Source organism: Rhipicephalus sanguineus, chromosome 3, assembly GCF_013339695.2.
Source record: "Rhipicephalus sanguineus isolate Rsan-2018 chromosome 3, BIME_Rsan_1.4, whole genome shotgun sequence".
NCBI lineage: Eukaryota > Metazoa > Arthropoda > Arachnida > Ixodida > Ixodidae > Rhipicephalus > Rhipicephalus sanguineus.
In genome coordinates this window covers 64,003,633-64,147,811 of record NC_051178.1, presented here as the reverse complement: position 1 = coordinate 64,147,811, position 144,179 = coordinate 64,003,633, and the positions used below count along the sequence as shown (strand labels likewise).

The 144,179-nt window shown below is 45.9% G+C and overlaps 2 protein-coding genes across 3 annotated transcripts in view; both read left to right on the top strand.

Moving 5' to 3' along the window:
- Positions 1–56,350, top strand: part of LOC125756130 (beta-hexosaminidase subunit alpha-like) — a 174,402-nt gene extending 118,052 nt beyond the window's left edge. Inside the window, exons 3-11 of the mRNA XM_037653974.2 lie at positions 10,951–11,052; positions 12,239–12,347; positions 16,085–16,289; positions 19,005–19,091; positions 26,853–26,925; positions 29,596–29,767; positions 34,808–34,898; positions 50,654–50,758; positions 56,094–56,350. Of these exons, the coding sequence (XP_037509902.2) occupies positions 10,951–11,052; positions 12,239–12,347; positions 16,085–16,289; positions 19,005–19,091; positions 26,853–26,925; positions 29,596–29,767; positions 34,808–34,898; positions 50,654–50,758; positions 56,094–56,157 (1,008 nt within the window). The 3' untranslated portion in view covers positions 56,158–56,350. The remainder of the gene's footprint in view (positions 1–10,950; positions 11,053–12,238; positions 12,348–16,084; positions 16,290–19,004; positions 19,092–26,852; positions 26,926–29,595; positions 29,768–34,807; positions 34,899–50,653; positions 50,759–56,093) is intronic.
- Positions 56,351–82,167: 25,817 nt separating this feature from the next.
- LOC119386685 (beta-hexosaminidase subunit alpha) lies at positions 82,168–142,301 on the top strand. Of its 2 annotated transcripts, XM_037653975.2 has the most exons (14): positions 82,168–82,185; positions 85,287–85,428; positions 88,282–88,591; positions 89,860–89,975; positions 94,022–94,132; positions 97,210–97,311; positions 97,852–97,960; positions 101,086–101,290; positions 107,268–107,354; positions 111,593–111,665; positions 119,148–119,319; positions 121,443–121,533; positions 130,684–130,788; positions 133,098–133,443. In XM_037653975.2, exons 2-14 carry the CDS (start codon positions 85,303–85,305, stop codon positions 133,159–133,161), a joined length of 1,671 nt encoding a protein of 556 aa, XP_037509903.1. In that variant the 5' UTR covers positions 82,168–82,185; positions 85,287–85,302; the 3' UTR covers positions 133,162–133,443. The 2 variants fall into 2 exon arrangements, with proteins under 2 accessions (XP_037509903.1, XP_049269175.1); XM_049413218.1 differs by lacking the exons at positions 130,684–130,788; positions 133,098–133,443 and adding an exon at positions 142,186–142,301.
- The last annotated feature ends 1,878 nt before the right edge of the window (positions 142,302–144,179 follow it).

Sequence of the window (144,179 nt, the reverse complement as noted above, 5' to 3'; positions counted from 1 at the left end):
TTCCCCGACTGCAGCGAAAAGTGCGCATGGCTGCGTGAACTCTAGCGTTCCCAGCCGCGCACAGCAAAACGAACGGGACGCGTCCCGACGCCTACTGAAGTTTGGAAACACAGGAATAAAGCTTGGACTGCGTGATATAGAAAACACGCGCACAATTTATGCTATATGAACTAACAAGCTCTAGCAAAACTAAATTTAGCAGATAATCCTTTTGCTCACGTAGAACATGTGACGTCTTATTTTCTAGGCACCCTTCACAGGCCAGAGTGCGCGACGTAGTTCATTTACCGTCTCAGTATCGCCGGCATCGGCCGCCATAGACACCTAGTAAATGAGTCTTTCGCAGAAAACATAGACACGCTCAAGCGTGCCCCTCCGATGGACCTTTTCAACGAGAGCTCACTGGGTGCAGCCATAATCCCCTGAGTTAGGCATATGTGTGAGCCGCCTATCCCCCCGCCCAATATAGAAATTTTGTTCCACGGTGAAGTTTCAATTCAAAGTGACGACATATAGTGTGCCTCAAGAAAAATATATAATGCTTGAGACCAGTCCAGTCTCTGTACTATTTAGTAAAGTAACAGAAAACTATTCTATGCGAAGCCGCGGGCGCCTTTTTTGAAACCCTTGCGCTTAGTTGCGTGCTCTGGGGCTTCTGTCGCACCTCAAAAATGTCTGGCGGCAAAACGTGAAAAAAAAAAAATCTGTTCGCGAGTTTTCGCTGTGGTCATCCCATATGCTGGCGCTATGAGTGCTCGCATCGGTGAGCGCGTGCGAATTTTCTAAAGCAACCGCTTTATGTGCGTTTACCACACCACTTCATTTACCACACCACTGTGCGGCGGCTCTGCAACGAATGAAAATATCTCCAGTACCATGTGCGCGAACTGATCAGGTTCTGACAGGTGCGCCGTCGCATTCGCGAAAGCCCGGCAAGTGCGCAGGGGGTGTGCGAAATATCTATCCAAATCAAACTCTCAAGGTCCCTTATGCATTTGACTAACAGGATTCGAACGCCAAAGCCGCCTTCTTTTTCTTCTCAGTCGACTCCCCCCCCCCCCCACACACACACACCCACCGACAGCTTTCCGCACCTCACGCGGTTTGTCAGTTCCTCGGGGATCTGCCCACTTTTGACCAAGCAGCGATGTCATGCAATGACGTCACGACGACAAAAATTTTGTTGATCTGTGACGTCATAAGGTGACGTCAACCAATTATTTTTTTTGTAGCACTCGTGTAGACGGCGACGGGCACTTTTCGCGCTGACAGGGTTATTCAGATGGGGCAGAAATGCTCGGGGGAGACGGGGAGATTGCGGATCACGTGACCGCGACGTCACGGATTAGCGAGTGGGCGTGACCTCCCCCGCGCCTCCTCGGAGGAGACGGGGACGTTTTCCCCGAAAGGACAAACGATCCCCCCGGCGGTGGGGGATGTGGCGGAATTTCGGGCTCTTGTTTGGCCACATTGTTGCACTTGCTCCTGCAGAGAGCGGCAGTGGGTGTCCAGTCTGCAGTTGGGGTCATCTGTAGCTGGGGTCATCGTCGTCAGCAGCTGGTGAAACGGGCGGTACAAGCCACAGGAGTAGTCTGGTAACACTGGTCTCCCCCTCCGTTCACCCCGTCCGTGTGAGTGGGGGGCATTTGTGGAGAATTCTCCTCGCGAGTTGACGTCACAAGGCTCCGCCTTTACCCCCCCGAGCATTTCTCCCCCGCCTGAATACCCCTTTATGAGGTGTAGTGTTTGCGATGGAAAGGCACCGAGCACCTGTGGTGCTCCGAAAAGGAACGACACACACACAGTTCCACACCACGCCCAACTTACCCTCGGCTGTAGCGAGGGTGTTTATATATATCAAATGGCGGCGCCCCCTGGCGCCATACAACAGAACAAAGCATATTACAATATACATTTCTCCTCCCCTTAACAAAAGAATTACGCTATGTAGTCTTCCAGGTACTGTGGACGCCGGCGCTCTCGCTGAGGCCGTGCCGATCGGTGTAGTGGTTGATGTCGTGACGTGAGGGACGACGATCGTTGGCGGGACTCTGATGACTCCACGTCTTGCCGAAGCTGCGCATCTTGGGCGTCTCGAGGTACCTGCAGACTTACAGGCGGTGACACAGTGGGTGGCACAGGAGGTGGCAACGAAGGTGGCACACTGTCTGTTTGGGGTATCGGTATCGGATAATCGTACCGTTGTGGTGACTGTGTTGGGGGCTCTTTCAGTGTGCTCTTGGAGAGCTTTGATGCATGCCAGGTAGTGCTGTCATTCAGACGATAAGTGTTACGGGCTACCTTGGAATAAATTACCCTAGGGCGTGAATACTGGGAGGACGCTTTTCCTTGTCCTTTCTGATGCACCCGTACTTGGTCACCAGGTTGAAAGGAATTGTGGTAGGCAGGACGTCTGCGATTAGCATCCTCCTGCATTTTACGCTGATAGCATTCAACACGCTGACGCAGTTCCTGGTACTCGTTATATGGGTTCTCATGAAAACTGTGCGCGGAGAAACCTACAATATGCAAACGCGTTCGCGGTTGGCGACCACGCAGCAAGTAAAACGGAGACAACTTAGTTGCAGTGTGCGGAATGGTTCGATATATTGCGACGTAGTCGAGAACAGTCCTTTTTAGAGGCCGTTGTTCCTGAAGGGCACACTGAATGAATGACTTGAGAACGCGGTTAAACTGCTCAACCTGCCCGTTAGATTGAGGGAAATAAAGTGAAGATCTGATGTGCTGATTCCCTCGGTAGTGAGATACGTTTCGAATTCCACAGAGGTGAACTGGGGGCCATTATCAGTGACGATTTCCTCGGGCAGTCCCTCTCTGGAAAAAACTGAGGTTAAAAAGCCTATTACAGATTGACTGGTTACACATGATGTGAACATCACCTCGGGCCACTTCGAGTAGTAGTCTACCATGACTATATATATGGCGTACCGACAGTCTTGAGGGGCTGAATGAAATGGACCAATTATGTCTACAGCCACCTTCACCCAGGGTCGGGGAGGGTATTCAGTCGGCTCTATGGGCCCCTGTTGGCTTTTGGCCGACTTGTCAGCACTGTTGCAAATTCGACAGTCGCTTACATACTGCTCGACATGTTTGCGAAAAGCTGGCCACCAGTATGTGCAGCGAATCAGGTCTTGCATTCTCACTATGCCGGGGTGTCCTGCATGCGCGAGAGCGAGCGCTTGTTTCTGTAGTTGGCTGGGAAGGACAACTTGGTCCCCTCTCAGTAGGATGCTATCTACCACCGAAAGTTCGCTTCTGACCTCATAGTATGGATGAAGTTCTTTAGGAAGTTGCTTCCTTGCGGGCCAGCTATTTATCGTATATTCCATGACTTGTTTCAGAGCTGTGTTACAGGTCGTGGCCTGTTTAACTTCAAGCTTGGATATCATGGCCTCAACCTGGGCGACTACTTCCTCCTCAAAAGCAAAGGAGGGTTCAGAAGTGTCAAGGGGGTTGCGAGAGAGGGCATCTGCTACCTTATTCTGCTCGCCTTTGCGGTACTGGACGGTGAATGTGTAGTTGAGAAGACGAGCTGTCCACCTACCTATTCTCAGTGGTTTCCTCCCAGAGCCCTTTTCAGACAAAAGAGTAGCCAGTGCCTGGTGGTCCGTCAAAAGTGTGAACTTTCTTCCCCAGAGGTAGACATGCCACTTTTCGCAAGCCCATAAACAAGCCAAAGCTTCCTTTTCGCCAGTGGAGTACCTGCGTTCAGCTGGAGAAAGAGAACGAGAAGCAAACTGAACAGTTCGAGTGTTTTCTCCATCGGTCTGTTGCAAAACAGCACCAAGCCCGTAATCCGAGGCATCTGTGGACACCACAATAGGAAGAGTTGGGTCAAACAGTGATAAAATGGGCGCATCACGGAGGTACTTTTTTACCTGCTGAAAACTATTTTCAGCAGCCACATCCCAGTTGAATGGGACATCTTTACGCAGCAACTGACGAAGTGGCTCCACTACGTGGGCCATGTGTGGCACAAACTTGGAAATATATTCCGTCAACCCAAGAAAAGAGCGCAGTTGGGTCGGATTGGAAGGGCGGCTAAAGGTCTCAACCTGCTGAACGTTCTTCTCAAGGGGGGATATGCCCTGAGCGGAAATCTTGTGTCCGATGAATGACAGTTCTTGGACATCAAAGACGCACTTGTCATTTAGCTTTAACCCTGAGGAAGCAATCCGAGTGAGAACTTTTCCCAGATTGTCATCATGTTCCTTTTGCGTGCTACCGAAAACGATGATGTCAATGTAAAATTTGACACCAGAACAGCCCGACAGAATTTGGTGCATGAGTTGTTGAAACGCAGAAGGAGCGGAAGCGAGCCCAAAACACACTCGCTTAAAACGGAAAAGGCCCTCATGCGTTACAAAGGTCGTCAAGTCGCGACTGTCCTCATGTAGTGTTACCTGGTGATAGGCCGAGGCGAGATCTAACTTTGAAAACCATTTAGCACCCTGAAGAGACTGCAGCAGGTCTTCTGCATGAGGCAACGGGAAGCTATCAACAATGATGGCCTGGTTAGGTGCGCGCAGATCTACACACATTCGAATGGCTCCGTTCTGTTTGCGAACAACAACAATGGGAGACACCCATTCTGACGCCGAGACGCGCTCTATGACGTCTTGTCGTAATAAGTTCTCTATTTCCTGTTTGACTGATTCGCGCAATGTGAGAGGCAGCCGCCTGAGCTTTAAGCGTTGTGGTGAGACTTCAGGACGTATCCTGACCTGATGGGTGACACCATGTACGAGGCCAAGGCCGGGAGTAAACAAGTGTTCAAAATGATTGAATCTGTCTGGTAGGTGGCCCACCGTACCTGATGTGATGTTTTGCGATCTGTTAGATGGCACTCGTGGCAACTCACGGGGAGGCGAGGCCGGTGCGCCCGCAGAAAACTCGGGATTCACTGGAATTGGCTGTGTGCTGGTGCCGCAGCATTGAAGGCTGTCGCCTGCAAGAATCATATTAAGTTTGTGGGTTGCATCAATACCAAGAAGGGATCGTCCATTGCTTACAACGTAGAACAGTATCTCATTAGTGCGATTTCGGAACGTTACCAGAGCTTGAAAACACCCGAGAAGTGGAACGATAGTCCCTGAATAATCTTTCAGTTTTTTAGGTGGAGCTACCAGTCTGCTATCGGAACCTGACGGTTGGACAAAATAACGCGTAAACAATTCTTTAGACAGAATGGAAACTGACGAGCCAGTGTCTACAAATAAAGATAAAGGCTTTCCGTTCACCTCAACATCGGCGTAAAATCCCGGTGTGCGGAGGTCCGGTGGGTGTCTGACAGGGCCATAGACTCGGCGTGATCCGAACGCCTAGGCCTGGAGGGACTGGAGGCTTGCTGATGCCATGCTGGTGGTGACCGCGCGAAGGGTCTGCTGCGACACACAGTGGCAAAATGTCCCCTCTTGGAACACTGGTAGCAAACCTTGCCGCGCGCGGGGCAGTTCTGAGTAGGAGCATGCTGATAGCCACAGTTGGGGCAGCCAGTTGCAGACTGGGGTGGCCGGTTGTAATGCTGACACGTCGAAGAAGGTGCAGCGAGTTGCCAAGGGCGAGGCTCGGTAGAAGGTGTGACAACCCGCGGCAAAGGACGGCGCTGCGCCGAACTTTGATGTGGCGCTGTGTTTAGCTGTACAAGCGCTTCAGGCTCGTATTCTTTGAGGCGACGCTGGACGCGGTCGGCATCGTTGATGATCTTCACGGCCTTCTCAAACGTAAGCGTGGCCTCCTCGACAAGCAACCGTTCCCGTAGTCGCGTAGAAGTCAATCCAATGAGTAATTGTTCGAGCAGCATCTGGTCCTTCAGTTCACCGAAGTCGCACTGGTTAGCTGTATCTTGCAATTCGAAGAGAAAATCCTGGGGTGGAGACTCGCCTTGCGTGAGGTTCCGAAACGAGAGTCTGGCTGTGGCTACTGCCTCTGGAGGGCTGAACTTGGCCGTTAGCGTTTGCACCAATGAGGAGTAGGCGTCTTTGGTTGATCCCGGCGTTTCCGATGCCGCGGCGAGTGCAACCCGTGCCTGCCTCTGACCTTCGGCTCCAAGCAGTGTTTTCAGCAGTGCGGCTTTGCGTTCCGCGGAAAAACTTTCGCCGCCAGCGGCAAGCAAATAAGTTTCAAAATCTTCAAGCCACCGCGTCCACGGTACTGTTGGTGTTCCCGGATGGTTCCAAAACCCGGGCGGCTTTCCTATCAAGCCGGCCATGTCGCAGCTGTGTGGCGATACGTTATCACCTGGCGTTTCGCTGACCTTCCTGGGGGCGGTGGCTCGCTATCTGCGGCGCGATAAGCGGCGATGCGCTAAGAGCGAGGGCTGCCGAAGAGCGAGGGCGCGATGCAAGCGGACCGAAAGGGTATCGCCGCATCTGGTGTTGCCGATAATTTGCTTCATGGCTGCTGGTTGCCGTTGGCGAGCGGCGGAGGGTGCAAGGCTTTCGAAACGCATGTCGGCTGCGCCATTGTAGTGTTTGCGATGGAAAGGCACCGAGCACCTGTGGTGCTCCGAAAAGGAACGACACACACACAGTTCCACACCACGCCCAACTTACCCTCGGCTGTAGCGAGGGTGTTTATATATATCAAATGGCGGCGCCCCCTGGCGCCATACAACAGAACAAAGCATATTACAATATACAACAGAGGACTCTAAACTTTCCCAACCATGTGTACTGTGCTAAGACAGGGAAAAAGGATACGGCGACATCCACCACCTCTAGCAGAAGCAAGAAAGCCAGCAAAAAAAAAAAAGAAAAGTCCTTGTCAGGATCAACCTTCTTGACGCTTCGGTGGAGATTTCGCACTGAATGCGTCCTTCGTTCAACTGCCGTCTCTCTTTGTGTTCTGTTTTATTTATTTCTTACTTTACATTGTTGCTACGTAGACAAGTGATAATAATGCACATTGGGAAATTTTGGCCGGCACTGAAAGTACAAGCAATGCATAGATCGAGTTCTGTACTAAAGCTGCACACTTGGCTGCTTCGCATAAGTTTGCCCAACTTTGCCAATAGCAGCCAACCTGCGGGAAGAAATGACAATTTTAGTACAAAAACAATCGCTTCCGTGAGCCTTATTGGAGAGCCTCTTCGAAAAGCTGAGCTAGTTTTTGGGTGTCGACTTTCGGCCTATACAGATAGGTTGGGTTTCGCCGAGAAAGAGCCCTTACACATTTTATTATTGAATACTCTCAATAGGATGCAATTCGCATATGCGTTACGACTTGTGCTCTTCGCTGCGGTGCTAGAAGGACTCGTTTTGTAGCTGAAAAAATATACCTCTCATACGTTCGGCTAAAGCTGAGCAGTGCGTTCGTTTATGTTTGTGAGTGCGCCCTCCAAGTATGTATGTCGCGTTGCTTGACCTCCTCTTCCGCTCTCTGCCTGCTCGCCACGCTTGCACCACAATATGGTCGATGTCACCCTAATCCCCATTCACATTCTTGAAGATTTCAAATAGCTATGTAACAGAGGAAAAGGAAGCGGTGCCCCATACACCTGTTTAGGGATGCATGAGGCGCATAGTGTTTTAGCTGGCAAAAAGGCAAAGCCCTTCCTTCGTTCATGCATATAATATAACTATTTTTTGCTCATTGCAAGGCACGAAAAGGGGGCTTTGTGTAATGATAGCCAGGAAGTAGTGGAAAGGAGCTTTCTGGGTAGCTTCTGAATGTAGCAACATAAGTATCAAGCGGACCATGTGCGACACCCACACTACATTTACAGTCGAGCCAAAGCTGGTGACAGTGGAGAAATCTACAATTACTATGCACGTGCACAAGGTCGGGGCTGTTCCACGCGACCGAACACTGCCGGTGTTCAGGGCCACTGAAGAACTTCCTCGAGAAGTTACTGCACAAACGAACGGTCGTCTACTCTTTTTTAGCGAGGGAGAGAAAGAGTCGGTTCAGGAACCAAACCATTATTTCCAGCAACCCTTGCGGCAGTGCGGCTCAGCGCCTAATCGTTCTATTGTAAATAGTTATACGTTACCAGGGGAGAGAGAGAGAGGCACCTCTTTTCTGGACAGTTGCACGGGAGTACAAAGGCTCTCGGGTCCGTGCCTTTTTTTGTTACTGTTGTTGATGTTCGGAAGTGGAGGGAGGGAGGGAGGGAGGGAGGGAGGGCGTCACGCACATTTGAAACGTTTCAAAGGAGATTATGGAAGCAGCGGCACCCCCGAAAAGAATGGATTAGTTGCAGCAGGAACAGGCACTTCGCCGCCGCATGCTACGACGGCGGAGAGTGCATTTTCCTCCCTTTTTTTCCAAACGTGACTTAGTGGCGTCTTCTGGTGGCTCAAGCAGAAACTACTCGCAAGATGGCGACGGTGGTACCGTCACCTTAAAGAAAGCCCGCGAAATATGACGACGTGACTGCGTTCGTGCGCTACTGTACTGCAGCGGCCTGAAACGTGCTTCAAGCGAAACAACCGGTGCGTAGACCGCGGCGAAATGAGCAGCTGCGGCTTTACACTCACAGAAAAGGTTTTTGTCCCACAACAATAATCGTCATCTGGCTTGCTTGCGTTTCCTGTTTTGAAAACTCGGCGCTGGCCACTTTCCTACCAAGAATGCTAGGTCACGCTGATAGCGGACATATCGTTCGTGACCAGAAAGTGCCGGGCGCACGGTGATAATGCAAGAAAAGGAAAGCAAAATAAATGACGATTATTGTTGTGGAGCAAAAAGACGCCCTTTTAGGGGCGAAGCTCCTTATAGCGGCACCCGTTCGTCCCTCGTAGCGTAGTATGTAACCAGTCTTACGCTTTGACCTGCAAGGTGGTGCCGGTGGGAGATGTTTCCTGTGCGTTGTTGAACAATAAAAAATTCGCAGCGTTAGCTAAAAGCCGACTCCTTCTGTCTCTCATTCCCATTAGCAGCCATTCTTTGCCTCCAAGGTAGTGCCTGGTGAGATTTCTCCTGTGCGTGATTAAACAATAAAAATTTTGTTCAAAACGCCGTTGATTGATGAAATAAACCAACAAAAGACGCCAGATGTTTTGTAAAAGCAAAACGAAAGAACGCCAGATGTTTCTAAAGCAAAACGAAAAGACGCCAGCTGCTTAACGAAAGACGCCAGATGTTTTCTAAGCAATGGTTTTCTAAACAATGAAAATTCACAGCGTACATGTAAAATTAAAGTGCGCTGCAAGTCGTCATAACTCATCGAACCTTTAGTATAAACGCGCCCGATCTCACGTCGGTGATGATGTACTGGGCAGAATTCACGGAAGATTCACGGTTTACCGATGAACCTCCGCAGCTTTGCCCACTCATCATCATTCACTCCGGGAGCGATCGGCACGGAGAGGGCCGATTCGGCGAATCTCGCCGCCGCCGAACCGGATTCTGCGGCTCTCCGGTCGCCGGAATGCTCAGTGTGAACGAGCCATTATTTTATTGGAATTCGCCTTGACAAAGATGGTGTTATGATCGGACTTCACGGCTTGGCGCCGCTGGATCGTCGGAATGGTATGGCGGCATCAGCCCTGCTTTCTTCGACCTCAACGTTCCCCGAAACGTACCAGATACGGCGACGACACTGCAATTGGGTCCTGAACCCTTCAAGGCTGTCAACACACCTGAGGTCACGGCCAATTTTCAGGAATGTGCGCCGCAGTAAAGCGTTCATTGTGTGTATGGTTCCTTTGTGGCATGGTGACCCGACTAGGAGCTGGCCGTCAGCTGCGCCGACGGCGATATTGAGGCAAGGAACGACTGCACCTGACAGCACACCTGACAACACAGCCTGTTTCCAGCAATGCACCGTCCGTCGTCCAGGCGCGCCGATTCTCTCTTTCCTGGAGTGCGAAGAAGGCGGTGCTTACTTTTCGTTTAGAGGAATGTGCGCCGCAGTAATCCGTTCATTGTGTGTATGGTTCCTCTGTGGCATGGTGACCCGACTAGGAGCTGGCCGTCAGCTGCGTCGACGGCGATATCGAGGCAAGGAACGACTGCACCCGACAGCACACCTGACAACACAGCCTGTTTCCAGCAATGCACCGTCCGTCGTCCAGGCGCGCCGATTCTCTCTTTCCTGGAGTGCGAAGGAGGCGGTGCTTACTTTTCGTTTAGTGGGCGGAGATGAAGACATGTTGATTGGACTGTCTTGGACTTCATTGTTTTCTCCCAACAGGGAATCATGGGAAGGCCCAGGCTTTATAACGCGAGCGTCGAGCAAGCGTCCACGAGCTACCACGAGGCTTCGACAGGCCACGTCGAGGCTACGTCGACGCTACGCAGCGTCGCTAGACGACGCTACGACACGCTACCAACTCATCATGTAAATAAACGTTCCTGTTATCAGCTCCGGCTCCTGAATTCTACTTCTGCTTGAGGCCAGGCTGCTCCCCGGTCCTATGGGCAGACCCCCGACTACATCAATGGTGATGGTGTGTAAACTTGACGTTTGCAAGAAATTCATGCACGAACATTACTCGTAATACAACGAAAAGAAAACTATGTGCGTTTTCAGATAAAATACATTCAGGCCTTTACGTGTCAAAACCGCAACGTCACTGCAAGTTATGGCAAATTTTCGAACAAGCAACGCCGCTGAAGTCAATATCGCGATAAGACGACTTGTCTTCAGACAAGTGATCTTGTCTCAGCACGATTTATCATCACTTCCAGACCCCGCCTTTTCTTCGGCTTCCCACTTACTTGAACTTTATCGCAAGGCACAAGGTTGGGAGAGACTACAGCGTCAGTTGGACATCTTGTATCATGAAGTGCATACACCTAGATTACGTACATACACGAGGGGTTTTTCGTTTCGAAGCCATTGAAATGCGGCTCCCGTTGCCGATGTCGAGCCGGGGATCTTGAACACAGCAGCGCGACGCCGTAATCAGTGCCCTATTGTGGCGCTTGTGCGCTGGTTAAAACGTTATAGAGTAATGAATGCAATTCCTGCTCTTCCAGGACGCAATGTCGTACAACAAGATGAATGTCCTCCACTGGCACATCGTGGACGACGAATCCTTTCCGTACGTCAGCAAGAAATTCCCGAGCATGAGCGAAAAGGTGAGAATGCGTTGATTGGCCGTTGCTTTTCTATTTATTAAGGACGAGCATTGCGAAGGCGGGGAAACTTACACCTACTGCACTAGTTTTGGAAATCGCCGTTATTGCTTTTAACATCATAGCTGTTCTAGAGTATGGGCTTGACGACAGATGAATGTCCGCGTCGCATGTCACGTTCTGGTTCCCAGATACACCCATGGAAGGCGTATCTGCCTTGGTCGCCGGCAAAGCTGCAGCCGCACATAAACGGGAAGGGCGGCTCAAGCTTGAATAGGGCCTAAAGCCAGTGTAGCAGGGGCAAATGTGTCAGGGGCTGCCGCATATCATTCGCGTGCATCTCTACTATACAAATAACGTAATCACAGACACCCACACAATATCACAATAAATCTAAAAAAGTCACAAGGGAAACAGAGGAGAATCGCAGCTCTGCTGTTTCTGCAGATTTCACACTGGGTGGAACTGGGGTAAATTTTTGGCTACTCCTTTCACCTCGTAGGGTGAAACACAACTATACCTATTTTTAATGAACCTTTCCGGTCTTTTGCGTTATCACCCTTTCCAGAGGCTGGCAACCGTTTTTAAGTACCCATGAAGCGGCTCAAAAGAGAAGCACATTTGCTACATAGCCCATTTGCGCTAATCATATATTGCCGGTCTGAGGATATCCGTGAGACTGAAGACCCATCGGAAACACAAGGATGCGTGACGCCCTTGTGGAGAAAGACACGTTATATATATTTGCAGTCGCCATGCGCAAGAGCGATGCCATAAAATGTTGGTCGAGCGATGGCATAAAAATTTTCAGAACGCGTCAGTTTTTTTATGGATTTCCTGTTTCCCATTTAGGTACGCAGCAATGCGAAATGGTCTTCTCTGTCTCGTGCGTCTCAGGTCCCGCCTTTCTAGGCAGAAGGAAAACAAGCAAAGGTTATGCAGATATTTTCACATAAACCGATATGAGAGACTGCAGTTATCCCCTCTGCAGTCGATATTCAGATTGGCGGCCGTATCTGTGCCACAGTTCTGGATCAATACAGCGCTCTTTAGTTATGTGTTTGGCGAGCGAAAAGTAAGCTATCTTTTTTTGGTCAGGCAATACAATTTTTGTGATTGAAGTGTGATGATAAGAAGAAAATGTAAGAAGATATATATACGTCGCCGAACAGAGGAATTCTCTCCGCAGGGCGCCTATGACCCGGAAATCCGCGTCTACCGGCCAGAAGATGTGCAGTACGTCATCAGTGAAGCTGCTGCAAGGGGCATTCGCGTCATGGCCGAATTCGACACACCTGGTAAGAGTCGCTCATACAGAAAGAAAGAAACCGTGCTCATATGACATTAACACGGCCGAATCCCTTACCGACTGCTGTTAATCAGTTTTCGCATGTGATGACAAATGCGCCAGCATGTCCTGCCCTGATTCTTCGTCATCGCCTGTTTCTAGTACGGTAATCACCAACTTGCGTAGGTATCCTTATATTCAAAAGCGATATTATGGATAGTACAGGACTACAGAGTGTACCATACGTTTTACGACGATATTATCAACACAGCTCTCAAAGTCCATCCCTAAATTAACAGCGAAGCTGTTTTTAGGCTGTCGGTAACTTGTGCGCCGTTGTAAAAAAAGTTGATCGCAAGCATGCACTAAGACGCGCAAAGCTCATACACAGCAAAACTGATCGCTGCCTTATTTATTTATTGCCGTAATGAGGTTGAACTTGGCTTTATCTAGGCAGAACTTTGCTGTAACGAGGTTGAACATGGCTTTATCTAGGCAGAACTTGGCCGTAACGAGGTTGAACTTGGCTTTATCTAGGCAGAACTTTGCTGTAACGAGGTTGAACGTGGCTTTATCTAGGCAGAACTTGGATGTAACGAGGTTGAACTTGGCTTTATCTAGGCAGAACTTTCCTGTAACGAGGTTCAACTTGGTTTTATCTAGGCAGGACGTGGCTGTAACGAGGTTCAACATGGCTTTATCTAGGCAGAGCTTGGCTGTAGCGAGGTTGAACTTCGCTGTAACGAGGTTGAACATGGCTTTATCTAGACACGACATGGTTGTAACAAGGTTGAACTTAGCTTTATCTAGGCAGGACATGGCTGTAACGAGGTTCAACATGGCTTTATCTAGGCAGAGCTTGGCTGTAGCGAGGTTGAACTTCGCTGTAACGAGGTTGAACATGGCTTTATCTAGACAGGACATGGCTGTAACAAGGTTGAACTTGGCTTTATCTAGACAGGACATGGCTGTAACGAGGTTGAACATAGCTTTACCTAAGCAGGACTTGGCTGTAACAAGGTTGAACTTGGCGTAATCTAGGCAACACTTTATTGTAACGAGGTTGAACATGGCTTTATCTAGACAGACCTTTATTGTAACGAGGTTGAGCTTGGCTTTATCAAGGCAGGACATGGCTGCAACGAGGTTGATCTTGGCTTTATGTAGGCAGAATTAGGCTGTAAAGAGGTTCAACTTGTCTTTATCTAGGCAGAACTTTGCTGTAACGAGGTTGAAGTTGGCTTTATCTAGGTAGAACATGGCTGTAACGAGGTTGAACATGGCTTGATCTAGGCAGACCTTGGCGGTAACGAGGTTGAACTTGGCTTTGTTTAGGCAGGACATGGCTGTACCGAGGTTGAACATGGCTTTATCTAGGCACAACTTGGCTGTAATGAGGTTGAACTTGGCTTCATCTAGGCAGAACATGGCTCACTGTAATGAGGTTGAACTTGTCTTAATCTAGAGAGAACTTGGCTGTAGCGAGCTTCAACTGGGCTTTATCTAGGCAGAACTTGGCTGTAGCGAGGTTGATCTTGGCTCTATCTAAGCACCTTAAGGCCGAGGCGTGTCCGTCCATCCGTTTGGCGTCCGTGTCCGTGCTTACACAGCACCGTGTGAAATCGAAACATCACGTTTAGCAATGGACTGATATCATTCATAATTAAAACACCTGCAAGCACAAACCCTTTATACTAGTCTGCCACTTCAATGTAGACATTATGGACCTTCGGACCTAGCTTTGTCTTCGAATTTTTATGTCTCTTTATGTCACATTATGTCACTCAATTTACATTATATGGGGCAACGTTTTGGGAAACGTAGGGTTACTCACCCATACGGTAGCCAGGCCTTTGCCCACTCGTCATGATTCACTTTGTGGAGATGCGCGCTTTTTTTTCTTCCTCCTTCACAGCTGCGCCGCAAATATTTCGTTATGCGAAAAGCCCATCACCCAGACCAGGACAATGTCGTCTGCTATTACCTGCTCCGCATGCCCTACAAGGTGGTGTAGACGCTGCCCTTACGCCACACTGCAGCTGCGAAATGAGTCCTCAATCACGGGGATCTTGGAATGCCTTGCGAGCCACGAGACCCGCTAAAACACGTGCCGAGCGTGCGCAGCGTGCGCACAAAGCAACGGGATTTCAAGGCGGCGTGAAGGGGACAGCGGAGAGGTGACCAGTCGCGTTACGAGTTTTCTCTCCACATTAATCGGCAGCGCCCGGAACCGCAGCGTCCTCCTCGGCGCGGGTCTCCCCTATAACCTATTTAAATGGCTGATTGAGCGAGTTGCCTTGTCCTTGTCTTTGATATGCGCTTGTCATTGTCTTCCAAAGTCCATGTAGAAGTTACGTTCTCGTATTTCAAGTATTTCAAGTCCCCTCTAACGTCCCATCTTTGTGAAGCGTGACCACCTGACATTTTCTTTATAACTTGATGGCAGCGTTTAAAAAAGAGAAAAGGATGACGATAACGGTCATCAAACGAAGCGGGTGGTATCCGGTTCCATGGAACAGCCTAGTAGAAGACAGCTGCACAGTACTGCTCATCGCGCGCACACGCGTATTCTCGTTCATTTTGCCGCTACGCTCCGTTATACGGCGCTTATCGTCTCGGCGGTCGACGATCGCGCGTTCAGGTGAAAAAATTGGGCGGCTGTACACAACTCTGAAATATCCTGCTGTGTGAGATGGCAGTGAATGTAAACAAACAAACAAACAAACAAACAAACAAACAAACAAACAAACAAACAAACAAACAAACAAACATACAAACAAACAAACAAACAAGCAAACAAACAAACAAACAAACAAACAAGCAAACAAACAAACAAATAATTAAATAAATAAATAGAAGATAATGCAGTTTGCGTTTCTTCTGTAACATAAACAACTGCATGTGGTTTTGTCACATATGCTGCACAGAAGTTTTGCCCAGTCTTCGCTGTGTAGTAAAGGTAACGTCTGGCGTAGGGCGGACATCTGCAAGCTTTTAGGCTTTTCCCGTCCGGCGCCCGTCCTTTGTACATCTCTTCTTTGTCCATGTTTTTTTACCGCAGCCATGCATTATGTTCTAAGTACACATCAACTAGCCCGAACGAAAGCATTAGGCTGTTGTATGTATAAACGGCTCATTCTGCTGTTGCCAGTGTAGTAGATGATAATACAAAAGCTAGATTAACATAAATATAGAAGGAGATCGATGAATACTTCCACTGTATGCAGAGGGAAATGCCCGTAGAAGCCAACATACTACTCGGTACGCTAAGTTTGGTATTTCGAAAACTGAAATTCTTGCGGCAGAAACTTAATTTAGAGATCATGGTAGTGTTCTTCATGCGCGCAAGCGAGTTTCCAATTTTAACATCACCACATAGGAATCACTCAGTTGTTGAAATTGGTTGTTAGTAACAGGTAATGAATCTCGTCTAACATTTAGGATTTTCTTTTATGTTGTAAATTTCTCTGAAGTAGAATAGCGCTTAACCAAAACGTGATGAGCTGGGCTGGTTGGTACATGTTGACTACTGAAAAACTGGCTGAAACAGAAATGAATAGGCCAACAGTACGAGGATGAATTAGCGTCCAGTCTTTCTCGTGTTAAACGGTGCTGTATACACCAAGAATGAGTCAGTAGGTTGCACTGTATTTTTGAAGCCGAATATTTATAACTCATTTAAGCATCAAGATGTAGATACTTACAGAAAATATGCGCGGAACAATCAAGATTTGCCTCTCAATACAGGACACACCCGGTCATGGGGCGAGGCCTTTCCTAATCTCCTGACTACTTGCTACAAGGGGACGGAGCCCAGCGGCCAACTTGGACCGATAGACCCCAGCACGAATGCGACTTTCGATTTCCTCAAGGCGCTTTTCTCTGAGGTGGCAGACGTGTTTCCCGAACAGTACGTTCACTTGGGAGGAGACGAAGTCGGCTTCGACTGCTGGTACGTGCGGAATGATTGAAGTCGTGGGGAAATCTATTATTTGTGTTGTGCGTGCGACTTGTTTATCAAACGTCTGAGAAGGACAAATTGCTCTGCAAACCATATGGCGCCAAGTAGCGAAGACGTGAATACCCTGCATTTCTTTACGTAATTTCCGCGCTGTTTATTTTCTGAGTCTTCTGAAATAACTACGATGTTTTCCTGCACCCTCATTGCAAGATCAAGCGCAGATAGTTGCTGGCACGGGAAGAAAACCGACACAGGGTAGGGTTGCGTTTATGATGAAGGTTGTGGTACGGCTGGCTCCTGAGGACACTCGTGGTAGCTGGTACTGCTGGTACAAATATATCATACGAAAAACAAAAAAGAATGGATTGGATACTGGCGATCTCATATAAATGATTAATTTACTGAGTTCCTAAATTGTTATAAATCATCCCGTATATCATTCTGATACAGATCTCTCACTGTTGTGTAGGTAATCCTTGCTCAACCGTAATCAGCGCTACTTTGCGAAAATTACTAGAGGGAGCACTGACAGTAGTATCTACGTGAGGAGGAAATATGGGAGTAAAGTCGATGTGGAAGAGCAGAAGCAATATTATCTTGAAATCGGTCGCTTGGGCTTCACACAAATTTTTTAATTAGATAGATAGATAGATAGATAGATAGATAGATAGATAGATAGATAGATAGATAGATAGATAGATAGATAGATAGATAGATAGATAGATAGATAGATAGATAGATAGATAGATAGATAGATAGATAGACAGACAGACAGACAGACAGACAGACAGACAGACAGACAGACAGATATTCGACCACAGAGCTACGCCAATGCTTCAAACTGCTTCGGAAAAAGACCTTGTACGGGCATCGCGTCAGGGCAACGTCAGTCGTGGTTGCCGGAATGCGCCAACGAACGCTGCTTGCACATCGTTTCGATAAGAGCGACCTCTGGGCTGCAACATGAGTGCCGACGTTACGTCGGACCGTAAGCTACACGTTACACACCAGTGTAGTCGGCGTGCCTGGCAAGCCCACGATACACACCCAAATAAGGTCTTGTGGCGTAAAACGTCAACAATTACTATTATATAAACACAAATTATCAGATTACACAAATATGTCCATCCACCTTGCAATGCTTGGCCCAAAGGAAAAAGGAAAAAAGTGTGGCATAGGCTGTTAGTCGCTTACTGCTTCGCATGACGTCGATTCCCACAATGCGCAGGATCTGCCGGAATCTTTTTTTGCGGATGCAAGTGGACGCTTTAGATGCTTATGATGGTGCCACAACATAATGCCAAGTTCTGCTAATTAAGGAAGGTCGACTTGCATTACTACATAAAGAAATTACTTGAATGTTAAACGTCATCAATCTAAAAAAAATGGCCGCGTATCTGCGTGCTCCGCTGCAAATGCCGTGTAAAGACGATAGGGGAGGCGCTGCGTCTACGCTGCGTGAGATATGGGCGCCATCTGGCAATACATCGGGAAACATGAGCTTGTGCAGAGGGTTTCCTTCCTCCGTGGCAGAGGGCGTTCGTCGGTTCGCATAGGCTCGCATAGCATGGAATTTTCAGCGCAGCCGCAGCGGCAGTTTAAAGGGGCCATGAACCACTTTTCCAAGTAATGATCTAATGACCTCAGTATCGGAGTTTACTGCCTCCCGAATCGATTGCCGCAAAAATTTCTCCAATCCGTCAAGAATGAGCGGAGTTACGGGGGTTTAGCGCACGCTCTCTGCGCTTTCTCTCTTTTCTCGTGCCGACGAGCGCACTGGAAGTTACATAGGGAGGGATGGCACGGGGGAAAGAAGTTACGTCAGCGCGCGTCATGAAACGCGATCGATCTCCCGCTGTGATTCACGTGCGCGCGTGCGGCTACCATGTACTGAGGAGTGCGGCGCCGGCAAGTGGCGGCACCCCGTGGCAAGAAGCGCATCTAATCCGAACGCCGCTCTCGACTTACGTCCGCTATTGGCCAATAAGCATGCTATGTCTCTTGCGACGTAAACTGGCCGATCCGCGACGTCAACGTGCAGACGCCCCGCCCACCGACGAGAGTGAGAACCGGCCTCTGTTTTAAAAGAGGGTGCCTGGGGAAACAGCAACTTTGCGCTCCGCTTGTGGCCTTTACGCGGCGCACACGACTGTAATAATTGGCAGAGCCGTGTCAGCTTTCCACAGGGTGTGTTTTTTCAACAAGCCCAAGGGGGTGCTTCATTACCCCTTTAAGAAACTAGGGTCTTTAGAATTATGTATCTATGTATTTTCTATTAAAGGAACACACCACCTAATACTTACCTAGTGATCTTGTGCCCCAGATATGCGTAATATCTACTTTTTGATCGACAACAGCCGTACCAGTTCAAGATGGGTGGGCGGTAAGCAAGTGGTTCAACTTTGGCCGAGTGGCTGAATCGGGTGACAGACAGACAGACAGACAGACAGACAGACAGACAGACAGACAGACAGACAGACAGACAGACAGACAGACAGACAGACAGACAGACAGACAGACCAAAATTTCTGCGTTTAAGTTCCCCAAGAAAGACTATCGTCTTTAAAAATCATTTCGTAGAAATACATACTGAGTTGCCCGTTTTTTATTATTTAGGAGCAATGACAAATAGCGGCCGCTCATTCAGAAGGTACAGAACTTTGTGCGATTTAATTGTCATGTCCCATGAAAAATCTGTTTTTACAGGAAATCTAACCCTAACATCACGGATTTCATGACCAAGATTGGTATTACCGGTGACTACCAGAAGCTCGAGGAGTTTTACATAAAAAGGTGAGCACGTGTTGATTCGTTTTGAATTATGAGTTCCTGTAATGCTGGAAAACTGTGTACAGCCGCCCAAAACTAGCGTGCACGAGCGGAGACTTTTTCTGTGCGTAGTGCCGCATACAGAGCCAAGTTGCAAACAAGGAACGGTGAACACACGCCCACAAAGCGCACTCTATCGGTCCCATAAACCACTACGCAATTACTTCTTCAGGATGTCACCCCATAGTGCGCATTGCAGGCGAACTCGGTTTTCGGCTTATTCGTGGGCGAGGGGTGCGTGGCGTATCTTTAAGCTCTATTTCCGCGATTGCTTGCTGCAACGCTCAGCTTCGGAACATAAAATACGAGCAAAACAATTCGCCTACTCACGCTGCCTGTTCTTCTGAAGTGCACGCTATGGGGTGACCTACTCGAAAAGGAACAGTCTAGCAGTCCATGGGCCCAGCTGAGCTGAACGGTTTTTCAGAAAACTTGGAGGTGGACTTTTGTATTGCTTCAGAGGTTGCATATACGCATTTACTGCGTCACGTCCTTCTACGACGCAATGAACGTTAGCTAATGCTGCAAACAGCCGACATTAACAAGCTCCGGAATTTACAATCTCACCATTAGAGTTGTGTGGTTGTAGAACGAACGTTGGAATCTACGGCATTAATATACAAAATTGGAATGATGGAAAGATGCCTAATGAGCTTCCGAGAATACGGGCTAGGTGACCTAGAATTGTTCGCGTCAAATAAAATGCTTAAAGGCCTGTCCTCTTCTTTTAGAGGTTCCTCCGGCGAATGAAGTGGCTTTTACATAACAGAACAAGGTAACTTAGTTGAATTAGAATAGAAAATTGAGCTAGTTGGTAGGGATTCATATTTATGACTGTGCAGCGCTCACAAAAACGGCAAAGGAGCGAAAAAGTGCACACGACAGCACATGTCGTGCGCACTTCTTCCGTCCTTTGTCGTTGTTTCGTGAGCTCTGCACAATCCTAAGTATGACTCGGTTGTACTGCAATTCATTACATAGCAAGGCAATGTAATTATATAGACATCACTGAATAAACACTATTAGCTTAGTGACGTCCCTAATCATAATTGATTGCGCGTGATCGATTTTATGTAACTGATTACGTCTTTTATGGGGACGACTTATGTAGACTGTAGCCGACACAGCCAACAGCAAGTGTCATTGAAGTCAAACCATGCCGTTTAGAATAATATACCTATGTGAGCTTATTTTACGTTATCATAGTTGCATAGTAATGGCAACATACATATTATTGTTTAACTGATGTTTAACTACTTACTACGATGAGAAAAGTGGCTGGCTCTTAGGATATTCACAGATCATGTGACACACATCACAAAGATAGCGTGTTTCTTGCTCGGGTAAGGGACACGCTGACTCTTGGTGTTCCGAAGAATGGCCTGCCCACTGAACGTAATTGGATATAAAAAAATAATTTCACAAAAAAATCGGCATATCCCACGTATGGTGGCAATCGATGTTATGCGAAGCATGCGACGGGAAGATGACTGTGGAATACACGCACGTTTCATTAACTGGTGTGCATGTGTGGAAGGGATTCTTGGCAGTTCTTGAACAAGGTCGTTGTCACCGTGATCAGTGAGCACGATCAGCTGGACAGGACTTGTTATCGATCCGTTCTTAATCGTGGCGACGAGGGGTCTGTGTGTAGTGAAGTATGAGGCTGTTGGAAATCGTGGATGTCTATTACGAAGAAAAGACCTAAAATGCCTCCAGTCCTGGACGTGGGAACGAGGTCTTGTGATGTTTTGGTCACTTCGGAAACCTATTTCATGTAATATAAGAACCAGGCGTTGTTGGCAGGGTTGCCAATGGTGGCTACTTTTCGCCAAATTGGCGAATTTGAGAGGCCCGTGGCGACCTGAAATTATGAATGGCGACATGGCGAATTTTTGGCGATTTTCAGCTTAGGTCTTCATTGAGTTATGCATCCTAAGCTCAGTGCCTTCTCAACGAATGAGCGGCACTATTCTCTGTATTTTTCTGGGTTTTGAGGTGCACATTGCGCGCCGTTCTGTATGTCCGTCCTGTAACTCGTGTGTATCTCCTCAATTCATCTAGATGCTTCTAACTCAATTCATCTAGATTCATCTAGATGCTTCAGAGCTCTGCTAAAGTTTCGCTTCTGAAGGGGCTAGATGACGGGTTGGTCGTGTGTTCCGGCCATTCGTTCCGCCAAAGCTCCAACTATTCTGAATAGCTTGGCGACCTATTCAGCGCTGCGGTATCCCCTAATCGAGCTCGTACAGCGAAGATGGGCGGATACGCGGGTGTTCGTGCAATAAAAAATTATTTATTCAGCATTTTCTACTGTTCTCGGTGAGCGTGTGCAATGAAAACAATTGCTATATAACATTTTACAATGTCTACCTGTTCAATTATAACGCACTGGATTGACGTGGGTAGATATAAGTGATTATATATGAAAGGGACAGTGGCGTCCGGTATCATTAGTTCACACTGAAAGGTATAAGACTCACTAATGAACGATACCTGTAAGAATTCTGTCTTACTACTTTGAATACACCTGTTAATCCTTGAGGGGATGTAAAGCTTTCTACAAACAACGCCTTCGCGGCTTTCGCCCAAGGTTTACCACACTTTTACCTTTGAAACGAGCGGACAGGGATGGAAGGATATCATGAGCGTTTTATCCTTTCATATTTGCGCCTCCGCGCACATCTTGCGGCTAGTCGGAGAACCAGGTGCACCAAGCACTCCCATGGTGAAGGGGCGATGCGCCTGGTATTGAGAAATATCAAGATACTTTAAGGGCTTTGAATGGCACTGTATTCTACGGGGCTATTCATCAGCGAAAATTCCTATTACTAGGATATGCCGCACACATCTAGAATGGCGACTTTTTTGGCGAAATTTCTAAAAAAATGGCGACTTTTGGCGACTTTCTGCTCGTTTTTTGGCGACATTTACTCGAACGTCAGTGGCAACCCTGGTTGTTGGGTGTTGATGAATCAATATTGAAATCATCGGAAATGATGAGTGGCTTGATCCTCTCTGGTGAGGTATAGGCCGTCGAGGTTGGTAGCCCTGGAAAGTGCGACGTAGACCAACTTAAGCGAATGGCGCTTATCGTATTCGTAGAATATCTGGGCGTATGTGGCCCCTTGTGCGTTATGTATACAATGAAATCTCGGTGATACGAATCTCACGGGACCACCAAAAATATTCGTATCATCCGAAATTCGTATAACCAGAAAGCATGGAAAATTAGCATGCGACATAATAAATCTAGCGTACACTTTCATTTATTGTTTGTCGGGGCTGCGGCAACGAAAGGAAGAATCCTGAATGATTGTCAGTTTAGTTTTTAGATGTCGGAAATCATACCAGCACTCGTAAATATACGGCCCGTACGCGCGCATTTATTTATTAACTAGGTGCGTTGTGATTCGCGACACTCGGAGGCCGTGACGCGTCTCTGAAGGTTTATTCTGACCGTAAGAAAAGTGTTTTTCTTACACAGTGATTCTGGCGATTTGGCGGTGTGGCGCGCATGCCTACGCTTGCTTTTCCGCGTTCGCACGTACGTGCTTGGCGCGTCTTCCACGACAGCGCGGACAGCAGCTCTTCGAACCTGGGTGGTAGCGAACGTTCGTATCGAACGTCGCCGGGTGAAAATCGGTGCGCAACAACCGTACTCCATTACATTGAGGCCAATGGGCCTTGGCCGGGACCAATGAAAAATACGTATCACCCCGAAATTCGTATGAGCTGTGATCGTATCACCGAGGTTTCACTGTAGTAATTGCCTTTGCTTGCGTGAGGGGAAACTGTGTCCCCTTACACGAGGTATTTTGTCTGGCGTATATCGTGGCTGTAGTTCGCAGTCCCATGGGCACCCATTTCAATTGTATTGATGGGTGTACGGCAGTCATGTGTTTCGTCCTTGTTGGGACGACAATGCCTACCATGGACATCGGAAATTCAAGGCACATTCGCATGAGGTTGCCGTGTTCGTCACGCTCAATGTACCGGAAGGTGCCCATGTTTCCATTAACGAGACCATCGCTTACGTCGATGTTGGCCGTGATTACGTAGGTCTTGCCGACGCCCAGACAAGCAGAGGGCGGCAGGCCACTTATGCGGCTTGCGTTAATCTCGGCCAGGGCTGGGCAAAGATACTTTGAAATTGTATCGCGATACGATACAACATACTCAGACAAGAAGTATTGGAAATACAGATACAAGATACTGCAGCAATAATTGTATCCGATACGATACTTGGCAATTGTATCTTAAGATACTTCGATACATTCTCTAATTTGTTATTATAGATCCATATAACGTAGCAGCGAACGCCTATGCGCGTAAATGTCTTCTTGAAAATTTCCTAACTGTGACCTATTTTGTTTTACTTTAATGAAATGTCTGTTAGTATCTCAAAAGTATCGCCCTTCTTGCTCAAAGTAAATTAGTTTCCTTCCAAAACAACTTATTGGGGTTTGTTTTAGCTTCTTCACAGGACAACTCTTTATACACTTCACTGACAGCGGTTCTTGCTTGTCATTTTTGTAATTAATGGGAGTCGCTGCTCAGCTTGCCGACCAGCTAGCGGGTTGCCATATCATCACAATAACTTCTATCAGAAGCCTTCGCATGACGGCGCAAATACCGGCGTGGACTTTTACCTTCTCCGTAAAAGACAGTTTGCACAATACCGTATATCCGGACAGGTGTACAGCAGCAACAACGCTGGTAGCGACTTTATTTTTATTGGAGGGGGGGGGGGGTGACGTATGGTGTATACTAGGGGTTTGAGACCTTTCGTTAGCGGCCCCGCCCGCACGCATGACCATCTTCGTCCCATTTGTTTTTGTTTTCTTGATAAATATGCTCGTGAGCTACACAGACATGACAGGTCTCAGGCATTCCTTTCGTGAGGAACATGTGGTCACCATGTGCTGAAACATAACCGTGGAACAGAAACTCTATATTTCAGAATCCGCGTCCAGAATTCACTCCTTGTGTACATCGGTATCGATGTTTCTCGAATCCTGACTCCAAATCCCCTTCAGAAGTTACCTATATATAGACATGGGAAAGGCTTCCTTTCGAATGGCAACGTCATTTCGTTCAATCTCTCTCCCACCATCTTCACTGTGCCGGCGCTTGGAACTAAATTTTGTGACTGTGGCCCGCTGGCTATAAGCTGAGTTTGAGACCCCTGGTGTATACGTAGATGACTTAAAACAGCAATGAATTTTCATATTCTACTTATCTGCTGGCGTAAAGGATTCTTTGTTGAAATACTCACTAACGTGCAATCTTTTAGCAATTTTTCTTCAACGAGAAAGCATGTGCAACACAGAAACGTCCCTAGAAGTATTGTACAGTTGCACAAAGCGTCGGAGGGCACCGCCGTTATTCGCGCTATTGCCGCTTATAGCTCCCATCAGGTGGCGATTAGTAATACGAAAAATGTTTAAAAAGGCCTAAAACAGGAAAACTAATATAAGTAAAATAGCGAGGTGGCTCTGTATCAAACATTCACATTGAATGAGTACAGAAACACAATACAGACGGTGCCCTTAATAGCTATGAGCATGAAGTATCGTCAACTTACCTATTAAGCAAAACAAACTGCTAGCCGGCCTAGTTGGAACGAATTCATTGTGGTACTTGCGCGAACACAAACGGGGACGAAGAAAGGAGAAACACGGACAAGCGCAATCTAACAAGTGATTTATTTTTGAAAGAAACGTTTGCTTAAAAGCCCAACGTGATCTGTCCGTGTGTCTCCTTTCTTCGTTAAGACCTATTAAGACAATAGAAAATTCAGTGCCTATATGAAAAATTGCCTGAAACGGATCGTTGGGACGCTCATGAGTAAAACGGAGCATTCAGTAAAACAACGTTTCTCGAATCCCCTTCGTAGCATCTTTAAGATGGCTCCTAATGATTTCGATTATTATAAAGGAAACTCAATTTCGCTATTTTCTTAAGCGGTAAGCAGAATGCTTTGTACGGCAAATCAAGGGACGCCTACATAATTATATATTTGTTTTCAAAATCGCCTTGGCAACGTGTAAATGGATAAACAGTAGTAGAAATATAAAGCAGACAGTTGGAAGAATAAAGCACAGATCTTATTTAGGGAATGCGTTACAAAAGACATACTGCAGTGACCAGACCGGGAGAACAGTACAGAGACCTATATAATGTATGGGAGGCAAAATGACAGCAAAAAAGCACTTGTGCTAATAATCAAATTATGATTTCATAAATTATTTGAATAAATGTAGCAGGAAGTGAAAAATATGGTACGCCAAGATAATTTCTGTTGGGTAAATGCTTGCTCTATTAGATCTAGCATCAGCACCAGTGGTGCTAAAGTTGTTAGAATCTTATTTGCATATAAGTTCATTCCTTGCATGCAAGTCAAGCTTTACATCCACGAGATCCTTCAAATCGCTGATGTGTAAAATCCACGCGACGCAAAGCAACCCCATTCTTGTACGCATCACATTTCGTTACGGAGCAAGACGCAAGAGAATCTTCAATAACGACACTGTAGCAACATCAGAATTCGCGCGATAGACGCTGCACGTGGTGGAGTACGCGGCGCAGGACAGTGGCTAAGAGCAAGTGTCGCGGCATTGGTGCAACTAAAAAGAAAAGAAATCGACAAAACAAAAGGTACGTTATTCTAATTTCTAGTTAGGATGAGAAGTCTGGGCTGAAGGTACAAATAATTATTCCACTCGTTCTTTTTTATGTTTGCTTGTCTTTTGCGTTAACTCAGTAGTTATAACTTTAAATCTTCATATCTACAATTCTTGGCCAATCTCCCAGTGTGGGTATGAGCCATGTGTAGAGGCACATCATCATCATCATCATCATCAAAAGGTACGTGGGCTGGGCGTAGACGTCCGCGCGCTTGTGTTCCTCATCTTCTGCCCTCACTGGAGGACTCTGGCGGAAAAATAAAATTGCGTCACTGCAGCCCTTAGACTTGTTCACATGGCTTATTGGCACCAGAACCAGCTTGAAAAGCGGAGCTTGGCCAGTGATTATTGTTTCGCAAGGTTGTGTTGCGATAGAAGTATCTTGTATCTTAAGATACACGATACATTATCGAATGTATCGGAAATACAGATACAGATACTCGTCTTTCGAGACGTATCGCGATACAGATACAAGATACCCATAGAGTATCTAAGATAGTATCTTAGATACATGTATCTTCGATACTGCCCAGCACTGATCTCGGCCACCTTGGCCAGGGCATCCCTGTGCGCCTGCTCGTTCTTGTAGCCAGTTATGTTATCGCTTGCGGGATAACACAAAACGGCGTCCGCAGCGTTGCGGCAATGTGTGTTATAGCGGCCGACGTCCGCATTATGGCGTTAGTCGTCAGGAAACTTAGCGGCGGCTTCTTCGCTTGTCAAAAAGCTGCTCTCTATCAATGTGATGTCATCCTCGGTTATCACGAGGCCAACGCCCGGCCACGTAAGAAATGAAGCGTAGACTGCGTCACTCTGGCGGACCACATGGACGAATAGACGGTAGTCAAACATCTGCCAGGGGTGTCCTGTCTTCAGCTTTCTCACTTGCCTTGAGTTTCAATGTGCATGTTCGCTGTTAATGTGTTCATTGTGATCGTGAAACACGGCCGCAATTATTCGGGTGCCTCTCAACAAGCGGGTGACCGGAAAAGCGGTAATTTATTCATCACGTGCCTGCTCGCGATTGCGCTTTCAGGTTGCTGGAAATTGTGCAAGGGGTACAGAAGAGCTACATGGTGTGGCAGGAGGTATTTGACAACAAAGTTGAGGTAAGTGGCATCATCCCGCTGCATGTTTTATTACGCTGTGCAACATTATATTTGTAGCAATTAATGAGGTAGAAAAAGACTGCTTTCACATTCCTTCATTATACTCTGGCGATTCTTATTAAAATATTGGAGTGCACATTGTGTGTAGGCTCGCAGTAAACATGAGCTGTCTTTCTTATGCGGTCTTACGGCACTGGTCAATTGCTCTACTGCTACTACGCATGACCAACAATAACCTTGATGTATACGATATTTATGATTCAAAGTCCAAATGTGGCGATATATACGCCAAGCCAGAATTCAGTTGTGAAAATGGAGTGATGAATTCCCACATTCCAGATGTTAATGTGACTTAAATGATACAGTCCTAGATGTACGCGATACGGTACCACATGACAGTGCTCCCAAAGAAGGCAAAACGTCCACTTGATGCGCTATGCTGATATATACGCTACGCACAGTCTTAATTATCACATTTCAGAAAACCTTAGCACACTCACGCCATCACATAATAGACGAGTATAAAGGTTAGCGTCAGTTCTGAGTGAACCTTGAAAGATCAATTTAGAAAAAAAAAACAATTAGATAGCGTGGCGGTAAATACACTTTAATTCATAAAATTTTAACGCAACGACTTCTCATGCATTTAACCTCAAAGATTACTGAAAGGTCTATGTGTTTCATCGAGAACTTCGAGAACTCCCTTTTCAAATCTTGTGTCATTGCGAGAATTGGTTCCATGTGACCGTGGCTTGCTAAGTCACTGACTACATGCGTAAATTGCAACATGTACTGTACACCAATTTATAGAAAAGCGAAGTGACCAAACGTTGCTGAATTACTCTCTTGTTCACCTTGGTTACCTGGGCCGATATTGTCTGCTACTGAAAGTGACGGGGTTCAAGAAAAATACCTGTGCTACATGCAACGGGTCATTTTGAAAGTGGTCGTTCACACTCAGCAAACACAATAAGGAGCGAGAGAAAGCCGGGATCGTAAGGAAAGCTGATGAGAACACACGCACGTAAAAGTGCATAATATAGTGGGCTACGAAGAAATTTACGAGAACGGATATCTGGGCGAGTTCGTAAGAATTCATCAGTTCTAACTTACTTCTCTCGAATCCCGCCAATCTTTCATCATTGGTCGCAATCTGCATTTCCCGTGCAAGAACGCCATCTTGGTATGCGAAGGCATGGCTATGTCTGCCGGAAGTTCAAGTTAGCGCTCGTCTCGTGTTTATGCTGCTTTCTTGTGTCCCCGTAATTTTTGCGCTACCTGCTCTATGATGAATTCTTACAAACTCGCCTAGATTTCCGTTCTCGTAAGCTTAATTTCTAGTACACAGGGCTCTTTCTTATGTTCTAACTTACTTCTCACGAATCCCGCCAATCTTTCATCATTGATCGCAATCTACATTTGCCGCGCAAGAACGACATCTTGGTATGCGAAGGCATGGCTATGTCTGCCGGAAGTTCAAGTTAGCGCTCGTCTCGTGTTTATGTTGCTTTCTTGTGTCCCCGTAATTTTTGCGCTACCTGCCCTATGATGAATTCTTACAAACTCGCCTAGATTTCCGTTCTCGTAAGCTTAATTTCTAGTACACAGGGCTCTTTCTTATGTTCTAACTTACTTCTCTCGAATCCCGCCAATCTTTCATCATTGATCGCAATCTACATTTGCCGCGCAAGAACGACATCTTGGTATGCGAAGGCATGGCTATGTCTGCCTGAAGTTCAAGTTAGCGCTCGTCTCGTGTTTATGTTGCTTTCTTGTGTCCCCGTAATTTTTGCGCTACCTGCTCTATGATGAAGAAATTTAACCAACCAGCGCACTACGATAAAGCACTTAGATTTCATCGACGAACCGCACAGCTGCTCTCATAATACGCACATATATGATCTTACAGAAGCTCCCACTTGCCTCGAAGGACACTTTCATGTCATTTTAAACTACACCTTATGCGATGGTTATTCTAAGGTTTCATTAGATTTACCGGGATTGAGAAATGGCACGCGCCCTCCTTTTATATGAAGGTTCTTTTAGTACATTCAGTTCATAGTTTGGGCTAGAAATCTGAATCTTTCTAGATATGTCTACGAGAATGCTCATAAATGGAGGGTGGAATTTAAAAGCATTAGGTTGCAGCTTGTGGAAAGCTTATTACTAAGAAATTGACGTAAGTCGACCCTCTTCTGCGCAAACGGCATTTGCACCGTAAAGTCCCAGCCATGATCACTATTATTATTTTTTGCTACAATTAGCTTTTTTTGACAGCTTTCCCCGTCTGTTGGCGGCGTAGTGCAAGTCACGTGTCCTTGCACTGTGGCGAGAGTGCGACTCGGTAGGAAGGGGAAGGGCTGCGCCGCGCCAAGATGGGCAAGGACGAGGCTCGGCGGAAAGGCAAACCAATGAGAGGCGCGCAAAGATGGCCGAGGTTGAGGCACGGTGGAAAGAATGAACCTAGGTCAGGCGTGCCAAGAGTTGGAGGGTCCAGGCTCGGCTGACTGACGAAGGCAGGCATCAGTTTCACTGTTTGGACAGTGTTCACGAAGTGCAGCCGACCGCATTTTTCGTTGATATACTTGTAATATTCTTGTGAGATGAGTTCATGTCAGCTAGCTTCCTAAGATCTTAGACGGCGTAACAGCGCAGTAATACATCTTGCAGATTGCACCGGACACTGTGGTTCACGTGTGGAAGAACCCTTTCCAGTGGGAATTGAGTGATGTGACAGCAGCCGGGTTCAATGCCCTCTTGTCGAGCTGCTGGTACCTGAACGTCATTAGCTACGGTGCCGACTGGACGAAGTACTACGCCTGCGATCCTCATGACTTCGAAGGCAAGTCAGGGCATCTGAGCACGTCTATGCATATATGTTGAATTAAAATAGCGCACCTAAAATTTAAGTATTTGTGTCAATTGCTGAAAGTTTAAGCGGTCTCTCGTTATTAATAATTAAACAATGTTTACTCGAGCAGACAAAGAGACTGTACGCATACATATTTAGGGTTCCTTTTGAAAGGTCCGCCGCTGTTATATAGCTGTTATGGTGCTCGGCTCCTGACCCGAGAGTCGCGGGTTGGATCCCGGCCACGGCTGTTGCGCTTCGATGGAAGCGAAATAATAGAGGCCCGTGTGCTGTGCGATGTCAGTACACGGTAAGGAACACCATGGTCGATATTACCGGAGCCTTCCATAATCATATCGTGGTTTTGACACGTAAAACCTCAGAATTTATTATTATCATTGTTATTATTATTAATATTACTGTGTTTGATATTGTGTTTAAATGTAGTTTAAATTGGCTAGATATCTGTCGTTTTTTTCCTTTGGTTATTTTACGTGACAAGCTTTTCAACGTACATTGCTGTTGTCATCTCTAGTTTGCCGATGTGCCGTACCCAGTCCTCCAAGCCACCTTTTTGCTTTGGCAAGCATGTTTTCTATGTTGTACTATTCAAGATGGCAATAAGAATTATTATTATTATTATTATTATTATTATTGTTGTTGTTGTTATTATTGTTATTATTATATTAGTAGTAGTAGTAGTAGTAGTAGTAGTAGTAGTAGTAGTAGTAGTAGTAGTAGTAGTAGCAGCAGCAGCAGCAGTAGTGATTTTGAAAGGTATGACGAATAACCTAAATAATATGGAAGCCTACATCTATTAACAAATTCTTCATTGTTCTGAGATAGGAGTTGTATAGCAAATTTAAATCTGAGTGAATCAAGTGATGTAGTCATTTCGGAAGATAGCCGTAATTCTACTAGTAAAAGGTGCTTCCTCTCAGTGCATTTCCTTCGCTTTCGGTATACCCATTTGTCCTGCTGAATACTGCTGGCTTTATTTGGCATTCGCGAATACGTGTTTGCGTAGTGTTATGAAAACAGGCCAACGCCTTTTATTGCGATAGGAATTATATGGGCACTCTCGGCTGTTTTTTTCCGTCGCCGTCACCGTCATTTCCCGTATATGTATGTATGTATGTATGTATGTATGTATGTATGTATGTATGTATGTATGTATGTATGTATGTATGTATGTATGTATGTATGTATGTATGTATGTGTGTGTGTATGTATGTATGTATGTATGTATGTATGTATGTATGTATGTATGTATGTATGTATGTATGTATGTATGTATGTATGTAAAAGCCACAAAGAAAAATTACACCATCGCCCACTAAAGGAGACCATGAGGCGATGCGAAGCCGGAGCACTTGCACGATCGCGTTCCGTTTGCGTTCGTTGGGCATGCTACCGACCTCGCGTCGTGGAACGCGAAGAGGGACGCTACGCGCGTCGTATCTTCCATTTGGCCTGGCCATTAATTCTCACAGGGCGAGCGGGGAACGCGGTCGACAGGCGGGTGAGAGGGGGCAGCGTAGGAGATGAGAGAGAAGGGGAGGGGAAGCGCATGCGCTCGAGCTCATCGCGGCGTTGTGCAGGAGAGAATTTCGGCATGTCTAGCCCGCGTTTCAGAGGAAGAGTGGAAAGGGGGAGGGGAGAGGGAAAGTGGAGAGGGGAAGGGGAGAGGGGGAAGGGAGAGGAAAATTGGAGAGGGAAAGTGGAGAGGGGAGGGGAGAGGGTGAGTGGAAAGGGAAAAGGGGACAGGGGTAGAGGACAGGGGGAATGGTGAGGGAGAGTGGAGAGGAGGTGTGTGGAGAGGGTATGCGCATGCGCAGTAAGGGTGGTCACGCCGCACAACACCACCACCGGATTGAGCTCCGCCTTAAGATACTTCGCATCTAAAAATACTTTATGAAGCGAGGATTCGCACGGGCGACCACTCGCTCCGCGGCGCGCGCCTTTAGACAATTCGGTCATGGAGCGCACGTCCCTCAGCATACCAACGGCGAGCTATTTATATACACCATTTACCGCTGGCGGTACGCAGAGCTCGGGTGTATTTCAGCGTGTTCTCTGCATTACCACCCAGATGGCGCGAAGGGCGCGCTTTAGCAGTCTTCGCCCTCCTCGTTGCGATGCGCGCGCTGCGCTACCATAAGTGGCGATGTCTAATCAGCCACTTAGGGGTTTTTGTTACTTTTGTTATCTTGTGCGTGCGTGATGATTTTTATTGTGATAGCAATTATATGGACAGTCTAGGCTGAATTTTGCCGTCGCCGTCGCCGCCGTCATGCACCGTATATGTATAAGTATGTATCAAAGTCCCAAAGAAAAATAATTTAGAAAAATGCTTCCGAAGCGCGGACTCGAACCAGCGACCTATCGTTCCGCAGCGCGTGGCGCTAACCACTACGCCAGAAAGCGCAGATCCTTCAGGTAGCTAACGACGAGCGTTATATACCCACCCTTTACCGCTGGCAGGACTCAGAGGCGGGAGGCGCTTATAAGCGTTTCTTCATTACTAGCGAGATGGCGCGAGGAGCGCGACGGGCGGATTTAAAAGTAGTCGGCGAGCTCGCTCGCTTCTTCTTATGTTTGCTCAGGGAGAACCTTGCCCTTCTGCTGTCTGCTCGCGTAGTTATCTCGTGGTGAGGGGAAGAGGGTTGTTTCGAGCTTTCACCGTGATATCCGCGCTCATGTTACGGAGCGTCACTCGAGCTCAAGGGACGCCGCTAAACGAACAAGCAGAAGATGAGCGCGAACTATCAAGTGTCACAGCTCGACACTTGAAGCACGCTAGTTTCCTTTGCTGCTTCAGCCGCCTTTGCAACAGGAGCGCTGTTCAAACTGAGAGTATCCATTGGCGAGCCTCACTTCGTATACAGTCGAAACCGCGATAACGAAATCCCGAGGGAACGAAATTCTCATCGCAACGAAATATTTTCGGAGCACCGGCGAACGCCCATAGGACTCAATGCATTTCGTTACTCGCGACTACGAAAGATATTCATACCGCAGTCCCTCATTAACGAAATTTTTGAAACACGAGTGCGCAAATAATCTACTCTCGCAACATCAACTACATTCGAAACTGCTGAAATGCAGTCATGCTAGACTTAAATTGTGCAAAACTATCGCTACAGCGCACTTGATAAGCAGCCGCCATCATTGTTTACAAAAAAACATAAAGCTGGCGACAATGATGATGATGGCTTGCCGAAACACCTGCTCGTTATCGCGGACTACGTAGCCAAATCCACATTCCTCATGGAGTTTCGTTCGTTGGTTTGGCTCTGTGCTTGGCTTTGTCGGCTTTGCGCACACATGGTCGCGTGTGTGGAGCCATTTGTGGAGCGTTTGCTTGGTCGCTTGGTGCAACGTGAACCTGTGTGTTGCGACTGCTTCGTGCGATTTCGCTGCCTGCGAAGATGCCGCCTCCAACGAAAAAGCGGAAGTTCATCACGCTGGAAGATAAGGCTGCAATCATCAGTGAGGTGGAAAAGGGCTGGGAAAAAATTGACATTGCCGAAGAATTCGGCGTTGCTTGCAGCTCGCTGTCCACGATTCCGCGCTGATCCAGGGGAGCCGGAAGAAGGTTCGCCTGTAGGCGCACTTGATGACGGTACTGGTGACAGCGCGGTGCCGCCGTCACTGACCAGTGCATGGGGAGAACTTTGTGCCGTGGCAAACGAGATTCCCGATCGAGAGGCATGAAAATGCTGCATGATAAGGCACGCCAAAGCAAACTTACTGACTTTTGGAAATAAAATGTGTTTTTTTGTAAATTTCATGTCGTTTATGCTGCATTCTCGCGCCAACGAAATTCCCGCAAGAGCGAAATTTTCAGCTTTCCTCGCCGATTTCGTTATTGCGGGTTTCAATTAGTTTCTTGCTATCGCATTCATTGCTTCGCCCTTGCGGCGAGACTGTGACTTTTTTGTTATCATCCTTTTCCAGATGCCATTTATTCTGTTTGCTTCGAAATAAAATTTTAGTTGCGAGTGCAGCACCGTTGTGTGTCGTTTATTTTGCTCGTCCTCGTTCTTTTACGCTGTTTGTTCCTTGAAGAAGTAACAACTGCGACAGCTGTTAGCTTGCGCTCGTCCTGTGTATACCTGTGATTTTGTTTCGTGCGTCCTTCCTTGTGTTTAAACACCGCTCTTGACGTGTCGAGCTGTGAACGTCGTTACACAGTTAGCGCTCGTCATGTGTGTGTTCTTTTCGTGCGTCCTTTGTGCTTGAGCAGCGCGCTGCACGGTTTGAGCTGTGTGCCGTTCTTCGCGTGAAATTCAAATTTGTTGCTATCGCATTCATTGCTTCGCCCTTGCGGCGAAACTGTGACTTTTTTCAAGAAACAAAAAAAGAGGATAATCAGACACTTACCGGAGGCACTGCTTAGAAGTCAGCTGGAAGCGAATGTGCATATGTTATCTAATTCTGCAATTACGTTAAGGTGTAAACCATGGATAGATACGTAAGTGCGTCGTTTCAACCCTATTCTTTTTCTTTTTAACTAATTTACACGCTTTAAAAACAGGACTTAGTGACGTTGACGAGGTGCACGTATTATATTCATTACATCATCATGCAGCAACCGTTGTGCAGCTGTAGCTGGGAATGATTGCCATGTGTGATCTATGACTGGAGCAGCGAAATCATAGCTAGCGTCCAATACTCTGTCTTCAATATGGGCTGCTTTCTTCCAGTCACCTCCGCTGTAATTCATGGATCGTGACCATAACTCGCACGCATAGCTACAAGAACACCGCGTGTCACAATACTTACGCTCCGGCCATCAGTGACTTAAGCTGCAGCCGCTCTCATGACAAGTTATGAGTGTAGAAATACTGCAAATGGCCATAAGTATGACTTTGGTACTACATTAACTCGAGTTGTGTTTTGTCGTGTATTGCTTGCGATGTTGAGCTTGGATTTGTACGCAGTGCCCGAATAGTGCACTGCAGAAACGCAATAAAATTAAAGTACATGTGAAACCATAAAAAAAAAAAAATCTTCTTCTGTTTGTAGGGACGCCCGAGCAGAAGTCTCTCGTCCAGGGTGGAGAGGCCTGCATTTGGGGAGAGTACGTGGATGCAACAAATCTGATTAGCCGCACGTGGTAAGTTATGGCACCGTCGTAACGGCGTCTTGTTATTCTTGTTATATTTACAGTGAAATTCGCTAATTTGTCTAAGATAGTGTAGTCATGAGCGCTACATATCAGCGCTTTTCCATTGTCTGCAACATTTACTACCAGTCTAAATAATATGCGTAATGCTTCTTACAGTGGGTGTTCATAATATGCAACACTGCATCTCGCCTGCATGACAGCTCATTTAAATACAAAAAAAGACGCGTACCATCGAGGACGAATTTTAAGACAGAACAGAAAAGGGCGTCTTCTCGCAACTAACTTTATTCTCAGAACATCAGGGACATATATAGCCGTAGCAACCATGCGCGCTCACATCGCCTCACATGCTCGTCAAAATACACGCAATAATAATGACAAAAACGACTTAATCGAAAAAAGATTCGAAGAAAATAAATTCACCACGACGCAGAACAACAGATGTGTCACTTACGCACATGTCTCTATTCTTTTTAATGTAGTTTTTAATGTAGTTTCAGCAAACATGTACCAACTAGCACAACAACAAGTTTTACTAAATGACAGCTCATGTTTAGCTGAAGAAAAGACAGGACCTACAGTCCTGTTTTTTTCCTGCTAAACATCATACACAATCACGTGTGTGAAAAGACTAAGAAAAACAGTCACCAACCAGCTAGAAAGTGCAGATATTAACTTGGTACTTAATATAAACATCGGACAATTTAATTGCTCTGAATAGAATGTGGAATGCGTATGTGGAATGTGTGCCGGCGCAGGGACTGGGAGAGGGGCAACCAAGCTACATGCTAGTCAGGGGCGTAGCCAGAAATTTTTTTCGTGGGGGGGGGGGGGGGGGGTTCAACTATACTTTGTGTATGTTCGTGCGTGCGTTTGTATGTGTGCGTGTATATAGACGCAAGCAAAATTGAAAATTTTCGGGGAGGTGTTAACCCCCCCCCCCCCCCTTGGCTACGCCCTTGACGCTAGTGTCGCCGGACTCCGCGTAACAACGTTCCTCGCGACTGCAGAACCTTATTTCAGGGGCAACCCTCTACTAAAGCCATCTCTATCTCGCACTTTAAAAAAAAAGTGTACACAGAATCGTGTCCTATTAACCGAACTGTCAGCAGTATGGTGTTGTTACCTTCCTCCGTCTATTTTAGAGCGCAGTTCTTAGGCGCCCGTTCCTGCGTTGAGCGGCGTCGCCGTCGGCGCTGGTGGCGTAGCCGAGCGAACTGGTATGTGCCGCAAGAATTGGGCAAGCCCCACGCGCCGCTGCCTACTCGATTGGCTTGATCGCATCATGTGACCTCTCGCCACCATATCCCTTCCAAGCGCTTTGGGTGCTGGCGCGTCGAACGCAGAGCGTGGCCGACATTCAGCAGTATCATGGTCCATACAAGAACTTCGTCGCGTTTTTAAACGCGTCATGCAGATGCCAGAGACTACCTCACTAGAAACCGAACGTAATCTGGGAATATCGTTTATTTTTTAAATTCGCGTGGGAAAAATTACCGTCAAAGAGCGTCGTTGAGCGTGGCTGTATAGTAGGCCGGAATGAAGTCGCTGCCCTCTAGGAACACTCCTTTCTGCAGTGAACTACAAAAACACTGCTGGAAAAGCTCTCATGCACAGGATACTTCACTTTTACGGTTCGCTATGTTCAACGATATTGAAAACTACATACTACATACCTTTCTATTTGCTCAGCTGTTTATACCTCGATCTGTTGAACAGATTGTGCATGCATTTCGAGTTATAAGCGTATCACGAACGAGAGCAAAGTCGAAGATTTATTACAATAATAACTGTTTACTGGTACACTTTGAGGGCAATTGTGGCATGATAATTTGCCATTGCGCAAAACAGAAGCAAAAGGCAACGTCATTTAGGCGTATTTCTTAATTTTCTTGCAAAAAAAATGTGGCTAATGCTGCATTGCGCCGAGTGTACCCTTGAAATACTGTTTAGTGGGTGAGAAACGGTCACAGCAAAAAAAAAAAAAGACAGATTCGGCAGATCCCACGCATTGAGGGAATCGATTTCGGGCGAGCCCTAGCTCTATATACATACTGTGTTGCAGTAGCATGCGCTTTAAACATTTTCGGGATGTGCTATTTCTAATCAAAAGAACATAAAGCACTGTGCCGAGGAAGTTATAATAAGAGTCCATTAGAAAAAAAAAGCTGCAATTAAAAGCAGTAGAGAAACCGAACCCCAGCTGTTTACGCGCTCGCAACCTCAACAAAAAAAAAACTCTTTGTCGGAACACAGCAAAATATTTGCAAATGCACTGCAACGTTGCGAATATTTAGGAGACAAAAAACAGATAACGAAACAACTAATTAGTGATATCAATCATTTTTGATGGCCTATTTTCTACGTATCTCTTAGGAAATGACAACGTGTTCGCAAAATGAGATGCACCTCACCTACCGCTCGCCGATTCACCCCTGTGTTCGGCTGCTGGCGTTCCAAACCGAGACATAAATACGTCGTGCACAACTTCCAATTACCGTACACATACACCATTTTTTTCGAAAGTCTGCCCTTAGGCATAATAATTATCGATTCAAAAATACACATCCAAATTTGATCCGTGTATGAAGTCTACACGTCATTTATATTACACATCACCCACTTGAACAGCAAACGTGGTCGCAAGCAAGGTATGCGTCAGCGACTCAGTCGAAGGACCCAATGTTCAATGTTCTCGATGTTGTTGGATAATGTTCTCAAGTACGCTGCGAAGTGAACCTGAACACCTACTGCAAAGCTAGCGCTAACAGTAAAGAGTCACCAAGTGTCGAAGTAACTAGGATCTCGCACGAAGTCACTGCGCTAATGCAACTATGTCTACTGCTCCGGACCAAGCGAACACACCCGGCCGTGACAAGAGAAGAGACCGACGATGCCATGAAGAGAGTTCGCGAGCTCAAGGCAACATTCGCCGCACATTTCATTAGTTACACCGCTTATCGCGCAGTCGATTCGTAACTGTCGATGAGTCGAAATCACTTCCAATATCATCTTGAAGAAATACACACACACACAGTGCAGTTCCGCAGAGCGCAACACGGCATCGAGGCGAAAAGATCGGTCACTTCTCCACACACGCTAGCAACGCGCCGGACGGTCAGGAGCGTAATGGCCTCCGCTGCCCAATGTTGCCCGCTAGCCGCCTACCTTTGTGGTGCTGCGAAATTTTCCAGTGACTCTAGGTGGGATGGATGGATGGATGGATGCTATGAGCGTCCCCTTTAAAACGGGGCGGTGACATGTCTGCCACCAGGCTCGAAAAAACAAACAAAAAAAAAGCTTCCTTGTTTCATGTTGGCCTAATACCTTATCTACATTGATTAAATCTATGTTATTATACCAAAAAATATAAATTCACGGTCCATCTCTCTGCCTCTTAAGGCAGAATGACCTTATTTTTCCCCCATTATTTATTTTTGTTCTTTATCTCTATTTTTCTGCCACCAATACTCTAACCGTCTCTTACTTATTTCTATCGCGGACGTGTTCAGCTTTCCATTGTTGTCCCTAAAACCCAAGGCTTCATGTAGACTCGTGCCCACACGTATACCTGGGTGAATATCGCCACATTCAATCAGTACATGTTCCATCGTTTCCTTAGTTCCCCCGCAGCATGTACATTGTTCTTCTTCGTTACTAAATCTCGCTTTATAACTACGCGTTCTAAGGCAGCCCGACCTTGCTTCAAACAGTAAAGCTATTCCCCTTGAATTATCATAAAACCTTTCCCTCCTTATTTCGTTTTTTCCTTTTCGGTAGTTACTCAGAGCCGGCTTCTTTTCCATCGCTGTCATCCAATAAGTCCTCTCCGCCTCTCTGACCTTCCGCTTAATGCTCCTTGTTGCCATATCGCCCGCACTGCCAGCCGTATATTTACTGGTGAGCCTCCTAGTTCTTTTTCTCCACTGCGTGTCAACGCTTTTTCTATACAAATACCGGAAAACCTTCTCTGCCCATCTACTCTTCTTCATTTTCCTCAGCCTCTCTTCGAATCTCATTTTGCTCTGCGCTTCCCTCACTTCAAAGCCTGTCCATCCCATATCACCCTTTACAGCCTCATTTGTCGTCTTCCCGTGAGCGCCCAACGCGAGGCGGCCCACCGTCCTTTGATTTACATCCATTCCTGATTGCACCTCTGACTTCATGCACACCACTGAGTTCCCAAATGTAAGCCCCGGAACCATCACACCCTTCCACAGCCCTCGAAGCACCTCGTACCTATTGTATCCCCATAAAGCTCTGTGCTTCATAATTGCAGCATTCCTCTTTCCCTTTGCTACCGATGCTTTCTCTTGTACCTCCATATATCTATCCCCCTCATTTACCCATACTCCAAGGTACTTGTACTCGCTTACCCTCGGTATTTTTTGGCCCTGTAATAATACCGTATGGTCTCCGTGATCATTGAATACCATCAATCCAAATTTTGTTGCACTAAATCCTAGTCCTAGAGCCTCACACTCCCTTCCGCATATATCTGCCAGTCGCTGTATATCATCTTGACTGTCCGCAAATAAGACAATATCATCAGCATAAAATAGACCTGGAAGCTTCTGCTCAACCATCGCTCCGACCTGTTTGTGTGACAAATTAAATCCAATGTTGCTACCTTCTAGCGCTTTTTCCATCCTCGCCATGTACAGCATGAATAACAGCGGGGACAAAGGGCATCCCTGTCTCAGCCCCTTGCTAATTTCAACGCTGTCCTTGCTACTTATTCCTTCCCATTCTATACAAACTGTATTTCCTCGGTATATTTCCCTCAAAAGCTGTACACAGTCGTCACCTATGCCCACTTCCTTCAATATATCCCACAAAATTTCCTGATTAACGTTGTCATACGCCCCGGTGATATCTAGATAAGCTACGTATAAGGGCCTGTTTTCTATTTTAGATATTTCTATACACTGGGTAAGAACAAACAGATTATCGTCTAACCGCCTGTCGATTCGAAATCCATTCTGAAGTTCTCCCAAAATATCATTTTGTTCTACCCACGCTTCTATTTTTAATTTTACTGCCTGCATCGCCAACCTGTATAGCACCGATGTAATTGTTAGCGGTCTATACGAGCGAATGTTATCCTTTTCTCCCTTGCCTTTATAGATTAAGTTCATTCTACTTTTTCTCCAACTGTCTGGTATTTCCCTCTCCTGTAAGCACTTTTCTACGGCTTTCAGCAGTGCTTCTTTAGTGTTATGTCCGAGTTCGTTAATGAGGCTGACGGGAACCCCATCTAAGCCCGGAGTAGTGCGCTTAGGAATTTTTTCTTCGGCCTTCTTCCAATTGAAATTCTCTAGTACTACATCTTCGTCGGTTGCACTCCTTTGCGTACTTTTACTCACCGGGGGAATCCCCTGGGGGACCTTTTTAAACGAATCGGCTGTTATCTTTCGGATGTAACCTAGCGCTTCATATCCTTCCAATTTATTTCCTCCTTCATCTACCATATGTTGTTGCATTGTGACAGACTTCCTACCCAGCGCTTTTAGGTGGCTCCAAAATATCCTAGGCGCGGCCTTCTTCTTTTCGCGAATCTCTGTCATCCAGCGTTCACTTTCACCTTTAATTTTTGCCTCGACTAATTTCTGCACAATGGATTTTTGCTCTAAATATATTTCCCATATTTGGTTGACTTCGTCCTGTGGCCGCTTCTCCTTTTTTGCCTTTCTGTGCTCCCGTGATGCCTGACGTCGCATCTCGATCGCTTCCCGGATTTCTTTGTTCCACCAACTTTTTGGCTTTTTCTTTCCTTTCCAACAAATAGTTTTCTTCTCTATTTCCATTTCTTTCGTGATTACATGTAGCAGCTCACTATACTTCCAGTCTTTGCCTGGTAGTTCGTCTACTTTTTCCTCGACTCTTGCGGCTATATTTGTTATTTGTTTGTCATTTAGATACGAGCTGCCAAACTTTGATTCTATGTTCTTATTTTCAGTTTTATATCCCATTTGTAATATTATGCGTTTATGATCACTACCTAAGCTGTTAATGCCTTCTTCGTCTATTCTCATCTCTCTAAGTTTGTCATATATTCCTTCTGTCATGAGACAGTAATCAATGCTCGATTGCCTGTTTCTGACTTCCCACGTGATCTGCCCCTCACACTTAGGCCCCACGTTAACTATCTCAAGACTATGTTGCTCGCAGAGATCTAGCAATAACTTGCCATTGGTGTCTGAATATCCGTCAAGGTCATGAATGTGAGCGTTCATGTCCCCTAGAAGGATTATCTCGGCATCATGACCAAATTCTTTAATATCGGTGCTTATGCATTTCACTATCTCCAGATTCTTTTCTCTGCAGTTATTGCCTGTCCACAAGTAAGCTACACCTAGCCACGTTTTCTTTCCACCTACTGTGCCCGAAACCCACATGTGCTCTGAACACGTTTGTTTCACTCTCTCCCATTTTGTTCTGCTATGAATTAGCATTCCAACCCCCCCACCTCTCCTTTCTGATGTGATCCTGTTACATCCTTCCCAAACATAATTTTCAATATGTGGTGGCTCTTCCAAGTCTCTAAGGTGTGTTTCTGTAACCGCATAAACACCTATCTGTTCCTTGTTTAACTGTCCCTCAATCTCTAACCATTTTGCCTTTTTTCTGCCACCCTGCATGTTAATGTAACTAATTGCAACACGCGCCTTCTCCCTTCTTTTACCTTTTCTCTGTTTTTTTCGCTATACTACCTGTCAAAGAGTCCCCCTGGTTGTTTTCCTCATTACAAGCTACCATGGGCACCGAAGGGCCCGCGTGCCCCCCAAAAAAGCTACTGCGCGTCCTGCAAGACGCCAACCCACCTCATGGCCAAGCCTCCTATCGAAGTGTATTCCGTCTCTTCGAAAACCACCCCACCTGTGCACCTCTCTGTTTATTTCTACTACCTCGATGCCTTTCTCTCTACTCATCTGCCATATCTCTTTGTTTGCGTCGACAACCGCTCTTTGCAGGTTGCCGTCACGCACCGGTACCTCCGGTATTGTGCATACCACTATCTGCACCTGAGGGGAAATGGCGCGCATGTCATCGACCCCTTTCGCCAATGTGGTCGCTAGTTCGGCTGATTCGTTACTCAAGACGTCGTTTAGACCTCCCGCGATTATCACGAGGTTACGTCCATTAGACTTAGCTGCGAGTTTTGCGTTAGCTTGTCTCATCACTGATCCCAGCCTATGGCCCGGGAACTTTCCTATTAAAACTCGTTTGTCGCCTCTCACCCTTTCCTTGACTGCTTCTGCGCATGTAGCTAAATTCGAGTCCCCGGCGATTATCACGTGATCCGACTTTTCTGGTGGACTCTCCCGCACCTGGCCACTGCACCTGTTACTAGCGCGTGCTACTGCTGTTGTTTTGTCCCCTCCCGTTCCCAAGACTACTTCGCGGAAGGTGGGTCCTGTGTCCCTTGCACCTGTCTTTTCCAAACCTGTTTCCCCCTTCGCGCCTACCACTGTGGGGGTCGATGCCCCATTTTTCCCGCTGTCGCCTGCTTCCCTGTTCCCCGTGGCTACATTTGCTGGCATGGCTACCTTTGCCAATCCCTCCTCGGCTGACTTAAGCCTTTCCGCCATAGCCATCGTTTTTTCCCGCTCTGTCGCTACCGCTTTCTCCAGCTCGGAGATTCTCACCTTGAGCTCATTCTGGGCGGCCATCATTATTTCCATCTTCGCCTCTAACTCGCATTGCTTACACTTGGCGTCAGCTCTCTCTGTCGTCTCATCCTCACAAACCTCTATTTTCCGCCCCATTCCGCATCCTGAACACTTTACGGTCTTTTTGACCATGGCTATAGAGCATTCACGCGGCAGATTAGATACACTTAAAGCCAAATGATATCACAAAACTCCGCAAGTATGTTACACTTCAAAGCACCTGTGCACCTTTCAGCCACGTGGTGGCCAAAAAAACAAATATTAAAAAAAAAAACACCCGAAGCGACTGTCACACCACTTTGTACCAACAGCACAAAGTTGTAAGCTCTATTAAGCTGCAATCTAGTGGCTTAACTAAAGAAACAAGCTCGAATCATGCAAAAAAAAAAAAAGCACTTATCTGACGCTGTCATTCCGGAGCCCACGAAAAACACGTCCGTCCTCTAGCAGCACCACTCCAGCACCACCCGGGAAATGTCTGCGGCAGCGCTCGTAGTGTAACGTTCTGGAAATGACACTGCGTTCGGAGCGCGCCTTGCATACATCGAGGCTTTTTAAATGCGAAGCATTTCTTAGCGAACTTCTGCGAGTTTGAGCGTATCTATCTATCTATCTATCTATCTATCTATCTATCTATCTATCTATCTATCTATCTATCTATCTATCTATCTATCTATCTATCTATCTATCTATCTATCTATCTATCTATCTATCTATCTATCTATCTATCTATCTATCTAGCCGCCTACGACTGTGCTCTCCTGGCCGTTTCGTTAACCGGATGTATACCAAAATTGGTATGGAATAACATGACCGTATTACGAACATAAATGACAGGTCATAACATGAAAATCATGACATGCATGTCATGAACAGCATGATTTACATTCCACGGCCTTGTGGCTCGTGCGGCCATTCCGTTAGTTTCATATATACCAAAACTGGTATGACGTGACAAGAGTTCATGGCGAACATAATGACAGGTCCTAACGTGCAAATCATGACACGCATGTCATGTGCGGCATGATTTACATGACATGGTCTCGGGGCGCTCGCGGCCGTTTAAATGAATGGATATATACGAAAACTGGTATGACGAGACATTTCGACATTACGGACATAACTGACACGTGGTAACATGAAAATCATGTCACGCGTGTCATGCACGTCATGATTTACATGCCACGCTCATGACGCACTCGCGGCCGTTTCGCTAGGTTGATATACACCAGAATTGGTATTTCACGATGTGACTGTATGAAGAAGATGAATAACAGGTGGTAACATGAAACCATGACATGCATGTCATGTATGTCATGATTTACGTGCCACGCTCATGGTGCATTCGCGGCCGTTTCGCTGGCATGATATACACCAAAATTGGTATTGCGCGACGCGACTGTATGACGAACGTAAATTAGAGGTGGTAACATGAAAATCATGACACGCGTGTCATGCACGTCATGATTTACATGCCACGCTCATGACGCACTCGCGGCCGTTTCGCTAGGTTGATATACACCAGAATTGGTATTTCACGATGTGACTGTATGAAGAACATGAATAACAGGTGGTAACATGAAAACCATGACACGCATGTCATGTATGTCATGATATACATGCCACGCTCATGGTGCATTCGCGGACGTTTCACTAGCTTGATATACGCCAAAATTGGTATTGCGCGACGCGCCTGTATGACGAACGTAAATGAGAGGTGGTAACATGAAAATCGTGACAGGCAAGTCATGTGCGACATGATATACATGCCACGCTCATGATGCGCTCGCGGCCGTTTCGCTCGCTTGATATACACCAAAATTGGTATTGCGCAACGTGACTGTATGACCAACATATATGACAGGTGGTAACATGATAACCATGACATGCATGTCATGTGTGGCATGATTTACATGCCACGCTCATGGTTGACTCGCGGCAATTTCGCTCGTTCGATATACATCAAAATCGGTATTGTGCGACGTGACTGTATGACGAACATAAATTACAGGTCCTAGCATGCGAATTATGCTATGCATGTCATGTACGGTATGATTTACATGACACTATTATGGTGCGCTTCCGCCCGTTTAGATAACCGGATATATACCAAAATTGGTATGGCATGACAGGAGTGCGTGAAGAACATAACTGACCGGTCATGCAGTGTAATACCAGAATATACGTTTCATTGGCATGGTATATACCACATTGTACATGCACGCGTGCATGGCAAACATGCGATATATGGTGAACTAGATACCTTTGCTGGCTGCTTCGCATTACATCGATTCCCACAGTGCGTGGGATCTGCCGGATTTTTTCGTCTTCGCATTCTTGGAAAGGTCTAAGCGACCTACATTTTTTTGCTGCGAGGCTATACTACCAAAGTCGATATAGGAGGCTAGTACTCAGCCATTATAGGTGACATGATCAGTTTCTATAGAAACTTGCAACAGGCGGACCTGCGATAAATAAGTTGTATTTCTTAGAGCAAAGAAAAGAAGATGACTTTTAAGGGCTCGTTTTTCTTTCGGCTTGGCGGTCCTTACCTGGGACTAGCCGGATGGCGCGGGGTCTCCCCTGCGTCTTCTCTGGACCCAAATAAAGTTTGCATCATCATCATCATCATCATCATCATCATCATCATCATATTGAAACAGCGCAAAAGACGTAGGACACAGAAAGACTTGACAACACCAGCGCTGTTGTTGTGCAGTCAGCGCTCGTGTTGTCAAGTCTTTCTGTGTCCTACGTCTTTTGCGGTGTTCCAATATGAACGCAAACCAAGTAGCCCAACTCTCCCTTTTGCTGTCGTTTTTCTTTGTTAGACACAATATCAATGAGCACTAACAGACAATAATGCCAAAGAAACCGTGACGAAACCGTGACGTCAACAGGCAGAAAAAAAGCCGGCAGATTCCACGCATTGTGGGAATCGATGTAATGCGAAGCAGCCAGCAAAGAGCTGCATACACCGTCTTGTATGGCATTGAGGAAAATGCGTGTCATGGTTTTCATGTTAACTCCTATTATTTATGTTCGTCACACAGTAACGTCGCGCAATACCAACTTCGGGGTAGATCAAGCCAGAGAAACGGCCGTCAGCGCACCATGAGCGTGGCACGTAAGTCATGCTGTACAGGACATGTGTGTCATGACTTTCATGTTAACTCGTGTTATTTATGTTCGTCACACAGTCACGTCGCAAGATACCAATTTCGGTGTATATCAAGCTAGCGAAACGGCCGCCAGCGCACCATGAGCGTGGCACGTAAGTCATGCTGTACATGACATGCCTGTTATGATTTTCATTTAACTCGTGTTATTATGTTCGTCACGCAGTCACGTCGCGCAATACCAATTTCGGGTAGATCAAGCTAGCTAAACGGCCGCCAGCGCTCCATGAGCGTGGCACGTAAGTCATGCTGTACATGACATGCCTGTTATGATTTTCATTTAACTCGTGTTATTATGTTCGTCACGCAGTCACGTCGCGCAATACCAATTTCGGGTAGATCAAGCTAGCTAAACGGCCGCCAGCGCTCCATGAGCGTGGCACGTAAGTCATGCTGTGCATGACATGTGTGTCATGACTTTCATGTTAACTCGGGTTATTTATGTTCGTTACACAGCCACGTCACAAGATACCAATTTTTGTGTATATAAAGCTAGCGAAACTGCCGCCAGCGCCACATGAGCGTGGCACGTAAGTCATGCTGTACATGACATGCGTGTCATGATTTTCATGTTAACTCGTGGTATTTATGTTCGCTACACAGTCACGTCGCGCAATACCAATTTCGGGTAGATCAAGCTAGCTAAACGGCCGCCAGCGCTCCATGAGCGTGGCACGTAAGTCATGCTGTGCATGACATGTGTGTCATGACTTTCATGTTAACTCGTGGTATTTATGTTCGCTACACAGTCACATCGCAAGATACCAATTTTTGTGTATATAAAGCTAGCGAAACTGCCGCCAGCGCCACATGAGCGTGGCACGTAAGTCATGCTGTACATGACATGCGTGTCATGATTTTCATGTTAACTCGTGGTATTTATGTTCGTTACACAGTCACATCGCAAGATACCGATTTTGGTGTATATAAAGCTAGCGAAATGGCCGCCAGCGCCCCACGAGCGTGGCACGTAAGTCATGCTGTACATGACATGCGTGTCATGATTTTCATGTTAACACGTGTTATTTATGTTCGTCACACAGTCACGTCGCAAGATGCCAATTTTGGTGTATATCAAGCTAGCGAAACGGCCGGCAGCGCACCATGAGCGTGGCATGTAAATCATGCTGTACATGACATGCGTGTCATGATTTTCATGTTATGACCTGTCATTTATGTTCGTCATACAGTCATGTTACGCCATACCAATTTTGGTGCACATTCGATTAACCAAGCGACCAGGAGAGCACAAAGTCGTAGGCGGCTAGATAGATAGATAGATAGATAGATAGATAGATAGATAGATAGATAGATAGATAGATAGATAGATAGATAGATAGATAGATAGATAGATAGATAGATAGATAGATAGATAGATAGATAGATAGATAGATAGATAGATACGCTCAAAGTCGCAGAAGTTCGCTAAGAAATGCTTCGCATTTAAAAGAGTCTTCCACACTCGCCGCCATGGCTGCGATCGGCGCTGACTAACACTCATAGGTTTAAAGGGACTGTCTACCGTCCTTCATCGCTTTTCTGTTTTGTACCGCAATCGAAAGCATAAAGCCCGAAGTGTCCAACCCTGTAGCGGTTTCTCTGGAAAGTGAGTAGAAATTTTTAAAACAGAATTTTTCGATCTGCGTTCGGCCTTCTTACATGATGATGATGATGATGATGATGATGATGCGAACTTTATTGGGGTCCAGAGAAGACGCAGGGGAGACCCCGCGCCACCCGGCTAGTCCCACGTAGGGACCGCCAAGTCGAGCTTGGCGGCCCGTTCGCGGGCGTGAAACATGCCCACAACAGTGGTTGGTGGACGCGATGACGATTGTAGTGCCGGTTAATATTAAAACCGAAAGCACATGTGGTTTCTGTAGGATTAAATAATTTTCGCTGAACACTAATGTAATGAATGTAACAGTCGTTTTCAGCGCGCTAGCGGTTAAATGAAGCCTTATTAAACGATTACAGAACACTTCTTTTGCTGTAATCGCAGTCTATGCGTTTATTTTAGCACTGCTGCAATCCAAGCCAAGTTGATTCATCAAAAGGAGACTATAAGTGCACGCCTTCACAGCGCAGCACATGTGAGACATCCTAACAGCAATACGGCGGCACGGTACGACCAGCGCGGAGGGCCGCATGGCATAGCGCATGAGTTGAAGCAGGCGAAATCGAAGGCGGCGCCGCAAGCAGCGCCACCGGGCGCCTTTTTAGACGCGTGAGGAAAAAAAAGGCAGAAAATTACTCTCTGACGCAACCGAAAGCTGCCTCAAGTGCGTAAAATACAATTTCAAGTTCTACATGTTTGTTTTTAAGCAAAATGAGTCTACCTGCGATTATTTCTTGTCCTACCAGTAGATTGAACAACATCGCCGTTGGGTGACGCTAGCGGTCATTCTTTCATGATTATGAACATCAAATTAAATATATAATTCCTTTTTTATGGGACAAAAGCATGCTCGTTGCTGCCGATGTGAAGGACGATCTTTTCATTTTCACCACAATCACAAAAATTTTTCCGAGCGGTAGACAGTCCCTTTAAGCGCACATAAAGTAGACGGGAGGATGTGCGCCGCCGTAGCTCAGTGGTAGAGCATCAGTCGCGTTATTCGAAGGTCGCAGGTTCGGTCCCTGGCGGCGGCAAGTCAACTTTTCATCCACTTCATTTTCTTCACATTTATACCCTAATTACTACAAATAACGTCCCCTTTCCTTGGCATTACTGCCTGTTAGTTCTCATTAATATTTCTTAGATCAGTGTTTCATGTTTCGTCAACAGCTCAGGCTAACGTGGCAGGTTTTGCGCGATTGTCAGGTGATTTAATTCGTGAGGCAACGAAATAGCATGCCCATCACCGCATGGTGAGTTACATGCATTACATTTTATAGGTAGCACATTTTGCTCATGTGGCCGCAACGATGCATTTCATTAAAAAAAGTGAAATTTAGTTCGGCTTGTCTGACTGGAGAAACGCTTCGCTGACGATTTCACAAGAAAATAAAAATTCCTGCATTAAGGAATTCACGTTGCCGGACCACTGCCGCTTGTAGATTATGTTGTTCGTTATGTAATGACGTTTTGTGTAGACAGCTGAACTGCATAACCTTACGTCTGCAAATATGGCTGCCATCCGTTTGCACGTAAGTTACACACATTACACGTCAGTTAGCTTAACTATGCAGAGGTGAGGTGGCCTTGGTTCCTTGTTATGTAGACCATAATTACAAAACTACAGCTAAAAATACAAATAAGGTCCCTCTTGCCTCTCTTGGCTTTATTGTCCATTGGCTTTGTTCGGTTGTATCTATAAAGAAATGAGCCCTCGATAAACCCCCGTTCTTTTCTTCTTTGCCAAGGAATGTGTCGCACCGATGGACATGATGTCCCCAGGCAGCATGCTAGAGTTTATTACGGTGAAAGGCTTAGATACGTAATCAAACGCGAAAATTGACCGTTGGTGTCGGCTTCAACACAAGTGATGCAAAACATCACGTGATGACGTCACAATTGGATGTGACCATGACGTCAAAGATCGTCAAAATTTGTGACTTCACTACTTCACATAGCGTGACGTCACCTAGTGACGTCATCAGATGACATCGTCGCTTCGTCAAAGATAGGCCGATCACTGAGGCAGTGCAATTCCACGTTAGGCGCAGAAAGCTTTTAGAGGGGGGGGGGGGTAGGGAGGATCAAAAAGGCGAATGAGAAAAAAAAAAAGAAGATGGCTTTTGCCTTCGAGTCATTTCAGACGAATGCATAAGGGAAGCCGAAAGTTTTTAAGGCAAAAGCTTTAAAAACTCACGTTTGATGCCTCATCAAACGCGAAATTTGACCGTCGGAGTCCCGCGTCGGCGACGTATCGCGTCCTCTGGCGTCGGAGACGAATGAGGCAAAAAAACATCACGTGATGACATCACCACATGGCATCATGAGGACGTCACAGATCGCCAGAATTTGTGTCGTCATCATGAAGTCACAAATTATGGCGTCACATCATGGCGCCGTCCCATGATATCGTATCTTGGTCAAAGGTGGGCCCATCACGGAGAGAGAGAGAGAGAGATATTGGTAGAGGAAAGATAGGGAGGTTAACCAGGAAGAACTCCGGTTAGCTACCCTGTACTGGGGAAGGGGAAAGAGGTTCCGATCACGGAGGCAGTGCGAAACCAGGTGAGGTGCCTCCTATCTTGGAGGCAGTGCGAAAGCACGCTAGGTGCACGAAGCTTTCGGAGGGTGGCGCGGCAGAATCAATACATCGACTGAGAATGAAAAGAAGATGGCTTTCACCTTCGAGTCGTCTTAGGTAAATGTATAAGGGACACCGTGAGTTTTGGTCAGCTGCGAGCTCGTAAAAGATCACTCGCTACGGGGCGATAGCTAGGGGAAAACGTATTCTGCACTTGCCATCATGGCTATGAGTTGTATTGGTTAACGCTGCCAGGGTTGCACGCGTAGAAATACCCAATAAAATTGATGGGGGTACGATCACTGTCGGAGCTCAATCAGTGGAGCAACGGACGCGTGATCCGAAGGTTGTAAGTTCGCTTTCTTACCGAAGACAACTTGTTTTCTCGTGCGCTTAGATTCCTTTCTTGTAATATGTATTAAATAAAACACTACAGTTAAAGAGTACAAATAATGTCCCCTACACCTTCCATGGTTTCGTTGTCTCTTGGCTCCATTAAGTTCTGTCTAACAAAGAATGGACGCCTTGATGCGTTCGCGTTCCTTCATGGGCGCAATAATATGATTCACTCATTCACGTGGGTGTTTAAGAAATCAAATTATTCAGTGTTGCACAATCTGTGTTTCCTTGATGCATTTGAAAGAACAAATGAGCCGTATGTGGGGTGCAGGCTTTTTACTTTTTTCTCTTAGGCCCAGGGGATCTGCAGTAGCCGAGAGGCTCTGGAGTCCCGCCTCGGCGAAGCACACAATGAAAACAGAAGCCCGGTTCGAAGAACAGCGTTGCAGGATGCTGAGGTGAGTGCATAATCGAAGAATGCGCACAAAAACGGACACAACGCCACAGATACGTCCTTCAGTAGCTTTCAAAAATTTCGCGGAGTTTGAATTCCCACCCCCGCTGGCTAGGCCAGTGCATAAGCGTATTTCTTTGGGTAATGCGAGAACTGGGACTCGCATTACCCAAAGACAGACAGGCAGCGCAAAGTCCTGTCTGTCTTTCTAGTCCCGTGTGCTCGCGCTGTTTCCGATCATGAAGCGAGATTCGTATAAGAATTAGTTTGTAGCACCCTAAGGGTCATCTCCACTAAATTGTTTAAAATTAAAACACAGCGCAAGCGAAAAGAAAAAAAAATTGCCGGCAGGCCATCGTCTCTTTGCGGTATGCGGGATTAATGTACACGTTTCACTTGAACATCTTATAGGGGCATTTAAAAGGCTTAAATTCATGCCCACTTTCTTCTAGGACGCAATTTGCAGAGGCTTATTTTACCAATGGGTAGCTGAGTACTCTCATTAACTTGATATGCTATCATCTAATATTGATGTGTCACCATCTAGGACCTTTTCTTAGATAAATGTTATAAAACACTCTAAGCCAAAAATGGAAAAAACGAGAGTAACTGCCGGTTTTAGTCCTAAAGACCAACTGTTACTCCCCAAAAAGACCAACTGGAACAAGATGGCTGACATGGCTCAAGTTGGGGGAGTAAGCGTTTAGGGTTAGGTTGGAAGGGAGCAACAGAAGGACGAACGGCAACAGTTTCTCTCGGCGCGCAACTGTTGCTCTCCTGCAGGACGCACCCTGTATCGGTCGATGCATGGGCCACATTTTCTTGCGGGCTGGCATAAGAAAACTAGCTTTTGTAAACTGAACAGAGAGATACGCACGCTAATAGGGACATTTTGCTTGTACGTAAACTTTTTAATGTTACCGTGTTACCGGGACATATGTTGATGATGATGAATTAACTTTATTGATTGCCCTGCGAATTGGTTTTAGAAAGGTTTTACCTCCCCGTACGTAAAGGGATACCTTTACGTTTGAATAAACCATGAAATGTTGATGATAACGGCATTTAAATTATATTTAATTTATATAAGATTGTATAACCGCTGCAGAAATATCTCGAGGGGTTTTTAGCGTAGAATACCAGGTTATCCGACGATGGTGTCGCCATCTTGTGACGCTTCGTGGAACCATAGTCGTGGACACGTTTGTTTTCGCCTAGTGTTTTAGAGGGAAAAAATGATTGAAAGGGTAACTCATTCGTAATTATGCTTCGGCAAGGCATTTACACCAGAAGTGGAACGCACGATGTTTCTGAAATAACAATTTTTTGCTTGCCTGCTTCATCTTGTTCCCGCTAGATGGCGTCACCTATCCAGCCTGTCGGGGTATTTATGTCAAGGCTTCTCACGATTTCACCGCTTCGGTATTCTAATTCTAGGTCACTCTAGTGACTCTAGCCACTGAAACAAAGTGATCGCAATTACCGCTCGCACTTCGGCTTATTTTTACTCGGCGGCTGGAGCCTCGGCAAAGCGGGTATCGCGAGTAGCCGCGAACGAAAGTGGATTTTCGAGATAGGGCCGTAAACGTCAAGCCAATCCGGAGAGTAGTTCACGTTCCGTAAAGGCCCGCGTATGCGCAGATTCGTTCCGGCAACTCGTAACACGGTAACGTAAAGCTAAAAGCCCCTAATACAAGCTAAAAGCGCCTAATAAAAGGCATGGTTACACTAGAACGCCAGCACCTGAAGCTGTTGTCGTCGCAAGTCAAATGGCGTGTTTGCGTATAACATTTGGCATAAATATATAGCCTGAGAGTGTGGCAATAAAATGCGAAGCTTCGCGAGACTCCGTGTATACTTCGCGACAAACAAGCGGTTGAGAGAAGTACACAGTTGATAGATTTTACATTTGCGGTTTTATGCTGACAACGAGACTGACAGCGAGCTAACGCCGCTGCCTCCCCTACCCCCTCATCTCAACCTTGTAACTGGCTGATTTTGGCGGGAGGACAGTTATCGCAATCGGGTCCGGTAGTTTGAATTTGTGTTTAATCTCAGAGCAAACGGACGTTATCAGCTCGGGCGGTGTTGTCTTTTCAAAGGGGAGGCGACTCTTCCGTAAAAAATAATAATATTAATATTGATATTAATAATAACAGTGATAATAAAGAAGAAGAAAACACACCTCCGGGCAAAAAAGAAAAAAAAGAAAAAACTGGCCTTTTAGCTAGCGCAAAGGGAGCACGGCAAAGCCTGCGTTTTCGCGAGAGACTCATTGCCTTGACGTTTTCAGATGTATACATTGTTACCGTCTATTCTCTTTCGAACATCACCACTGGTTCTGCACGCCTATACTCATTTCACTAACACGTCAGAACGCGCAACGACCCGTCGGTACCTACATAACCCCGTTTCCTTTCAGACGGCGCCGTGGCGTTTGGTGGCGCAGTGGTTAGCGTGTGCGCATGGTGATAAAGTGGTCGCGAGTTCGAATCCTGTGTGTTTGTTGCAAATTTTCTGAAATTTCTTTCTGAACGAGATGTCTGTGTATCATTTGTACATCCAAACAAATATGTGTATAAACCTCAATGTGCTCTAGAAGTCAATCAAAAACGAATTTTTTTTTCGGCCCAAGAAGAAACTAAGGAGTAACGGGAAGGAGCATCCATTGCTCCCTTGAGGAGCATCAGAAAGGAGTAACAGTTGGTCCTCAAGGAGAGCAACGGTTCGTCCCCTTGCCGTTGCTCCTTTTAGGAGAGTAATGGGAGTGGCAAAGCACTTGCTCCCTCAAAGGAGGAACCCCTATACCCCCGTTGCTCCCTTTTGGCTTAGAGTGAATAGTGATCGCTCTGTTATTGCGTTGCACGCAATAATACTTGTGCAACAAAAGCAATTAACAATTTACTGTACTTTTTATACTCAAGTGCGCTTCCGCGAGGGCAGACCGCCAACTCTTGCCTAATGGAAAAGCTTTTGAAGCAGTAGCTGACTCATAAACAAAGTGGGTCTGATGGCGTCACCCTGTCGTAGTAGCGCCTACTTCGATGTAACTAGTTTTCTTTCTTTCTGCCTCATAAGCCTTCACAGCACTGATCTGGTAAAGTATTGTTGCAAATATAAAGTGGAAAAAAACCACATAAGTGATTGATTATTGCATTAAAGTTACCTTGTGGTGTGTTATCTGCGTCGAATTTGTTTCATCTGCTCTTTGTCTCTCCATCTAGGCCGTAGGAAGAGTAGTGTAGTGAAGCGAATAATTTATGTGGCCAAGCATTTCTCTTGCTACTACATTTCGCATCTTTCGTTGTGTAATGAAGAAGATCAGCGCCGTTCCGAAAGGCAGAGGGTACCACTCTCAGGCAGAAAGAAGACGTTGTTCGGGTTGGTGCTTCTGAACACTCGCGTCTGCTCGGCTGTTGCTCCTTGGCCTGCCGTGACGGTTCGTACTGTTGATTAAAGAAGTGCTGCGCCGAAACGCCCTGTTTTAACTGGTGGAGGTGCGGGTTACCCTACCCCGCACAGGGCGCCGAAACGCCGTGTTTTAGCTGTAACAATAAGATCAGATCGAAGAACTTTATTAAGTGTTCTGCGAATTGTAACAAGACATCTAAATTTTATTAAGAATCCATACGTTTCAAGAAGGTTTCAGGAATACTTTCTTCAGAGAAACGCCGTCGCCCCCCTTAAAAAATAAAGAAAAAAAGTGCGGCCACGAACACTGTCGAAACAGCGAAGTCGATGCCATCCTTCCTCAGGCTCACCCTCACCCATATTTTGCGCCTCTCATTGGTTCACCCTTTCCACCATGCCTCGACACTCCACCTTTTATCGCGTCTCTTATTTGTTCACCCTCTGCAGCGAGCCTCGCCCTCGCCCATCTTGGAGTGGCGCAGCCCTTCCTCTCCTACCAAAGTCCCACTCTCGCCACGCCGTAAGACCCCTTGACCAGCGCTACTCCAATGGACGGGGAAGCCTCGACCAAGAACAGGGCCCGTATTCATAAAACCATCTTACGCTAAATATTTTCTTAAGAAAGAAAATATTTCAGCCAATCAGTACGCGGGACATATCCTTAGCGAAGCAAGCTGGCCAATGGGAAAATGCACTTACGGAAGAGACGTTTCCTGAATTCGACCCCAGCTTCGCTGATAAAATAACGTTGTCATTTTAGACGCTAGAGAGGCACACTTAAGCAGCGAGAGCAAAGCGACCTTGCGGGAAAAAAAGTTACAGTGACGCTTCACTCCGCCAGGGCGGGCTGCGCGCAAGCGAATCGATGCTATCCTCTCGTTCATTGACTGTAGAATGTCTCGTTCGGTTAACCAGGAGGCTTTGCTGTCCTTAATGTTTCGAGGGAGTGCAAGGAGCATACTATCAGTTCTTAGGGGTACATTCACTACCGACTCCAGAATGCCGGATTGGCAGCCATTTTAGAACAGTCGCCGAAAATGCATAAATGGTATCGGGTGTTATTATCAGCCACTCCGCAACCAAGTTGAGCTTAGGCGAATGAGGTAGCTTGGGTGCATGCACGTACCTACTGACACTTGAGAAAAACGAGACGTGACCTTCCCGAAGTGAACCTTGGCCCACGCTGAAAATGTTGAATGTTGTTAGGTGAGCCTCGGGAACCTCTTGCTTCAGCACCGATATCCATGTATCGTTGCTGGAAACAATGTCTAGACAATGTAGCGAAGGTCCGGGCAGGCCGCGGCGCTTTTACGCACTCCTCTCGAAGTTGCAACGGCACTTGTTCGCATGCGCATCGCCCGAGTTCACCAGGTGAAATGTCACCGTAATTTTGCTGGTAGCGGGTCTGACAAGGGTGCGGACCCGCTACACCTTGACCCCAGCATTCCGAAAGGAAATGTTCAGGATCATCCACTGAGATGTACTCGTCTTCGTCCTGTGACCAGGCACCGTGCTAGTCAATTTAACTAGTATACGTGAATACGTTCTCCTCCTACGCGCGATGCTGGCTTGCACGCGCCTCCTCCGCGGCGCTTCGTCGTTTCATCTTCATTCTCTAGCAGAGCAAAATGGGTACTTCGAAAATTGACGTAAGGGGTTGAAACATGAACGAATTTCGTCTTGCATTGTATGGTACTTAAAATAGGTTTCGTGAATTTTATTGTCAAGAGTACGTTTATGCTCGTAGGATATTATATCGGTACTACGGCTCGCTATCTTACTCAGCAATATATCGCCTCGTAAGCGGAAATGGGGCACCATTTCCGCTTACGAGGCGATATATTGCTTTATTTGTTGAACTGCACATCAACCAAAGTGTGCATGGTTCTGCAAGATCAACATTGGTCCAGTTCTATGTATTTCTGCAGACGTGGCCTGAACGTTGAACCAGCGAACGGGCCTGGTGTCTGTGACTGCGACTACGTCGTCTGAAGCAATGCCGTGAAGCAATTGGCTCTTCACAATGAAGAATGGACGAGGAGGCCTGGCTGGGTTTTCTAGATAGAATGCAGCGGAAAGGAATGTCTCACATCACCTCTTCAGTCAAAATTTCTAGTCTTAGTATGCTAGCTTGCTCAAGGAAACAAACCTTTTGTACTGATTGGAAACTTGCTGTGGGCGACGTTCTGATCACAAGCTTAGCATGCCAAATATTTGCTAATGTCAAAAACGCAATTACTTAATGTTTTCTAAATAAACTTCTACCTTTTGAATTTTGGTGACTGCGTTATTTAAGCAAGGGAGTACACAACACGCTCACGCTGCATGAGTCTTATATTTCCGCACTTAAATGCCATGTTTCGCCAGTGCTGTGCTATGAAACCTGTGTCTAAAAAACATGCAGTTTGTCATGCTTGTCATCAAATTCGAAAGAAACCTGATCGTAGCGTCATTCTAAGGCTATTGGGCTCTTGATGTTCGGTTGTGTTATGAGAAGTTGGGCATGTCATTATTTGTTTTCAACAGATGTGATTGATCTAGAGAAATGTATGATGACATTATCGGCTATGCTCTTGTGAGGCTTATTGATGTTTTAATTTTATTATTCAGTGGTGTTGCTTCAGGTCTCTATTCAGCGAAGAGATAATTATAGAAGGGAGTTTTTTCAAGAAGGAAGCTTATAATAATCGGATGTATACGGTTGGTATTATATTAATGTCACAAACTTTGCACAGGAATTGAAGAAGGCATGCCAACCCAAATGTGTGGCATTTGAACCCGAAGCAGTGCGCAAGCAATAGTGCCCAGTATTCAATTTTTTACGTGCGAAGTATTGTCACTTGCCGATATCTTAGGTCTATATCAATTCATATACTTTAGTTCCCATGGAAATAAAAACAGAAGGTACCTCCATCTGCGACAGTTTTTGAAATGTCGCTGCGTCGGTACCGGCGATGTAAGAGCCACTCCTAGGATACTTTCTTTATTACGATAAACATATTATAAAAATCCTATCACAGTCAAGTAGCTGTCATTTTCGCGCACAAACTCTACACTCTAAGGCAAAAGGGTGTTCAAGGGATGTGTGGTTCGTCCCTTTGGGGACTAATGGGGCTGCCACAACCATTAATCCCTTTAAGGACGAACGGCACCGGGTCTAACCGTTAGTCCCCAAGCAGCTAACTGTTAGTACCCACAGATCACCTCAATGGACTGACATTTAGTCCTCACATTTACACCTTACCGGGACTCTGTCAGTCCCCGCAGTTACACCTACCCGGACTAAAGGTAGGTCCAGTCAAATGCTCCATGCGGATGAACTTTTTATCCTCACTTCAAGTGATCCGTTAATCCCCAGAGACCATTTTCTGCAGTTACTATCCGCAAGGCTTAACACTTTCTTCGCGTGTTTTTTTTTCCGGGGTGACCAACGAATGACACGGAAAAGAGCACGCGAAAAAAATAAAATAATAATAAAATAGTCATGCGTGTATCACTGTTGTCGCAGCCAATGCGACAACGAAAAACAAAAGTGAGGCAATGAAACGTTTTATTTTTCTCTATACATATGACGTTTCTGCTTTCTTTCATTCAATTCACTGTAAAATGTCCAATGCAGGTCCAGCCGCGCTGTCATATCTCATACAGTCCTTTTTGTGAAGCTGCTCCAACGGAAGCGAAAGATGACAGGCATTGCACGCGCCAGCACACACAAAGCATTCTGCACGTTGTGGACAACGGCTGCATTCTGCAAAGCACAAAAACATTGCAAATAGTTAGTCACACGGGACAGAGAGGGTGAAGACGCACGCACATGGCAAATACGTGCAAGGTGAAATAAAAATACACGTCTAAATTATGGCATGCAAATAATTTCACTGTGATATCATACATCATCCAAGACGCATTTCGAGCCACATAGCGCAACAGCTCAAGTGCGGCAGCCGTAGCCATCACGCCAAAGCTCCGTCAACCACCGTGCCGCCAAAGAGTCGGCGAGGTTTCTGCGAACGGCGTCGTACAGCTCGAGCAGAAGAGCGAGCGAACGCGGGCAGATGCTGCGAACCTCAAACCGCCAAATTGGATTCCGAGGTAGCCCAAACATAGCCCAACGCGAAAATTTGAAGTAGCCCAAAAATAGCCAATATCAGCAAGCGTATGCGTGAATCTGTTGTACTCCGTAATATTTTTTTTGTTATTCAATCCACAATGATTGAGCGATGGCTGCAGAATCTAGAAAAAAAGTTTATTACCACATGATAACATACAAATGAATACAATCACAATGAAATATCGAAGCATCTTTACAAAAAGTAGAAATAGGTAGGGTTTACAAAAAGTTGAGATAGCCCCGCCACGGTGGTCTAGTGGTTATGGCGCTCGACTGCTGACCCGAAGGTCGCGGGATCGAATCCCGGCCGCGGCGGCTGCATTTTCGATGGAGGCGGAAATGTCTGAGGCCCATGTACAAAATTTCCGGAGCCCTTCACTACGGCGTCTCTCATAATCATATCGTGGTTTTGGGACGTTAAACCCCAGATATTATTATTATTAAAAAGTTGAGATATACAAAAACTCAAATAATATAGAGAATACAACAAAAGAGATGAAAGTGGAGAAGGGAAAGAACGATTTAGACATGATCATTTGATTTGGAAGCCGAGGCACTGCAAAGAAAACAAGCCCCGCATTCAGTGGTGTATCCAAGGAAGCAGGGGGGGGGGGTCCGTTCGCCCCCTCAGAGTCTCAGACCCGAAACGCAATTAAATTTAAGTGGTAGAAAGTGGCCGAAATTGAAGTAAATTTAAGGGGACGGAATGGCAAACTGCCACCGGCAGGGTCACTGAACCTGCAACCTTCGGATGGGTGCTCCCCACGTGTCACGCCAATTGCTATCTTTCACAATCATGTGCCCTCTTCCCCTTTTCGGGAGACTTGAAAATATGCGCCAATGACTGACCAAGCGCCACCCCCCTCGCCTCCCTCCCTCTCGACATTTTTTTCAGCCTGTTCTACGCCACATAATCCTGCAGCAGCGGTTCCTGAGTCTTTAGATATGTGCACGATTTCTTAGTACTTGTACAGTGTGATGTCTCGGGGTCGCATTCCGGGTTGCCGCAAATCGTTGGGGTATTTGAAGAACATCTTTCCGCTCTTGTCATAACACGTGAAATGTCAGACGGACACCCTCCGATTCAGTAAAAACTGTAAATGCATGCGTATTCAACAAAGCATTTCATAAGAAACACAGGTGTGCATTCTGCTTAGAGGCACTTCCGCTGTTATCTTGGATTTTGGTCTGGGACTGAGCAAGAGGGCCCCCTCCACGTCTTTCTTATTATCTTTCACTGAGTGGTGGGGGGAAGGGGGGGGTGCTTGCTCGGCATTTTACGGTAGTAGAAGTCAAGAAAGTCTATAGAAAACGTGAGCCAAGCCCTTTCTTGGGCTACGCCTCTATCTTTTTTTCTATAGGTGCTGGGATCGTTCAACACACTGGAATGTTTTGATGGCGGGACCTATTAGCGGCATGCGCATGTAAGCCTTGGCGTTCTTTGTATAGAGCTTTTTAAAAGAGAGAACGATCACCACCTTTCTTGTCTTCTGCGCAGGAGTACAAAAGCTGACATCGCGCCTCGGTACTGCATTTTTGGGGGGTCACGCATGTTAACAACAGCCCAAAGGGGCTTATTGCGGTGGCCAGGGGGCCTTCGTAAGGTGCATTGGAGTTACTAGAGTTTTAGTCCTGGGGACCCACAGACGATCGCGTACGCAAGCTCCTGCTTTCCTTTGTATTCTCCGTGGGTGCAGCCGGGGGACACTTGTAAGGCTGGAGGTACAAATGAACGCAAGAGCGTGCGTGCAATGTAGCCCAAAAAATAGCCACATAGCCAAAAAGAAAAATTCGACGCCAACTCGAACAAAAAGTAGCCCAATTTGGCTATTAATAGCCCAATCTGGTAACCCTGACGCGGGGCCACCGCCACGAACGGCGCCGGGCTGCTTGCGAACGAGCGTCGAGGAAGCCGACGCTAATGGGGACCAATTTCCAGAGAGTTCTGAAGTGCAGCTAAAGTCGGCTAGCTAAAGCACCCGCCAGCCCATACCGGTGCATTTCAAGCCCGCGACATACAATCGAGATCGCTGCCAGCGACCGCAATGCGTTTTTGGACGAGTCGCAGAAAAGCGGCGAGGCCTCTGTCCAATATCGCGAACTCGCAGCTCATCAACACGGTGAATCCTAGGTGAGCGTGCGTCCGGGCGGCCGACGACAATGGCGGCCAATATCCAGACAGTCACAAAGCACAGGCGAGCTGACGCCCAAGCAGGCGCTGGCGCTACATTTCGTGCGCACAATATACAACACTATCTAGTCCGTTACCGGTTATCGCGATCAATTTCGCGCACGCGTCAGGTACGGCAGAATAAAGAGCTACCACTTGTGAAATAATCCAGCGCCGATTTGTGCCTAGAGAAAGATTGCAATAATGGATCCGATAGGCCTACTGTCTTCTCGGGCGCCATTCCCAGCCGGTGGCGACTCAGTCCCGTGACTAGGCCGGAGATATAGAGCGCGGCGTCGCGACGTGTCGAGGCCAGCTCCAGACTTCATGGGTGCGTCGCAACGTAAAAGCAGCACTACACGCTCATCCATGCGTACGTGTATATCGAAGGCACCGCGGCGTAGTTCCTAGATTGTCGAACTCTCCGAGCGCGACACAACCACCAACACGCCACCACGAAAAGAAGTGGGAAGACTGATCCAAGAGCGAGGAAGACGGTTAGTTCCCTTGACAACGGTTTGCACACGGAACGGATCTCTGCACACGGCCTGCGTCTCCCGCGCAGTTGATCCCTTCGCAGACTAACTGGTTTGCACATGGCACGCATCCATATGTAGTTGCCCATACCGGTCTATTCGTTCATCGCGCGCGCCTATTGGGCTCCGTTACTCCTGTTTCGGGTAATTTTGCCTCAGAGTGTACATTGAGGCGGAAATACTTTGTTGCAGCTAAAGTGACATTGAAGTCACTGATTAGCAATAAATTTGAATGAATTATGTAATTAGAGACTTTAGGGTAGTTGTTTATATGAGGAAGTTGTAGTTCGTGACCATTTATGAGATGCCCATCATCATCATCATTCTAAGAGATATTCATAAATAGAAATATTTATCCCTGAATTTCAACTGAGATTAAAAAAACATACCACGACCTGCGCTCTAGGACCACGGGTAGTTCCGGCTCGATCCCATCCCCAATAGCAAGTTGCGTGCTGTTGACTAACGTCAACGGCAAACAAAAGAGAGGAGCTGTTCACAGCACAAGGTGCACAGGTGAGTATCTTCTCTGCACCGGAGGGCACACCTGCGGTGTGCGCCTGTTGAATTGATGTTGATACGCTGGTCTCTTTCCATCCCAATTCAGTGCAGTCAATGAACACGGAGGCAAAGTTTTCTCACTTGCTCAGAGAAGGACACGTCACCACCTACCATGACCACTACACGAGCCACTATTGTGATGGAAGAGATTCCATAATTATAATCTTGCTTCATCGTTTTCTTTCGAGTTTGTAGCTAAAAAAGACTATTTTTTGTTGTTGCTGTTGTATCAGGTATATAAAATGAGGAACGGTTTGTTTACGAGCCTCAAACAGAGTGGTGGCTTACAGCAATGAAATTATTTTGATATTGAGCAAGTACTTGTCAATATTAAATTTATTAGCGAACTGCAGGCACTTTGACCGTTCCTATCTACGTATCTATCTATCTAGATGCCTACGACTAAGTGGTCTCGTAGTCGTCTCCTTAGCTTGTCACATACCAAAATTTTCATTCCAGGGAATTAGCGTATGACGAACACGATGAACAGGTCATTACATTAATGACTTGAAATACTTGTCGCGCACGTCATGAAACCTTTTCTTTCAGTCTCGCGTGGCACGTGCTCGTATACCACTGCCCATGGAATGCGGGTATGAGCCACAGGGAATTCACAATTTGTATCAACCCAGGAACGACTTTCAAAAACCTTTACGCGATCGCGTTATGGAACTTGTGTCGCAGAAAATGCGGGACGGGTTTCGGCGGCGTTTACGGTGAGGGAAATATTAGACGGACGAAAAGATTGAAAATCATGGTTAGAGCCGCAACCGAACCCAGACATTACGCATGGCAGTCAAGTATTCATCCACAGTGCTACGCCATTGCTTGAAACTGCTTAGGCAAAAAACCCTATAATGACTTCATATTGCGGCAACGTCAACTGTGGTTGCAGTGTTCACTATCGCCATTTGTAAAAATGTAATAAACATTACATATGAAGTCCTATGACTCACCAAGCTATAGTCAATCATTGCTCAATCCGGAGGAATACGGCAAAAAACACTTCTTATGATGTGCACATCATCGCACCGTAGCGTGCAGTTCATTTCGAAAAAACTGACACCTGTGCTCTAAGGTGATTAACGACTTCACGTCATACCACAGGATACCCTCTGGGCGTCGGTGTAGTCAACACGCCTGGTAAGACCATGGTCAATCCCGCAGACAAAAACTGTCCCCCCCCCCCCCCACTGTCCCTGCCTACGGGACGGGACGGAAAGGGGTCTTTGGAGGCGCCTTCCTCCAAATAGCTGATTCCTCACCATAGGCACTTTCTTCAAAATAGGTGCTTTCCTCAGATAGCAAGGTCTTCAGCAAGTGCTCCCCTACCCACCACCCCGAAAAAAATTCCTCGCTACGGGCCTGCCCATGACATAATCATAACTACTAAAGATGCACAAAGACGTCGGTCCAATCGCAACGCTTGACTGAAAGCAATAAAAAATCGGTTTAAGTCATTTCTCGCCTTCTGCTTCGCATGACATCGACTCCCAGAATGAGTGAGATCTGCCGAATGTTTTTTTTTTTATTGTTTAACCTCTTTTGGCATCTACTTCAAGAGTATCATCTTTTTTTAAAGAGAGTCTCATGCAAGCCATTCAGACACTCTGCAAGCAGTCTGGTTACGCTGCTTTAAACTTTGGCGAGGCAGAAGAGGCACGTTAAACAGAAGTTGGGTCAGGAAATTTTATGTGTCTTCAGTGAAGTTGTTAGGGCGTTCAGAAATGGTTTGCGTGTAATGAATCCAATGACCAACGGTACCTGTGGAGCAGGCCCGTAGCCAGGAATTTTTTAGGGGCGAAGCTCCTTATGCCGTGGGTCTGTCCATCATCCGCTTCTAGGTTTGTTTGAAGTAGCCACCTCTACTTCGTGAGAAGCGCACGTTCTGGTATGCAGTAGAAGAAGACGACGTTGACGAGTGAGACTCTCGTGCGTGTTCGCCTGTGTGGCATTCTTTCTTCTCTACTGCGCGCGTTCTGGTATGCAGTAGAAGAAGAAGACGACGTTGACGAGTGACACTCTCGTTGCGTGTTCGCCTGTGTGGCGTTCTTTCTTCTTTACTACGTCTCGTGTTTTCAACGACACCCGAAGACAACATTTCAGAAGTAACGCGCCTTGAGGCTCCCTCTTGGCACGCTTTCTCTTTAGCTCGTAGTCGCCAGATGGAAGACAAGGCTGCGGAACGGAGGGCACGGAAGAAGGCGGCAGCGCGCGCTCGCAGACAGAACCCTGAGGTGAGAGCCCGCGAGACCGAAGCTGCACGTCGACGCCGCGAAGCAGATTCCGCCGTTCGAGCCCGCGAAGCCCAAGCTGCTCGACAAGCTGCACGGCTGCGGCGAGAATACCCCGCCGTTCGAGCCCGCGAGGCCGAAGCTGCTCGACAAGCTGCACGGCTGCGGCGCGAAGACCCCGCCGTTCGAGCCCGCGAGGCCGAAGCTGCTCGACAAGCTGCACGGCTGCGGCGCGAAGACCCCGCCGTTCGAGCCCGCGAGGCCGAAGCTGCACGGCTGCGGCGCGAATCGGATCTTCAAAATGGGAAGGACCGTGAAGCGGCGAGAAAGCGCGCGTACCGGCAGGCAGAGCCCGAGGCTGTGCGAGCACGTGAAATGGCTGCAAAACGCATCGGCGGGTTTTGCCCGAAGGCGCCGACGCGCGCTTCCAGCGGGACTTCCTTGATAACAGTTTCGGCCATAGTTGCGGTGTGTGCGACAGATTGTGGTTCTCAAGCAATCTAGTCACAATATCTTCCATCAAGAAGGACCACGCTCGCGTCAATGCCATCGCCGTGCTGCAGCGCGAGTTCGCTTCGCCCCACCCATCATCATTCACCACGTGGATATGCTGTGATTTTTTTTCAGGGGTGGCACTCATCGCTTTGACTATATGAAAAAAAAAAACACCTATTTTCATTATTTATTTTCGGTAAAACATCCCCTGTCATCAAAATTTCAAGGAATAAGGCTAGCCCCCCCCCCTCCCTCCCTTTCCCTTGGCTACGGGCCCTCTGTGGAGGTAAGCGGTGGCATCGTCATCAAATTTCGGTGAGAAAGTCAGCAACGCTGCCTTCGTTGGAACCTTGAGTTTTCTTTGAGACATAATTCCTAAGAGTTATATTTCTTTGTCTCTTGAATACCTTCAATGGCGTTTACGCTGCTTATCCTAGCAGTAATTTGCTGTTACCGTAAAATGTTTCCTCCGCTTAATGTTAATTACGTAGGAGGAGCCCCTTTTGAAGAAACATTTTCTGGATTTCAAGTGTCATACATTTCATGAAAAATTTAATGATGAGTTTCTCAGTAAGTTCTTTTTGTTCTATATTCCAAAATGATCTTAAAAATAGACCCTTCCATCTACATTGTTTTCACGGTGAGCCATTTAGAAAGTACCCGATAGATTTAAGAGATAGTACTGTGACGTCATAGCTTAGGTATGCGGCAAGGGCGTCCACCGATACCATATATGGAAATAAAGCGCTTCATGAACGGAGGTCTGTCTGCGTAGGTTGTTGTGGAACGCGCCCAGGCGCTGCCTTCAGCGGTTTCCCGGGTAGCGAGGTAGTCGCGTCTCAACTTATCGCAAAATCAAAACACCCAAACAACTGCGCTCAGAACTGGCATTAGGCAGTATCGTAAGCGTCGGTGATTTTTTAAAATAATTTTTTCATATATCTTCATCACGTGTGCTACATGCGCGCACACACACACAGGCGAATGGAATAGCGGTATTTTGCGCGGAGCTATAGACAGCACACTTACACGCTCTGCTTGACATACCCGGCTTATACCCGCGAGCGGCCCGTGATACGCAGTACACTGCCGTTTTTTTATGCGCCATAGTGAGGTGGGTGTGCCGACATCTAAGGGGACCGTGGCGCCCCTTCCTCTTTATTTCTGAGAGCGGCCGCCGCGAATCGCTCCGCTTCAGTTTTCAGAATGGCACTGACTACGGTGACGGGGCCCGTCAGCGTAGTACCGTCATAAAAGTGACGGGGCCCGTCACCGTAGTGTAAATTGTAATAGTGACGGGGCCCGTCATAATAGCGACGTACTTATTGTGACGGGCCCCGTCGTCGTAAAGCAGTGACTGCGGTGACGGGGCCCGTCAACGACGACGGGGCCCGTCAGCGCAGTACCGTCGTAAAAGTGACGGGGCCCCTTTACCGTAGATTTTTGGTCGTTTTAGACGCCCACGTCGTCGTGTGGTGTTCGTGGCGTACGTAGTTGGTTGGCGCGCTCTCCATAGTGTTATGGCTGCAGGTCGTCAGTTCGATTCCTCCCGTTTTTTTTTTTTGTCAGGTTATGCGTCAACGTCAACGTTACTGCTCTGACGGAGTCGTAACTTTTTCGTTCATGTCTGCGGCGGTTACAGAGCCCTAGCATTCGGATGATGCGTTGTTCCTATGCGACCTCGGTTCTAATCGCGCTGAATAAGAAAATGTTTCCGTTTTTTTTTCTTTTTTCAATATTGTTTCACAGTACCGTCCCGAGCTTCCGGCTAGTCAACAATAGTTACTCATTCGTGGTAGCACCGCTCAGCGTGGGAGAGCCCCGTTAATCAGCATGTCGCTGCGCCGCTGACGCTGCATATCAGCATGCCGCCAATGTCGCTGCATCGCTGCTCCCCCCCCCCCCCCCCCCCCGAAATGTTTTCGTACTGACGTGCAACGCCGACCACAACAGCCACCAGCCACCTGCCCCTGGTCTTCCTGGATTTTTCTAGAATTGCTTTCCATGGTCGAAAGAGATCTCGGAGGGAACATTGCCGATTTGACTGGCTTAGAGTAACTCTAGACTGGCTGTCCTCGCTGCGCCCGTGGCGTCCCTGTAACTGGCTGCGCAGCGCATGACTGTCAGCGGTGCAGCGACATGCTGATTAACGCGCTCCGCTCTCCCACGCTGAGCCGTGCTAATGGGTAACTGTTGACTAGCCGGAAGCTCGGGACGGTATTGTGAAACAATACTGAAAAAAAAAAGAAAAAAAGGAAACATTTTCTTAGCGCGATTAGAACCGAGGTCGCATAGGAACAACTAGGCTTGTGCGAATAGTAAATTTTAGGTCCGAAGCGAATGCGAAGCAACTTTGACTAGTAGCAGGATTTGACTTTCGGTTGAATGCAAGTGATAACCTGTAAGATACGTAATTAAAATTTACTATAATTAGAGCATATAAGCCGGTATAACAAGCTTTTAAACTTAAAAAATGATGAATCGATGTGAGGGTAATACAGTAAAACCTCGTTAATTCGAACTTTTATTTCGAAATCCCGCATAATTAGAAGGATTTCTATGGCCCTGTATTTTGCAATGTAAATCTGAGTGGATAATTTGAAGCGGCAGTGAGTACCAGCCCGGTTAATTCAAAAACTTTGGGTATGTGCCAATTCCCGATCCCGATTTAACCGCAAATCCGCAGAAACGATGGCCCTTAGGAGCCACAAGGCAATGCAGTGTAGCGATACTAATGAGTGACAAGTGAAGCATCCCAGCCTCGCTGCTGCCCAGCGCAAGAAAAAAACAAAACACAAGGCGGTCTCGTGGTGAACTGAAATGTGCGCCTGCGGAAAAGAAGACGTGCTTCACTGCAACACAGCGGTGACACGCGGGCAGCATGACGAATGCTTCTCTCAACGTCATGAAGTGCGTCATGGTTTACCCATTCTTTCAGGGAAAATAGAGAAATTAATAAAGGGCGGTCTGACGGAATTCGCGATGTGTGTGAACCTCCGATTGGCGGTTGTTCCGGCAATTTGCGCACTTGCACTGCTGGCGGAGTACTTGCCCGCAACGCCTACTTCGAAAAAGTTCGAAAGCTTCAATGATTCTCTTTTTCCACCCAGAACACATCGCGAATTCCGTCACACTGGTCATTATTACATTCTTTATTTTACCAGAAAGGATGGCGAATGGCCGCATCATGACGCACTGACGCTGTGAGGAGCAGGTGACATGCTGCCCGTGTGCCACCACTGTGTTGCAGCGAAGCACGTCTTCTTTTCCGCAGGCGCGCATTTCAGTTGACCACGAGACTGTTTTATTCCGCTCTTTCTTTTTTTTTCTTGCACAGGCCTCAGCAAGGCCCGCCGTTTCCCCGGTTTAGCGGCAAAATTCGGACCAAGTATTGCTGGAAAAAACCCTTGTAGCCGCAAACTAGGACGCACGGCAAACGACCACCTCTGATTACTTCCAGTAATACAAAGTTCCTTGCATCCGCCTTTTGTATGTTTGGTTAATTCGGAAACCCGCTTAATTAAATTTGTCGCAGTCCCAGTGACTCTGAATTAACAAGGTTTTACTACATGCTCATTTAACCTTGAAGGGGGGCTTCGCGGCAGTGTGGATTTCTCTTGGAAAGGTGTGTTCACGGTATAGCACATCTCCACTGCAGTGAAACCACCTTTACAGGGGGTTACATGCTGTTTATATAGGTCTATTCGTTCATTTCGAATACTTCGAAATTTCCTAGAATTTAAATTCGTTTCGAAGCGAATTCGAATACTGTAATACTCGTTCGAATATTCGAAGTGCTCGAATATTCGCACAAGCCTAGGAACAACGCATCATCCGAACGCTAGGGCTGTCCGCCGCAGACATGAACGGAAAAGTTACGACTCCGTCAGAGCAGTAACGTTGATGTTGACGCATAACGTGAAAAAAAAAAGGAAGAAAAAACGGGAGGAATCGAACTGACGACCTGCAGCCCTAACACTCCATGGAGAGCGCGCCAACCAACTACACCATGAACGCTTTTTTTTTTCTTTATTGCCTCACACAAGTAACTACTACGCCACGAACGCCACACGACGAGGGCGTCTAAAACGACCAAAAATCTACGGTAAAGAGGCCCCGTCACTTTTACGATAGTACTGCGCTGACGGGCCCCGTCATCGTAGTCACCACTTTACGATGACGGAGCCCGTTACTATACGTACGTCGCTATTACGACGGGCCCCGTCACTATTACAATTTACACTACGGTGACGGGCCCCGTCACTTTTACGGCGGTACTGCGCTGACGGGCCCCGTCACCGTAGTCAGTGCCTTTCAGAATATTTGCCCCGCGGTCGCGTGTTGCCACTCTTACTGCTCAAGGTGGTACTTGTGTCTAGGTGCATAGTAACCTACGTTGTCAAAGTTAATCATGAGCCCGCGACCAAAGCATGCCATCCTCGTGTCGGTATGACACTCAGAAGAGAGAAATTTTGAACACGTAGCGTAGTTGTAATACAGAGCAAGAATTTAAACACTCAACTTAACCGTCATGGTCATAGGAGCTAAGCCTACTGCCATGTACCTGTCAAGGCTTTTGTTTGACGCAGGATATATTTCTTGACACTTGTTTCGAATAGAAATTTTGAACAAAGTGGCCTTTAGATGTGTATAAGTGATGTCGCATGTTTAGTTTCTTATATTTATGAGAATTCTTCGAATAGTCCTCACTTCTCTTGAAGGAACATACTACTTACAGCTTACGAGAATACACATAGAAAAAGCTTGTGTAAGCCTACTCTAAAACATGATGCAAAATGAGACATGCAAATTCTCTTTTTTCGCTTCAAGCAGTGTAAAAAATTAAAAAGAGCGACAGGAACACAAACTGCACCTGTATAAATTCCATGGTGGAGAATTTAAGGAAGCACAATCCATCAATCGAGATACCAAAAGTAATTATAAAGCAACCATTTTTAATGAATTGACTATTTAACCCGCCTTGTCGCAGCTCATTTTTGAGCAGCGTATCTTATACTGAGGACTAATTAAGTGTTCTTAATTCCAATATTTTGCTCCTCAGAATTTATTCCGTTTCTTTAGAGGCCCATAGTTATTGCTTGGTTAAGAGTTATTTTTGCAGCTCGAGAAAACAAAAGCGTTTAGGGGCCATACAGCCATTACACAGTGCTAACTATATCGTTTATCATTATTTGACAAGTATGAAGGCCGTAAGTATACACAGAGCAGCTGTGACACTTTTTACATATTTAAAAATAAAACAAAGAAAACAACGGTGATGTTTGGCGATTGCCAGGCTGTTGAGGGAAGACAGTAGAAACATAAGGAGCCCTCTGTGTGTGCTGAAAATTGAGAGGTGGGGGGAGGGGGTCGCCAATTGTATGTTACTCTTATGAAGTTCTGTTTAACCGTCACGCAGTGAGCGATTAAGCGCAGTCACTGTAGGTATAGGGCCACGGGCATAAATCTTAATGGAGACAAGGGAGAACACAGAGCAAGTGCACGCTTTCAAGTGATCTTTTTGTGAAGCAGCATATCAACAAGAAAAGAACAGTTCCTCTCGATAGGCAGGAACGAGCATAGTCAATACTACCGAGGAAATTCATCGAAGCCTGTCTAATATTTCAAGTTCACGTTTTCTGAGCACGACGCAGTCATCACTTCTACACGTACCATCTTCATGACGAATAAAACACGGTTCCAGAAACTCAGTTTTGTGCTTTTTCCTGGCCGCCTCATTGAACTGTACAACTTACACAAGCAGCCTTCTCAGTTTGCAAGCATATGAACAGACCTCTTATTGATTCCCGCTGAAAAGTGTTCGCGGATCCTCTGTTAATGCATCTGCCTCTACGCCTGATATACATCGTGGTGGCGCATGACAGATGGAATATACGATGCCCATACTGCAAGAATCAAAGACCTAGTGCACTTCTAACAAGCAGTCAAGTTTTACTTCCCTGTTATACACGTAACTAGTTTATTATGCGATACGTTATACTACGGCACAGCTTGCACGTTTATTCTTGTACGTTGGTTAGCCAACAAGCTTCAGTTTTCTCTGTTTTATTTCGAGTTCAAATGATGTACAAAAGGCAAAACGTACTGAAACTTTCATTTGCCATAAGGCAACAAGATTCATTCAAGAAAGGTTCGTGACACAAGGATTCGGTGTCTCTCTTAACTGTGTTTAAATAAATCAGAAGTAAGAGCCAGGGCTCTGAGCACACGTGGTGAGTATAGCCAACACATGTACTTCTAGAACCATGATACAGATCTGTAGACGGCAAAGAAGCATTCCTGGATTATTCATGCGTCAAGACGATTGCTTACCGACGATGCAAGAAAATAGCGGGAGGAGATCCAACTGTATTCCGGTATGAGATAAAATCTTGTTTTCTTAATAAAACTTCGGCATATTTCTTCAAGTTTTGAAAATAACTCTCAGTCAGCTGCCTTGAGGAGTGTTTTGCAAAGAATCGCCCGAGCACAGTGCCCGTCTTAAATGTACTCTTCCGAAGAAACTGCTTTTCCTCGAAAAAGATGAGTGTTTGTTCTTACTAAAGACAGAAATGCCGGACACGTTTAACCATGTAGCTACGCACTAATAAGCTTCGAATTTTCTAACGCCAAGTTATCGAATATCTATTTATATTGTCGTTACTGAACTGTTTCTACCAAAACAAAAGATGGAAAACCAGGACAGCTGGCTCAGCAAACGCTGTACAAAAACTAAGTAGTGCCATACGATCATAGGTCGTCATAAAAAGTGAATGTCACTCAGATTTATTCTGCGACTAGGGCTCACTGGGGCCCAGACTCAAAGGACGCACTCAGGCTCAGACTGAAGTATTTTTTTCAAACAGACTCACTCGTACTCCGACTCATGACCCGGTCTGAGTATGAGTGAGTCTGTGCGACTCGGCTCATGAGTGCATTGGCATATAATTAGGTTTTTCGAGCATGTTGCCAATGCGCTTTAACGCAAATATCTCACATAATTGGTCCTCAACGTGGCGCCTTTGGATGTCACACCTCCAAATACGAGTTATCAGTGACTGCAATACATTAAACACATTTTTATGAAACACGCCACTCATGAGATATTTTTACCAAGAACCTCCCGTGAAAGAGTTTTCGTGGGGAAGTTGAGGCACACCCGCCTTCCGAAGTCACGCCTCTGATCAATAAATATTGATGTGTCGTATGGACGCTAGTGCGTATAAATGTGAGTTGACGCGAGCATAAACGTGAGCCGACATAAAGCTGATAGTAATGCTAAAAATTAATACATAGAGCCATTAGTTGGCAAGGAAAGTGGACCTCACTCAGACAAACTCAATAAATCTTATGTTAAACGGAAGAGCGCGATAATACGGTACACAAGGAAGAAGATGGACACGGTACGACGCGCGTCGTCCCGTGTCCATCTTCTTCCTTGTGTACCGTAATATCGCGCCCTTCTGTTTATCATGAACCAACACCAACTCGCCCAACTTTACCTTACTGTGTACTCAATAAATCTATTTTGCACTTAGGGATCACTCGGACCTAGACTCACCAAAATTTTCCTCAACCGGACTCATGCGGGCTCCTACTTACAAAAAAATATTACTCTCCAGGATTCACTAAGACTCAGAGTCACGGTTCGATCTTAGTCTGAGTGACTCTGAGAGATTTGACTCACTCAGACTGTGCATATCATAATGCACCGCCCGATCTGGCCATAGTTGTCGCGTATTGATGTCTTGACTGTCTCGACTCTCTACGCGTGTGCTAGCGATGCGAACTTTGCGTACGAAAAGAAGCACTCTAGATCTTGCGTTTCCTGCCCCATAATAGGTGTATATGAAATGCTTCAGTCATGTGACAACCGTGAAAGTGCTTCTCAATCACAAGCTGTTCACGAGCAATAGCGCCACAGCGAACGCGCAGAAAACTAGGAAATAATATAGGATATAGAGCCAAATATGCATTGATCATGGGACCACTGAACATAACTCAGCTATTGGAAATAACAAGTCTGATGACAAACCTGAGAAATGCTTATGTAAGAACACGTTGTGATGAATTGGTAGCGCAATGCTAACAAATATGGGAGAAAGAGCAAAGGACAAGTGCATACTAGAAACAGATATTTGTCTGAAAAGAAAGACACATACACACACACGCATATATATATATATATATATATATATATATATATATATATATATATATATATATATATATATATATATATATATATATATATATATACATAACGTCGCCCGCATCTTCCCACGGGGGGAACTCGAGTAAATGCGTCGCAGAGGTGTGGGGGTATCAAGTGAATCTTGCGTAATTGGGTTTCGCAGAAGCGTCGCGCTGCCCTAGTGATGGATCCACTGCTCGACGTTCACGAATGATTGCTGCTTCTCGAGCACCACGTTCAGGATCCACAGCCCGTCGTTGCCGTTTCGCAGCTGCTTCTCGTTCCCCGAGTGAAGGATCCGCAGCCCGTCGTTGCCGTCTCGCAGCAGCTTTTCGTGCACAAAGTGCCGGGTTCGCAGCTCGCTTCAAACGCTTGCGTTCAGCGTCGTATGCTCGTCTCTTCGCAGCCTTGTCTTCTGCGTTGCCTGCTGTTGTTGACGCCGACGACGGCGAGGGTGGGGTCAAGTTGCCTTCAACGAGTGGTGGGACGCTGATTGAAGGTACTGTTACTTCTATCGCATGTACACGAGTCAAGCAAAGCGTCAAGTCAAGCGAAAGCCAAGTAAAGACGCCCTTGACTGAATTCCGAACGCGCGCTCCACCGCTTATATATACACCGCCCGCGTTCGATCGAGAGGAGGGAGGGAGAGGAGAGGAGAGAAAGCGAACTGCACATCACCAGACATGAGAAGGGGTAACCTAACAGAACATGACTACCCCATCTACATCCCCTGCGCGTAATAATAATGATATAATCACAGGTTCTAAGAGCGGATATCGCGTAAATGGTATGTAAGTCACGACGCTGAAAAAGATGTCTCAGTTCTTTGTTAGTTTGGCGCTACCAATTTATCAAAAAAATGAACATGGTGCCACAGTGGGCATGATGGAAGGTCCTCTTGTAGCAACATGTTCAAGCAGCTTTTTACTACGTGCAGGTTCTCGCGTCTGGTGTGACAGGCATTGCCGGCGCACATCAGGAAGTATCCGACTTTGTCATCGTAGTTCATAATTATACTGCTGCCTTCACACATGCGTCACCTTTCATGGACGAAAGATGGGCAATGATACTTCGAACGCCGTCAACGTCACCTTAAGTTCGTACAAGGCACATCCTATTACCAGACTCCTTCGGTTGTCACGCTGGCTGGTTCTCTTGTGGCATCATGTTGAAGCCACTTGCAGGTTAGTAACAAAGTATCATTTGTTAAAACCAGAGATCCTTATTTCGTTCAGCTGGCGTGCCCATGCAGGCAACGATACTTCGAGCGCCGTCAACGTCACCTGAATTTCGTACAATGCACATCCCATTACCAGACTCCTTCGGTTGTCACGCTGGCTGGTTCTCTTGTGGCACCATGTTGAAGCCACTTGCAGGTTAGTAACAAAGTATCATTTGTTAAAACCAGAGATCCTTATTTCGTTCAGCTGGCGTGCCCATGCAGACAATGATACTTCGAGTGCCGTCAACGTCACCTGAAGTTCGTACAAGGCACATCCCATTACCAGACTCCTTCAGTTGTCACGCTGGCTGGTTCGCTTGTGGCATCATGTTGAAGCCACTTGCAGGTTAGTAACAAAGTATCATTTGTTAAAACCAGAGATCCTTATTTCGTTCAGCTGGCGCGCCCATGCAGACAATGACACTTCGAGTGCCGTCAACGTCACATGAAGTTCGTACAAGGTGCACATCCCATTACCAGACTCCTTCAGTTGTCACGCTGGCTGGTTCTCTTGTGGCACCATGTTGAAGCCACTTGCAGGTTAGTAACAAAGTATCATTTGTTAAAACCAGAGATCCTTATTTCGTTCAGCTGGCGTGCCCATGCAGACAATGATACTTCGAGTGCCGTCAACGTCACCTTAAGTTCGTACAAGGCACATCCCATTACCAGACTTCTTCGGTTGTCACGCTGGCTGGTTCTCTTGTGGCACCATGTTGAAGCCACTTGCAGGTTAGTAACAAAGTATCATTTGTTAAAACCAGAGATCCTTATTTCGTTCAGCTGGCGTGCCCATGCAGACAATGATACTTCGAGTGCCGTCAACGTCACTTGAAGTTCGTACAAGGCACATCCCATTACCAGACCCCTTCAGTTGTCACGCTGGCTGGTTCGCTTGTGGCATCATGTTGAAGCCACTTGCAGGTGAGTAACAAAGTATCATTTGTTAAAACCAGAGATCCTTATTTCGTTCAGCTGGCGTGCCCATGCAGACAATGATACTTCGAGTGCCGTCAACGTCACCTGAAGTTCGTACAAGGTGCACATCCCATTACCAGACTCCTTCAGTTGTCACGCTGGCTGGTTCGCTTGTGGCATCATGTTGAAGCCACTTGCAGGTTAGTAACAAAGTATCATTTGTTAAAACCAGAGATCCTTATTTCGCTCAGCTGGCGTGCCCGCGCGCTCTGCATGACCTGTATTCTATAATTCAAGCAGTGTTTTTGCCGCTACTGATGCTATTTGGGCATGTTGAATCTGATCCAAGGCCCTCCACTTCGGAATTACTGACGCAGTTGATTGACGATCACAGCACTATCCAAAAAAAGGCTTGATGACATCGAGTTAAAATTAAAAAAAAATGGTGAGGAATCTACTGTCATATTTAAAGAATTCGGCAATATATTTAGTAATCTTGAAAATACTGCTGAAAATATTGAAACTAAGCTGGTTGATCTAGAGGAAAAGTGTATACGTAACGACAGTCTTGCGATGGGCATATCGGAAAAGAATAACGACGCTTCTAGTGACCTCATGGGCATCGTAGTTGACAATGTGTTCAAGCATGCTTTAGACATGAACGTAAATTAAGTCGAGCGGATTCATAGGCTACGGCGAAAGCAGCATGTTAAAATGCGACCAGTGATCATGGAGTTCTTCGAACACAAAAGAAAAGTAAACATATTGCAAAGTCGCTACAAATTCAAAGGCAGCAGCATCTCAATCTTAGAGGATTTTTCGGGAACCACTTGGCATGTGAAGAAACTCCTTTTGAAGAGCATGTCAAATATTAGGAAGTCGGGCACAATGGTAATGCATGTACGTTATAAACTTAAGATCGAGAATAGATTTTAACATCAGATCAAGCTCAGCGTGAAATGGCTTCTGCGCGCCTACAATCTACCACTGCAATTTCGATGCATAAATGTTAGCCACCGCTGTATTCTAGCACTGATTCAGACAATGTCGTGTCAAGACATCACCTTCACCTTTTCAAATGACTGAAACATGGCTTCACGCCGACATTATTGACGATGAGATCACACCCCTGGGTCATCGAATCTACCATGAAGATAAAAGTTCTCGAGGCGGCGGAGCAGCAGTCACTTTTAAGAGAACCTTGCAATTTGGAAGATCAGCCGATATACTAGCTCTCGAATGCGTTATTATAAATGTACACTCGAGTGATCTTAATTTCATAGTCGAAGAAGTTCAGTACCCTCAGGTACAAACGAAGCAATCTTGGACAATGGATTTCATTGCGCAGTCTGCGGCTTCCCTAGCAATATAATACCAGGCTATGATTTCAATATCCCTTCAGTAACATCGGATACGGATTTTCGTGTACCGTCATCAATTGCAGCTAACTGCTTCGTCGCTATAGTTTTCTCTTGATGATTTAACCCAACTAGCGAAACAACCTACCCGCACCCAAAATACCACTGCTTCAACTCTGGATTTATTTTTTTGTTGTTAGTAATAGCATGTTGCCTCTTGTGTCGGACTTTAGCAGCAGGACTATGATGCGCCTCTATAGCAGCAGACAAAGTTATCTGTCGGCGCACAAAGAGAAGAATGGGTAGGAGTACAACAAATACTGAAACAGAGGTTTAATCTTGCCACAAAAATAAACTTAAAGGGCCCCTCACCAGGTCTGACCATTTGAGCTGACGAGCGCAATGCATACACTGGGCGTTCAAGATCACGTCTGCCTAAATTTCCAACGCTACGCACCGTGGAAATAGGTCAAATTTCAAGCTGAACGCCGCTGTCCCCTTCGTCCCGCGGGCACGTGCCCAAAGAAGGAGGGGATGACGTACTACTAGGAATGGTCCTACGTAGTTTTCAGTTCACAGTAAAAAACAGCGCGAAAACAGAAGCACGAGACAGATGAAACGGGACCAGCGCTGTCCCGGCCAGCGCTGGTCCCGTTTCATCTGTCTCGTCCTTGTGTTTTCGCGCTGTTTTTTACTATGAATGTGTACCAACAACTCAAGTTCGCACGCTTCTAGTTTTCAGTGCTCTGACGTCGCTCCTCTACGTGGACATCTATGATCTGACGTCACCCACAGTAGCATGCGACACCACGATAATTATTTTACGCGACATGTGTAGTTTGTGTAATTTGTTGCTTCAATTAATGAATGAAATTTCACAGAAATATTAAGACACACAAACAGAATATGTGCGTGTTTTTCATTTTTTTCCTGCGAATCGCAGCGAGATGCGGGACTAATCTGCATCCATTTCGCATGCGTTCGTGTTCTCGCGGTTTGCGCGTCATGCACATGCGAGCCCTGACAACAAAAATAATTTTCTCGCGCGTTCGAGCAGTCATAGCCTCATTTATTCTCCAGCGTCTACCTAAACGTTCATGCCGCACTGGCTCTTGATACCCCTAGCCTTGTGCCCGTACGAATGTCGCAGCTTTCATGCCCGTCCCGCAGAAACAGGCAGTACGCCACAGAGAATGTCGACACAATTCCCACAGCCGCTACATAAAAAAGTCACAGTTTCGCCGTAATGGCGAAGCAATGAATGCGATAGCAGCAAATTGGAATGTACCGGGAAGAATGGAAAGCATCTAGAAATTTCCAACAAGTCGCTCAAGCGCAAAGGACGCACGAAAAGAACACATAGAGGACGAGCGCGAACTATTATGCGTCACAGCTCGACACTTGAAGCGCACTGCTCAAACATAAAGCAGGACGCACGAAACGCACGCACAGGTATACACAGGACGAGCGCGATCTAACAACTGTCACAGTTGTTACTTATTTCTGTTTGAACAGCGCGCGCCCTTCGCAAACGCGGCCGCTGCACCGAGCGGAGTGACCTTCGTATGCTCTGTAACTTCAGCGCGGACATCGCGGGGAAAGCACAAGACATGCAACTCTCGCCTCCCCCGAAATAAGCGCGCGCGCACCCTACCGCGCCCAGTAGGGCGAAGTGCACCGAGGCGCGCGCGTATCGCAACGAACGGGGCGACGACCTTTAAAGCGCGTCCCTCGCGCACTTCGCGCCATCTCGCTGGTGACCAAGAAAGCACGCTGAAGTAAATGGTGTATATAAATAGCTCGCCGTCAGCATGCTGAAAGCCGTATTTCTCGCGGCGTGCTGCGGAGCGAGAGGTCGCCCTTTAGATTCCTCGCTTTGAAAATTTTTTTTCGGATTTATTTTCTTTGTGGATTTTATATACATATACATACATATACATATACGGGCCCTGACGGTGACGGCACCGACCATGGAGGAAGGAATACTAATCAGAAGCCCTGACGTCCCATTCGTGAAGCCTCCATATCGCAGACACTCGCATCTCCTCCTAGCGAAGGTTCAGCTAAACGTTTCGCAATTTCCGTCGCGTCTTCTGCCAGCGCATGCGCGCATCGAGCGAGTCGCGAAACATTTGCAGTCTTTCTTTTTTTTTTCGTGGTGCGAGCGGCGCAGTCGATTCACTCATGTTGCTCCTTCTGTGTGTTCTTTAGGAAAGCTACGCAATGCCCAGCTGTTGCGTATGCCCGGTGCCAATCGCGCACACTGCGGGAAGAACCGGGTATCACTTTTCATGTGTGCGTACTTTCGCTTCATTACTGATCACTGATGCATGGCATTTGCATGCGAAGCTCTCGGGTGTGCGCTCTGTGGCTTCTTACTCATTGTGTGAACTCAGAACAGACGTGAACTTTTGTTTTCGGCATCTGACGCGCCGTACATAACATGCGCCGAAGGCATTGAATCGCGTTTTTAGAGGCCGTGTCGTTCATACGGAAGGGCAATAAACTTTTGTTGTTATCGGACAACGGTATGTATGTATTGTGCGGTGTGCGCTCGCTGCGTGCTAGTAGTTGTGTGCTCACTCGAATTACAAACTTTACGTGGACGATTTCGTATGCAATACAGCGGTGTCCTCTTTTCGACGTGAAGTTACTTCAACTATAGGTTGGCGTTGCGCCGAATAGCTACTACGCTCACTCGATATATACGAGCAAAGAACCGCTAATCGGCGATTAGACCCGGCAAATCGGGCTTCGGGAAAGGAAAAGAAAGGCCTAACGCCTAGCAGCAAGCGTAAGTCACTGCTAGGTGAGTTCGAATACGATGATATTACGGCGCGTCGATGAATTGATTACGATGATTTGATTACGGCGCGTCGCACCGGTACTTTCTGTACTGTTCCACAAAAACGCTCCACGATGAATTTCAGCGAGGAGCGCTCGGGCCTGCCACGCACGAACAGCCTGGTAAACGCCTGCTTGGAACATTTTACTGCATGCAAATCGCACAATCTACGCTAAGTATACGCCGGGACTACAAATCTGCGCAGAAGCGAGCCAGCGCAGAGAGCACGCCACGGGGCGTCTGCTGCTTGTTTGCCCCATACCGGTTTGTTCGCTCCATAAATTTGACGTGACTTCCGCAACACCTTTCGCAATGAATTAGGATACGATAGGACCTCTCGAATTTTTCTTACTCTATGGCGCCGACGGACGGCAACGGCAAAAACCAGCCTAGCGCCCAATTTAAAAAAAAATTGCACCATCTCCAACTAAAGAGAACCATGTGCTGATGCGAAGCAGCGGGGAGATGGTTCGCTTGAGCGGGAGACGGTTTAATTTTTTTAGGGGGTGGCTCGCCAGGTTCTTAAGCTGGGGTGAAGTCCCGCGCCATAAGCTGCATCCATCCATTCAAAGCGTCGTGGAACGCGAAGAGGAACGCTACGCGCGTCGTGTCTTCTCTCTAGTATGGCCGTTAATTCTCACAAGGCGAGCCGGGAACGCGGTCGATAGGCGCGCGAGATGGGGGTGGGGGCTTAGGAGAGGGGAAAGTGGGGGAGGGGACGCGCATGCGCTGGCGCTCATCGCGGCGTTGCGCAGGAGAGAAGAGGGGCGCGAGAGGGGGCGAGCGTAGGAGGGCGCTCATCGCGGCGTTGCACAGGAGAGAATGAGGCGCGCGAGAGGGTTGGAGCGTAGAAGAGGAGAGGAGGGGAGGAGGATGCGCATGCGCAGTAGGGTGGTCACGCCGCACACCACCACCACCGGATTGAACTCCGCCGTAATGTGTTTCGCATCTAAAAAAAAGGTAGCGGCCGTGCAACGCCGCTCGTGTGCGCGGGCTGGGTACGTCATGCGCACGTGACCATGCGTGCGCATAACGTGTTGATTCGTATGGGCCATGTGATTCTCCGGCTCCGCTGCCGAAGAGGGCAGGGAAGGGATTTGGCTTGCGAAGCCTACATGGGGCGAGTGGCAAGGGTGTGCAGTTCGCCTCCTGGCATCATGGTTTCTCGTCACTGCAAATTATTGTTTTTCTCAGCTCGTAATGAACCGACTTGAAAAATTCTTGCGGCATAATGCTCTTCATTTGGCACACAAAATTTTCCAGCGTCTAACTAAAATTTGCTATGTGGCCTGGTGAGGGGCCCTCTTAGGCATCACAATAAGGTTGTCCAATAACATAGTTTATACCCACAATAATTAATTGCCTTTGCATGACTGTGCGCACTGGCAAAGAGAAGTGGCAAAGAGAAGATAAGGGAGCCCTCAGCGCTCGAAAAGTTTAATTTGGTCAGAAATTGTAACTCCACCTTTTCGCAGATGACGCATGGAAGAGGACTAGGAAAATGTTGTCCTTAATACGGTGATGTTTAACCAGCTCTTTCAGGGTACCTTTTACTAGCACGATTACGTGAATTGCTTAACCGTGCCTATCCTGGCAAGCGCTCTGCGTTCACCTTTGCCTGTGTGCCTGTGTGCTTGAGTGCTTTGCCTCTGTGCCGATAAGGTTATACGGTTCCCACGCTCCTCCCGAGCAGACTCACCCAAGGGGGTAGTAGATATAATGGCGATAATAAAAGAAAGAATACTGATAGATAAAACTATTGTCTCGGTTTTCTTTATTCTTTCGCCACCGAACACGTCTGGAAAAACGGTTATTGAAACCGAGTATAGCCCCGCAGAACAGGGTGCTGACTGTCTGTGATAGCTTGTTTTCTCAATTATAAGACGCGTGGAAAAGGCCAGTATTCTCTGAGAACATCTACATTCCGCCAGTTGCTGCAGTATGTACGTACACGGGCTGAGTTGCAAAACACGAGCCCCTAAATTGATTCTCGTTTCACAGCTTGGCGCTGCTATTAGCGGTTGAATTTTTTAAACATAATTTCGCATATTTAATCCAACAGCAAGGGCAACTCAGCCTACTTTGTGCCCTGCCTGGCTATCAACTTCAAGTATCAAGAGAACAGGCATATAATATTTTACGGAGCTTGTAAGATCACATGAACTGTTTAGGTTAAAATTTAGTTTGGCAAAAGAGATAGTCGCCAACGGCAAATAGAGGAGGTTGAAAAGACAGAAGCAGCTGGTGCGGAAAAGTGAACGTGTTGTAGCCTTTTCAAGTGAATAATGAAAAAACATCGATTAATATTATAACAAGAAACTCCCGTAAAACAAATTGGCGTGAAGACAGCTAGCGACACAGAAGAAGCAAGACACGGCACACGAACACCTGAGCTTTTGTAACATGGGTCTACGTCGACTAGCTCAACTTTTTCTAATGGAAAAGCCCTATACTTTGGCGTCTCAGTTGCCAAGTATTCAGCCTCACACATAATACAAACTGCGTGCCCTTACTAAGTCCTTGTCAGTTTCTCTTTTCATTTGTTCGCATTTTCTAGCGCCATTCTCCGGCATGTGTGTTCAACTTGGTATTCATCTTCATGCTCATGTTCCTTAGGACATTCACCTTCAAATTTTTATCTTTGTATTCACCTTGTTCTCCAAAACTAACATTTCTTGATAAAAGAAGGTACGCGTGCAGACAAGGACGCAAAAGAAGGGATCAGAACGACACAAACGCTGTTTGCGTTGCTTTGATCTCTTCTATTGTGTCCTTATCTGCACGCGTAGCTTCTTTTTACAGAAATCTGTACCAACTAAGTCAACATTTTGTCGTTCGAATCTGCATTTTTTTCCATAGTCTTTTATTCGCGCATCACCTTTCTTGTCCCCTTTTCTTGAGGTATCCTCACTATGAAGCATACACTTAAGTCGGCATAGCTTTCTCTTCTATTTTTCTAGTTAAAGGTATCTCCACCATCATCCTTCTCTCCTGCTACTAGGATTCGTCACAGCAACGCGTTCACGATAATTTCGAGGAACTTTGTCACCTCACACTCGCAACATACGGCGAGTGCTTTCTTGGCCGGTCTGAAGCCCACGCGTCTCCCGTTTGAAATTGCCAGCTGGAAATTTCAAACACGGGGCGCTCGTTCTACAACGTCCGTGCTCGGGCTTTGAGTTACCGACAAACACTCTACTCTCCGGCACATCAACCCTCTACTCGACGTAGGACATCCGTCACGCGCTCGCCATATCGCTCTCGCCCACCACTTTCTCGGGAGTCAATCGGCGCTGCGATAAGTAATCTGCGCTCGTCGGCAGCGTGCGGTCGGGCTGCATTTCTTCCCTCCACTCGAGTACCGACCGACCATCGTGTGAGTGCATCGGCTTTTTTTACTACTTAAATCGTCTCGAATGAAAAGATACTTTACAGTTACACCCAGGTGCTAACACTAAGTAATACCTATCAGTCAAACACGAACAGTAGCAAATACTGCCGCGGGAAGTATAAAAACGAAAGCACCATTCTTGTTACTTCTAGAAAATAGCGTCCACGGTAGAAAAAACAACGCCTCGGTGTTGAGGAATTCTTATTGCTGTAGTTGCGGATATGTAAACAGAGAACACGAGCCCGCGTTCTAGCTATAATTACCCCATGACCAAGATGTTTCAGTGAACATCGATGTGCCTTGCACTCCTTGATTATGTTGTACGTTAATTACTGAAGTGTAACGTACGTGTCATACTGAACGCCAGCGTTTATGTGAGGATACGTTTAAAATAAGCTGACCAGGAAATATAAGCATAAACAAAAATGCAACGCGCCGATTCTGCCGGCGTAAAAATGCAAGTATCGGGCTTCAGGCCAGCGTTTGCTATCGCCCTCAAGTGGAAGGTGCGTGAAGACTAATCTATGCCCCTGGATTCACCTGTCATTTTTTTTGCTTTTGTTTTACTGCTATTCTTTGTGCGCATTGAGAATGCTTATAATCCCTGATATTGCGGTTAGGTTGTGTTGTCCTGCTCCTGTTTTGTTTTGTTTGTGTTCTTGCGCGTAATTTATTTTAGAACGTGTTTAAAGCAGCTGTATTCTTTAGTCGCTGATATTGTTTACGTTCCTTATATTGCTCGCGCTCGTATATGACCAAATGCTTCTGAGCAAATGGTCGGTTTTGTAGTACCCGTCAGGGAGGCGTTCGTATATACTTCAGCAGGAATTATGATTGGCACAGCTCAGTAACATCATTTACACACTTTTGAACTTGGAGCCCCCGGCAGCGACCGACAGCGGTGTGATCGTTAAGAGACTTTTAGCTAAAAGTGAAATAAAATCTTGTGGAGAATATCTTTTTTAATCTTGAAATCGGAGTGCGCATTATGTCCCTTGTAAAGAAACGAATGTAATAGTACTAATAACTGGGATTTATATCCATGTTGTAGTGTCAGCGGGCCGCTACTCGTTTTCTCATTACAAAGAAGATCAAATCACAAAAAGCGTCAAGACGCATTCAAGCAACATGAGTTTAGTTCGTAGCGGCCTTTTATAGCGGTTGCTTCATGAGCTACTCACATCATCGGCCTAAGGATATGTGTTGAAATCATCTTTTGCAAACTATGTTAGCGTGAGAGCATTTTGTGAATACAGGTACTGCTCAATATCCTAAAGAGCGTTTCTGCTGTAGATGACTACATCAAAAGCTAGCTTAGTTTATATACTCAGAATGTGTGGCCAAATCGTCATTCTACGTTATTGCATAGAAAAGCTGTGTAATACTCTTTAAGGTCGCTAAGCCTACGCGCAAATTTTTTGATGGTGTATTATTTGCTGGCAGCAGACGACGCACAAATAAACACCAGAAACAAGTATTTCTGATTTTACGGAAGCACTATGCCCGCTGTATTGTTTCAGGGATCCTGTCTCTACAGCAGCCCGTTGCATTGAGGAATAATGGAATGAAGGCCAAGGCCTTTACTCCATTAATCTGTATAAGGGCTTGTATGTATCGATCGTGTTTCATGATACACCGTGGCCAGACTCTGTGGACCCGCATGCACAAATTAGGTCAAAACTCAATAGAATTTTCGCATTTTGGCACCTGTTGTAGCTTGAGACACCGATGCGTGCTAAGTGGGTGGGACTCGTGCGTCCGTGGTGACTTCAACTGTATTTCTAGCGCTGAGAATACTCACAGACGACCTTTCTATCTACTGAGTTGTTGTGCACAGAAGAAAGTCTCCAACCAGCCCACCTAAGGAAGCCATTCGGATAGGTGGGGCGCATTTGGGAGATTCGAGTTTCATTTGTGTTGTCACAATTAACGAATGCATGCATCAGAATGACTGCCGGCCAACGAAAGACATCGCATTTTCTACTTTAACTGGCTAGAATTCGTTTGCCCAAACTTTGAATCAGCGTTTTTAACACAGTCCCTTGACAACAACGTGGGAGACCTGAGCTCGGGTCATCAAACTGCAGAATACTCAATAAATGTTTTTACCGATTAACCAAAATACGTTTATAGAAAAAAATATTGGAAGGCGACACTAATCTTTCACTTAGGTGCCTGGTAGTGGCACCTCCACCTCCGCGTTCGCGTGCCCTGGTGTATTCCTCGGGTTAACTTCGTTAGACACAACTAATGAAATCAACGGTCTGCGAAGGAAAGTATGGGGGAAAATATTTGTTGTTTTCTGAACTGTACTGTAATGATTTCAGCCTAAATTGAAAGAATTGCAGTGCACGAAATACCCCTTTTCGCTCGGTGGGATCTGAACACATATCCTTGGAAGGATGTGGGTCGGAATCTTACCACTCAGTCACCTGTAGTTCGATGAGACTCGGCGCACGCTAGATCTAGAATATAGACGTGAATAGACATCAGAATGGGTCTTACAGCATGCGTTATCAAAAGAGAAAGCAATATGCTTCCCAGAATCCTGTTGAAGAATCCCCCCTGCCCTGTACTCGTGTGAGACCTCATGTGAAGCGTATCACCCAATACCGGGAAAAACGGGTCGATGATGCTATACTTTTTTCACTTTAATTCTTTGAGCATTCTGGTCCGAACATGACAGCAATCACAGTACTCCGTGAGGCACCCTTGCTTTTAGTCCTCGCAATTAAAGGTATTGTCGTGGTGCACATGATAACAATATTTTTGCCTGTTATGTTATCGCTTTCCGTGTCACATTAGGATACAAGTTATAATTACGACATTCCTCTGTGAAGTGGACACGGCTGGATTTCTCTAGCTCACAGTGCATCATTAGCTGCCACACAAGTTTCTTTCCTGCCTTCACTAAGAATCAGTGATAATCGCTTATTGTTGCAGGCATGTTCTTGTAGATAACAACCGTGAATGGGACTGGACAGCCTTCCCGGTAGTAACAGCTATTCCGAGTGAAAGTAATATTGCAAGCAGCAACATCACAAATGAAAGTTATATTGATCCAACACATGGCATTGTTTTCGCAGGACAACTGGGGTCACGATGACGCACCGCTGCTGCGTCCCTTCGGTATTGCTCGTATCGGTGCTGACGTGTTGCCTGGCCTTGGCTTCGGCGAGGGTGCATGGAGTTCACGCAGGCACTGACCACTCCTGGAGACCGCGCGTGGTGAGTGGGCGGTGGAAATAAGCAATCTTATAGCATTCTTAAAACACGAATGTGTCACTGTAGCTAAACTGCCCGCGTCTTATTTGCAGTAATCAACGCAGTAGACATCAAGGAAAGATTACTTTTAAGGGCTCGTTTTTCTTTGTTAGACACAATATTAATGTCTGTTAGTTCTCATTAATATTGTGCAGTAGACATCACGAAGACAAGCTCTCTGGTCGAAAAGTTGCCTATACAACGAACTTCCGTGTTCAATAAGCCTGTATAAATTCTTGATATGCTAACGTCGTAATGTCATTGCAAGCATGATGTGGCCTCCTTTCCATCTTTCCCCTAAACCTTACTATAGGGAAGCGAAGCATATGTTTCTATTCTGGTTAACGTCCCTGCCTTTGCCTTTGGTATCTGTTATTACAACTGAACCTCGATTTAACGAAGTGATGACCGCGCTCCAATTATTTTGTTAAGTAGGAAAATCAGTAAAATCGAGAAATGAATTTTTCGGTCCTTCGAAATCTGAAATTGTAACGTAGCGATTCCGGAAAACTACCGCGGCATTTTATTGGTCAATAACACACGCTTTCGCGTGTGAAAAGTCCGCGAGGGCAGACCTTACATGGAGCCTCCCACGTCGCTCGAACATCAAGCCTCCCATGTCCGGGAGATACCGGCGAGATAGACTTTCATGTGAAGCTGTGACAAGCTGCCGATATTCAAAGACGGGGAGATTAAACGCGGTGATTGTTTGAGCAGGCAAAACAAGAAAGTTCCAAAAAGGCGATTACTGCCGTCTGTCGCATGAACCATTAAATATCGAAGCCAACCACCGTGTTCCTGTGGGAGCATTTACAGGCACCACTGACCACCACCGCTACTAGCGTCATTTGGTACGTAAAAGAGCTACCGTGCATGGGCCAAGTGTACAGCCTCTTTGAAATAAAACTGCGGTCATGACTAAAGCGGCTGAATGTTACAGCGCACGCTCTAAGAAAAACCAATCTGTCAAAATTAGGAAGAATTTGCGGTGTATTTTTCACTCATTTATTTCTGGAAAAGCTTCGGCTGTAGTGCTACGCTAGCTTCGTTAATTCGACTCGATGATAAGATTGAACTGTATGCCTAGTTCTAGGGCAATGGAAAGTTCTTCGCTAAGCTGGGAAATTCGTAAAATCTGGTGTCGTGAGATTGAGTTTAACTGTACATGCTCGTGAGCAATAGGGCGCACTAGAATCATTGTAATCGGCATTATTTTATTGCATACACCAAAGCACATGAACGTAAAGGAAAGAAAGACGGAGGAGGGAAGGAATAAATAGGGTAAATGTACATAAGAAGGTGAAGTAAGAAACACAGAAATAGGACATAAGCAAAAGACCGCGACACAGACAAAATAGAGTGGGAACACAGAAAACACAAATTCTGTAGATGGGAGCCAAAGTCATTTTTGCGCGGCAAAGTGAGGAGGGCTTGATGGCAGTGATAGCGTCAAGCAGTACAGCCTCTCGAAAACTGTCAATTGTCAACTCTCGCACACGTCATTCTAATAGGTCACTATATTGTAATCAGTACTTCATGCCGCGTAACGAACCTGTATGAGTTGTATTGTGATTAAACCAGCCCAGTGTGCATGTTTATGTGGTGTTTGTACTGCCTTACCTGAGCATATACTGTTTTTGTGTTATCAATTCTTCGGTCAGACTCGGTCTTTGGACCCCAACCGGCGTTCGCTGGCGCGCTAAAAGGAGCTGCCCTTGAATTATCCGTGCCTTCGTGGTACGTTTCTGGGGGCCGATACGTCGGCACTTGGAATCTGCCCAGCGACTACCTCCCATTAGCGGGGTTGTGACAATACGGAGGAATGAAGTAAATTTTAATTGGAAGTAAGTTCATATCACTTTGCTTAATGTTTGGTAAATAAGCGCTGCGAATTGCAAGAGCTAAACTAATCCAGAGCCTGTACTTCCCATCATTCCTTTGGTAGCTTAAGCGCTACTCAAAGATCCCGCATAGACACTAGCGCCAAATTTTCCTATAATTTTTATAGTATTCAACTATATAGCTGCAATTGTTGCCGGAAAAACTGACGTCATTCTGGTCGTCTGCTCGTTGCGGTCATCGGCGCTTCGGTTTTGGTGTTTCACCGTTGAATTCGATCGCATTTCATCACTCCATAATAATTACCAGAGGGCCGCTTTTCGTAAATTTCAAAGGGGCAACGGGCTCTTCGCAGGAAGCACTTCAACTCCACCATTTGACCCGACCACGTGATCCGTCAAATCAAAATGTTAGTTATTTTATTTTTAATAAGGGCTCTAATTATTGTATGTGGTTAACTCATGAGGTCTCCTATCACAGAAAATATAATTATGAAGGCAGCGAGCAAATATCGCATTTCTCTTATTTGTGAGGATGTGTCAATATATTTCTTGACACACACTGGGCTCGTATGTTGCATGCTACCCATTAATATTCGTTTGCATATTGTGGTCAAGTTCCGCAAATGGCAGAACGGGGGATGTCCAGAATACGTGGCCGTGAGCTGCAAGGTAACCGGCAAAATAATGACATGGTTTTTGCAGTTCAGTCAAATGTTTCAATATGCTAAATTATGATCTCAAAGGAAGCACTCTAGATTGTAGGTAATATGCACACTGGTTCGCCTCATCGTCTGCAATGTTTCTTATACGCACTTTGGATGTGTTAGCCAATTGGGAGGATACCTTAAAATAAGTTTACGGACATAGCGCTTGACGCCTTGATTGGAACGTAAATCTCACTGTAATGCGCTTCAAAAGGATGGACCCGCTTGCAGCAATGCAGATCTAACGCGGTCTTGATCACGGTTCTTCGCAGGTCGTTCCAACGCAAGGCGAAGTGTGGCCACAGCCCCTGAACCAAACGAAAAGCTGGAATACTTTATCTCTAGATGCAAGCACATTCTCGTTCCAGTACGAGGGTCCCTGCTTCGTGGTGCAGCAGGCATTGAAGCGCTACCGGCGCGAAATATTATTCCAAAACTGCACGAAACCTGGGAGCACAAGAGGAGCGGGACGTAGAAATTCAAGAACACTGAACCTTTACTCCGACGGTCATCTCGATATTTTGAAAGTAACGGTGTCTCATAAGTGTGAAGACATCCCGGATCATCAAATGGACGAAAGCTGTAAGTCCTACTGTGCACGGCTGGCAGTTGTCAGTGAAAATGTAATGGCGTCGTCTACAAGCTACTGACTCGTCTTGTGCGGTTAGTACAGAACGCGTCAAAAAACGATTTTCTGTTTGTAACTGCGTCTGTTGCAGACACAGACCCTCAGGACAGCGTTCGAGAAGTGGATTTGTCATCAAACTTTGTCCACAGATTAAGCACTGAAATAGGACAGGACAGTATACTGGCTTTTGCTCGATACAGAGACTTAGTTATTTTAGATTTCAGGATATACAATTGACAGCAAATTCACAATCAACTTTCCTCACTTTTATCTGGAGGCAACGTGGCAAAACTTATCGTGTGCAACGGACAAAACCGTGGGCTGCTCTATGGTCTTACCGTCATGTATATGATCACCTAGCGTATTTCCGCACATCTCAACATTGGTTATCGCCAAAAGAGAACGCGGTATGTTCAGTAGGTATTATACAAAGCCACATATGAGTAGCGTAAATACCGATAATAGGTTAGAAGTACTGCATGTGTATTGCAAAGCTAGCTAACGTCAGGCTATTAAACACTGCAGCAACCAGCTTAAAAAGGAATGTATACAGTACAGATGCAAACTAATACAAATATTGTACAGTTATGAAATATCGCTATACGACTGTGCAACTAGGGCTTAAGATAAGATCGCTATGTGTTTATTGGTAACCACAACAAGAAAGGAAATAAGTTATAGTTCAACACAGCCGCTGGAAGTTGTCATGGTAATTTTTTTTTCGACCGGTGAACATAATTGCAGAATGGAGGAGCAGAATCTACAGTTTGCATACCGGACGCCTATTCAGCAGAACCGGAAGGCACCTGCTCGATCTAAAAGCGAAATAGAACACCAAGGCTCTTCCAAATGTTTTGCAATTTTAGGTAAGCCTAACGTGATATTCAGACCAAATACTCATAGGAAACCCAGCCTTCGATCAACGTTAAACAAAGGAAATATTATGAGCGCTTTGTTGCTTCAAAGTGCTTAGCAAGAGGTTTGCGCTGCTGGACATCCATAGCTACATATTGATTCGAAATATAACAATAAGAATCAACATTCCAAAAGCTGCAGAGTTCAGTTCTTTGAGACATGTTCGCACGAATGAGCTATCCATGTGTCATGGGGAAATATAGTGCATACATCTGCAACAATCTTGCCGATGACGAAAACTCGACCAGATCTTTGAAAGAATGTCACACAGCTTTAGAAAAATACAAAAGAGGTTGCTTTTTTTCAGATGCCATTTCGATGTCCTCAACCGAAGAGTCTTTCATCTCAGCTCGTACTGTTTGGGGAGCGCTGAGGGGATTGGAAACCTTCAGTCAACTTGTCTACTCGCGAGACGGAGTGTCGGTAGGCTGTGTAGTGGATTTCAGCTTCTACGGATCATCGTCTTAACACGCAATGCATATATATATATATATATATATATATATATATATATATATATATATATATATATATATATATATACAATATTAATAAGAACTAACAGACAATAATGCCAAGGAAAGTATAGGGGATGTTTTTAGTAGTAAATGTTAGGTAAATGTGAAGAAAGAAAAGTGGACGAAAAGATAGCTTGCCACGGGCAGGGACCGAACCTGCGACCTTCGAATAACGCGTTCGATGCTCTACCAACTGAGCTACCGCGGCGGCCATCCCCCCGTCCACTTTATAGGGTATATATGTACATTTAAACGTGGGAGCGTCAGTCAGCGCCGCCAGTAGCCATGACGGCGAGTGTGGAACACTCTTTTTCTGCCTGTTGGCGTCACGTAGCACGTGAACTTATTACGAGCTGGCAGCTGACCAATAATCCCTCGCATACCACCTGAAAGCATCAAGTCTGCCTGAACGAGGCCCTCGCTATGAATGAAGGAAAGAAGTGTTAATTTCAAGGGCTCGTTTTCTTTGTTATACACAATATTAATGAGAACTAACAGACAATAATGCCAAGGAAAGTATAGGGGATGTTTTTAGTAGTAAATGTTAGGTAAATGTGAAGAAAGAAAAGTGGACGAAAAGATAGCTTGCCACGGGCAGGGACCGAACCTGCGACCTTCGAATAACGCGTTCGATGCTCTACCAACTGAGCTACCGCGGCGGCCATCCCCCCGTCCACTTTATAGGGTATATATGTACATTTAAACGTGGGAGCGTCAGTCAGCGCCGCCAGTAGCCATGACGGCGAGTGTGGAACACTCTTTTTCTGCCTGTAGGCGTCACGTAGCATGTGAACTTATTACGAGCTGGCAGCTGACCAATAATCCCTCGCATACCACCTGAAAGCATCAAGTCTGCCTGAACGAGGCCCTCGCTATGAATGAAGGAAAGAAGTGTTAATTTCAAGGGCTCGTTTTCTTTGTTATACACAATATTAATGAGAACTAACAGACAATAATGCCAAGGAAAGTATAGGGGATGTTTTTAGTAGTAAATGTTAGGTAAATGTGAAGAAAGAAAAGTGGACGAAAAGATAGCTTGCCACGGGCAGGGACCGAACCTGCGACCTTCGAATAACGCGTTCGATGCTCTACCAACTGAGCTACCGCGGCGGCCATCCCCCCGTCCACTTTATAGGGTATATATGTACATTTAAACGTGGGAGCGTCAGTCAGCGCCGCCAGTAGCCATGACGGCGAGTGTGGAACACTCTTTTTCTGCCTGTTGGCGTCACGTAGCACGTGAACTTATTACGAGCTGGCAGCTGACCAATAATCCCTCGCATACCACCTGAAAGCATCAAGTCTGCCTGAACGAGGCCCTCGCTATGAATGAAGGAAAGAAGTGTTAATTTCAAGGGCTCGTTTTCTTTGTTATACACAATATTAATGAGAACTAACAGACAATAATGCCAAGGAAAGTATAGGGGATGTTTTAGTAGTAAATGTTAGGTAAATGTGAAGAAAGAAAAGTGGACGAAAAGATAGCTTGCCACGGGCAGGGACCGAACCTGCGACCTTCGAATAACGCGTTCGATGCTCTACCAACTGAGCTACCGCGGCGGCCATCCCCCCGTCCACTTTATAGGGTATATATGTACATTTAAACGTGGGAGCGTCAGTCAGCGCCGCCAGTAGCCATGACGGCGAGTGTGGAACACTCTTTTTCTGCCTGTTGGCGTCACGTAGCACGTGAACTTATTACGAGCTGGCAGCTGACCAATAATCCCTCGCATACCACCTGAAAGCATCAAGTTTGCCTGAACGAGGCCCTCGGTATGAATGAAGGAAAGAAGTGTTAATTTCAAGGGCTCGTTTTCTTTGTTATACACAATATTAATGAGAACTAACAGACAATAATGCCAAGGAAGGTATAGGGGATGTTTTTAGTAGTAAATGTTAGGTAAATGTGAAGAAAGAAAAGTGGACGAAAAGATAGCTTGCCACGGGCAGGGACCGAACCTGCGACCTTCGAATAACGCGTTCGATGCTCTACCAACTGAGCTACCGCGGCGGCCATCCCCCCGTCCACTTTATAGGGTATATATGTACATTTAAACGTCGGAGCGTCAGTCAGTCCCTGCCCGTTCGGTCCCTGCCCGTGGCAAGCTATCTTTTCGTCCACTTTTCTTTCTTCACATTTACCTAACATTTACTACTAAAAACATCCCCTATACTTTCCTTGGCATTATTGTCTGTTAGTTCTCATTAATATTGTGTATAACAAAGAAAACGAGCCCTTGAAATTAACACTTCTTTCCTTCATTCATAGCGAGGGCCTCGTTCAGGCAGACTTGATGCTTTCAGGTGGTATGCGAGGGATTATTGGTCAGCTGCCAGCTCGTAATAAGTTCACGTGCTACGTGACGCCAACAGGCAGAAAAAGAGTGTTCCACACTCGCCGTCATGGCTACTGGCGGCGCTGACTGACGCTCCCACGTTTAAATGTACATATATACCCTATAAAGTGGACGGGGGGATGGCCGCCGCGGTAGCTCAGTTGGTAGAGCATCGAACGCGTTATTCGAAGGTCGCAGGTTCGGTCCCTGCCCGTGGCAAGCTATCTCTTCGTCCACTTTTCTTTCTTCACATTTACCTAACATTTACTACTAAAAACATCCCCTATACTTTCCTTGGCATTATTGTCTGTTAGTTCTCATTAATATTGTGTATAACAAAGAAAACGAGCCCTTGAAATTAACACTTCTTTCCTATATATATATATATATATATATATATATATATATATATATATATAGACATATTGCGCATCCCAGCTGACTCGGGCCAATCTAATTAACAAATTGTGCAACGAGGTACAAAAATGCTACCAACAGTGTTGAGAAAGTGGCAAAGCGATGATGTCTTTGTCGCATGATTGTGGAGCGAACAAAGAAGTCATTGCCTGTTCACTTCTGGGCGCCAATTACGCCAGCCAACGAGCTCTGTCAATACTTCGAAACCTATTTCGAACGCGCTGCTGTCGCACGCGCTCGCCTCGCATTTTTTTCTGCCTCTTGCTCCACAACTTTGACAGGCACAAAAGGCAATTCATAATTATTTAATAGAACTGAGCCTATTTTGTCAAGATGTTTACGAATGTCGTGAAAAAATTAATGCCTAAAATTTTGCAGCTATGCAAGTATAGTTAGTTTTTTATGTGTATGACCTTTATTAACCAAGAGTTTGCCCAAAAGTTTTGCTAGTGCACGGGAGGCGGTCAATACAAAATACTTTTGGCCGCATCTTCGTATGCCTTAACACTTTTTTATATTAGCTTGGCCCGAGTAGGCTGGGGTACTCTGTGCATGCGTGCATGCGTGTGTTTGTGTTTGTGTGCGTGTCAGTGTGTGTAATACTTCCAGTAAATGACAAGCTGAGATACTAGGCCGGTATGGTTATTTTCGCAACCTTTCCAATGTACCACGTCAATTGGAAACTTAATATAACAAGGAGCTGGCTGCTGCTAAGATTATTTAGCGCCTCCTTTCTGAGATAGTGTTGGAGATGGATGTCTATCTCCGAATTCAGATATCTTCACACAGACGCAAAGAGCACCGGCAGGAAAGCAGAAACGCATTGTGCCTCCAGCCCAAGTGGTGCTCGAGAATTGAATTTCAAGAATGAAGCCAATATGAGTGGATACCAAACAATTAAAAAGAAAATAGGAAAGTACACTTATATGACGAAAACAAGATTGTAATTTTTTAAACGACTGTGCAGTAGTATTCAAGAGAACAAGATCGGCAAAGCTGCCAGCTTACTTTACGAAGATTTATTTTGCTACATTGAGCCACCGCGAGGTTCTTAGCATACTGGAATAAAATTAAGCCTCTCAAAAAGAAAACCTCAGGTGCGCATAACGAATCCTAGGGCATTTATACCCTTGCCTTAGTGTAAATGATGCGTCTTGCATTGATTCACTGCTCAACTAGTGTTCACTTTCCATTGCAGTGGGTCGTGAACGAGACAGTGATCTACGATGAGCCTAGATTCCCGCACAGAGGTCTGCTTATCGACTCGTCCCGCCACTTCCTGCCGCTGGAGTCCATAATGGACACATTGGTGAGTGGGCTCTTTTCACTGTTAGGAGTGTCTACCAAGTGAGCCTTTCAAATTTGCTCTCCGTTGCAAATAAATGCCAAAACGCAGCAAGGAATGAGAGAATGGCGCTGCTTTGTTGCAGTTTGCAGAACCTTCTAAGCTAGTTGCTGTAATGAAACAGGAAAACTGGAGCGCAGGTAACGCATGTGACTGTGTAAAGGCATTCCCGTGCTCGCACGCGATTCGCTGCTGCTCAGAAGTTATACACAGTAAGCGCAGACATGAAATATTTCTCCAAATCTCCCAAAACTAACTAACCAGTAACAGCTTTTTAACACTGCTAAAGTTAGCATTTAGCAGTTATATAAATTCGTGCATTCCTACTTTGCTGGTAAAAACTTAAGCATAACCGAGCGAACGAGGTTTTCTGAAGCTAACAGCTATAATGTGTATTCTGCAGCAGAATCGTTTAGAAATCTCCGTTTTTAACTCTTTTTGTCCCTCTATGCACTGTACATTGTAAAACAGCAGTAAAGAAGCATCGCAGCGAAAGGACCAAACTGACACGTGCCATTCATGATGTTTTCCACCACTGCACAACAGCCACCTGTCTTTCACGATAGTGCTTGTGTTGCAGCGCTTCTGGAGCGCTACTCATACAAATATAGTCTTAATGCCGCAGAACATTGCAGTGGTGGCTGTTTCGAGTGCTATAACAATCAATATAAAATGACTACAATTGCAGCACTGAAGCTGGCAGCCCGAGCAGCAAGAATACATGCCTCCCGGTTAGATGCAAGTTCAGATGTCAGTTCAGATGGAAGTACGCACGTCTGTCCGTACTGTTTGATTAAGGCTACACATTTCGAAATAAGACAATTATGTCATGCCGTCAGAGAAGGACAGATATTGAAGAAAGCGTTATCGTTTATTTATCATAATGTCTCACACTTTTTCTCAGATATTCTAAGAGGATGCCTGCGTTAATTATCAGTATGCTAAAAACCTGTGCAAAGTGTGTTTGTGTTGTTTCCAAATTAGAGACACTGCACCTCCTCTTACAGGTTTTGGTGCCTGGAATTTGTACGTTTTACTGCTCAAACTGAATTGCGATAAGAACGTACACGTTGTTCGAGAGATGTGCATAACACACTTGATATGGTTGAAACCTCGGTAAATCTATGTGTTTTAGCGAATTAAACATAATCAGGACTTCACGTGTCACATCCGAAGCTCATCACTTCAAGCCTACATCTGCACCGGAACTTCAGTGTTGTTTGATCCTCATTACAAAGTACTCCGTCGTAAGGGACTGCGCAATGATTTTGAGCAGCACGTGGTTGTTTAACGTACATGCTGCTAATTTAAGTACACTAGCGCAGCCTCGATCATTTCGCAGCCATTGAAATGCGGCGGTCATTGCTGTAGTCGAACCCGGGTTTAAAAGGCTCAGTGCAAAAATGGAACACAGTCGACAAAGAAGCCCAGTCTTCTAGCAGGCGTATTACGGCAACACTGAAGTCTGATCAAATCAACATCTGTCTATACAAGTAACCTTCAAAAGAAAGAAATTCATATCAAAACGTAGCCAAACTGAGGCGGAACACCGCGTACAGGTGAATCCAAGTAAGCTTGCTCTTTGTTAAAGGGGTCCTGCAACACATTTGCAAGTAGCCATGGAATGGCTTCTTTAAAGGAGCTTATTTCCACACGAATCGACCACCGCAAACATTTTTAGAATCTGTCCAGTACGAGTGGAGTTACAAAAATTTGTCGCACACTGTTATTGCTTTCTCTGTTCCCTCGTCCTGACGAAAGCGCTAGAACCTAAGCAGGGAGGGGTGGCACGGGAGAAGAAGGTACGTCACGCGACCTCGTGACCTTGATCACTTTTTCTTTTTTGTTTTCTTCGAACGTGCGGCGTACTTCCAGTGCGATCACGCGCGCGCGCGCGGGCAAGTGACGGTCTCCCGCGGCGGCCACAGTAACTACCGAGCGCGCCATGTTCAAATCAGCCAATGGCTGGGAACTTTTGTCAGTGACGCCGTAAGCATCTTTTTTGTCGAGAGAAGAGGAAGCGCTTTTTAGCTGACTTTGTGAATTGATTGTAAATCCCAGGCCGCGTGCTGCGCTGTAATGTCTGGCTCGCGTGTTCTCGGAAGCCTCGACTACCGATCGGCAGCGTTTTCTGACCGTACGCCCTGGCTATTATACACGCTTCACAATTACCACCGCCGGACGAACCAATTACCGTGGTTACCTATTCACAAACTGCCTGTCGGAACATAGCGAAAGGAATGGTCACATCCTACACACACCGTATCCTGACATCAATGCACCCCACTTTGTTGCACAGGGTGCGTATCGTCTGGACACCTGGACACGCCTCTCTCCATGGCAATGAACGCGCTAATTCGGTAGCTCGAGAGCTCACAAACCGGGCGCCATCGGAAGAGCTGTCCAACCCAGACGATGCACCAACAGAACTACTCAACTACACTGAAACGCTACAACACTACCGACAAAGCCGCATGTACTTCCCACCACCACACAAATCACTCAACCGAGAAGACGCTGTTGCCTGGCGGCAGCTTCAGACTTACTCATTCCCCTGCCTTTACATCCTTCATCTCTTCCACCCCACACAATATCCCTCATACTGCCCCTATTGTGAAGCGAAGCCCACGGTGTATCACTGCACCTGGGAATGTCCACAACCACCGGGCTGCCACCCTATTCCTTCACCCTCACAATCCTCCTGGGAGACTGCGCTGACCAGATCAGAGCCGCAGGGGCAGCGTCGGCTGATCCAGCGGGCACGTGGTGTGGCGCGAGCCAGTAGGGCCCTGAACTAAGGGCTCCATCCAACGAGGATAATCCTTGAGGCCTCCACAAATAAAAGTTTTCTCTCTCTCTATCTGACCGTACTGAAAAAGTGTTGCAGGGCCTCCTTAATACAGGGTTTGTTGATGCACCCTCCATTTGGCAGGAAGGGACTTCGAGCTCATCAAAAGGACGCCGTAGCCAGTGGACTACTGTAGCAGGTGCTCTTTGTTTACACTGTCATAAATTAATGAAATCAATTACTGCTCTTTCAGGACGCAATGTCGTACAACAAAATGAATGTTCTCCACTGGCACATCGTGGACGACGAGTCCTTTCCCTACGTGAGCAAGACTTTCCCAAGCATGAGCGAAAAGGTGAGTTCTGTCGGTTGGCCGTTGCTTGCTATTTAATACGGACGAGCAATGTGAATGTGGAGAATGTTACACATACTGCACTAGTTTCTAAAATCTGTAAACCTACAGAAAAGGGCCGGCGTATTTTTATTGTGTTTTACGTATTTTGCCATTCTCTCCCATATCGCTTCTTCCCTTACGAAGTGAGAAACTGAACTATGGCTGCTTTTAGTAAAGCTTTCTGCTTTTTTACGTTACCTGTCTCTTGGCACCAGCAACAGCTCGCGCTGCTTATGACGAGAGTGAAGAAGATGGATCCCTTTACGGAAGACGAGCGCTTTCGTTAGTGGAAATTGAATATATTTCGCTGGTATCAAGGTACCAAGAGACAAAGCACTTGCGAGGACTCGCAATCCTATTCACTTTGCTGTTGTTAGCAAAGCGAATGGGATGGTATCAAGGTATCAAGGGCACAGTATAAATTGGGGCATGGCGATACGATGGGAGGCACGCTGTATGATTGTAAAAACGTTGCGAGCGGCATCATTTTTTTCTGCACAGGGCGCCTATGACCCGGAAATCCGCGTGTACCGGCCATCAGACGTGCAGCACGTCATCAGTGAAGCTGCTGCAAGGGGTATTCGTGTCATGGCGGAATTCGACACACCTGGTGAGTGCAGCTTGGAAAAAAAGAAAGAAAGGGAAAAAGAAGGAAAAAGAGAAACAAAGAAACAAACAAACGAAGACCTTACAGGGGAAGCACTGGCACCTCATCCTGAAATGAGTTTTCCAGAACTTTGGCTTTTGTCAATGCCTCTTCCGATGTTGCTACCCCGTTATCGCTAATATTTGAGGTGGGCGGGAAGAGACAAAAGCATTGCATTGTGTATAGAATAGCCACTGTGTTCAGCCTCAAGAGAATTAGAGCACTAGCTCGTGAAAAGCAGGATAACCTTTTTGGGAATCAAGCATACACTATTGCACATAGTCCGTGGGAAATATTCGAATATTATTTTATTGCTACGGACAATAAATTATTTTCGAGTGGGTACAAGTTGTCCGGAATTTTACGCTGGAAAGAAGCAGCCTGAGGTTTATGAAGGCTTTAGAGTATTAAGGCTCAAGACCAATGTCAGACCACACTAACTTGAAGTTGTGAGGCTCCAAAGCTGAGACCACTTTCGAGAGTAAGCTTTTACAGAAAAAGTAAATCCAGCAGCCTGAATGAAAGATAGAACTAGTTTACTTATGTCTGGAACGGGTGTGGGGATGCCTCTACAATGCACCTTTTATCTGACATTTCTTAGAGAAATGAGGAAATTTGCACTGAATGCTACCCTCATTTCCTTTGAAGAAGTTTAAGGGGTGGTGAACCACTTTTCGTATTGATTATCGAATGACTTCAGTGTTGGACTTCATTGCCTCACGAATCAATTGACGGAAAAGTTGCTCGAACTCGTCAAGAACGAGCGGAGTCACAGAAATTTGTCGCACGTTTTAAACTCTTTGTCTCTTCTCTCTTCCCATGAGCGCGCTGGAAGCTGAGCAGGGAGAGATGGCACGAGGGAAATAAATAAGTTACGTGACCACGCATGATAAAACGCGATCGCTCCTTCCCTTTGTGGTTCCTGCGCGCGAATGTGGATCACTGCATGTTAGAGGCTTGCCAAGCATCGCTTAGTGGCGCTGCTGCTGTTGACAGGCAGCGCCATCGCTGGCAGAAAAATAGAAACTGGGAGCATGCAACGTGCGTCCTCCATCCTCGACGCCGCGCCGCCGCTCGCTTCCGCGCACGTGCAGAGCTCTCGCGGTACATTCGCGTCGCCTCACAATCTACCTCCTGCAGCGCGGCTTCAAAAAGATCTCCGAGCTGGACAGGCACTTCCGAAAAGCGAACTTGATAAAAGGAGAAAGGCTCGTCGATCACGTTTAAGGTGAAGAGCAGACAATTGACGACAACGACGCCCGACTAAACGCGAAATGCATTTCCCAAGTCGCGATTACACCGTGTAGGACGTATAGTAAGTCTCATTCTGTCATGTTAAAGATGAATAATGGTCCACATGCACTCCGAAATGAAGCCGTGCACGCTATCGATGTTGTGCGTTGTGGAGTATGAAGTATATGATTATTGTTTTGGTATGGCATGCTTGCAGTAGCAGCGGTGTACTTTCGTGAACAAACGTTGGTGGCGTGCGAAAAAAGGAAATTATACGGCCATGGTACTAGAAAAGCCTCAGAAGGTTAGAGTTAAGTCCTCTGTGCCGCTGGAGCATCACCTTAGGCGCGAGGCAGCTAGCTGAGCTTTAACCACTGCGAGGAAAGTTGAACTGCTCGCCTAATTTTTCGGCTCTCGCGTCATGCTTGCACTCTCTTTTTATGAAAATATCGACTTTACAGGCGTATAAAATCTGCTGCACGAACACGTCCGTTCCGACGTGATAAAGCAGCCTTCCCGAAGCGTAAATTGCAGTCGCCGAACTTTTGACAATGTGCCGAGTTCAGTTGAATTCAACTAACCGCGCAACGCTAACCGCGGTATAACGCTAGTGTGAACGTTCGACAACGACGGGTAGGTCTCACGAACACAGGAAATCAAAACACAAAGTTGTTTCAGCTACAACTGCAACTGGACTGTCACAGTGCGAGAAGACAGCGAGTAATCATTTCTGCTGTCGTTGCGTGCATGCGCCGCGTCACGTACTGATACAGGTAGTCGAAACGAACGAAAGCGGTCACCTGAGACAGCCAAAACGAAAGGCGATACAGTGCTATCAACAAGGACATACTTGATTCTCCTTACTGCGGTGATCCACGCTTGTCGCCTTTATTTCTCGTGCGACACGCCCGAGAACCGATACAGTTTCACACGTGAATCGCGTGCCTTGGTGTTGCCTGCACTGTTGTGGCAGCCCACGACACAGCAATACTTCGGACCTCGCTTCCGCGGGGTCACTTCTGCCAACGCGGAAATGCAGCTTTGCACAGCAAGCCTCTCGGTTCAGCGTACCAAACTGCCGGCACGTCGCCCCAGGTCCGCGCACCGACTGAGGAAAGCGAGTGACGCGCGCGCGAGCGTGTTTCCGCTGCCGACAAACAGGCTGAGTCGGCATGGACACCAGAGCTTCTCTCTAGTGCCGCAGCGCAGTGCTGTCGTCGCGCCGCAAACTTGAGCTTGGGTTCCCTATTAGCAGATTATAGAGCGCTGTGCCGGCACGTAGTGGCACCCTGCGGCAAGAAGCGTATCTGATCCAAACGCCGATCTTGATCTATGTCGAAATTTACCAATAGCACGCTATCTGCTGTTCGACGTTAAACAACAGGCGCCGGCAGCTCCGAAGACAGTGAGCACAGGCCTCCATATGAAAACAGGGCACCTGAGAAAATGACAACTTCACGCTCCGCTTGTACAGTCGCTTTGCCACGCACAACTGCGAGATTTGGCTGATATGTTCATAGTAGGGTCTTCTGTCCTCAGGATGTGTTTTCTCGCCAAGCACAAGGGGTAGTCCATGCCCCCTTTAAATTGAAGGTTGTGAGATGGGCCGGTCGGTGCACGTTAACAATTAAGTGTCCAGCGGCAAACCCGGACCATATAACGATGGACGGGACGAGGCTAGATTAGTGTTTCGTATTTGTGGTGCCACACAGTATTGTACAGCGAGAATGAAGGGATAGGTTTCCGTTTCGCTAGATCTTTCAAACCGACAATTTATAGCGCATTTTCATGGCAAGATCTGGTGGATACTTACAGGGAACATGTTCACAGCAATAAAGAGTTTCTTCTCGACACAGGACACACCCGGTCGTGGGGCGAGGCTTTTCCTGAGATCCTGACGAGCTGCTACAGGGAGATGGAACCCAGCGGTGAACTTGGACCGATAGACCCCACCACGAATGCGACGTACGCTTTCCTTAAGGAACTGTTCGCTGAGGTGGCAGATGTGTTTCCCGAACAGTACATTCACCTGGGTGGAGACGAAGTCGACTTTCGCTGCTGGTATGTGCGGTGTCATCGAGGACAAGGCAACACCTCTTTTTTGCGTTGGGCCTTCGATTTGTTATTTATTATACGTCTCAGAATGGCCCGCTGTGCTTCGCCTGACCAGGTATCGCCTAGCAGCAAAGACGCGATTATTACGCACATTTTGGTCTAAATTTCTCCATCCATATATTTTGAAATACCTACAATTCCCTTCATCATCACCGGAAGGCTTGGCGCAGCGAGTTGTTGCCGCGGAAAAAAAGGCGGCATGGATAACGCTGCGTTCATGCCGGTGATTGTGGTATGACCATCTGGAGAATAATCAGAGCGGACCCTTCTAGAAAAAAGATTGTATAAATAAACATGTAGTATAGATAGGAAACTAGCGAGCTGAAACAAATTCATGATTTACAGTGTGAGTGGTCCAAAATCATCCAGTGTTTCATTCTGATGCACATGCTTCTGTGTAGTAGTTGGTTGCTTACCAGTAATCCACGCTTCTGTAAAAAATCACAAGGCGGGGCTTTGGCACTAGTATCTGCATGAGGTGGAAGTATGACAGTAAACTACAGGCGTGGGAGACCAGAAACAATAATACTCTAAAATTAGTCGTTCTGGCTTCAGACGACTTTGCGAAATTGAAAGGCGCTATTTCGAACAAAGAAACCGCTATTTTCGGAACGTAATGAAGCAACTGTGCACATGCGCAAGCATTTATCGGTTTTGCCACGTTTGCGATAATGCCATTGCGTGGAAGTTTGCAGACATGAAGTCTAAAACGCAGTGTTGTAGGCGTTACTGAAAAAAAGTAACTAAATACGTTACTCGTTACACTATAAAAAAAGGAACGCGTTACCGCCCTACGTTACCTACAAAAAAAATGTAACGCGTTACCGTTACCGTTACCGAAAAAAAGTAACGGACGTTACCTCTGCCGTTACTCCGCACTCATAAATTTTGATCGATGTGTCTTTGCTGCAGGAACCCACAATAAAAATAATTTAAATCTGAAATTTATGTTTCACACAACTTCTTACCCAAACAACGAATATACTCAAAATGCTGATTTAACGAGTATTACTTGCACAAATGTACCGGACATTAGCAATGGTATAGTGGCTTTAAGTTGCCTTTAGAGTTACGTGTGATGGCTTCTGACTCTGACATATGGTGAAGCTAATTTTCTCAATGTGACATTGTACAGAATATGAGATTCAATCATCAACGCTATTCGCAAAGAAAGCATCAACGAAGTGTCAAGAAATTTACAATAATTCTGATGGTGTGCTTCTGCTAGCAATATAGATGCGCGAATTTTGTAGCAGTAAAGAAATGCTTAAATGGGCTAGTCACGTAAAAAAATATCTGTGCATAAACATTTCTTGTTCACTTTAACCTGTATAATTACCGCAAAAATTGCAAATGTTTATGTGAGGGTGTTAAAGATCAGCCGCACTCGCTCAGGAGTTCAATAACCAGAAACTTCGCTGCAGTTTCAGATAGAAAAAGCAAAATTTATTTTTAAAACAAAATTGATAGGCCTTATCAACTTTGTAGCAACTATAAAATGTCGCATATTTATACATTTTTCAAAAACAGTTTCCTTAGCTCTACAAGTTTCAAACAATGTTACTTTACTCTTTGTTGCGCATACATTTCATACACAAAATATGTTCTTTGTAACGACAACATTTGTGTTTTACAACGTCGTGAACTTTCGAGAACGACAGGTAATGAAATTGGTCCCTCCGGATTGAATATGTTTGATATTTTTTCCCTCGTAAATTATGCAGTTAATAAGGAAATGAAGTTCCTTTTCGGGCTACTGGCATGGGACATGCATAAAATATAAAATACTCAATCAAATCTAAAATATCTATTTTCGGATCCGTGTCGATCTCTCGTGGAATCACCCGTAGTACACTAACTGTGGTAATGTCTGCCGTGTAGCTACCTGTAACCGTTGTTAGACGTAACCGTAGTTAGCTTAACCGCGGTTAAGGCTGTACGTGTTACAGCGGTATTAAGTTAGTGAGTAAAAAAAGATTTTTTTTTTTGCGTTACAAGAAAAAATTCTACGTTTCGCGTCCCACTCGCATTCTTTTTCAGGGTTTTCTTTCAGCCGGGGGTCACGCCTATTCTCCACAATAAGGCAGACTCTCGATCAGCAGTGCACCTGTAGACCGGTTGACGTTACCGGCTGTCGCCTGGATGGGCCAGAATTCCACAGAAAGCCGCTTAAGTCGACGACGCGGGAGTTGTGAGAATTCGATGCGGTGGCCGTTTACTATGCTATGCTCAGCGAGTGTACTCCTTTGTCACGCGAACTTGCGGACATCGTTTTTATGTTGTCGCAGCCTCTCGGGGGAGTTCTTCGTTTCCCCCACGTAAAAAATCTCCCGATGAGCACGTGGTATGGAGTAAACCAGCCCTTGCGCTTTCTCTTCAGACGGCCTGTCAATTGAGCACGAAAAGGCGCAGGTGCCAGCAATCCATCTGCTACATCCACTTCCACGAGAAGCATGTCCGTACAGTTTCTCATGGCGAATTATGCGGCTTTCATCAAGCTTTGTGTGGCGATGGCCCAAACCTCCACACAAGGAGTCGGCGCGTCTTAAGAAATTGGTCCCCACAATTTCCACAAAAAAAAGCGATTCCGCCCGCGCTTTCTTGGCCAATGCCTGGTAGGCCGACAGCAGTCCGACGCTGCGAGCTCTGAGAAAACGGCACCCCCATGGTTACAGTGTACTAGAAGTATTGGGTAGTGGCCGGAGCGGCGGCCTAGGCGCGATGCGTCCTGCATAGAAGGTCGCCAGATGGCGCGCAAGCTCGTTTCCCGAGCAGCGGCTGGTCGCTCCCCTATTCCGTGGCTTCACCTTTGCCGCCTATGCGTTGGGAGTTTCCACTCCAGCATTTTTTTTAAATCCTCGTTTACACACAAACGCGTTGTATGAAGTGTAGTGCGCGTGAACAGAACTATCGTGCGAGCGGTGGAACGCAGAATGCATCTCTCGCTCCTCTTGAAAGTTAACTGACCGGAGCGTTTGCCGTCGTTTTGGAGCAAAGTTGAGCCCGTCTCGGCAAGACGCGCTCATGAAAAACGCGAAATGTATGCAGTTCCTTGCACCGTCTCGGGGAGCTACATCTGCGCGAGGCTGAGCGTAAGTGACGCTTAGCTGAAAGTGTCTAATAGTTCATTCCTCCTCCTCCCGGCTGGCCGCCACGAGCGAGTGCATCGTCGAAAGGTTTTAGAATGTCATGTTCATTTTTCCTCGTGCCAAATATGTCACTTAAAAGACAGCAGGATTGGGCGTGTTGGTACAACATTATTAAGAGTGTGTAGCAGCTCAAAACGACAGGAGGAGACAGAAGAGAAGAACCAGAGCGCTGATGTGTCTTCTGTCCCCTCCTGTCATGCGCGCTGCTACGCACTCTTAATCAAACATTTCAGCAAGGTGTTATGTAAGCAACCCTAAGATCTGTAACATGCGATGATAGTACATGGCGCTTACCTGCAGCAATATCTGATCGGGATGCATGCACTTCGTGCTGCTGCAGCAGAACGCATCGAAATTTAGCTTTGTGTTTATAAACTTTGTGCTCCGTCCCGTTCGCGCTGAAAAGTTTTCGAAAAGCCTCGAAGACGCATGAAGTTTGTAGCTACGTGATACTACACTGCAATGTACAAGTGAAGCTGTTTTTTTTTTTTTCATGTCTCAAAGGGTGCTTTTTCCCACATAAAAAAAATTAACACCACAATGTCGCAGAACAAGTTAAGTGCTTATCTTCTTTGCTTACTGTTCCTGAGCAAGATCTGCTGAGAACAATGCCGTATGCAATGTCTACGGAGTGTTTGAGGTGGCATGTGATATCCTTGCTGTAGTTGTTGTCAATTTCTGCTTGGTCCATGGCACGCTTGCAAAGAAAACACTATCGGAGTATCTAAAAGTCTCTGCCGCTTCCTTTACCGATCTGATTGCAACGTCCTTCCTCTCTTTTCCGCGAAAGTATAGGCGGGCGGTAACTGTGTCTGCGCAGTCCGTTGCAAACATCAGCACTCTTTCGTGAAGAAGAGCAAATGGTTCTTTTTTTACACTTGTCGTGGCGAACACAACACCATCAAAGTCTGAAGCCTCAAGTCGCGCCCACCCGTTCGGGACACTCACAGTGTTCACAATCATATGAAGATCATGCCGGGGCACCATCCCATCCAGACTGTGGTCGCCATCCGCACCCACATCTGGGGATGACGTATCAAGAACATCGCGTCGAGACAAGCGCAGCTTCTTCGTGCATGTAGTTGGGCACGCAGCAACGCGTTTTCTCTCTGGTCTTCGCTGACGCGTCTCCTTTGAGAGGTAGGCTGGAAAATCGGGCAGAAGAGCAGCGACCGCGTCGTCGGTCAGCGCCGGCTTACCTCGAGGAATCTTTACTTCCTGACCGTTGATGACGTGCACATAGTCGCGCAAAATAAAATGCTCCTCAAAGTGCCTCTCGCACACAGCTGAAGTCTCGGAAAGTGTCTTGTCCTTGCGGTGAAGATTTCTGTCCCAATTTCCGCCGTTCACTGTCCTTCGGCACCCCAAAAAGAGACAACGTGCGTCCATTCGCTTCTCGAAAACCAGGATACCCGCTCTTGCATCCGGGTGCATAGCAATGCGTATCCGTTTTTTTCTTCTTCCTTTCCATTACCCTCAAAGCGTCATTAGCGCAGCGTCGAACACAGAAAGAGTCACGGCTTCACTTGCAAAAAAAACACGCTGACCCGTCGCAACAACACGCGGTAAAGTAAGGCGGCAAGCGCTTGCAGCCGGCATGGTCTCCTCGGGAAAAGCACACCCGCGCCCCTAGCGGGAGTTTTCGCTCTTGGCTTCACGCTGCCTACGGCCGCCGCCCTCTGCTCCGGCCACTATCCAATACTTCTAGTACACTGTACCCATGGTGAAAAAGTAACGAGTAACGTGACACCACAGGTTACCGAAAAATGTTAACGTAAGTACGTTACCCGTTACAGTTTCTAAATTGTAACGAGTACGTTACTAAGTTACCGAAAAAAGTAACGCGTTACCGGTAACGCCGTTACTTGTAACGCGTTACTGCCAACACTGCTAAAACGTAATGCCAAAAGTGCGTCTGAACCTGCGAGCATGAATATTACATTAAATCATGTGCTTTACCCATCACTATCACAACAACGAAACCACACCACCAGAATTCTATTTAGTAATTTCGTAGTACGAAATTATAGTTGACCTTGAAGAAAATGATTAAATACTTCAATTGTCTGCATAAGGTCATCATTCTTTCTTACAAGTGCGGGCGTGATACCTGCCCTAAAGTTGCGGCAGGTTTTCGTAAATAAGTCTTATTCGTCTATATACCATATTCCCACTTATAGCTGTGTTTCATGCAGATGTTAAAGTTATTGAATCCAATGCCCGATAATCTACAAAGTGTCACGCGGACAACTACCCGGTGGGGGCGCAAAGCTAGCGTTAGCCTCATGTCTAGGATTTTTCGTTCTTTCGGTATGAACTCACAAGCCTAAGCCGAAGTGAATAATGTTTATTAATAATCAGGTGTGTTTAAGCTTTTCTGAGGTCATGGCATTGTTGCTTGCGCGTGCGCAGACGAGGCCGAACTGAAGCCTCGTCTTATGTTGATAACTATTAGTTGTCACTAGACTGGTGGCACCGATGCAGCATCTCTGTGGAGGCAGTCAAACGAGTTGATATGTTTATAATGTTGTCACCACAGAAAGCCAGGTTCGGCTCATAGAGACCGCTTTGCTGTAGTTGATTAAGTAATTTGCTTTAATATAAAATTTTATCAATCCAAGTAGAATTCCTATAGAAACAAATTCTCAGCTGTCTTTATTATTCATTTTTATTTGTGTTTTTGCAGCTATTGTAAACTGCGACCGATTATAGAGAGCACATCAACTATTATCTATTCAATAGGCATATGTCACATGAAATAATTGTTTTTGCAGGAAATCTAACCCTAACATCACAGATTTCATGGAGAAGATCGGTATTCCCGGTGACTACAGCAAGCTAGAAGATTTTTACATACAAAGGTGAGCGCATGTTGATTCAATTTGCTCGCGCCCTCCTTGAGTGTCCACATTTTTATTCTCACATACTTCTCTGTCGATTGCAATCTAACGAAAAAATCGAAACGTGTCAAATTCCATCAAGTGAATTAGTGCTAATAAGCAAGTAAAATAACTAAAAGGGAGGAGAACAAAACAGTGAACAGAATGAGCACTAAAAAAAACTGATTTATTTAGAGAAATGAGACAAACCATGCCAGCTGAACGCTTGCTTTTAGATGAATCAGTTCTCCCCCAATTAGTACTTTTATTTTACTCTTTGTGCCAGACCCAGACTTATATTACAGAGATAACGACACCGGTTATAACTGCTTCACAAAAATTGTGATTGATTATCATCACCAATTACTGCCTGATCAATGCAGGCTGCGATTTACTAAAACTTAGTCAATCGCGTTAAACTCCTTCTAATTTTATGTGCCAAGCCTCCTCTTGTCTACTCGCACCAGAAAATTCGTTTGTGACATAATCATGGTTCAAGTGGAATGGCACCCATACACCAAATTCCCCCAGTTTGGTAGTGCCACGTATCATACCAAGGAAGTCGCTCCTAAGAGCACTCTAACTATGACGCTACTTGCGTAGGTGTTTAGGGATATGTGAATGAAGCTAGAAATACTATGTATCGCCCGTAAAGAAAATAAAAAAGTATAGTTGCAGTTACGCAGAGGCTCAGAGAAATTATCTTAAGACGTGCAGGTGCCCTTACATAGCGTCTAGGGTCTCTGCGCCACGCCTTTCATGACGCGACGAACATTCGCTAATGTGACAAACATCGGCGCAATAACGCTGCACATCTACAACAAAGCTAGGGTGTTATGGAATCAACATGCAGAACTTGAATGATAGCGAGACGCCTAATGCGATGCTGACAGTAGAGCCTACGCAAGGTAGTTTTGTTCCCATAAAGTAGAAATGCTTAAAAGCGGCTTTCCATTCTTTTAGATGCTTGTCTTGCAAGAAAAGTGGAGGTTGCATCTAATTCATTACAGAAAGCAGTACCTTAATTATACTGAATGCAGTGGCGTTACCTAGCGAAAAATTAAGGCCGTTTCGCTCTAGTGGCGCCAAGCCTGAGCGATGTACGGAGCTGGGCGGCATTCTTTGTTTCTCATTATTTTTCTCTTTCTTTCTTATTCTCTTTCTTCTCTGTTTTTTCTATGCCTCTTTTTTTCTGTGTCTACTTCTATTTCTTACTCTCTCTACTTTTTTTTCTTTCTCGCCCTTTCTGTCTTTCTTTCTCTCTCTCTTTCTTTGATTTTCTTTCTTTCTCTTTCTGTTTTTCTTCCCTTTCTTTCTCTCTATTTCCCTCTTTCTCTTTGTTTCTAGCCTATGATTTACTCTCTCCACTCCACATTTCCCTCCTCCTCTCTCTCAGTTCCATTTCGCACCAACTTGCTATACAATACTGTACAAGGGTATGCTACGCCCTGCAAGCGTGCCTGGATAGCCGAGTGGTTAAGACACTCGCCTTCGAATCGTGGGTACGAGTGTTGGAATCTCGCCTCGCCAAGAAATGTTTCCTCCAAGAATTTCTCTTTCTATCTATCTTGATTTCTCTTTCTTTCTCTCTCTCTCCCTCTAAACTCGTTTTCTCGCCCATCAGAGTTATTCCATCCAGCGCCGGAGAAATCGGCGATCGTGTTCTGTGAGCGAAGGAGAAGACGGCGACGATGAAGCAAGGGAAGAAGAAAGCGCATGCGGTTTCATGATGATGATAATTTCTGTTCTTGACTAAAGAGGCTTGTCCATGCTTAAACAGTTCCTCTGTTAATTACAAAACTACCGTAAACGTAAATGAATGCAAGTATTCATTTTCATACAATGCTGCCTGAAACGTCTTAGGTTGGCTGTAATTTATTCACGCAACAGGAAGCCAGCCTCATTGAAGCCACTTTATGCCGGAGAGAAGAGCAGAGATTGTATGTACGTCTATTTTATTTTACAACAGTGTTATAAAAGCGGGAAGATACATATTCATTGTTTAAACATTAAGCTGTTAACTATTAAGTGACAACTAGCAACCTGCGACAAGATTTACACGTGTGATAAGCAACAGCGTTGTGTCCCGTCTTGAGCTCTCGCCGTCTGTGGGATTTTTTGCGTTGCCGTTTGAATGAAACAACAAAAACAGTGTTTCGCATATGAAAAGCTGATATGCTGACTCTTAAGTGCGTAAGCACTTCTATGCCGACTTAACGAGAACACTGTTTGTCTGCCCGTTGTATATAAATTCTTCGATAACAGTGGATACGCTCGCTTACTCGTCACCGTTTAATATGATAGTGGATATGCGAGGTTATTATAGACAATGCATGATTCAAATAGTTATTGCTAAATGGTAACGGGTTCGTTTCAGTTTGGGACCTTGCGAGCGCGCTTGTATATGCATTAATATAACGCCAGTGGTGAGGCTTCAACTGCACGAAATCAAAAGTGTGCAGGATGCTGATTCTCAAATGCTTTCATTGTTTTATTTTGATTGAAATCTTGCATTTTACCGCATGCTTGAAAATAACTTGTACAAGTGCATAAATGATCTGAGGCAAATGGAACGTTGCTTTGTGTCATAGAAAAGGTCACAGTTTCACCGCAACAGCGAAGCAATGAATGCGATAGCAACAAATTGGAATGTAACGCGAAGAACGGAAACCAGCTCGAAATTTCCAGCGTGTTGCTCAAGCGCAAAGGACGCACGAAAAGGACACACACAGGACGAACGCGAACAGCTCGACACTTGAAGCGCACTGCTCACACTTAAAGCAGGACGAACCAAACGAACGAACATGTACACACAGGACGAGCGCGAACTGTCACAGTTGTTGCTTATTTCTGTTCGAACAGCGAGCTCCGTTCGCAAACGCGGCCGCTGCAGCGAGCGAAGCGACCTTCGTACACTCTGTGACTTCAGCGCGGACATCGCGGAGAAAGCAGACTCGCATTTTCACGGTAGCTGCAGACAGCCAGGGGATGGGTCCGCGCCGGCCCGATGCCCCACGATCCTTTCTTCTAGTCTTTAGTTCTTTGTTGTCAGCCCGCACTCGCTGTGCGCCCGCATTCGAAGAGCAAACAGCATCGAAGTACCGCCACTGGGAGAAGGGTGCACGCAGCTTTGCCATGTTGAACACGATTCAAGCGCGAGCAGCGCGACGAGGCAGCGTATCGGAGTGTGGGTCGAAACCCATCTCAGATGTCATTCGTTCCAAACGCGCACGCAGGTTTGCGTCCATGGTTGGCAGAGCGATGAAAACACTACGGCAGTTCGAGGTGCACACCCAACATTATCAAACCGACTCACAGTTTTCAAGCACGCGCGATACACGGTGCGATGAGCTTCGCTCGACGACGGCCACGCAAGCCGACCGGAAGTGGCGCCACAGACCACGTGGTTACGTCGAGACCCCAGAGAGAAAAAAATGAAGAAAAAAAAATGCCGCCGGCGCTGACGTAACTCTTCGGCGCCTCCTCGCGAATCCTCGCACCTGCGACCTCCCTCCCTTCACGCCCCGCGCAGCTTTCCGCGCGCTCGCGGCGTTGAGTTGAGGGAGAGAGCTGCATAACGTGATCTCTATAATTTGGTAACACCACTTAGACTTGACGGATTCGAAAAATTTTTGCGGCATATGACTCGTGAAGAGTCATACGTCAATGATGAGACTACTCCAATATAACTAAGAAAGGTGTTGCAGGGCCCCTTTAAGTGCGCCCGTTGCGCTCCTAGCGCCATCTCGCTAGTATTGAAGAAACGCTTATAAGCGCCTGCCGTGTCTGAGTGCTGCGGTAAAGGGTGTGTATATAACGCTCGCCGTTAGCCACCTGGACGATCTGCGTTCTGTGGCATAATGGTTAGAGCCACGCACTGCGGATCGAGAAGGCGCTGGTTCGATTCCGCGCTTCAGAAGTTTTTTCGGAATAATTTTTCTTTGGGACTTTTATATATATATACATACTTATGCATATACGCAGCATGACGGCGGCGACGGCAAAAACCAGCCGAGACTGTCCATATAATTGCTATCGCAATAAAACTGCGGTATTATATACACGTAGGGCAGATGGAGTAAAGTAAGAACATGGCAGGCCGACACGAGCTTCGGAAGTGCTGATGAAGCTGAAATAATGTAGTTGTGTCTCAACTACTGAGGGGACCTTCAAAAGCGGCCATTTTTTCGTCAGATGCCTGTGTGCGATTGCATTTGCAGGTTGCTGAAAATCGTGCAAGGGGTACGGAAGAGCTACATGGTCTGGCAGGAAGTATTCGACAACAAGGTTGAGGTAAGCGACAGCATCTCGCCGTGCCACTGTCTGCATATTTTATGCTGCGCAGCACTGTATTTGTTGAAGGCTGGGCGAAAGAAAATTTCGACTCTGCGGAAAGTGCAGTCCAATTTCATTTTCCTTCATCATAAATTGGCGAATCTGATTAAAATATTGAAAGCACATATTGTCCGTGAAGCATGTAGACTCGCTGTAAAACAAAGCAGTGTTTTTTTTTTATTTCTGTTTGCGGCGCTGCCCCGCTGTTCTTGCGAGACTATGCATGACACACAGGAAGACTTATGAGTGTTAAGCAAAGGTCAAGTATGGCCAAACTGCGCCCAGCCAATGTTAATTTGTGACAACGCAACGATGAATTCTTAGATGGCGATGGCACTTGGCTGCAACAGGGCCTAAAGCGGTCGCTGTAATGTCCCTATGAGAGATGTATTGTAAGCATATTGTAGTGGGTAATGAAATGTGCAATGAAGTGCGAAGGGGCACAAGAAAATTTTACGCTACGTGATAAAACGTCGCAGCATTACCCGCAAAAATCTAAAGGACCACTTAATGGACTTTGAAAAATAGTCGCCTTTATCATGTTTTAGAAAAAACATTGCATTTTCGTACCATCTCTTAACATCTCTTGCATAAAGAACAACTCAGACTGAATGTCCTAAACTCATAAACAACATGCGACTAGAAATGAAGGCCTTTGAAAGTTTTCGTACCTTGTGTGGGACCGTTAACAACATTCACTGAAGGTCTCATGCGCTGTCAAGTTCCCCGAGGACAAGGTCTCTCATCTGTCCGTAGTGACTATTTGGTAATTTCTGTCGCACTGATACTACACGAAGTGCGTCGACGCAGCCAAACAAACTCAGGGAATTAGGACCGGGCCTAATTGTCTATCAGATTCGTTTGGCTGCGTATAACAAAGAAACGAGCATCTAGAACAAATCCCTCTTTTTTCGTTTGTGTAGGTGCGTAATCGTTTAATAGCAAGCATTACTACTTCCTATGCACACGCGAGATATGCCGCAGGTAGACACTGACTTGACAGAAATAGATTACCTGCTGTAGCAGAAAAAAAGAAGGGATCGCATGGCCGACATGATAATGTTATATATGGTCTCATGAGAAACAATGTGGTGACCAATACCGAAACTCGTATGTGTGAAAACATGCAGATATAACTATAACTCTGTAATGCCATCGCAATAGAAATCATTTTACGCGTTCTAGGTGTTTATTTTTGTGGAATCTTGTGGTATGTTTTCGAGGGTTTATCTTCTATGCGAAAATTTGGTAATAATAGGCGTTTCTTTCTATTCATTTCTTAGATGATATTCTTTCTATTCTCACTTTTATTTCCAAGTAACACTTCAGGAATTGCTAAGCCGTAACCCCAAAAGTTCCGGAGCGCCGTTCTACCGAAAGAATCTACAACTGATTCTCTTGAGATAAATGACAGAGTTACAAGATATACGTCTATCCTTTCTAACGCATTTAACACTTATTTCAGATCCGTTTTCACGCAGGCAACTTCGGGGGTTTCTTTTTGTTCAGAGCAGTCACAGAATTCGGTTAACGACATTTTCGTTTCGAATCAGCAAGTATTCAACTTGATTTTAAAACTAGACTTCAAAAAGAAAGGTAGAGCGGACAACATAGAAAATGCATTCCTCACTAGACACTCATTATGGACTAGTCGCTATTTAACTATCATTTATCAAAAATCCCTTTCAACCTAGATTGTCCCTCTAACATGGAAATCCGCTAAAATACTTCCACTATATAAATCGGAAGCAAAGAGTCCTTATTGAATTATAGACCCATCTCTCTTACATCTCATTCTTGCAAAATACTTCAGCACATAATATGCCAACATATTATTGAATTTCTAGAGTCAAATAACACTTTATCTGATGCTCAACCTGGATGTCAACGTGGTTACAGCACCCTAACCCAACTCAGTGAATTTACTCGTGATATCATCAAGGCTTGATGTAGGCGACTAAATCGACGCGATCTTCATGGATTTTTCAAAAGGTTTAGATACTGTGTCGCACTCTAAACTATTAAAAAGCTCACTACCGTCCTTAACAACCAAGCATTAGTCAACTGGATTTCTTCTTTTCTGTGGAATCGGTCTCAGTATGTGTGATTTAAGTCTTTTCAATCATCTATTTCCAGTGTAACGTCCGGCTTGCCTGAAGACTCAGTATTAGGCCCGCTCCTTTTTCTAATTTACATAAATGATCTACCACATAACATTCCCGTTAAAATTCGCATGTACGCCGATGACTGTGTGTTGTAGCATACGATTAACACCCCTAGCGATCACATCATTCTTAAAGAGGTACTGACACAAAATTTCGCGGCCGAGAGCCTGCGGGATCTATTCTCGTGAACATGCGTATATCATCTGCAAAATATCAACGGCGAATATAGCTTGGAAGGTATTTTAATTGAATATTGAAGTTTGCTTGAGCGATCGACAGCCTCGCGCTATTGACACCCTCAAAGGTGACGCTCGGTGACCCCCCTACTTCTCTCATTTGACCACGCTGCAACAAGTTATGATGACGTCATCACCGCCATGTTTGTTTTGCCGCGTTCGCTCCAGCAGCCTACTTCTCGGCGGCTGCTCGCGAACCGGGCGGAAGTGAGTCACAGTTCTGTGTGCTGACGTGTCGAGCGCTGCACCCGCTAGGTGGTGATAGTTGCATACGGCGGCTTGTTTTTGAAACCGAAACTGGCACTGGTCGGTAATGAGGAGCCTGCCATTAATTACCTGTCACGCGCTGCAGCAAACGATGTGCCGTGTTATGACTAACAGGCTCCCAGCAACACATTGCTGCAAAAAAAGGCAAGGCCAAAATTTTTGTGTCAGTACCCCTTTAATGATTAACTTGCATCAATCCAGTCATGGTGTGATACTTGGCAGGTGCAAATTAACTTCCGTAAAACTGTCTTCATGTAATTTACTAAACGTTCTCTTCCTCCTTCGTTTACTTATTCGTTTAATGGTTCGCCTCTAGAAAATGTGTATCAATACAAATATCTAGGTATTGTATTTACTAAGCATCTGTCTTGGTCATATCACATTGAAGTCATGTGTAACCGTGCCCTTAGAAGGCTAGGGTACCTACAACGTAATCTTGGTTCGGCACCAAATAGCACAACACTACTTACTTATAAAAACCTGGTTCGTCCAATACTCGAATATGGATGTGTCATATGGAAACCTCACAAAATATCTGATATAAAAACGATTGAATCTTTCCAGAAGGAAGTAAAGCGCTTTATATATCGCCGCTACGACAGGTATTTTTCACCTAGTTCTGATCTTCATAGCCTTCAGCTTCCTAGTCTCTGTTCTCGTCGTCACGTTGAATCTTTAAAATTCTTCACACGCTCATTCACTGTCCACGATTACCTTTACTCAGCAACTACATCACACCCGCTAAACAAACATTGACCAGACATTATCATGACCTGAACATGTCTCCTTTTAATCACCCAACAAATGCGTATAAATACAGTTTTTTGTCCGCACTATTGAAATATGGAATGCTTTACACGGTCATGTTAAATCTTTACCACTTCATGAATTCCTTTTGTACATTACTTACCACTGATATATGTTCTGAAAAGACTGTTCAGCTTACTTTCGAGAAAGAGACAAGCTGTTGTCTACTGCTCCTGAATGTTTCTGTCAAGCGCAGTGACAACGGTCTGCCTTTTGACGTCAGCGAAAGTCCCCACACACATGCCAGTACCTGCATTTTTAACTTGGTGCATCTATACTGACAGGAAAGGTCTGCTGCTGCTAACGCTGTTACAGCGAGCAAGAACCATTTGCGCAAGGTAATAATTGGCACTTGGGACGCGCTGCTCAAACACCAAGCAAGACGGACAAAAACACACGTAATATATAAAACGAGCGCGCTCGTCTTTTGCACTACGTGTGTGTGTGTGTGTGCCTGTGTGTGTGTGTGTGTGTGTGTGTGTGTGTGTGTGTGTGTGTGTGTGTGTGTGTGTGTGTGTGTGTGTGTGTGTGTGTGTGTGTGTGTGTGTGTGTGTGTGTGTGTGTGTGTGTGTGTGTGTGTGTGTGTGTGTGTGTGTGTGTGTGTGTGTGTGTGTGTGTGTGTGTGTGTGTGTGTGTGTGTGTGTGTGTGTGTGTGTGTGTGTGTGCTTTTGGGCATCTTTGTCAGCGTTGGAGCAGCGCGTCGCGAGGGTCTACTATGCACAACCAACTAGCCCCTGTATAATCTGGCTGTACAAGCCAAGAGGACATACGCGATACTAAAAGAGCTGGGAAGATTTAAAATCGTGCTGCTGGTCCTCCGTTCAGAAGAAACTGTCGCACCCAGTAAGACGGAATTCAACATCGTCTCCAAACGGTCTGCCATTCCATATGTGCCTGACTCAAGTGAGACCATCGCTCACTTTATGTGCGTGTGCAAAGATGCGCATGTGCCTACACGGAAACTAAGGAACGTTATATTTGTGGTGACTTGCCTCCACGATTAAAATTTCTACACAACCTGCTTCATAACCGCAGCCGCATCGATGCATCAAAATACATCTCCCTAGCAGAATCCAGAGAACTAAGACACAAACATGCGTTCACTCTTACAGAATACACCTTGAACAACGATTGCTTCAAGCATTCATTCTTTCCCCTGTCAATAAGAGAATGGAATAGTCTAGATTCCTCGATTACCAGTATACAATCATTGTCAGAGTTCACCTCAAAAATCGAGGACATGTTCTGCAAATAATTTTCAAGTTATCTTTTTCTCTTTTGATGAGCCGTATTATCGGTTTTTCTAGCGGTCATTTTTGTGGAATAAATGTTCGCGTTCAATTGCGCGTAAACAATTTTGTTTTGCTGGGTGCAGTAACTGGTTTAAAGATACCTAAGTGTGTATTTTTCTGGTGTATTGTTTCCAGCGCTCTTGTGTTTGTGTACAACTAGTGTTGTATTGTCATTTTACTAGCAGTTATTTTTTGTGGAATAAATGTTCGAGTCCAATCGCGCGTAAACGAATTTGTTTGCTGGATGCAGTAACTGGTTCAAAGTTACCTAAGTGTGTATTTTTCTGGTGTATTGTTCCCAGTGCTCTTGTGTTTGTGTACAACTAGAGTTGTATTGTCTACTAGATAAGAGCTGTCTTCTATGCCGTCTTTAAGTATGTACCGATTGCTCAGTGTTTGTATACAATTAACGCCATTTTTTCAGAATGTACTTTTTGAATTTTGCCTCGAGACCCCTACAGGCATTTCTGCCTCCAACCATTCTTACACGTTCTGACAAATATGCCGCTGTATAAACGTGAAACTGAAAACTGTATTGTGTATCCAAGAACTGATGCCCTTCTGCTTTGGTCTCGTATGAGACTGGCAGTATCGAAAATAAATAAATAAATAAATAAATAAATAAATAAATAAATAAATAAATAAATAAATAAATAAAAGATGAACCGCCGCATGAAAACTTCTCTGGTGTTGCCTGCGTGAAAATTTGTGGTGACACTGAATAAAAGTATGTCGGTGATACCGGTGATTTCAAGAAGCGCGTGAAACAGCAGATGTGTGACCTCTGAAAACGGCGCGTGGCCACCCTTGATAGAATGCGGAGTATATAGACCAGATTATTTGTATTCTCGCACCCACGTTAGACCAAGCATACATAATCTTGATCCAAGTTGTCATCTGTCGGCGAGGCCAGCGCAGGGGCTGCAGAATGGTTACGTCACAGCTGATGGCGAGCGAACAATGGCGGCCATCATGTGATAAGAACAGGCTGGATGCTAGCGTAGTCGTCCGCTCCACGTACTGGCTGCGATGAAAATTCTGGTCTATATACACCACAATATTGACTGCGCCAGTGAACGTGTTTCTTTTTTCTTTAACCGAGGAAAAGAAGCTTACATCACATTTGCATCAAGAATCATTGCACATTCACGCCATGGCACACCTGCTGAATACAAATGACCAGACACTTCCGAGGATGTTCACGCGCTGCTTGCGTCACGTACTGAGCCGTACTCAAATACGCTGTGCATCTTTTACGGCTTTTTATCGTGAACAAGGTTCCCATATGGGGAGCCGAAACGACATTAAATTTTCGCTTCTTTTGGTCGATGCACAGTTTCTGGATTCTTCATTATGTTCTTCACCGGCCAAACGGGTTGTCATCAAACTATGCATTTCAAGAAAAAGGAGTATGCTGCATGGAACCGCTGAATCTCAGTGGCCGTCAGCACTTAGGAAGGGGACAGGGAGGCATGGTAGTAAAGAGAGCTGACGAAGGCAAACACAGGGGACGATCCATAGCTTAGTACGCTATGACAAAATTAAAGCATGCATCGTATGATACAGTAGTTCATCTTCACTGACCAACGCGCAGGCGCTCTCGTAAATTGCACAAAGATATGTTGTGACCGACACCACGACTTGTTCTGACTAAGACACGCGTATGTAACAATAAATTACGCCTTATGGGACGATTGACCAGAATCTGTGTGAGAAACAATAATTCACAAAGCCGGGTGTCACTAGTGGGAGTGAAGCCGTCATGGTCTATCCTGAGCAACCGGGCTAAAGGCGAACATAATGGACGTATCCTTTGTTTATTTGTTGCTACAGGAGAGCTACATAAGTCCAGCTATAGGCAACGTGCAAATTCAGACCACATTACTGGCGCTTTGTATTTTTTCCCCTCCACCATGTTTGTAAGTGTACACAGACTCCAGACGTGATTTTTTGTCTCTGCGACTAGTATCCTACGTAAGTCACACTTGCAGTTGTGTGGGCTACCATTGTATCGCATATTTCTGCTTGCGCGCATAAAGATATCTGGTATTTGATTCATATCAAGAACTATAGCTTCAACTTGAGATAATTTCTGTCTTGCATCATACGCCATCTCGCTCGGTTATTACACTGTACTTGGGATATTAATAGTGTTGATTGCCAGTGTCTGTTGAAATACGTGTTCATCGAAACAATTCTGTGCTAAGTGCGAAGCTTTAACTTTCGCGGTTGCTGCTATTTGTATCAAGCATTGGCTCAACTAAGGCTAAAGACACGAGAACACCGCGATTCAGTGACAAATGGCATCGGTTGTGCTTCTAGACTCTTTCACTATATGCAGTTCGTTATACCGGCTGCGAGTTTGAATCTTTCTATATGTCTGTACAAGCTTGCCCGTAAATTTAAACGATAAAGAGGAAAACGTTTGGAGTGCAGAATTTTCAAGACTTCGGTAATCACTTGAGCAAAGCATATTACTGATATTTTCGCATGAGTTGACACTCCTGCGTAGAGACGGCCTATGCGCCATAAAATACAAGAGGACATAACTAATATTTTCGTACTAGAATTAGCTTTTGTTGTTGATTAATGTTGACTAGATTTCTGAGTCGAGTTCGTTCGCAGCTATCTTCATAAGTTTTAGGATGGCGTGACAGCACAGTATTCTTGCAGATTGCGCCGGACACAGTGGTACATGTGTGGAAGGAAAATCAGGAAGCGGAATTGAGTTCCGTTACGAAAGCCGGGTACAATGCCCTTTTGTCCAGCTGCTGGTACTTGGACTACATCAGCTACAGCCAGGACTGGAAGAGGTACTACGGCTGCGATCCGCATAACTTCACAGGCAAGTCGGCGTCTCATTATGAGCAAGTCTGTTGTTTGTAGCGTTGACAGTTGAGCTTTTTGGTAGATTTCACTGCTAATTCCCTGTGCCTGTACCTTGAATATGCAAAGCACACTCACAAGTGAACCGTTTACATCAATTACTGAAATATTATGCGCTGTCTCACGATGAAGAACAATGATTAGTCCAGTCGCTTAACAGTTTCTCCGATGGGACATACCGACTATAGGCATGCATTGATGGTCGCCTTTGGAAACGAATCTCCAATAACATCAACAATAGAAAGCTGCCCTTTATGGTTATTAATTTATTTTTCTGAAAGCAAGGCGTTATGCACCAAATGGTAATTCGTGTAAACCAAGCGATGAATTTACTTGGTTCACGAAGTACGACGAAGTACTTCCTCCTTATTCCTTTCTTTGTCTTTCTTTCTCTTTCTTACGCGCGTATATATAAGCACCGCAGTGGTACTACGAAGGGAGGCTTACTGCGCCTTCAAAGAAATGAAGAAAACTAGGCATTTCCCAGCGGTACAACTTATAAGGCAGCTGGAAACAATGTACCAATGTTATTAAATGTTGGAATTAAACATGCCAGAACTCGGTTAAACCACAGAATCGTTACACCGCCAGAATCATCAGTGATCACCCTATTTTAATTAATCTAGCTTGTGAGCGCTACTTAGATTGATAAAGCACGTTGCCGCTGCAGATGAACAGCTGCAGCTTGGAAAGCTTAGCACAAGTAACCGATGAGAAGAGAAGCGGAATAACGAATGGCATTCAAAATGTCGCCTTCAGGATGAGCTGCTTCTGGCTGGCCATCTGTGCCTTAAAACTCGAATGGTGCCTCTCACTCGCCTGCTATAGAATGCGAGTATAATGCGTCACAATTTTGCCTCTCTGGTTATCAGTCATTTGTGCTGCGGCCGTACTTCGATCTTTATCCTCGACAAGCTGTAGGTCAACAAACGCTGAAAACAGTCATAGGTATGTTTAAGATGCTACTAATGCTGTAGCCGCTCTCGGCGGCTAAAGTACGCTGACGGTCCGCATCTGCGCGGCTCCAATCCATCTTGCTTAGGCACAGCAGCGTAGCCAGAAATTTTTTGGAGTACGGGGTTCAACCATATTTTATGTACGTTCGGGCGTACGTTTGTATGTGTGCGTGTATATATATACGCGCGAAATTTAAGCATTTCGGGGGGGGGGGGGGGGGGGGATTGAACCAACCCTTGCATAAGCAGCGCCCCGGCCTTTACAAGCCACTTCATGAGCCCTCGCCATTGGGATCTTTGTGTCTGTGCATGTCCTCTCGCTCGCTCCGCAACGACTTAAGTGCCTTTTCACCACCTACGTCTAGACCTGTTTCGCCTTTTTAATAAAGCTGCGACTACTCTCTGCTCTCGGCCTGTGAAGATGTATGTATTTGTTTGCTGCATCGGAATGGACTCATAAGCCTACTCCAAGCCTCATTTATGTAATACTGTTTATTTTTTCGCAAGTAACACTGACGTCAAGTTAAGAAGTCTCATGGGCTGTAAACTGTTTCCTAGCTTCTGTGACCTGCTGTGCGCGCTTCTTAGCGCCAGCCGGTATCCCTTGTACCAGCGTTGCCAAAATTCATTTAGTTTTTGTTGTCTACGTCTCCATGCGCGCAGCGTCTCTGTGCGGCCTCCCAAGTTCTCGCTAATTTGTGCTTGTGGAAGGGCCGTGAGACGTCTACCTGACAAAACGTGCGAAGGAGTCAGTAGTTCTGCTTCGGCAGGATCATCAGAAATATATATCAGTGGCCTAGAATTTATCACTGCCTCGACCTCCTTTAGTAACGTGTCAAGCTGCTCGAAGCTCGAAGCCCGGGTTTCGGCACCAAAAATACGATGTGGGAAGAGACACTTCTGTCGGGTTTATTGACGCAGAGCGCTAAGCCGTCCCAACATGGTGATAACAGATCGGGCACAAGCCACCGTCAACGTTCTTCTAGTCGCGCGCATCACCTCTTTCTTGCCTTCATCCAGGCGCCGCGTGAGCATGATTTCCAACAGGCTGACCGCGAACTGCACTGGAGGCACGCAAATAAAGTAAATGTGAAACCACGAAATAAACCTTTTCTTCTGCTCGCAGGGACGCCCGAGCAGAAGTCTCTCGTCCAAGGTGGAGAGGCCTGCATTTGGGGAGAGTACGTGGATGCAACGAATCTGATTAGCCGCACGTGGTAAGTTATGGCAGTGACGTAACGGGGCACTGTTGTAGATACGGTAAATTCCTGCAAGATACGTGGGGTCGTTTGGCGCAGTTGAACTTCTACTCATAGAAAGCGATGCAGGGCTAGTCATTCATGCCACATACCAGAAGTTTCGATGTTCCGTAACCTTTGCAGCCAATCTGCATGACACCCATATAGTTGCTTTCATTGGGCATTCATGATTTGAAACAGCATAGTCGAGCTCAAAGCTAACACTGCAATCATGTTCTTTTTTTTTCGGCTAAATTGCATCTACCAGTGCTCACGTAAAAAGAATTCAAGAAAGACAGTCACCAACTTGCTGTAAATTATAGCACGTATATAGGGCGAGGTGTTCATGGCTGATAGTTAGATTGACACATGTTTCCTCTTTTTTTTTTGCTGCTTCAATTGATCAGAAAAGTAGCCTGACCCACAAAATTAGCATGCCTGGATTGAGTTACACAGAAAAATATGTGGGATGTTTGTTTATACAAGCACGTCTTTTTGTATCAGTTGAAAGAAAAACATGTTTTCCAAATGGAATTCCATTAGCAGAGCTGCTGAAGGTCTTATATAGCTTTCCTGTCAGGTAACCGCACCCTTACACCATCTATTGGTTATTGCTATGCTGTCATGAAACCTTCGTGACGCGCACACTGTAAACAATTTTAAATTAACTAGGTTTCTTCAGAAGCTATCAGCCTGTGCTGTTATAACAGGTAGGACTTGTCGTTTCGATTGTCAGTACGGCGACTGCATTCCAAAAGAGACGGATTGCAGTGGCTCTAGTGTAGCATGCTGTGAGTGCACGTTAAATAGCTGTAAATGATGAAAATGAAGCCAGAACCCTCTGATACGCTCTATCGCAAAAATCCCCGCGCATTGTCATCGGTTTCTGCCCATCCCCTTAAAGAAACGGATGCAGCAGATCTAAAACGCACTGTTGGAAGCTATACTTACACTGAAGCTGCTTCGCATGCTCGTATTTCGCACTACGCTAACGTGCGCACGCCGCGACGTGTCTTCTTGGGCCCCTTTCGACAAATTTATTTATGATTATAGGATGCCCACGATGTGGCGGATTAATAATTACCGTTAGTGCCTTGAGCACTTCCTTAGCTATGCTGGAACCTATAGTGAAAAAGAAACGGGACATGAATTAGGAGCGGGGAAATAAGAAAGTTCAGCTTGAAGGGACACTAAAGGAAAATATTAGGTCGACGTTGATTGTTGAAACAGCGGTCCAGAATCCTCGTAGTGCTACTTTTATGCCAAGGAAGTGCTTATTTTGAAATAAAATCACGTTTTTGTGGTCCGCATCGCGTTAGCGCACTTCAAATCACCCGCCTGAAATCCGACTTTCATACGTCACTGCTGCTGTGCCCAACGTTGCCCGCCTTTACTGCGCGGCCGCCGACACTAGTAGCAGCAGAGCGAAAGTAGCGGGACCCACAGCAGCAACAACGGCCATCGAAGCCATCGAAGCTTGCCGCAATCGCCGCAATGGATGTGGACGGAGAACTTGACAACCAGACATTGGCTCGCGACGCTGGGCTCCACTTCAGCGACTTGAGCCCCGATGAACACGGTATGCTGCTGAGGGCTCGTAGTGCCGGCGTCGTTGCATGCGGCATTTTGTCGAACTTTCTGTCAGAGCGACTTTCACGAGCGCGCAAAACACACGCGGCAGTACGCGATCCCGAAACTACCACTGAGACGCGACCGCGTGAGCGAAGCAGGGCGCCGGGCGAAGCGCAGTTCGGCGAAAACGGAACCTTTGAACCACGCGCGCCGTTCCCCGCCACAGAGGTTCTTTTTTCCATGAATCAAACGGAAATGAACAAACAGCATTTTGTTACGTCTTTTCACGCACGGAAGGTTCTTTTTTTATTGCTGCTAGTTTGATTCCTAGTGATTAATTGTAGGCAGACTCTCATACGCCATCGGGATCACTACAAATGTCCCACTCGTGGCGCTCACCATGGGATACATTTAGCTTAATTCCTCGGTAAGTAGGATACTGCTGTTGATAATATTGCCGTTTTACGGCGAACGCTGTTATGAGATCATTTCACCGGCCGTTTTTGGCGCCGTAGTTGCCGCCGCCGCCGGTGTCCGTAAGCAGTATCGCTCGAAATAAGAAAAAAAAACGAATTCTAGGATGGAACGAGGTTCGAACCTGGGCCCTCTGCGTGGGAGCCCAGTATTCAACCTCTGAGCCATGCCGGTGCTTGAAACTGCTTTGCAAAATGTCCTATACAGGCTTCATGTCGGGAAGGAACCACATTAGCATATGCAATATAGCGTGGTAGAAGAGTAAAATAAGCACCAAGCGTCGCACAACGCGAATTCTGTAACCAGGCGTCACACAATGCGAATTGCGCAACGAGTGAGTTGTTGAATGCTTCCAACCAATTACAAAGGGCTGTACTCTTCATCGTCATCGGGCACAGCATCAACAAAGTGCGCATAATGCCTTACATGCGTTTAGCAGGTACCAACGCTCTCCGTAGGATGACGAAAAATGGCACAGTGCCTGCTGCCCTACTTCTCAAAAGTTACAATGATTTATAGCGTAGTGGGTTCCTCGCAAGTACACTTTTATTGGTTGCCAAGAAAGCCCATAAGCGCATGATCCATTTCCTCGGGGTCTCAGTAAAGTTCTTCGCCCCCCTTCCCGTCTCTCTCCCACGTCAACGTATGTTATACAGCATGACGGGAAAGGGAAATAGCGACCGGGCGTCACCCAATGCAAATTACATAACTGGTGGGCCGTTTAAAGATTCCAACCCATTACAAAGGGCTGAGCCATAATTCTTCATCGTCATCAGTCGTCGCGTCAACAAAGTGCACATAATGCCTTACAGACGTGTAGCCGGTGGCTCGCTTCTCCGCAGAATGACGAATAATGGCTTAGTAGGTGCTTCCCAACTTCACAAAAATTGTGATTTATGGCGTAGTGGGTACCTTTCTAGTGCACTTGTATTGTAGCCCCAAGAGAGCTTAACAAGCCCTAGAAACGCCGCTCTTCCAGCTTTCGCTGTGACTGTGCTGCGGGTTCAGCGCAGGCCTGGCGTTTTTTGTGCGAGGAAGCCAGCGAAACTCAAAAACAAGGACGAAGAAGAAGGCACATTCAAGCACACACACCGGCGATGGTGTGTGCTTGAATGTGCCTTCTTCTTCGTCCTTGTTTTTGAGTTTCGCTGGCTTCCTCGCACCTAAACATGAACATGAACCAACCGGCCCAGCTTTTCACGCTTCTGGCGTTTTTTAGAAGTTGTCATACACTGAGCTTTCACACTGACATAAATTGTTATTTGCCTTTAGTGTCCCTTTAATTACCAGGCTAGAAGTAGAAACCGGACCGGAAAGCAAGGCCGGAAGTTCGCAACCAGAAATATTTCGTGCTAGACAACAGCAGGCATGGTCAGAAAAACCCAGCGAACATTAATATTCACTTTAACACTTAGAGGACGCTTGAGCTTCGCCTTCAAGAGTAGTATGCGATAGCGTAATCGGGCCCCGTGCGCATCGCCTTCTCAATTGCTAGCCTAGCTTTCGGTTTTCGGTGCACGCCTCAACGATGCCGTGGAAAGAAGCTAACCACTGTGCGCGTAACATTGGCCGTTTCAAACTATCTTAGAATGCCTACTGCAAGTACAGTTGTTAAGTGCCCACTACCCATAATTCTTCCTTTTGCGAATCTCCGAAGGGCACACTACGCGTCCGTAAGGCAGTATTCGAACCTACGCAACTGCTCACTTTGTTGATGATTTTGCAGCTGAGGATGATTAAATATCCTCAGAACAAAAGACGGTGCACGGCCACACACGAGGAAAAACTGGCTGTAGCTTGTAGTGCGTTGTATGGCCGTATTGTAGGCAAACGTGACGAAAGGCAGTATCGTGTCCCAGTTCTTGTGATCGGGCTGGACATACATAGAGATCATGTCGGACAAAGTTCGGTGAAAACGCTCGATGAGACCATTTGTCTGCGGGTGATATGCCGAGGTGGTCTTATGGATGGTGTCAGAGGCCTGTAGGACTTCAGCGAGGACATGAGAAAGAAACGTCTTGCCACGGTCACTAAGGAGAACTCGAGGGGCGCCGTGGCGTAAGATAATGGCACGCAGGACAAAGTCGGCGACTTCGGAGGCAGCACCAGAAGGAAGAGCTGCCGTCTCAGCGTAACGAGTTAAGTGATCTACGGCAGTAACGATCCAGCGATGACCGGCGGGTGTAAGCGGAAGAGGTCCGTATAAGTCTATGCCCACGAACTCGAAGGGAGCGGACGGGCACGGTAGAGGTTGTAAAGGGCCGGCGGGAAGAGATGTCGAACGTTTTCGGTGCTGGCATGACGAACAGGACTCGACGTACTTGGAAACACTAGTGGAAAGGCCAGGCCAGAAGCAGCGAGCCTTGATGCGATCGTAGGTTTTGTGAAAACCTAAGTGGCCAGCCGTCGGGTCGTCGTGAAAGGCTTCTAAAACTTGGAGTCGAAGTGAGCGAGGGATGACTGGGACCCATCGGTTACCGAGAGGATGGTAAATGTACCGGAGGAGCGCTCCATCGTGAAGTTTGAAACGCGCGAGCTGTCGTCGTAAGCGGCTGTTGGGAGCACGGGACGAGCCAGTGAGCCGATCGATGATTGCACGGCAGTATGTGTCTGCACGTTGGAGCGCGGCGAGGTCTGATGACTGAAGCAAGTCAGCCGGCGCAGTGGACTTGATCGGACTAAGGCTGGTCATCGGCGTGGTCACTTCGCTGAGAGGTGCCACACAGGAGGTAGGTGCGTCATGGTGATTTTGCGACAGCGGACAACGCGACAAAGCGTCGGCATCTTGGTGTTTCTTACCCGACCTGTATGTGACAATGCAGTCATACTCCTGGAGTCGGAGCACCCAACGGCCGAGGCGTCCTGACAAGTTCTTCAGAGAGGACAACCAACAGAGCGCATGATGGTCTGTCACGATCGTAAAACGGCGGCCGTACAAATAAGGACGAAACTTTTGCACAGACCACACGATGGCCAGACATTCTTGTTCAGTGATGGTGTAATTCCGTTCAGCTGGAGAAAGAGTGCGACTCGCGTAAGCCACTACTTGCTCTTGCGAAGTCTGGTCAAGCTGCAGCAGGACAGCGCCGATTCCATGCCCACTTGCGTCAGTGTGTAAGATAGTAGGGGCTGTCGGATCGAAATGGCGAAGAACTGGCCCTGACGTGAGGCATCGCTTGAGGGTCTGGAAAGCAGCTTCACAGTCATCCGTCCAAACGAAGGATGCACTTGTGGTCAGAAGTTTGTGAAGAGGTGCTGCGATAGTGGCGAAATCACGGACAAACCGGCGGAAGTAGGACGCTAAGCCGAGGAAGCTGCGAAGGTCCTTTAGCGTAGTGGGTTTAGGAAAGTGCAAGACAGCGGCCACCTTGTCAGGATCAGGTTCAATACCAAGCTTGCTGACGACGTGACCCAACACTTTGATGCTGCGGCTCGCAAACCGACACTTCTTGGTATTTAGCTGGAGACCGGCTTTTGCTAGACACGTTAGTACCTCGTCTAGACGTTCTAGGTGTTGTGAGAAGCTGGACGAAAAGATGACGATGTCGTCCAGGTAGCAAAGACAGGTCTTCCATTTTAAGCCCCGCAGTACCGTGTCGATCATTCGCTCAAATGTGGCTGGGGCATTGCAGAGCCCAAAAGGCATCACATTAAATTCGAAGAGGCCATCAGGTGTAGCAAATGCGGTCTTCTCTTTATCAGACTCGTGCATCGGGATCTGCCAATAGCCAGATCGCAAGTCGAGGCTTGAAAAGTATTCAGCGCCCTGTAAGGTGTCAAGGGCATCGTCAATCCGAGGCATAGGATATACGTCCTTGCGGGTAATTTTGTTCAGTGCCCTGTAATCAACGCAAAATCGTACGGACCCGTCCATTTTCTTAACGAGGACAACAGGAGAAGACCAAGGGCTTGCTGAAGGCCTGATAACGTTGCGTGCGAGCATGTCATTGACTTGTTCCTCGATAACCTTGCGTTCTGAAGACGAGACACGGTAAGGGCGACGGCGAATGATACGAGATCCATCTGTGTCGATACGATGAGAGGCCGCCGTAGTTTGACCCAAGCCATCCGAACAAACGTCAAAACAAGCTTCGTGTTTCGTTAAAATGGCCAATAAGTCATGGGTTTGGGTTGGAGTCAGGTCGGTACTCAAAGTGGCCTTGAGAGCATTAGATGAACCTCCAGCGGGCGTACACTTTGCGTTTGACGAGGAAGGCGATACAGTGACGACACAGACCGGTGCTGTGTCGATAAGGCTGGCAACAGTGGACCCCTCAGACAGGAGTTGCGTCTCTGATGTCGTGTTGTAGGCGGTGAGACTGGCATGACCACGTGAAAACCGCACTAGACAACAGGCGAATGCGATTCCTCGAAAAATACACCGCTGATCAGGGACAACCACTGCGTCACCGTCTATAGTATCTCTTGATTTGATTGTGACAATACGTTCTTGGGCTGGAGGCAGTACAAAATCCGCAGCTGCGACAAGGTGAGGCGACGAGAAATCGTAAACACTAGAATGCTCGGTGTCCGTAATGTGAATAACGGGCGGACCACACGAAATGACAGCGGAAGCAGCTGACAGGAAGTCCCAGCCTAATATAATCTGGTGAGCACACGAAGAAAGTACAGCAAGCTGAATATGATGGCGAATTCCGTCGATCAGAACACGAACAGTGCACTGTCCAATAGGGTAAATGGGATTGTCATTGGCGCCACATAACACCGGACCAACATACGGAGTTTGCACTTTTCGTAGACGACGGCATAATTTGCGATGAATGACCGAGATAGCGGCTCCAGTGTCTACAAGGGCGTCCACCAAAATACCTTCCACACATACAGTCAGTAAATTTGCAGGGCGCGCAGGAGGAATTATTGCGTTTAGACGACGAGCAGTTTCCCCTCCAAAAACTGCAGCTTCTAGTTTTCCGAGTGGCTGTCAAGAGGTGTCGGGGCAGAACGTAAGGGCGAAGAAGTACGGCGGAAGGGCGACGGTGAACGACGGCGGGGTGAGCGGGAAGGAAGAGGGTCGCCGTGGGACAAAGGGGGAGAAGGTGAGCGTTGTGACGAGGGAACGTAGGGTCCCGAAACGTAGGGATCGGACCTCGGAGTAAAATCTCTCTCGTAGGAAGAATATCCTCGTCGTTCATCTTGCTGGCGCCGGCGGCAAAAGCGGGATATGTGGCCTCGTATGCCACAGTAGAAACAGATGGGGCGTGCAGGGCGCCAAGGAGCGGAGTGCTGTTGTGCTGGTGCCTTGGCTGCCATCGCGGCCAAGTGGTCGTATGCGACATCCGCAGACGCAGGTGGAGTTGGTACCGGAGGCCGTGATAGAACTTCGGCATATGAAGGCGCATGGAAAGCCGCAGGAGACGGGGCACGTGCGACGCTCGTCATTAACGCCAGTTCATCCTTGATGATGTCCCGCAGATTAGAAGGAGGAGAGCGGACGGATGAAGTAGCTGGGCTGCCAGGAACAATGCCGTGAAGTTCCTCTCTCACGATGGTGCGGATGAGGGCGTGCAGTTCATGTTCTCCAGCTGAGGATGATTAAATAGTCACGCCTCGTGTCAATATGTTTGAGCATTTTGTAATGGTTGGGCCTTTAAAACACCCACTCGTTGCGCAATTCACGCCCCCCATGCACACGCCTATGAAAGTAACGCTAACACTGAAAAAAAATCTCTTAGTTATTTTTCCCTCAAGAATGAGGGCGATAGCAGTTCACACAAAGTTCAAAACCTCCGTAAGTAATCATTCCGATATTTCTCGCACATGAAATCAGACTAACACCAAATCATTTGCTGTTTACCAGCCTTCTGAAATATGTTCGTTATGTCAGTTTGTCGTTTCCTCTCATGTCCGTGTTTCGTGCTACGTTATGCTCCGATCTGCATATGTAAGTCTATACTTAGTGAATAATATATACCGTCAATTTTCATAGATACCTGTAAAAAAGGAATCTGCGGCTATTATGTTAAAGTCTTTGAAAACAACGTTTCAAGTTTGTTCAATAGCTGAGGTTGTTTTGGCAGGTTTTACGCGATTGCAGTGTCATTTCGTAAGGTCACAAAATAGTATACCCGAAACTACATGGTGTGTTCTACGTATTTCGTCTCATAGGTGACGACATTCGCTAATTCACTCTGAAAAACGCGTTGCTTTAAGCGAGAGAAATTTGACTATATCTGACTGAACAAAATATTGCCCGATTTTTTACAGCACCCGAAGGTATCGGTATCGAATGCCAGCCGTGGCGGCCGCCCTTCCGTGGAGGCGAAAAGCTAGAGGACCGTGTATTTAGATTTAGGTGCACGTTAAATAACCCCAGATGGTCGAAATATCCGGAGACCTCCACTACGGCGTCTGTCATAACCATATCGTGGTTTTCTGACGTAAAACCCAGACAATTGTTATTATATTATCATATTTTTTTTTCATGACAACAGAAGGAACAACTTCACATTGCCGGTTCTTGTGTTCGTATTGCGCTGGCCATTTTACATAACCAGCTGAGCAAGGTCAGGTTAGGTCGGCAATTATGACTGTCCGTTATATTTTCACGCAGTAATGTTTCGCTACGTTTGACTCCTTCGAAGACTAAATTAGCTTAATATGCAGAGTAACGTGTTTGTAACCACACGTTTCATGCTCTCACAAGGTCACTATTGGAAACCAAATTCCTCGGTGTTGCACAAAATGTTTTTCTTCGTCTTGTAATAATAATAATAATAATAATAATAATAATAATAATAATAATAATAATAATAATAATAATAATAATAATAATAATAATAATAATAATAATAATAATAATTCTGAGTTTTCAGCTGCCAAATCACGGTATGATTGTAAGTTACGCCGTAGGGCTCCAGAAATTCCGACCATCTGGTGTTCTTTAACTAGCATGGACATCGCACAGCACACGGTACTCTAGCATTTCGCCTTCGTCTAAATGCGACCGCCGCGGCCAGAATCGCACCCGCGTCTTTCGAGTCAGCACTTTTTTTTTTTCATTTTATACACTAAAGAACAGAAGAGCGGAACGGGAACTACACACTTCCTACTTTCTTTCCTTAGGCCTAGGGCATCTGCAGTGGCTGAGAGGTTGTGGAGTCCCGCCCGGGTGAAATACACAAAGAAAACACCATCCCGGTTCGAAGAACAGCGCTGCAGGATGCTGAGGTGAGTACATAATCAAAGAGTGCACACAAATACGGACACAACGCAATGGATATGTCCTTGAGCTGCCTCCATACCAAGAACTCATACAGCATACAATATCATGAAAGAAACTGCTAGCCATTCATGTTGTACTTCATTTATGACTACTCTCGTTCTTTCCATGTGGATTTCATTCGCTGGGATCAAATACAATGAAAACGCATTTCAATGAATAGTGTGACAGCTGCTTAAAGGCCGAAATTAGAGTGCTTTACATTCACAGGTGCGGTTTGACATTGGCTGGTTGCTTTCGATAACAATACGTACATCAGAATACTCGGATTCTCTCTTAGTGAGAATGATAGCGCAAGAATATTCCGCAAATGCGGACCCTGGCCGTTAACTGCATCGGTCAGCAGTATCCACAAAGTTCGTTCCTGAATGCTATTTATCACTGGCTAGGAGCATTTGGCTTGGTGCATTGGCCGAGTATGTAATGATAGGCTGCAATTATGTAATACAAACGATAAGGAAATTACTTGCCGGAAAGCCATCGTGTCCTTGCGGTATATTCAGTGAGAGAGAGGGAGAGAGAAATTTTTTTTGAAATGGGGAAGTGGATAAAAGAGGGATTAGAAGCGTGTCGTGTGGGGCCCCTCACCCAGGGCTCTAATCGCGTTAGCTGCCTGGCGGACTGGGTCTATAAGCTCAAGTTTCACTCGCGCGCAACGGGTACGCACATTTCTTTGGCATAACCTCTATGTGCATTCAAGGACCTAGGATCAACGGTAGCTTCGCAATAGCACGCATCTTTTACAGCCCTCTCATGTTAGCTGTGGGAGTAGGAGTACTGCACTCAGCTTGATCATCCGTCATCTGACGTTGATCTGCGATCATCTGTGACCTATTTTTCGTAACACACTTAAAAAAATAATGACGGCTAGTGTGGCATTGTATTGCGCAAGATAGCACTTGTGCAGCAAACGCGACTGACAATGCATTATGCTTGTCATAGTCACGTGCACTCACGTGAGTGCATAGCGACAGCCCTTACCTTCAGAGGAAGCTCGGGAAGCCGGTGGAGACTCACAAGTAAAATACAGCTGATCATGTCATCCTGAATGTTCTCCTACGATCTTGCTGCGGCGGCGCCTGCTTCGGTGGAACTAGGTTTTCCGCGACACCAGCAGGCAATGAAAACATTGCTGTGAGTCTGTAGTGTGGAAGGGCGTTTATTGACAAACACCTTTCAAGAAACCCACATAAACCACCCAATCCACCAACAAATACGCTTAAGTAACTGATTATTGCATTAATGCTACCCTCTCCTATAAACTGTTTTCATCCCGCGCATGAATTCCTGTGTCGCCTGTAATGCTGTTTCCTATTGTATTCATCTTGTTTGTAAACAAGGCATATACATGTTAAGAAGAGCGTAACTTTAACATAAGAAGCATCCCGAATCCTTTCTTCAAAAAAAAAAAAAAAGAACGAACCCCCTTCCCTCCCCCAGAAAAAGAAATGGCAATAAAAATTGGAATTGACACTAGAGAGGCGTACTGACGCTACATGATTAAAGGAACCTTCAATAAATAATAAACAAGTGGCAACTCTTCTTTTCTTGTAAGGAGTCCCTTTATGCCAATCACAAATATGCATTTCCGAAAATGCACGCTATGGTCCTAAACGAAAACCGATTTCGTGTTGCATTTCATTCCCTTTAAAGTATCCGCGCCCATTTCGCTCTCAAGAGTGTATTCGTGCCCATAAGAATATTATTTCGGTACTCAAGCTCGAACTTAAATTTATTCTTGCTTTTAGAGGGTGTACAATACTGTTTGCACGCTACATCTATAGCGTTCTTATTAATAAGACCAACCTTTTTTTTTTATTGAAATAGAAAATAAATGAAGGAGTTGTCGTCTCCATTGCTTGGTGACGGCTTCCCCTTTCCACATAGTTGTTAGGATAACAAGATAAATTATATATATATATATATATATATATATATATATATATATATATATATATATATATATATATATATATACAGTCCTATAAGTTCAAGAACTCAGTAGCCATCGCAAATATTAATGTCTTCAAAAAAACGCTGGAGCACTTTCATTGCTTTACGGTTTCTCCTAGTCGGCCATAGTCCAGCGTGTGAAGTTCCTGTTCGAGCCGCTGTTTATGCGTGTCATGCTTCGCACAGTCGAGCAACAGATGATGTACATTCTCGTCGTCGTGGCCGCACGAACATGTTGACTACGATGCAAGTTGTAGATGCTTCTATAGTATTGATATAAGTGCTGCTTTGTGTATTTGTGCAGACGTGGCCTCAGAGTTGAACCAGAGAACGGGCCCGGAGTCTGCGAATGCGACTACATCGTCTGAAGAGGACATGCGCCGTGAAGCAATCCGTTCGTTACAACGAAGGAGCTACGGGCAGGCGTGGCTGGCTTTTCCAGATGGAATGTTGCGGAAAAGAATGTGTAACAGTGCCTTTCCTGTCGAAATGTCGAGTCTGAGCATGCCAGCTCCCTCAAGGGAAACCTACGCGCTCAACGAAGAACTTGCTCAGGGCGATGTTCTAGACAGAAATTTAGCATGACTGATATTTACCACGATGAAACGCGCAATTAAGTAGCATCTCATCAATAAATTTTTATTTGTCGATTTTTTGTGTCTTCACGTGTGAAGCAGTGCACTAGGCAACGTGGCTATTCTGCAAGAGCCTCATATTTTCGCAATGAAATGCTGCTTGGCCTGTCCAGATAAGAAAGAATACGAGGTCCTGGTTAACATTCCCAATTTTAAGGAAGTTTACCCTAGACACAAGTTTTAGACCCAGAATAACGACTTCGAGGTCAGTTTTGAGAACACAAACTTTGTTCACAAAAAATACATGGAGAAATTTTGGCCGCAACAAACACTTTTCGTGGTTTGGACAGAATTCACGAAATTTAGTTTAAAACAGAGCTCAAATATAATAAAAGTCTTTTTGTACCGAGCTTTGTCATCCTCACTTTATCTTGTCTGCCGCAATGAATTCGGAAACACAAGTGTTTCGTGCCGTTTACCAGGTTTGCGAATCTTTAACAGCGCAGTTGTTGAAGGCGGTCGTTAGTCCGTGAGCTGCGAACAGGAAATGATCACCATCATGAACCGGCGCCGGCTCTCTTCGTGCTCTTCTTCATCGTCTTTGTCTTCTTCATCTACAGCTTCGTTCCCAGCACACGTGCGCCGATATCTCCGGCGCGGCATGTGATTACTGTGATTGGCGACGCAACGAGTGTAAGAGAGAGAAAGACAGAGAAGTAAAGATAGTGAAATACAGAAATTCTATTGCAAAAAAATGTCTTCGCCAGGCGGGAGTCGAACCGCGTACCCACGACCCTAAGGTGAGCATCTTAACCACTCGGTTATCTATGGACGCTAGCAGAGCATGGCATAGCCTTGTATAGTATAGTATAGCAAGAGAGTGGGAAAGGGAAGTGAGGGTGGGGAGGAGGGAAAGGAGAGAAGAGAAATTAAAGCACAGCGTAGGAAGAAAGAGAGAGAGAGAGAAATAGAGCGAACCGAAAGGCAGAAAGAGAAAAGAAATAGAGAGAGAGAAACGAACGAACGAACGAAAGAAAGAAAGAAAGAAGAAGAAAAGAAAGAAGAAGAAAGAAAGAAAGAAAGAAAGAAGAAAGAAAGAAGAAAGAAGAAAAGACAAAATAGTCATACACAAAAACAGAGATAGAGAGAAAAAGAAAGAGAAAAGTTGCGACACTGAAAACAACAGCCAGGGCTGCCTAGTGTCTACCAACTTCGCGCTCTTCAGCATTGAGCCTCCAATGCAAGCTGGGCTAAAAAGTAATTCGACAGGCAAAGTGGAATAAATTACTCTGAAATCTGATTTTTCCTCGTTCTTTCATTGGAAGAAACATTGTAACCAAGAAATGCACCATTTCTTTTTCTTCTTTTTTTTTGCTTGGTTTAGATCGCTGAATTAGCGGAAAGCTGTCTTTGGGCGAAAATTCCGATTTTTGTAGGCGTACAAAATTCTTGTTCACTAAACCTAAAAATCATGGTTCTGGGTCTAAAACCAGCGATCGGAGTAAATTTCATAAATACTTGGAATGAGACTGGGATCGCCGGTTCGGTCTTATTTCGACACAACCTACTGCAATTGTCGCTGTACCTTCCGCTAGCGCCCTACTTGGGTACGCGGTGTCGAAATGATATATAGTTGCAAGATGGAGCGACCTTCCCACAGATGGAGCGAACTTCATCAAATGAAAAATTGTCATCCACACATCTATAGCGCTAATCTATAAACAGAACGCGTGTGGGTTTTTTGGAAAGAAAGCGCCCTAGAATAGTATTAGTCTTTCATGTTCGAATCCTGCACCACGATAACTTTTTTATCAACTGAGACGTCTTTTTTTCTGCGAAGTACATTTGGGCTTCCTTTCTCAGCTTCGTGCTCAAAACGGGTGGCATATACCCTCTCACTTATCCCCATAATGTGGAAGACGGTATTACATCAGACTCGCTTCGGACACATAGCGCTAACTTGCATACCGTAGGTAATGACTGAACACATATCAGCGCAATAAGTTAAGGTATGAGGCCAAGTGACAGATTAATTTTTTTTTAAAAAAGCGATAACCACTATAGATTATTAATCTAAATTACAAAGCACAACTTTTTAGGCACATGTGAGCATTATAAAGCAAGTCGTATTTTTTGTTAATTTTTTATAATTAAAATTGTTGTTAAAAGTGGGCTTTGCGTGAACAATCTTAACTGCACTGAATAAAAAAGCCTAACATTTTTGTAGGGACATAAAAGAAGCCTTGGCTGGTGCAATGAACCAATACAAATCAGATGAGATCAATATTAAAAACATAGTGACTAAATAACCAAAAATTATGCACTAACACTAGGGGTTCTTTCGTATAAAAGGCAGCCATATTAAATCTTGTGGCACGATTTTCCTCGTTGAACTTCATTGCACACCCACTAATGTGATAAGAGAGTGTGCAAAGATTCAATGAAAAATCTTTATTAGCAAAAAAGTTATGATTGTTCGTGTACGAAAAAAATCGCAGGATGTCCACGGAGTGAATGATGATGAGTGGGCGAAGCTGCGGAGGTTCATCGGTAAACCGTGAATCTTCCGTGAATTCAGCCCAGTACATCATCACCGACGTGAGATCGGGCGCGTTTATACTAAAGGTTCGATGAGAGTTTATGACGACTTGCAGCTCACTTTAATTTTACATGTACGCTGTGAATTTTCATTGTTTAGAAAACCAATTGCTTTAGAAAACATCTGGCGTCTTTCATTGGTTTATTCATCAATCAACGGCGTTTTGAACAAAATTTTTATTGTTAATTAACGCACAGGAGAAATCTCACCAAGCATCTACCTTGGAGGTAAACAATGGCTGCTAATGGGAATGAGAGACAGAAGAAGTCGGCTTTAGCTAACACTTACCACTTCTAATTCTACTAACGTTTCCTACTGGAACTGCCAATGGCTGCTAATGGGAATTAGAGACAGAAGAATCGGCTTTTAGTTAACGAGCACACTGCGAATTTTTATTGTCAACAACGCACAGGAGAAATCTCCCACCGGCACCACCTTGGAGGTCAAGATCTGGTACTAGCGTTAAGACTGGTTACGCACTACGAGGGACGAACGGGTGACGCTTTAAGGAGCTTCGCCCCTAAAAACATGGTTGATCCCTCCGTCATAGGAATAGGAATAACACGAAAGTAAAGCGTGTCCTTACCGAAGTAACTGAATGCTTACTGTACATTAATATATAGAGAGTTTGCACAATGTATAGTGATGTCTGGCACCGTTTAACGTGTATGCACCCACTTTGATGATTCGTGGTACATCTCCAACCCGACGACTAACGTCCATGTTAAATGATTAAACAAACCCTTGTGGTAGCTGTAGTAGTTAACGGTGAAAGCGGAATCAGAGAACGAGGTGTGATAACCAGAAGAGCGTCGCATATTGGACGCAGAACTTGGTCACCATCCCGCGGCATGTTAAAATGTGATTGAACACCACGGCCGCACTAGAGGGAAACGCAAAGCGCGTCGTGCCGCCTCGGTAGCCCGGCCTCGATTTTTCTCGGGGCGAGCGCGTGAGCGTGGAACGCGGTGTTACAGCCAGGTGAGGCAGGCGCGCGTCGCAGAGCTATTTTTGGTTTGCATTAGCGTGATGCTATGAGCGAGGCCGATGCTTTTACTACGCTTGGGCAAAGGTCGCCATCTCGCGGTGTGTTAAGGCATTGACAAAATTCAACTTCTGTTGAAAACGCGCCGAACGGGACGGTCGCGTAACGCGTTGCAGGTGCTAGTCGCGGAGGCCGCAGCAATGACAAATTACTTTACCTTACCACTCCCAGAGGTCAACACCACCTAGCCAACCGGGAGAGTGGTAGATATAAAAGGCTAGCGTGCCTCGATAAAACGCGCAACAAAACGCGCATCAAGGCACCCTATAAAAGGCGCGTTTGTAACGCCTCCAGAGTCTGTGACCGTGGCGCAGTGGATAGCGTGCCCGGCATCTGTTGTTGTGGACCGAGCGGTCGTGGGTTCGATACCCGTTGACGGTACCTTTTTCTCTTTGCCATCTGATAGCGTATATTTTTTCGACGTCATTTCCGTGACGGAAATGCGTCCCCTGAAGTCTTGGTGGACCCCGGCATAAAACACTTTTTCGTGTTTAAAAGTACCAAAATAATAGAGTTCTGAGAAAATCAAGAAGATTTCAAACAGGTGGCAGCGCTACACAAGGACTCTGGAGCGCTACATTTCTTCGATATCTGTAGCTAGTTCCTTCCTGAACCTTACTCTTGTTGTGCCTTGGGGTCGAGCAGCAACTAGCGATTTTTTTCTAGCTTGCTTTGCAGCATCCAGTGCCATGTGCGGGGTGACGTTCGCGATGCGGTGCCCGACTAAGTTGTGAGACAAAATTTTTGCAGTGTAAGAGGCCCAGCTCCATGCCCTAATGCTTTCAAGGTATCAAAAATGTGATTCAGTTGCGATTACTGAAATGAACACACAGCGTCATGCAAAGCAAATTTATGATTGACAGGCTCACATACGTGTCCTTGAGCGTATACATGTGGGGTGCTATCCTTGACAGTGTCAAATTCCGCCATGTTGTCAAATTTCGCAATGGCGGCATTTTAAGCCAATCGGAGAGGCCTTAGCAGCTCTCCAGGCCAATCAGAGCTGAAGAATAGCGGAATTTGACATGGCGGAATTAGACAATGTCCAGAATAGCACCTATGTACGACGTTGTGCGTACACCTGGTGAGAAATTTATAACCTTTATGATTAAGAATGATGTGTGGACAATGATATTAGAGCATTATTACAAGTTCGCACTTGATGTGATTGTTAAATAACCAACATAATGCTACATATCAAGTTAATATTGTGTACACAAAACTGGCACTTTCAGTTTCGGTTTCGTAGATGATGGGTGGCCTAGCAGTTTTGCTTGTATCTTTTGAAAGAAATTGCGTAGACAGGAACATTATGTAGCAAAATCATGGGCGATAAATTGCGCATTTGGCATGAAGAACAACCACGAAATGACATTTTGAAAAAAAAAATCGATTTTTCTACTTGACCTCATACCTTGAACATTATTTCTTAATTCAATATACGCCGGAGAGGCTCCATACGACATATACAGCCGGATGCCTACGTCGCTGGGGTGTTCAAAGTAACAGCGGTGTTACGGTGCCCGCAGTGCACTCAATAAAGCGATCCGAAACTACCACTGAGACGCGACCGCGTGAGCGAAGCAGGGCGCCGGGCGAAGCGAAGTTCGGCGAAAACGGAATCTTTGAACCACGCGCGCCGTTCCTCGCCACAGAGGTTCTTTTTTCCATGAATCAAACGGAAATGAACAAACAGCATTTTGTTACGTCTTTTGACGCACGGAAGGTTCTTTTTTTATTGCTGCTAGTTTGAATACTAGTGATTAATTGTAGGCAGACTCTCATACGCCATCGGGATCACTACGAAAATGTCCCACACGTGGCGCTCACCATGTGATACATTTAGCTTAATTCCTCTGTAAGTAGGGTACTGCTGTTGATAACATTGCCGTTTTACAGCGAAAGCTGTTATGAGATCATTTCATATCTTAAAGCAAATAGGCGCACTATGGGAACAAGGACAAAAGGGAGGAACCGACGACACAAAGATCATTTCACCGGCCGTTTTTGGCGCCGTAGTTGTCCGCCGCCGCCGCCGGTGTCCGTAACCAGTATCGCTCGAAATAAGACAAAAAAACGAAATAAGAAAATAATTCCAGGATGGAACGAGGTTCGAACCTGGGCCCTCTGCGTGGGAGCCCAGTATTCAACCTGTGAGCCATGCCGGTGCTTGAAACTGCTTTGCAAAAAGGTCCTATACAGGCTTCATTTCGGGGAGGAACCACATTAGAATATGCAATATAGCGTGGTAGAAGTGTAAAATAAGCACCGTCGCACAACGCGAATTCTGTAACCAGGCGTCACACAATGCGAATTGCGCAACGAGTGAGTTGTTGAATGCTTCCAACCCATTACAAAGGGCTGTACCAGAATTCTTCATCGTCACCGGGCACAGCATCAACAAAGTGCGCATAATGCCTTACATGCGTTTAGCAGGTACCAACGCTCTCCGTAGGATGAAAAATGGCGCAGTGCCTGCTGCCCTATTTCTCAAAAGTTACAATGATTTATAGCGTAGTGGGTTCCTCGCAAGTGCACTTGTATTGGTTGCCAAAGGAGCCCATAAGCGCATGATCCACTTCCTCGGGGTCTCAGTAAAATAACAATGGTTTATGGCGTAGTGGGTTCCTCGCAAGTACACTTGTATTGGTTGCCAGGAAAGCCCATAAGCGCATGATCCATTTCCTCGGGGTCTCAGTAAAGTTCTTCGCCCCCCCCCCCCCCGTCTCTCTCCCAGGTCAACGTATGTTATACAGCATGACGGGAGTAGGAATAGCGACCGGGTGTCACCCAATGCAAATTACATAACTGGTGGGCCGTTTAAAGATTCCAAACCATTACAAAGGGCTGAGCCATAATTCTTCATCGTCATCAGTCGTCGCGTCAACAAAGTGCACATAATGCCTTACAGAGGTGTAGCTGGCGGCTCGCTCCTCCGCAGAATGACGAATAATGGCTTAGTAGGTGTTTCCCAACTTCACAAAAATGTGATTGATTTATGGCGTAGTGGGTACCTTTCTAGTGCACTTGTATTGTAGCCCCAAGAGAGCTTAACAGGCTCTAGAAACGCCGCTCTTCCAGCTTTCGCTGGGACTGTGCTGCGGTTTCAGCGCAGGCCTGGCGTTTTTTAGAAGTTGTCATACACTGAGCTTTCACAGTGACATAAATTGTTATTTGCCCTTAGTGTCCCTTTAATTACCAGGCTAGAAGTAGAAACCGGACCGGAAAGCAAGGCCGGAAGTTCGCAACCAGAAATATTTCGTGCTAGACAACAGCAGGCATGGTCAGAAAAACCCAGCGAACATTATTATTCACTTTAACACTTTGAGGACGCTTGAGCTTCGCCTTCAAGCGTGGAACGCGATAGCGTAATCGGGCCCCGTGCGCATCGCCTTCTCAATTGCTAGCCTAGCTTTCGGTTTTCGGTGCACGCCTCAACGATGCCGTGGAAAGAAGCTAACGACTGTGCGCGTAACATTGGCCGTTTCAAACTATCTTAGAATGCCTACTGCAAGTACAGTTGTTAAGTGCCTACTACCCATAATTCTTCCTTTTGCGAATCTGCGAAGGACACTCTACGCGTCCGTACGGCAGTGTTCGAACCTACGCAACTGCTCACTTTGTAGATGATTTTGCAGCTGATGATGATTAAATATGCGTGAGCATTTTGTAATGGTTGGGCCTTTAAAACACCCACTCGTTGCGCAATTCACGCCCCCCATGCATACGCCTATGAAAGTAACGCTAACACTGAAAAAAAATCTCTTAGTTATTTTTCCTTCAAGAATGAGGGCGATAGCAGTTCACACAAAGTTCAAAACCTCCGTAAGTAACCATTCCGATATTTCTCGCACACGAAATCAGACTAATCTAACACCAAATAATTTGCTGTTTACCAGCCTTCTGAAATATGTTCGTTATGTCAGTTTGTCGTTTCCTCTCGAGTCCGTGTTTCCTGCTACGTTATGCTCCGATCTGCATATGTAAGTCTATACTTAGTGAATAATATATACCGTCAATTTTGATAGATACCTGTAAGAAAGGAATCTGCGGCTATTATGTTAAAGTCTTTGAAAGCAACGTTTCAAGTTTGTTCAATAGCTGAGGTTGTTTTGGCAGGTTTTACGCGATTGCAGTGTCATTTCGTAAGGTCACAAAATAGTATACCCGAAACTACATGGTGTGTGCTACGTATTTCGTCTCATAGGTGACGACATTCGCTTATTCACTCTGAAAAACGCGTTGCTTTAAGCGAGAGAAATTTGACTATATCTGACTGAACAAAATATTGCCTGATTTTTTACAGCACCCGAAGGTCTCGGTATCGAATCCCAGCCGTGGCGGCCGCCCTTCCATGCAGGCGAAAAGCTAGAGGACCGTGTATTTAGATTTAGGTGCACGTTAAATAACCCCAGATGATCGAAATTTCCGGAGACCTCCACTACGGCGTCTCTCATAACCATATCGTGGTTTTCTGACGTAAAACCCAGACAATTGTTATTATATTATCATACATATTTTTTTTTTCAGGACAACAGAAGGAACAACTTCACATTGCCGGTTCTTGTGTTCGTATTGCGCTGGCCATTTTACATAACCAGCTGAGCAAGGTCAGGTTAGGTCGACAATTATGACTGCCCGTTATATTTTCACGCAGTAATGTTTGGCTACGTTTGACTCCTTCGAAGAGTAAATTAGCTTAATATGGAGAGTAGCGTGTTTGTAACCACACGTTTCATGCTCTCACAAGGTCACTTATGGAAACGAAATTCCTCGGTGTTGCACAAAATGTTTTTCTTCGTCTTGTAATAATAATAATAATAATAATAATAATAATAATAATAATAATAATAATAATAATAATAATAATATAATAATAATAATAATAATAATAATAATAATAATAATAATTCTGAGTTTTCAGCTGCCAAAGCACGGTATGATTGTAAGTTACGCCGTAGGGCTCCAGAAATTCCGACCATCTGGTGTTCTTCAACTAGCATGGACATCGCACAGCATACGGTACTCTAGCATTTCGCCTTCGTCTAAATGCGACCGCCGCGGCCAGAATCGCACCCGTGTCTTTCGAGTCAGCACTTTTTTTTTCCTTTTGTACACTAAAGAACAGAAGAGCGGAACGGGAACTACACACTTCCTACTTTTCTTTCCTTAGGCCTAGGGCATCTGCAGTGGCTGAGAGGCTGTGGAGTCCCGCCCGGGTGAAATACACAAAGAAAACAGCATCCCGGTTCGAAGAACAGCGCTGTAGGATGTTGAGGTGAGTACATAGTCAAAGAGTGCACACAAATACGGACACAACGCAATGGATATGTCCTCGAGCTGCCTCCATACCAAGAACTCATACAGCATACAATATCATGAAAGAAACTGCTAGCCAATCATGTTGTACTTCATTTATGACTACTCTCGTTCTTTCCATGTGGATTTCATTCGCTGGGATCAAATACAATGAAAACGTATTTCAATGAATAGTGTGACAGCTGCTTAAAGGCCGAAATTAGACTGCTTTACATTCACAGGTGCGGTTTGACATTGGCTGGTGCTTTCGATAACAATACGTACATCAGAATACTCGGATTCTCTCTTAGTGAGAATGATAGCGCAAGAAAATTCCGCAAATGCGGACCCTGGCCGTTAACTGCATCGGTCAGCAGTATCCACAAAGTTCGTTCCTGAATGCTATTTGTCACTGGCTCGGAGCATTTGGCTTGGTGCATTGGCCGAGTATGTAATGATAGGCTGCAATTATGTAATACAAACGATAAGGAAATTACTTGCGGAAAAGCCTTCGTGTCCTTGCGGTATATTCAATGAGAGAGAGGGAGAGAGAAATTTTTTTTGAAACGGGGAAGTGGATAACAGAGGGAATTAGAAGCGTGTCGTGTGGGGCCCCTCATCCGGGGCTCTAATCGCGTTAGTTGCCTGGCGGACTGGGTCTATAAGCTCAAGTTTCACTCGCGTGCAACGGGTACGCACATTTCTTTGGCATAACCTCTATGTGCATTCAAGGACCTAGGATCAACGGTAGCTTCGCAATAGCACGCATCTTTTACAGCCCTCTCATGTTAGCTGTGGGAGTAGGAGTACTGCACTCAGCTTGATCATCCGTCATCTGACGTTGATCTGCGATCATCTGTGACCTATTTTTCGTAACACACTTAAAAAAAATAATGACGGCTAGTGTGGTATTGTATTGCGCAAGATAGCACTTGTGCAGCAAACGCGACTGACAATGCATTATGCTTGTCATAGTCACGTGCACTCACGTGGAGTGCATAGCGACAGCTCTTACCCTTCAGAGGAAGCTCGGGAAGCCGGTGGAGACTCACAAGTGAAATACAGCTGATCATGTCATCCTCAATGTTCTCCTACGATCTTGCTGCGGCGGCGCCTGCTTCGGTGGAACTAGATTTTCCGCGACACCAGCAGGCAATGAAAACATTGCTGTGAGTCTTAAGTGTGGAAGGGCGTTTATTGGCAAACACCTTTCAAGAAACCCACATAAAACACCCAATCCACCAACACATACGCTTAAGTAACTGATTATGGCATTAATGCTACCCTCTCCTAATAACTGTCTTCATCGCGCGCATGCATTCTTGTGTCGCCGTAATGCTGTTCCTGTTGCATTCATCTTGATGTAAACAAGGCATATACATGTTAAGAAGAGCGTAACTTTAACATAAGAAGCATCCCGAATCCTTTCCTCAAAAAAAAAAGAACGAACCCCCCCCCCCCCCTCCCCCAGAAAAAGAAATGGCAATAAAAATTGGAATTGACACTAGAGAGGCACAACTGACGCTACATGATTAAAGGAAACCTCAATAATAATAAACAAGTGGCAACTGCTTCTTTCTGTAAGGAAGTCCCTTTTATGCCAATCACCGATATACATTTCCGAAAATGCATGCTATGATCCTAAACGAAAACCGATTTCGTGTTGCATTTCATTCCCTTTAAAGTATCCGCGCCCATTTCGCTCTCAAAGAGTGTATTCGTGCCCATAAGAATATTATTTCGGTACTCAAGCTCGAACTTAAATTTATTCTGCTTTTCGAGGGGTGTACAATACTGTTTGCAGCGGACATCTATAGCGTCTTTATTAATAAGATCCAACCTTTTTTTTTTAATTGAAGAAAATAAATG

What these genes read in the sequence shown, in the direction of transcription:
- LOC119386685 (XM_037653975.2), top strand. Translation starts at nt 85,303, where the DNA reads ATGACGCACCGCTGCTGCGTCCCTTCGGTATTGCTCGTATCGGTGCTG. An exon ending in TATTCGACAACAAGGTTGAG is followed by an intron (nt 111,666 to 119,147) that starts GTAAGCGACAGC and finishes GTATTCTTGCAG; the next exon opens with ATTGCGCCGGACACAGTGGT. An exon ending in CAGCGCTGCAGGATGCTGAG is followed by an intron (nt 130,789 to 133,097) that starts GTGAGTACATAA and finishes GTATTTGTGCAG; the next exon opens with ACGTGGCCTCAGAGTTGAAC.